This window comes from Psammomys obesus, unplaced genomic scaffold (assembly GCF_907164565.1).
Source record: "Psammomys obesus unplaced genomic scaffold, mPsaObe1.curated_primary_1811, whole genome shotgun sequence".
Lineage (NCBI taxonomy): Eukaryota > Metazoa > Chordata > Mammalia > Rodentia > Muridae > Psammomys > Psammomys obesus.
Genome location: NW_026596415.1, coordinates 410961 through 523635, shown reverse-complemented (window position 1 = coordinate 523635; position 112675 = coordinate 410961). Strand labels below are relative to the sequence as shown.

General features: G+C 42.6%; 1 protein-coding gene, 1 long non-coding RNA gene, 1 other non-coding gene and 1 pseudogene across 3 annotated transcripts; 1 reads left to right on the top strand and 3 right to left on the bottom strand.

Moving 5' to 3' along the window:
• Nucleotides 1-3923: 3923 nt before the first annotated feature.
• Bmerb1 (bMERB domain containing 1) lies at nucleotides 3924-112321 on the top strand. Its single transcript, XM_055597728.1, has 6 exons — nucleotides 3924-4207; nucleotides 59750-59873; nucleotides 73454-73527; nucleotides 105746-105860; nucleotides 106882-106964; nucleotides 111078-112321. The coding sequence occupies exons 1-6, from the start codon at nucleotides 4072-4074 to the stop codon at nucleotides 111188-111190; spliced, it is 645 nt and encodes a 214-aa protein (XP_055453703.1). The 5' UTR covers nucleotides 3924-4071; the 3' UTR covers nucleotides 111191-112321.
• LOC129669464 (60S ribosomal protein L27a-like) lies at nucleotides 55723-56165 on the bottom strand (annotated as a pseudogene).
• LOC129669507 (U6 spliceosomal RNA) lies at nucleotides 64051-64157 on the bottom strand. Its single transcript, XR_008719034.1, has one exon. It is a non-coding gene; the product is annotated as a U6 spliceosomal RNA (small nuclear RNA).
• Nucleotides 106996-110968, bottom strand: LOC129669466 (uncharacterized). The gene is made up of 3 exons (XR_008719031.1): nucleotides 110727-110968; nucleotides 109048-109148; nucleotides 106996-107784 (listed from the first exon to the last, which is right to left on the bottom strand). It is a non-coding gene; the product is annotated as an uncharacterized LOC129669466 (long non-coding RNA).
• Nucleotides 112322-112675: the final 354 nt, after the last annotated feature.

The window sequence follows — 112675 nt, the reverse complement described above, 5'->3', positions numbered from 1 at the left end:
TGTGTGTGTGTGTGTGTGTGTGTGTGTGTGTGTGTGTGTGTGTGTGTAGGCTGGAGCCAAGACTGTCTTGGAACTTGTGATTCTCCTGCCTCTCCCTTTTTTGTCTCAGGATTACAGATCTGGGATATCATGTGAGGGCTTATCATAGAGTTTCATATCTATCTCATCATTATATCTCCTTGCCTTGTTCATTTTCTTTCATGCTTGTCGTGTCTATTCCTGGTGCTTACTTCTTCTTGCATGGAGTTTTAGAATCAGCTTTCCAAATTTAACAATGGATTCCCTATTGAAATCTCAACTGGAATTACACTGAAGAGAACTCCTTATCTTTATAATACTGATCTTTCACTCTCAAACAGAAAGGCTAGAGATTTCGCTCAGTGGACAAACTGTTTGGCATGCAGTTCAGATCCACAACACCATAAAAAAAAGAACTGGGTGCATTGGACACGGTACAGTGCAAAGGAACACAGCATTGGACTCCATATAGCCCAGCTGATCTTGAACCCTGACACTCCTTGCTTCTACCTAGGCGCTAGGATTACAGGTGTGTGCTACCATGCCTGGCTTGGTTCTTTGTTTTGTTTTGTTTTGTTTGAGACAGTGTTTCTTCGGGTAGCCCTGGCTGTCCTCGAACTCCCTCTGTACACCAGGTTGGCCTCAAATTGAGATATCTGCTTGCCTCTGCCTCCTAAGTACTAGGATTAAAGGCATACAATATCATGCCCAATGGCTTGGTGCATTTTATTAAAAATATTTTTATTTATGTCTGTGACTATGTGTGTCTGCATGTATGTGTTCATTTGAGTGTATACACACATGGGTGAAGGTGCCCTTTCAGGCCAAAAGAGGGAACCAAATCCCTTCGAGTTAGATTTACAGGTGGCTGTAATCCACTCAGTGTGAGTCCTGGGATCTCCAAGTTTATGCAATCGCAGCAAACATGCTTAACTGCTGCGCCATTTCTACAGCCCCATCAGTTGACCTTTTCAAATGTTGCTTAATAATGTGACATTAAACCAGTTAATTAATTAACATTCAGGAGGCATAAAATAACAATTTTCTCAAGTTAAAAAAGTATTATATATTAAATTTAATTCTAGTTTTCATACATGTTATTTTATTATACTTAAAATTTTATTACATGTGTTTATTCAGTGTGTCTGTGTGTGTGTGTAAAAGCATGTGTCATGTAGAGGTTAGAAGACAATTTGTAGAAGCTGGTTCTTTCCTTCTATCATGTGGGTCCCAGGGATGAAATTCAAGTCATCAGGCTTGGCAGCGAGATCCTACTCACTGAGCCTTCTTGCCAGTCTTATTTATTCATTTTGAGACAAGGCCTTGCTGTATAGCTCAGGCTGGACTTCCTGCCTCTGCCTTCTAAGCCCAGGGCTTACTACCCTGTCTCACCATACCCAATTGTATTTCAATTCTTAAAAAAAATAGTGTATGGGTGTTTAGGTTGTGTATCAGTTCACATGTGTGCAGTGCTCTTGGAGATCAAAAAGGTATTGGGTACCTTGGAACTGGAGTTGCAGACCATTATGAGCTGTCATGTGGGTGCTGAAAATGGAACCCTGGTCCTCTGCGAGAGCAGCCAGTACTCATAACAGTTGAGATATAAGTAGACTCCAGCCTCCTTGTTTCATTTCTTATGCCTCATTAATAAATAAAGTAAAATATTATTTTATGTTTTTATCTAATTAGGTTAGGGCCTCTCAGAAGTGGCCACATGGTGAGATCCAATCTCAAATCAAATTCCCACAAAACAGAACAAAACCTGTCATTATAATCTAGGTATACATTTTTAGAATTTTTAAAAGCTGCTTAGTTCATTGTGACGATAACTTTTTTGTTTGGTTTTTGTTTGTTTGTTTATCTTGAGATAGGGTTTTTCTGTGTAGCCTTGGCTGTCCTAGACTCACTTTGTAGACTAGGCTGGCCTCAAATTCACAAAGATCCACCTGCCTCTGTCTCCTGAGTGCTGGGGTTACAGTTGTGTGCCACCACGCCTGGCTGACAATAACTTTTTAAGTGGTAAAATCATCTTCCTGGAAAACTAGGCTGTTTCACACTTCCAAGTCATAAAAATAGACACCAGTGTCCCCAGATGACATCACAAAATAACCAGCAAACAGCAAATCAGTCTCCCCTGACCGAAAAAGCATTTTTTGTCCTTCTCCCTCCATACAAAGCATAGTAACTATAGTTAAAGTGCTGCAGAAATGGCTCAGCAATGAAGAGCAAGCATGGCTCTTGCAGAGTTTGGTTTCCAGCACCCAAGTCTGGCAGTTCACAACTGCCTGTAACTCCAGTTCCAGGGGATCTAATGCCTTTGACCTCTGAGGGACTTGCATTCACATAAGTCTCCTCCACATGCACCTCCACAGTTCATGTACATACATATAATTTTTTTAGGCTCTTTAAATATAACCACAGTCGGGCTGGACAGATGGCTCAGTGGCTAAGGGCAGTGGCTGTTCTTCCAAATGTTCTGAGTTCAATTCCTAGTACCCATATGGTGGTTCACAACCATTTATAACTGTAGTCACATGGGATCTGATGCCCTCTTCTGGTGTGCAAGTGTATATGCAGGCAAACCACCCATATACCTAAATAAATGAATCTTAAAAATAAAACAAACAAACAAACAAAAAAAAAAACAACTAAATATAACCACAGTCAAGGAAGTCAGGACAATATGAGGCAGAATCTGAATTCATATAACCTGGATTCAAGGGCTGATGAGGCACCCTGGCAGTTCAGGGGTTTGGGTAAATGATCCCCTGACTCCAATTCTGTCTTCTGTCAAGCAAGGGGAAGTGGAGTGCTAGGTTTCACAGGGATAATGGGAAACGTTCTATGTTTGTCAGTCATTCAAAAAGTGGTATTTACTTTTACCAACCTAGCTGTTGATCATAACTCTTCATTCATTCATTCATTCATTCATTCATTCATTCATTCATTCATTCATTCGAGACATGCTCTTGTGTAGCCTAGACTGGTTTTAAACTCCCTATGTAGCCAAGGATGACTTTGAATTTCAGATATTCTTGCCTCTCCTAGTGTGCTAGGATCACATGCCTGGGTTATGTAGTGCTATGGATAGGACCCAGGGCTTTGTGCATGTTGTGTAAGCATTCTGCCAACTGAGCTGCATTCTCATCCCTTACTTAACTTTATATTAAAAAAAAAAAGTGTGTGTGTGTGTGTGTGTGTGTGTGTGTGTGTGTGTAGGCCAGAAGTTGGTGTAGGGCTAGCAAGCCCTAGGGATCCTATTTTAGCTCCTTGGATTAGATATGTATATTGCTGCACCTACTCTTCTAATGTGGGTTCTGTAGATTAGACTTGGGTCCTCATGCTTGTGAATGCTGTACCAATCGAGCCCCATTGTCAGCCCTGACATATTTTTAGTGCTGCCGTGTTTGGTCACTATGATTACTCTCCAGGTTTGTAAAGATCAGTCTTCCAAACAGCTTTGTTGGCCATATGTCCAAAATATTTTTGCCTCCCTTGTTCCTGTCCACACACACAGGATTGACGAGGTGTACACAAACACACACGCACACGGTGGCTGTTGCCCCGCCCTTTATATTCAGATCATGCACATAAATGCAAACAACAGAGAACCCACAAGCTGGGGTCCACGCTTGGGCTTGTCCACAAAGGAGGATCATTGTCTACAGATACGTTCCAGCCCTCTAACAGATCCCAAGCCACCCACACTGCTTGATCCAGCCACGCAGAGCCTACCCACTGGCTCCAGTATGGGCAGGCATGTTATTCTTGCTTCCTTTAGCGATGATTTTATTTTAGTTGTTTTTGTTTTTGTTGTTCTAGAGAGTTTATCATCTGTTCCTCTTTCTCCCTACCCAGCCCCCAAACCTCCCCCCTCCAGCTTCCATTGCGCATGTGTTATACATCCCTCCCCCATTCTGGGTACCAGTTGGGCGCTTTCAGGTGCAGGAGGTTGAAGAGATGGAGCAGCTTCCTCAGCAGCGCCCGGCCTCTTAAAACACTGCTGACCTGAGCCTCCTTCCTCCCCGTAGCCTTCAGCAGAGATGGAGTGAAATGGACCCCTCGACCTGCCTCCGGGGATCAGCAATGGAGTTAAAGCAATCTCTATCTGTTCATCTGGAAGCCGAGAAGCCTCTGAGGCGCTATGGGGCTGTGGAGGAGACAGCATGGAAAGCAGAGGGACTGGGAAGTGAGTGTTCGGGCAGGGAACGGGTGGGGACAGTTGGGGACTCCTGTGCTGAGCTGGGGGCCCCCTAGAGCAGAAGGGAACGCGGGAGAACAGAGTGGAGAAGCGCCCCCGCAGCCGGGCTTCCAGTGTTGCACAGCAGCAGTGTGCGTCTTACAAACAAAAGAGGGGACCCTCCAGGGCTGGGCTGCACGGGAGGCTCCGCAGGAAATCGGGAGGCAGCTAAGCCTGGAGGCGCCTGGGCTGGACTAGGGCTGTCTAAGATCCGGCACCCGGAGGCTGCTTTTGCTATGGACAATCTTTCCTGCAGCCCAGAAAGGAGGATGCTAGGGTTTTGGGATTCTTGAGGGCGCAGGAGCCAAGGGCCAGCTTGGAAAGCAACCACATACTGGAGATGGGGGAATGTCTGCTTGCTTTTCCTGCCTTGAGGTTCAGGGCATAACCGAAATCCCGGCACCTTCCCACTTTCTCCTGGGTCAGAGGAAAGGTGAAAGTGCAAACAAGGGCAAACTCAGCACTGTGCACACACACCCACTCTGTTAGCCCTTGACTCAGTTTGGTTTGGGTCCAGCCCTCAGAGGTGGTTTCGAAACAGACCTCTGTACGCACCTGTTTTCACTGTGGTGTTTTGGTATCAACAAACATCTCCAAATAAATCCGAGACTTTTGCTTTCAATACTTGATACTTGAAACTCTGCTAAGTGTGGAGGTTATCTGAAAAGTCTAGGGTGACTTATGTCCCTACAGCTACGAGGGCTTCCTAGTGCCCTCCACCCACCTCCTGCTATGGTATGCTAGCCCAGCAGCCTTGGTGTGGCTTGCCCAGCAGCCCTGGGGTATCCTGCCAGGCTGGAGAAAACTCTCTTGCTTTCTTAGGGGCCTGCAGCCACCTGCTCTGATTCTGGGTCCCTGGGCATAGTGCTCTTCCAGCACCAGTCCCTGAGTTATGTGTATTTAAAGTATTGTAAATATTCTCCTTTCCCATCTTCACTTGGGAGAAAGTGTGTGTGTGTGTGTGTGTGTGTGTGTGTGTGTGTGTGTGTACATGAGCATGCACACGTAGTTGTTTTCTGCATATTTGTAACTATGGACTCAACATCTCAGCTATATAGTGTTTGAATTTCAAGTTCAAATGTCTTCATTCCTGCTATGATGGGTGTTCTAACACTTCCACCCTCTTTCCTTCTTTCATTTTATTTCTTCTTTTAAGACCTGGGTCCTTTATCCTGCTTCATCCTTCCTAAACCCTTTGGCTTTGGCACTTTGAGGTAACCTAGAGGTTGGTTTACAAGCTCAAAATGATACCACCAGTGGTGGCTTTTCATTGGTAGATTGCCACATCCTGAGAACTTCAGATACACTGTCTCATTTAATCCTTGCTATAGCCTTGTGTGGCACTGTGATGCCTCTTGAATGGATGAAAAGGCTGGGGCTTGCTGGGTAATACAAATGATAGGCCCAGAATTCAGACCCAGATTAGTTGGACTCCACATATTTTTCTTGAAGGTTTACTGCTTTCATAGTTTCAGGAACCTTCCTGGGTTTGTTTCAGAAATGGTCAGTGATTTTATAAGCAGACAGTGGCCCTGTTGGACCCTGCAGTCCAGTGCTTGATAGAAGGCTGGGTCCCCATAGAGTAGAAGCCAAGTACAGTTGAGGATCCCTGGCTTGGCTAGGGCTCTGCTCTTTGGCTGACAAAGTGACAAGGTACATTTCTGTCTTCACTCTGCCTCTGTTCTTTGAAAGTGGGGATAATAATATCACATACCATATGGCTTTATCATGAATATTAAATAAGATGGTCCATGCAAAGCTCAGGTAAGTTCTCAAAACAAAGCATGTTTCAGTAGTTCCTCCTCCATCTGTAGAGGGAACTCACTTTCATCCTTTCCACTAGACTGCATAAAGCAAGACTCTGGGTTAAAACTGCAATACTGAGCACATCTCTGTGAGTACAAGGCCAGCCAGGTCTACATAGCAAGTTCTAGCTGGGCCAGGGCTATAAAGTAAGACCCTGTCTCAAAATAAAAACCAAAAGCAAACTGAAATATTGAGAAGATCCCTAATAGCATTCTCTCCCCCACTTTCTGCCCCTGACCAAGGTCTCATATAACCCAGATTGGCCCCAAACTTTCTGTAGTCAAGGATGACCTTGAAATTTTCTGCCTTTCTTCCCAGGTCCTGGGGTACAGGTGTGCAGGGACACACCAAGCTCCTTCTCTTCAGCTTCTTATTTTCTCGCCTTTTTTATTGGGGAAAACCAAATTCAAGTGTATGGGAAAAACTGAGGAAGAATTCAGTTTATACTGTGTAAGTCCCTGAAATTTTTGTATTTCTGAGTCCTGCCTGTAGACTTCCTGATCCTTCTTGTTCCAAGCCATCTAAGTTTCTGAAACTTGCTTCCTGGTTCAATGCCAGATCAGTTTCTTAGGTGCCTTGGCACAGATCTCCAAACCTACCCCTAGCTCTTTAAGCTATTCATATTTGAAATCTTCTCAAAGCAGGAATCCAGAGGCCCACTTTGGAATCTTGACTCTGGCAAGTTTTGGTATTTTAATTCCTGTCTACAGTCAGGCATTTTGGGATTTTTGTTTATGTATATACATCCTCTCAGCTCTCAAGAGATCTACAGTGCCATCCCATAGGTCTGGGCCTCCATTTACTTATTAATGCAGTGTGGAAATACTGAGGCTATGGCAAACAACTGCCTAGCCAATGCTGTGATACTGGACATACTGAAGAAGGAAAGGGACTATTAAAAAGGTTCTGCTTCACTTCTGCATTTAAAGATTTTTTTTAAAGAATGTAAAAGAGTGGAAAGATGGTAGAATTGGTTGTTTTTAGCTGAGATTGTATTAACAACTTACTTTCATTTTGGCTAGAGTATTTAGAGTAGAATATTTGTGTACTCTGACTTATTTATAGACAGGGTCTCATGTAAGGCTGGCCTCCAGCCTGCTATATAGTCAATGATGACCTTGTATTGCTATTATATATGTATGTATGTGTGCTCGTGTGCATGCGCATTTGTGTGTGTGCACTATGGCACACATGAAGAGGTTAAAAACAATTTTTAGAAGTCAATTCTCTCTATATATCAACCAAACTCAGGTTATTAGGCTTGGTGTCAAGTGTCCTTTCTGACTAAACTATCAAATTAGTTCTTGACCTTGGATTTCTGATCCTCCTGCCTCTCTACTCCTAAGGGAGTATGTACCGTCATACTTGGGTTTGCATCCCTGGGACTCAAACTAAGCTATACACCATCCTTCAACTACAGTTATTGAACTTACTGTCATACTTCTCTGTGGTACTGAAGACTGAACACAGGCCTCATGAATTCTAGACAAGCACTCTATAACTTAGCCACATTTTACAGTCATCTAGACCTTGAACCTATGCTGTAGCCCAGGTCGGATTTGAACTTGGACGCCTCTTAGGCCTGTACCACCTGGTGTAGCTTCAGCTCCAGTTTTCAGATGAAGATATGTGATGTTACAGTAGAAAAGAATGGAAGTGGGGTGTGGTGGTACACGCCTGTTATCTAAGCACTGCGACAGAGAGGCAAGAGGGTCTGGAGTTCAAGGTCATCTTTGGCTACAAAGAGAGTTTGTGGCTAACCTGCTATGTGAGACCCTGTCTCAAAAACTAATAACTAAAAAAGAAAGAAAATAGGAATTTGAAGTCAAGTGAAATAAGTTCACATTAGCCCTTGCCCTTTTCAGCTGTGTTACCATGTGCATATAGTTGAAACTATATTACTTCTGGGTTGCTCTGTCTGTAAAATGGGGATAAATGGGGTTGGAGAAATAACTCAATAGTTAAGAGCACTTGACCCAAGTCCAGTTCCCAGCACCTGTAGTTGCAGACAGTTATAAGTATATAGACAGGTATAACTGTTTATAACTATAGGAGATCTGACACTGTCCTCTGAACTGTGCCGACACCCATGTGTACACACACCCAAATAAATAAGAATAAACACTTTAACATGAGAATAATCATATAATGGATGCTTGGGACTCTTGGAGGACAGAATGAGGTCATTTAACACAGTCTGCTCTGATACAAGCCCTAGGTCAATCTCAAATGTTTGTCATGACAGGACCCAAGTAGAAGCGCCTTATATCTGCAGAGATTATTGTAAATTGTGGCTGATGACTGTGGCCATTCTGCTGTCCCCACAGAAGTGTATGCAGAAAGACTTTTTTTTTTTTTTTTTTTTTGAGGCAGGGTTTCTCTGTGTAGCCTTGGCTGTCCTGGATCTGCTTTGTAGACCAGGCTAGCATCAAACTCACAGAGATCTGCTGGCCTCTGCCTCCCAGAGTGCTGGGATTAAAGGCCTGTGCCACAAAGCTCCGCTAGACACTTTTTAAGTGCCCTGCCTCCTGTGCCCTTTTTCATTTCTAAGGATTGAACTAGGGCCTCATGAATGCTAGAAAACTATCTAGTATTTTATCACTTGAAATAGAGTCTAAGAAATTGCTTCTACTAACCCTTTCCTCTCCAACCCTTAGTGGGTAGCCCAGGCTAGCCTCAAAGTTGAGCTCCTTTTGTCTCTGCTCAACCTCCTACCCACCTTTGACAGCATTTTCCCATGAGCAGTGAGGTGTTTTTTTAATAACTCAGTTGGAAAATGCATAGTGACATTTCACTGTGGCAAGATCTATAAAAATATTGCTTTCAACTGACTGTAATTAATTAAGGGAGACATGAAGACAAGGTGCCTTTTGAGAAAGCTCAGGGCTTTTGAAGAGCATTGTGGTCTGTTATCAGGACCATGCCTTAAAGGATGATCAAAGACTTGGGGAGGGAATCGGGGGAAGATGGCCTAGAGTATGTGTGTGGCGAGGTGGAGGATAAGGGGAGGGAAAGGGTGCCAGAGGTGTCCGGGGTAGTCAAAGCTGCAGTAAAGCAGACAGCCCAGGCTGAAATCTTCCCAGAAGCGCCGGAAGATAACTGTTTTTCACAAGTCTAAGAATGTGAAGCGACTAGCAAGCAGATCATTAACTGATCAGTATCTCTGATTTAATAAGTAATACAGAGTTTAAAGTAGTGTGACTTGCTGCATATCTGTATAACACTCTGTTGAGAGGAAGGTTTTTGTGCCATTTTCCCTGGTTTGACTCATTTTCCTTGACTTTTTGATGGGGGGGGATGATTGTATTATTTCTTATTTTATTTTACCATTATTCTTTCCTTTTTATTATAAAAATAACACATTTACTTTCTGTTGTTGTTTAGAGACAGGATCTTTTGTATCCCAGGCTAGCTTTCATTTACTATACAGCCAAGGATTACCTTGAACTCCTGATCTTACTGCCTCCATCACGAGAGTGCTGGCATGACAGATACATGCCACCACTCCTGTCAGTATTTTAAGAGATGTGCATACAGTATTGAGCAAGGCAAAGCCCCTCCTTTGAAGGGTTTATTTAGGGGATACCAGGACATGTATTAGGAGTGAGGGTATCAGATACTATCTAAGCAGTGTTTCATTCACAATAAATATTTCCTGAGCATTTTTAGGGAGGACTACTGCTCATTACTCTGGTCATCAGGAAATAACTGCTTGAAGAATGTTGCAACATTTTGACATACAAATAGCAAGGGATCCAAGCTCTGGACATGAAGACTTTTGGAGTATTTGAAGAAGAGGCAGGTGGCTAAGGCAGCTAGAACCCAGGGCAGGAGAAAGGCCAGATATGACCTGTAGTTATGGTTTTTAAAATGTCTGAAGCTAATTACCATGGTAAAGTGTTGTTGGGCCACACTTTTCCATGTATTTGTATATTTATGTATTCTGTGTGTGGGAAGAGCATGTGGAGGTCACAGGACAGGAGTCTGTTCTTTCCCTCCACTGTGTGGGTTCTGGGGTGGTCAGTCTTGGCAGCTAACCCCTTTACCTACTGAGCCATCTTGCTGACACCTACAGGGCATTTTAAACAAGGAACAAACAGAGGTTGGCTTTTATTTTAAAAGGTCTCACTGCCTGTAAGACCACAAAGGGTAAGACAACAGAGCTGTGATGAAGTCTTCCTAATAACATCCATTTTGAGCAAATGGGGAATGGCCTTGAGTCTGAAGGGTTGACAAGGGCTAGAGATGGCACAGCTGGCCTTTGAGAGGTTGATGACTGAGTGAAGAAGTAGGAAATGTGGTCCTTTCCTAATCCTTGGCTGAGAGTGAACTCAAGTTAAGGCCACTACAGAAGCAGAGATGTGGAATTATGAAGATGCTGGTATTAAAGAATTTATTTTGCTTTTTGGCTGGTTTCAAACTTTTAGTGATCCTCCTGTCTCAGCTTTCTGTTTGTCAAAATTACATACATGAGGCCTAGTGTGGTGGCACATGCCTTTAACCCTGGCACTTGGGGTGCAGAGGCAGTCAGATCTCTGAGTTCGAGGCCATCCTGCTCTACAAAGTGAGTTCAGGATAACCAGGACTACACAGAGAAACCCTATCTCAAAAAACCAAAAAGAAAAAAAGAATTACAGACATGAGCCTTTACCCTTGTAACTGATGTCTTGTGTTTTATGCTTTCTTTTTATGTGTTAAATGATGAGGGAGATGGCAATGGTGTTTAGTCTTGGTATTTTTGTTGTTCTGTTTTCAAGACAGGGTTTCTCTGTGTAACAGCCTGACTATCTGGAACCAGGCTGGCTTTGAACTCAGAGATCCACCTGCTTCTACCTCCCAAGTGCTGGAGTAAAAGAAGTGCACCACCATGCCCAACTCTTGGTAAATGTTTCTTAAATGCTTGTTAATAATAAGCAGCCACTGAGGGTCAGCTGTGAAATCACACTCATTCATTTCCCACAGCAATTCTATGACACAGGCAGAGTTATAATTTCTATTTTATGCTCAGGGGAAATGAAGTGTAGGGAGATTAAGGATGTTGGTGAAGGTCTTTCTTAAAAATTTTTATTTATTTGAAACTAGATAACTCTGGCTGTCCTGGAACTCACAGGCTGGCCTTGAATTGACAGAGATCTGCCTATCTCTGCCTTCCAAGTGCTAAGATTAAAGTCATGTTCCTGGCCTGCTGAAGGTCTTAAAGTCAGTAGTTGGCTGAACCTAACCTGATTAGAGACCTCTCCAACTCCAAGTATCTCTTTCCAGAGAGGTCTGTTATTCCTGGCCCAGTGCAGAGGTTGCAGAGATTGGAAAGAAGGCAAGACACAGCCTGGAACCTGAAAAAGAATACAGATATGGGGAGAGGGGATATAGTTACAAGAACACTGCAACCAGTGCTCCATGGGGACACAAGCAGGAGATGAGAAAAGACTAGTGTTCATTAGGGGACTTTAGGCCGACAGCAAAGCAGACTGTTTGCATTGGGCCTGTGAACTAAGTAGTTTTTAGAAGTGAAGAGAGGTAAGGATGGCATTTAAGGTTAACTGCTAGTTTGAAGAGAGGGCACCTCAGGTCAGCCACATAGTCAAGGCAGGGAGGAGGTGATTTCAAAGGCCAGAGTCCATGTGCTGGCTTTGAGTTTTGCTTTGATTTTTTTTTCTGGTTTCTTTTCTCTTGGCTTAAAGAAATATGCTTCCATTGGCACATGTGTTATGGGACCATAGGCCCATGAGGCTCCCTTACACCAGTTATCTGTCTCCTCCATGCTATACAGCTGTTAGCAAGGATTAGTTGTCTCAGAGTTATTTCTAAGGGAGAAATGAGATCCAGGAAGTGTCTGTGATAGGAGCTCATTCTTGTGAGACAGAATTTGTGCTCTTTCCTTATTTCCTTATTTCTGCTTCTCTTTCTCATGCTGTCTGTGCATATAGAGTATCTATCTGTCTATACTTATATAGATAACATATGCATGCATTTGTGTGTTGTGATTTTATTAATATGGAGAAAAATGTATTAATCAGCTTTGCATTATGACAACAAAACAGCTGAGGCAGAGAACTTGTGAAAAGAAAAGTGTATTTAGTTCACTTGAGAGATTTAAAGGCTAAAATTAGTTGGCTCTGTTAGTTTGATCTCTGGTGAGGTCAGCAGATATGTGTATATGCATAAGATGTGTGTATGTGTGTGTGTGTGTGTGTGTGTAGAGAGAGAGAGAGAGAGAGAGACGGGCAGACAGAAACAGACACAGAGAGAGCAACAGAGACAGAGAGACAGACTAATGTACCCCAGTCTTCTAAAGGTATACTCCCAACGACTTAAAGACTTGTTACTAGGCCCCACAGGACTTCTCAATATTGCCATCTTGAGGACAAGTCCTTAGTCACCCTGGGCATGTAGGGAGACACTAATCATCTTTTAATCACAATAACACAGAAGAGTGACCAATTCTTGCTACTGGATGCCCAGGGGCTGGGAGTGATGCAAGGGGCAGAAAAACAAGGATACAATGGGGAGCAAATAAAATTGAGTTTCACTGGGAAAAAATACACAACTCCAAGCTTTTTTTTTATGTGGAAAGCAAAGCCTTCATGCTTGTACAGCAAATAGTTTACCTGCTGAGACATTGCCTCAGCTCCTGGAAGCTCCTAGAAAGACTCTAATTCCATTCATAAAGGCTCTACTCACATGACTTCATCATTTTTCACAAAGCCACACTTCCTTATTCTTTCCTATTGTGGTTTAGGTTCGGTGTCTGAATTTCAGAGGTTCATGAACAGTCTGTAATGGGCTCCTTGATTGAGACAGAAATGAAGTCAGATGAAAACTGGAGATATGACCAGGTCTCTCTCCAGGGGTGAAATAAAAGGACCTGTCATTTTGATAAGGAACAAAGGGGCAGATATGATTTCCATTTTGTTCCAGTTTGTTCTGCCTTAGTTATTTCCCAGAAGCTCACTGGAGGGGAGACTAGCCTATTCATTTCTGCTGATACAGATCTTCTTATAAATGAAGATGTGATTCACAAAGTTAAGCATGACCTTGTGTCCTGGTTACTTTAACTGTTGCTATGATAAAATACTTAACAAAGGCAACTAAAGAAAGCAAGACTTATTTCGGCTGGCAGTTTGAGGGTAGCGTCCATCATGGTGAAGACATCAAGCCAGTAGGCACTTGAGGAAGCAGGTTGTGCTATATAAGGCCAGAAGGTGGAGAATGATGGATGCAAGTGCTTTCCTCACTTCCTTCTTTTGATTCAGTCTAGGATCCTAGCTCAGGGAATGGGCCTGCCCATAGTGGAAGAGCCAAAGTTAACTTGTAAATCCCACTTTTCCAAAAACAAGTTAACTTCCTGGACCTCTGGGAGTTGTAGTTCTTGAGAAATAGCAAGGCCATGTGCTTTCACTTCCCTAAACAAATTTGTTTGAACCAACTACACCAGATCAGTATGGGCAGGAGGTACACAGGCAGGAAGTACATCAGGATGTCCGCTTGCCCCTCACTGAGCCTGATTGGAAATGCAGCAAATTCTGGGGTTTGCCTATGTAAGCCTCTACAAAGTATAACTTGTAGCCAGTCTCTGGAATCCCAGAACGGACCTGACAGCAGTCCATCCTGATCAGTATTTAATTTAAGCTTGCTTCAAATTTGGCTCAAAATTGTGGAACTGGTTTTTCTTTTGCCAATTTTAGGATAAACAGTTGAGACAGATTTAATCACTCCTATCAACCTAATCTAGGGCATGTGTCACCGGCACGCCCAGGGAATTGTTTCCTCAATGATTTTAGTTCCAGTCAAGCTAACAATATTAACCACCACAACTGTTTTTTTTTTTTGTTTTTTTTTTTTTTTTTTTTTTTTTTTATGTATAGGAGTGTTCTGTCTGCATTTACATCTGCCAGAAGAGGGAATCAGTTCACATTATAGATGGTTGTGAGCCACCATGTGGTCACCGGGAATTGAACTCATGACTTTTGAAAGAGCAGACAGTGCTCTTAACCACTGAGCCATCTCTCCAGCCCCACAACTGATTATTAGAGTCTGCTTCTTTTTTTTTTTTTTTCTTTCCTTTTGAGACAGGTCTCAAGCTGACTAGGAACTTGATAGGTAACTGAAGACTTCTCGACAGGTAACCGTGGACATCTGATCTTGCTTGCCTCTACTTTCAAGTGCTGAGATGACAGTGTGCATGCTCACACCTGGTTTATATGGTACCGGAAATGGAACCCTGGGCCTTGCCAAACTGAGCTAGATCCCCAGACTTTAAAATTTACAATGAATTGCCACTTAGTGCATTTACAGAGTTGGGCAAACATTAGTGGTCTCATCCTAATATCTTGTTCAACTGTAAAGGAAACTCTGGTGGAATTACGGGAAAAGATTTCTTTTCTATCTTATTGCTAGGTTAATGACTGAACTCCCAATCACAAATGATGATCAACAAAAAGGTTAAGAATTTATCTATATGGGCTGAATATCCCTTATCTGAAACATCTGGGACCAGAAGTGTTTTGAATGCTGATTCTGTGGTGTTTGCATATATTTGCATATGCATAATGAGATGTCCTGGTGTTGGGACCCAAGCCTAAACACTAAATTCATTTATGTTTTATATATCCCACATACACACAGCCAGATCATTTTATACAATATTTTTAGTGTACTTCTGTCTTGATTATGACTCATTATTCCACATTGAGTATGGAATTTTCAACTTGAATTGTGATATTGGTGCTTGAAAGGTTTCAGGGTGGGTGTCTACTAAGCAGTAGACTACTGGCCCAGTACACATCATGCTCACGGTTCCATTCCTACAACTATAGGAGGAAAAAAATTAAACTTTTTATATGCTGGGCATGGTGTCTTATACCTGTAATTCCAGCACTTTGAAAGTTGAAACAGGAGATTAACATGAGTCTGAGAGAAATCATGTTCCCATAAAATAAGATATTCCAGGTGTTTAAGCTTTTAAGACTTTTGTGGTTGGTGTTTTATGGGACCATGTGGTGAAGTTTTATGACACTGTGTGGAGGTCAGAAGGGAACCCCAGCTGTTATTTCTTAGACAATGTCCACTTTGTTTTCATGTGGATGACAGGGTCTCTCACTGACCTAGACTAGTTAGCCTGCCCCAGAGATCCTCTTGTCTTGGCTTCCCAATACTGGACTTACAGGTAGCTGCCTTTTCTCATGGGTTCTGAGGATCAAAACCAGGTCCTGGTGCTTGTGCAGTAATCGTTGTACTAACTGAGCTCTCCCCAGTTCCCTAAGTGACATCTCTTCCCTTTGGGTATAGGACAGGATGCCTCCCACTTGAAGTTCTTCAGGGTATAAAAGCATGAGGAAGTCCAAAAACAGATATGCCAAGGAACATCTAACCCTGTGGGATTACCATCTCTTGTTGTAGAAAACAGAAAAAGATGAATGTTGGGCTACATATTATTTATTATTAGCCCTATGATTATTGTGGTGATATTATCTAACCCACTATCACAAATAATAAGACACAGACACCTGTTAGATTTATAATTGCCTTATTTACCTTGGGCTGGGCAGATATTTTCCTTACACTGTCTCAATATCCTCATCATCCATCTCCCAGCCCCCATCCAATGTCATCCACCTTAATCCTCCTCATTTGGTCTACCTTCCATGGTACTTGTTTTTATTCTTCATCTGGGCCTTTCTATGCCATTATTGGAGTCCTTTCTTTTGGCCTACATGGTTTCTTCTCCACCTAAACCATCATGGCATCCTCCTTCCTCCTCTCTTCCTATCCATCTATCTACTGTGATTCTCTCTGTCCTCTCCAAGCCCGGGAACCTTAGCCACATCTACCCCACTCTGCCTTTCCAGGAACAGGCTGTTTAATCAACCAATCAGATATGTCTTAGAAAGGTTTATAAAACAAGGATAGGTATAACCAGATCTTGAAGGCCAATAGCACGTATTAGACCAACCTCCAACAATCTCTGGCTATACATTAGAGTCCTTCAAGTCACATTTAATACAACCAACCCATTCCTCTATTTTCCTTTTAAAGTGGACTAGAGGCCTCTAGCTTGGAGGGAAGATGATATTTCCAAGATCTGGGATCAGAAGTCAGTCTGAACCCATTTGTCTTACATATTTATTTTTAAGGGAAAGAAACAAAAAGCAAAGTTAGGGATGTAGATCACTATCTTTGCCTAGCATGCACAAAGTCCTGTGTTTCATCCTCAAAACGGTAGAAACCAGGCATGATGGCATATGCCTGTAATCCAAGCACTTGAGAGACAGAGGCAAAAGGATGAGAATTCAGGGCCATCCTCTACTACATATGAATTTGAGGCTAGTCTTTATAGGCTCAGTCTTTAAATGAAAAGAAAAAAGAAAGCTAACTAAAAAACAAAAACAAAAAAACAAAACAAAACAAAAAACATTCCAGGGCTGGAGAGATGGCTCAGTAGTTAAGTACACTGGCTGCTCTTCCAGAAGACCCAGGTTTGTAGCCAGCATTAGTTACTTTGTGCGTTCTTCTTTTCTCTACCCTTCTCCCCCCGCCTTTTCTGTTATCCTTTCAGCCCCCTAACACTAGATAAGAGAGAAAAAAAGGATAGAGTGGAAAGGAAAGGGATCCCTGAATAAACTCAGGGATTGGAAAGGGAGTGATGTTATCATTAGACTACTTCCTGCTGATAAGGGACATGGAGTTTTTGGGGGCAATTTTGATCTTTCCAATCAGGTACTAATTTCTTCTTGTTGTTTCTTCTTTGTACATGACCACTTAACAAACCTCAACCAACGACGACCAACAATGACTAGCAATAACCAAAAATAACCAACAACCCACCACCTCTATTGGGACTCTAACATTTATATAACCTCTAAGAAGTCCCCAGAATTCTAATCACAGAAACTATCTGCAGCTGGCAAAATCACGCCCCTACCAGAGCACATGGTAAATCATAATCAACTGCTGTGAAGCAGACCCATATCCCCACACCTGGGATTAAAACAAGAACATTTCTGTGTGTGTGTGTGTGTGTGTTTTTAAAGAAACCAAGGTTCCAAAATTGTCACTATACTGGTTCAATAGGTAACATCCACATGGCAGCCACAGCTGTCTGTAACTCCAGTTCCAGGGGATCCAGACAGACATACATACAGGAAAAACACATCAATGTACAAAAAAATAAATTATTTTTTTAAAGTCCTTTTCTCAATCTAATCGTAACAGCAAACCCTGAGTACTCTCAGGAAACATCTGATCCAAGTGCCCACATGCTGTTGTTCCAGGGTGAAAGGAAGCAGATGAACTCAGGGCACCTTGTCCTAGATCAGACATTCTTTAACTTATAAAAGACCCCCGTGCTCCTATTATTATTTGTAAACATTCAAACTTTGCAATGGATAGAGAAATGCAGAATTCACGTTTTATGGGCCAACCTCTCCATTGCTTTATGCCCTTTTCTAAAATGGAAAGACAACAAGTCATACTCAGAAAGATTAACAGTTCAGCAGTTACTGCCATTCCTAACGATTCAGTTGGCTGCAGGCAGATGTTATAGGAATGGACCCATACTGGAAGGCCAGGTCTAAGATGAAGGTCTGTTTAGGTGACACCACATGTTAGAGGCTCTGGGTTGCTATGGAGACTGATTGGCCTGAGTTACATTTATTTTGCTCATGCTTTTCAAGATTTTGGTCCATGGTGGGTGTGCTCTATGAAGAGCAGAACATCACAGGAGGGAGCATGTGATTAAGGCTAAGCTGCTCACTTCAGAGGGCTGGGAACAGGGTCCCAGTATCCCCCTCAAGGGTGAGTACCCAGGGACATAACTTCCTTCCACTTAGAGGTCACCTTATCCCCATAGTGGGTTCCCAGGCATTGAACTCAGGTTGTAAGACTAGCTATCTCATAGGTCTGACCACCAAGCCTTTGTTTCTGTCTGTCTCTGGTGTCTCTCTGTCTTTCTTTCTGTCTCTGTCTCTGTCTCTCTCTTTGTAGACAGAGTCTTATGTATGTAGCCCAGGGTATTTTTTCTCCCAGGCTATTCTTGAACCGCTGATTCTTCTGCCTCAGCTGGGACTACAGGTATGTACCACTATGCCTAGCTGTGTCTAAACCTTTAACATGAGTCTTTGGGGGACATTTGAGATTCAAACTTACAGCATAGAGAAAAAAAAAGTATAATATATAGTATTATAAAAAGATAATGTTCAGAAAAAGATAAAATCTTGTCACAAAGATAAAAACAAAACAGAAGTTAAAGATTGTTGTCTAGGCCTGAGGTTTAATGCTCAGTTGGCAGGGTGCTTGCCTATCTTGCATTCTATCCCCAACACCACATAGAACTGTGTGTGGTGCGGAACACCTGTACTCTCTGTTAGGACTGTGGCAGGAGTTACACGGTGGGTTCATAAAGCGTGCCACTCAACTGATTCCACGTGGGAAGTCTATTCGGGGAAGGGGGGTCACAGAGACCTTCTCTGGGCAAGGTGGGAGAGAGAGAGAAGAGAGGAGAGAGAGAAACAGAGAGAGAGAGTGTGTGTGTCCTCTTATAAATTGACCCAGTGTGTGGGCAGGTGGTTGCAAGTAGTCCGCAGGTGGCCTCACAGATACCTGATGTCCCTTTGGCAGGTCCCTTGGGGATGCCTGCTTATGGATCCCAACACTCTTAGCTCTTGGGAAGTTGAGTAAGGAGGATCAGAAATTCAAGGTAATTCTCAGGGTGCACCGTAAGTTTTGAGCCAGCCTGGGATACACAAAACCCTGTAAATAAATAAACAAATATGTAGTACATTCATCTGAATCAATGTGAGTTCCAGGCATGTGTTTAAAAGGACATGAAGGACCATGTAGTCAGGAATACAGGCCTATGTAGTTGATAGGGATCGAGGGACGAATGCTCCCAGAGGGACTGGCTCCTGTAAGATGGACCAGAGTCTGCATGTGGGCCAGAATAATTTGTGTGTTGTTACCACTTCCCTGCCACTTATTATATAGACACGAAAGAGCAGACTCAGATGCCCTGCAGGGGTGACTTGTAGAGAGTGTTTTCCACAGATGCACAGGCTCTAGGGAATTTCTGTAATGTATGTGCATTCCTGAGGAGGTAGTGAGAAGTCAGTGCTTAGGTGCTTAGGCTTCAACTAGCTATGGAGCCAAGGATGACCTTGACCTTCTTATCCTGCCTTTGCCTCCCAAGAGCTGGGATTTACAGGTATTTGAAGCTATGCCTGGTCTTGAACCCAGAGCTTTTTTCATGCGAGGTAAGCACACTATTAAGTAACCCACACTGCTAGACCCCACAAAATGATTTCATAGGAAACCATGAGTAGAATGTTTAAAAACCTGGAGTCTGCAGAACTGTAGAAATGTAACTGAAAATCCGGATATTCTCATTTGATGCCCAGTGTCTCAGGCTTTATTCACTTTGCATAAACCTTAAATAGATGTGAAGCTTGATTTAAGCTGAGACTTGCTGTTACCAATTTAGCTGCCCCACAAACTAAAAATATCCACTATGTATACATATTTTTAGCTCAGGGTCACAGCTGTGTCACCTGTGTGTGATGATCAGCCTGCTTGGCTGGCAGATCAGATCATCCTCTTGAATAGGTCATTAACACATGGGCTGGCACACAGTAGGAATTCTACACATACCTGATGATTGAGGCATTCCTGAGCAACCAAGGAAACCCATGTGTCAGTTCCTAAAGAGGTCCGGTTACTGGGCACTAACAAGTTTCTAAAACTGTTCTAGGAAAACAAATCACTTTGACTTTTATGGGTTATCCAGATTTCCAGCCTTTCTTTAACTGCTGTTTCTGTTATGTAAAAATACATCGAGAGCAGCTTGGAGCTGGCTGGTGAGACTAACCCTTCTTTGTGCCTCTGCTTGCCAGCCTGATACATGCAGAGCTGAAGGTGCCTATCAGAGGCAGAGTTTAAACAGAATTTCCCTATAGTGATTTGCCTTTCTCTAAGATAGTGTTTTGTAAATCCTAGTCAGAGGAATCACAGGTGTTAATAGGTTTTCTAAGAAAAAGAGGTAGGAGTATGGTCAATAAATTTGCCAAAGGCTGTGTAAATATTCCGGGAGGAAGTTTCTTGGCTGTCGAGTCTTTCAATTAGGCAGTTCTGGGGCAAATGTGTGCAGGGTAAGTGCTCCATGTCTGAGCTGCAGTTCTAGCAGGCTGCTGCAGGTTGGAACTCTGAGGGTGCATGGAACCTGTGGGTATAAGGCACTGCCTGGCCTCAGGTCTGCCCTATCTGCTGTTGACTTTGCATTACATATATAGTTGAGCATGACCTTGAACTTTTAATCCTCCTGCCTCCACCTCCTGTGTGTGAAAGCCTCTAAAATAAGCACCCCTGCCAGGGGAATGACTCAAGAAAGCTCTATCTGTGGAGCTTCCAGTACCACTGGCAAGAAGAGTCTCAAACCACCTTCCCACCCCGACCCCACTCAGCATCTGTTTACTACTTACTTACATAGCTTTGGGGAAGGGTTTCTTGAGCCTTGAAACCTCTTTCAGAGTTTTTGTAAGTTCTCTTTCCCCTATAGGTGAAAGAGCTTCTCAGGAGGAAATAGCTACACAACAGCAATGGACCTCCCTAGTTTCTTTATCCACCCACTTCATTCCCCCTTCTACTTTCATGATGTGTTCCAGGTGTGTGTGTGTGTGTGTGTGTGTGTGTGTGTGTGTGTGTAGTTGAATTTAGATTTTGTGCTATTACTATCTCTTGCTCCTTCTTCTCCCTAGGCCCCTCCCTCACACAGCCATACTTGCATACATATACATATATTGAATATATATATATATATATATATTGAATATATATATATATCTGAATAAGAGAAAAAACACAAACACTTGTTGGAGTCCATGATGATGGCTGACAGTTCTATCCATTTTTATTTTTGTTTATGGTTGAATGCTATTCCTTTGTGTTTACATACTGTTTTTGTTTTTTTTTGTTTTTTTTTGTTCATCCACCTGTTGATGGGTAACTAAGCTAGATTCACAGCTTGGCTGTCATAACACTAGAGTGGCACACACAGCTGCTGAGATATCTCTTGGGTGTACTGACTCACAATCTTTCTGGTACAGACTTTGGAAGATAACAGCTGGGTCAGATGTAGTGAGAGACCAAAGAATTAAAAATTAGTTTTTGGAGTTATTGGTTTAAAGTTTAGAGCACAAGCCTGAATAAAAGCCAGACAGGTGAAGACATGTCCAGCTACCTGCAGGGAAGAACCAGCCTTACTGCATTCTTTCCTGCCCACTAGAGATTTCTAGGAAACAGTTTCTAGGAAACCAGCCCAGATCACCTCTCTCCCCTAGAACGGCCAACAAGGGAAGCCAGACCATTGATGGTTTGGGGGCCTTCCTACAGCCAGTCAGTTTAAAATCAACATCCGCTTTTGTGTTTCAACCAATAGACGCTTGCCATGCAGGAAATCCCCTGCTTTGGGTGCCCTGGGAGGGACTGGGACCTTTAAATCACCCATCTACCCTGAGCATGAGGCACAGGTAGGAGAACTGGGAGAACTGGAGATGCTGGGAGAACTGGAGGCCAGGTCCACTTTGATATGTTAAATAGGAACCTCAGCCGTTTTTCCCTGTCTGAAACCCAACAGATATCAAGAGAAAATTTTTTCTTTCCAGAGTTTGAGTGAGGGAGAATCTCAGGCAGGTAGTGAGGAGCTCAAGAGGCAGTTGTTTTTACTAAGCTAGATGCCACTAGTATAAGTTACAAGGGTACAGTGGAATATAACAAAGTCTAGTCTAATTCAACAAACACTCTGTAATTCTTTGGCATAAATATCTCTGCTAAGCACTGAGAAAAATAAGAAATCTAAAATACATAGGGCATAGTCATTCATTCATCTGTTTATCTGACCTCACCCACATCCTCATGCCCACCCTCATCTGAGTTCCATAGGAAATGCAGTAAAAGTTCAGTTCTCAGTGAATTTGGTTTACTTGCTCACACTTTTCCACTGTGCCATGTGAATGCATCTCACCTGCCTTTCACTCCAGCTGCCTTTCACCCTCACCTATCTGCGTGCTGGAAATGAAACCCTGGAGCCCTGAGCTTGCCCTGGTAGGCAAGCACTCTACCACCACACTCCATCTCAAACGTGCTCTTGCTTCTTGGGATGAGGAACCTTCATACTGTTGGGTCTCAAACATCAGTATTCATTCCCTGATGTCTCCTTCAGTGTCAGAAGGAGATTAGTGTCTTCTTTTGATCCACCTCTCCCATCTTAGGGGAAGTTCTTACACCAATTTTTCTTCGATTCTATCCAGGTGGGAATTATACCTGGTGTATGTGCCCAGTATTTATCTGTGTTCAGGTGTTCAGTTAATGTCCATTAAATGCATAAAAAAAGCAATGATCATGTTAATAAAACAATACACTTTTAAGGAGAAAAGGGAGCTGAAGCTAGTGGTTAAGATTAAGACAGTTATTGTTGACAAGAAACATTGAGAGCAGCATGTTGGGCCTCTGAAGAGGAAAAGGGACCTGAGTGGGAAAACTGCTAACTCTGAGTCAGAGTGAGGCATTAGAGTGATGTGATAGTCTTAGTTTTGGTAGGTACCATTTTCTGTACGATGTTCATGTTAGTGACAGAGGGAAGGCTCTCTTTGTTACTACATTGGTAAATCTCCGTAAAAATTGAGCCATTTGGTTCATGCAAAAGCCCTCTGATGTAACGTCCTTTCCTACCTTCCTTTAGAACTTCCTCCAGAATGGTGGTATCATCTATGATTCTCTTTTTCATTTATATGTGTACATGTGTATACAAGGGCACGTAAGTGTGTATACATGTGGAGGCCAGAGGTCAACCTGGATGTTATTTCTCAGGAGTCAGCCACCCTGTTTTTTGAGACAGGAACTCTCACTGGCCTAGAGCTTGCTCAGCAACCCCCCAGGCCTCCATCTTCCTGGCTGTTATTACAGGTCTGGTTATTTATGTAGGTCCTAGGGATCAAACACAGATCCTCATGCTTTACTGTCTGAGCCATCTCCCCAGCTCTCTTTTTCTTTTTAAGTGAACAAGCAATTGAGTTAATCACATTTTTAAAAAGTGGAGGTCCCTGTAAGCTCTACTTCTGGCAGAGAAATGAAACTTGAAGGGCAAGAAGGAATCTTGGTTCAGCACAACTTAGCTGGGTTGGTTCAAACTTCAAGAATCTAACCCCAATCAGATTTAAGCACAATACAATTTGGAGGAAAAAAAAAAGGTTCCTTGTGTAATCCAATCCCTGGTGCACAAGGAGGCATAATTACATAGAAACTCAACTGAAAGTTCATGTCATTTCTTCAAAGAAGCTGGGTTCTGGAGATAGGCCACCTAGCTTAAGAGTTTAGGGGAGGATCTTGTGTGGGCTTATAAAGATAGTGGAAAGGTCATTTTGGCTGTTAGCCTCCTCCAGCCCTAGCTGTTGAAGCTTGGGGGAGCCCCTAGACATACAAATAATGCAAAGGTCACCTAGACTATTAGCCATCTCCAGTCCTGCTTGTGGGAACTTGATTGTTAATTAGTTGTTATACTAACAACTAACTGGTTGTTAGTATTTATATAAAAATGATGTGACACACACATCAGGAACAGGTATTATATGAAGAGGTTTATTGGATGGAGATGGTGAGTGAGAGAGTATAGAGAAAGAGACATGGTGGAGGAAGGGGGCGTCCCGACAGAGAGAGGGGAAGAGAAAGAGAAGGGAAGAGCAAGAAATCAATAGAGTAAGAGAGTGACAAAGTGGCAGGTGGGTCCTTTTATGGAGCAACTGAACCATGCCTGCCAGGTGTGACTAACTGGTGGGTGACACATGATGACATCATAGGTTGCTAGGCAAGCCAGAAGCAGGCTGCCTAAACACTAACATTCCTCTCTTTTTGTTTAATTAAAAAAATGAGGAGCTTGGGCTGCTCTCACGTAAGGCAAGTTAAAGTTTTTAAATGTAGGTTAATTTGAAGCAGCTCTTGGTCACCATGCAAGAGGGATAAGAGAGAAAGAGAGATGAAAAAGTAAGATCTCCAAAATGTCAGACTATATGGTGAGGAGGAGAGGAAGCCCTGCCCTGAAAAGTTCAGGGTAGAGGGTGGAATTTCTAGCCATACCCAGCAGCAGATAGGGACTGGGGAATGCTGGGAGAACCTGGAGCTGTTGGTGCTGGGCCTGAAGCACACCATTTCAGCCTTTTGTTTATAATAAGTGGATCACTGGTGAAGAAATCAATCATCTTTAGCTCTTTCCTACTGACACTAGGGTAGTGATAGGGAGGTCAAAAGGATGAAATGTTGGCCAAGCCCAGGAAGAGTAGGCTGTTTTGATGCTGTCCAAGGTCTGTGAGAACATCTGTAGCTGTGAGTGAAAGTGCAGGTCCGGCTTGATGCAGACTGCCAGGTTAGACTGGAACACCTGTGGTAGTTCTTTTGGCACTGTTGTGGATGTAGGAAACACCTGGGTCCAGCATGCCACTGGAATGTACATATAGGCAGAAGACAAAGTTAAGTAGGTTACAGAGAAAATTTCTTTAGGTGTGCATTACTTTTAGGTATGCGTTTGAAACTGTTGGGGAGAGCAGAGACAGAAAAAAAGACTTAAATATAGAAACTTCCATTTATCCCAGGGTAACCTCCATTTACCCAATTGCTGACAGTAATTTAAAAGATTTTGTTTTGGATCTGTCATCTAAGGAAATTGAGGCCAAGTTTGGTTGCAGAAATGTGTAAGCCTAGAGGCCCTTAAAGTGAGTGCTAGGTGCACAAATCTAAAATTATTTGGAAGGCATCTCAGAGGGGAGCTTGGGTGTATGGAGGAAGAGACGATTCCTATGGATGAAGAGAGAAAAGTCAGTTCTGCCAGTCTTTGGGGTGTTCCCACAAAGTACAGGAGAACAAAAAGTATGGGGGCACAAGATGGCAAAGCAGGTCGTCAGGAGCAGTGCCAGGGGCCACCACAGGGAATACTCCTGGGAGACTCGGCTCACTTAGTACTAGGATTTTCTGATGGTGCACCCAAAAAGCCAAGAGACCATGTCAGTAAAAAGAAAAGGATTATTCGCCCAAGAGAAGGCATCTGTGTGAGGGTCGGCAAGAAGGGAGGGTACCTCCATTCCCCAGTGAAATGGAAAGATACCAGCCAGTTTCTCAGACAAAGGGAAACGTTTACACCAACCATGGAAAGGAACTCATCAATCTGCCAGTGTTGTATGTAGGCATGTAGTGATTGGGTAGCCAGAAAAGAGGAGTCCCAAAACCAGGGAAGGGGGAGGGGTAAAAGCCTACCTTTTGAGATAGACAATAGGTGCAGTACTTATCTGGAGCCCAATTGACCTGAGAGATAGATTTGGGTGGATTTCCTGCAGCTTATAAGAATCCCTTTTAAGTTTTACAAAGGAGATAAACCTTTAGACATGTTAGCATTGGACATTTTACATTAAACATATAATATTCACTGAAATACACATTGTAGAAAAGGCAGTAGACATACACCTTTGTGTTAACAGGATAAACACTCCCTAAGGTGAGCTCTGGAAAGGCAGAAGCCTTTCATGAAGTAGAAGGGGCAAAAGCTCACTTGGTCTTAACTAAGAGGCTTAAATCAATTTTTAAGTTTGCCTTTACCAACCTTAAAACATTTTCTTAGACCCTCAAATATTTATAACTTGCATTTACTAAACTTAAAACATTCTTCAAGCATTTATAACTTTCATTTTAACACTTAGATCCTAAAACATTCATAATTTGTATTTACCAACCTTAAAACACATTCTTAGACCCTCAAACATTTTCTTAGAAGCTTTGTAACTTAAACTTCTGTATCCTTAGGCCTATGTATCTATTTATTTACCATGAGACATAAGTGAGACTGCTATGAACATTTATTGTTCTTTAGTTAAAGGGTTGGTAAAAGTTTACAACTGAAGCCTGTTTTATGTCTGATAGCAAACTAGACTGTTTAGACCTGACAATAGCAACTCTCAGAGTGAGGCTTAAGGCCTGGTCTCTTGCATATGAAGGGAACTGAGAAGGCATCTGAAGTCTCCCAACACAGAAGTTGGCAATATGACCACAGGACCCAAGTGTGGGCTTAAAACAGAGCTGTAATGCTACCCTGGGCTGGGCAAGGGTGGTGGAGGTCTCAGAATCTAGGAGCCATTTGTCTTCCACCAAGTCAAGGAGCTGGAAGGCTGGAAGTGTCTATGGCTCTTGGACTGGTTGAGCCTCCATGGCTAGGCACAGAGGACAAGCCTGCATGGGAACATTTTGACTTCCAGAAGCCAGTCTGCCAGCAGGCAGTCATAGCTTGTTGAGGCAGCCTCAGGACCAGTGTACTTCCTGGCTACATTTGAAATAGTTACCTGGCAGAGTTGACTTTTGGCTATACCCTGACGGGATGGGGCATTGCAGACCTTTTTTCTCCCTATGCGGGAATGCTGACAACCTCTGTGCAGCAGCCAAGGTCTGGAGCATAGTTTGTGTTGTAACTGAGCCTGTTGGGAAGGCTCTTGGGCTTTAAAAATCATTTTTACTAACTCCTGTATTGGCGGTGTGTGTGTGTGTGTGTGTGTGTGTGTGTGTGTGTGTGTGTGTGTCAGGGACCATCTTCAGCTCTTTAATAAGATAGCAGTGAAACCATGTTTGGATTTGTAAGACTATAAATATATTTTTGGACATGTTAGAGGACTTGATAATCTATGAAATGAATGACTATTAACTTGCATTTGTAGGACTTTAGGTTTTGTCCCTGTTAAGTTGGAGCCTTAAAAGTCATAAACATAGTCGTAAGCAAGAAAGAGCATAACAGTTTCCTGTATGATTTAGTATATAAAAGTTCCATAGCTTATAAAAGTCTAAGGCTATATTATAAATTATTAATATTACCATATTCATAAAATAAGACCAAGCATATTTTAACCTTTTTGATAGTGAGGATATAGTACAATGTCCAAGTTTTAACATAAATAAATGCCTCTAAAATAATAGATCTTAATTTAGAGTATCCTTGGAATTATATCATCTAGTTTAAATGTATTTAAGCAAAAACTTTTACTTACTAACCTCTGAGTTAGGAGATTTAGGATAAACAACATAGTAGAACAGTATAGAAGAATTTTTAAATTACATTTGAATTTATTACATCAAATTTATTGGCCAGAAAGCTTAGTGGTGAATCTGGATCACAGGCAACCTATGGCAGGAGAAACAGCAATCATTCATTAATTCAGGAATTGATAAAGACATAGGCAGTTAGACATACATTTTGAGTTAGCTTAATTTGAATAGACCTTTATAACCTTGAAATTTTAGCATCATATAAAAATTATTTTGAACCCAGGCTGAATTCTATATATAGCATGTTGTAAAAATATAACTTTGAATTTAAAAATCCATACCCATTTAAAATGAGACTTGTTGGTTTTAGTCTAAAAGGAGATAAAATAAACAGAGATTTAATTATGATTAAAATTGTTCATATCATGTGGTCACCTTAAAGTTTACAGTTTGATCTTAAGATTTTTTTCTTTTGCTAGTACAAAAAGAAAGCAAAGAATATTTTCATTTAGTGAGATAGCAGGCAGAAAAAAACAGACAGGACTTTGAGAAGAGAAGTAGGGCATCGCTTTTTACTTTACTGCTCGCTTTTAGTGTTACTATATATTACTGGATATTAGACATTTGAGTAGGGAAAATATAGGTGTAGAAGCCAGAGGTTTCTCAAAGAGGAGAGAATATGAGGAAGCCGTTCCTGCAAATGAAAAAGGGGAAATGGAAACGGACCATGCGGCTAGTGGTTTGTCAACCAAATAGCATGGCAGGTCATGGGCTTAGTCTGGCTAAGCCTGAGAACCCTGGTGCCTGGTACCAGGGCTTTATCAGCAGTAAGGCCGAGTTCTCATAGAGGGAATCTCATCCTCCGGAAAGGAAGGGGACAGATAGGCAGCTTTAGAATGGAGGTAGGAAGGGGCAGTGGCCTTTTAGAGCCTGCAGTTTTGCAGCTCCAAAAACAGAAACAAAGTGGTAAAGGCAGCTGGCCGTGGGGGAACCACAGTGTTTGTTGTTGTTGTTGTTGTTGTTTTATAACCAGGATGGCTGCCAATCATGTGACTGCCCTTGATTGCCCTAAGTTAAGATGACTGTGAAACCACGTGCTTGCCCTTAGTGGAGATAGCAGTGTAGCCATGGAATCACCCTCTTTATCCCAAAATCAACATGGTGGCTAGCCATTCGTGGTACACAACGGCCCTGGCATAGCGAGACTGGGGTCACAGGACCCAGGGCCTTGCTGTGGGCCTGGCAGTCCCTGCCTATTGGGCAGTTCTAAACTGTCTGTAGGTGAGATGGATGAGCGGGTGTCAGCGCAATTTAAAAACCCCGCTCTACACGTAAGCACACAAGCAAGGCAGGAATTTAAAACCCTAATTTTTGGGGCCTGAGGTGGTGGCAAAATTTAAAGTTATTTGAGGGCAGTTTTAAAATCCTCCATGCTGTGGGGGCAGGTCCCGATGCCTGGCTTACCTATTAGTAAAGTCCAGAGAGAGCAAGCAGGTGAAAGACCAGAGCAGATGAGGGTGTCAGCGAGAAAAAGATCTGTTGTGGGCTACACATGCATCTGAGCAGCTGCCAGAAGTGGGATGGATGTATGTGGCAGTGGTAGGTTTAGCAATCATGAAAAGAGAAGGAGATGAGGGTGCGAGAGAAAGATTTGTTTTGAGCAGGCATGTGAAGAAGGATTCTAGCATGTCTAAACATTGCCTGAAGAGTCCTCCTTGCTTTTGGCACCAAATGTTAGTATTTATATAAAAATGATACCACATATACAACAGGAACAGGTATTATATGAAAGAGGTTTATTGGATGGAGATGGAGAGCAAGAGAGAGATAGAGATAGAGAGACACAGTTGGGTGAGGGGGTGCCCCGACAGAGGGAGGGGAAGAGTAAGAGAAGGGAAGAGAGAGAGTAAGAGAGCAAGAGAGTAAGAGAGTGACAAAGTGGCAGGTGGGTCCTTTTATGGAACAACTGAACCATGCCTACCAGGTGTGACTACATGGTGGGTGACACATGATGACATCATAGGTTGCTAGGCAACCCAGAAGCAGGCTGCCTAAATACTAACATTGGTCCTTCAATGTAGATCACCAGGCTATTAACTATCTCCACCCCCAGCCTTCTGGGAAAAAAAAAAAAAACAGGTTATATGTCTTTTTTCTTTGAAAAGACAATTCTGCATGTTTAACATTCCTGGTTTCCCTAGTGGTCTGCAGGTTGAAAGGACCTTTGTGCTCCCAACAAAAAATGAGAGGAAAAATATGAAGGGTTTTTTTTTCTCTTTTTATGTTAAGTTCTAATATTTCTTCTTGCTTGGGTTTGATCAAAACATAGTTTGCATTTTTCAAGAAAAATATTGAGTCCTTCCTTTCTCTTATCACAACATAAAAAGGGAAATATGGGTTACTAAAGTGCAGCTCAATGGCAGGGTATTTTCTTCAACTGTGCAGAGGGTTTGATTGTCAGCAACACACACACACACACACACACACACACACACACACACACACACACGGTCATGCTTCTCCAATTCTGAAAACTTGGTGTTGCACACCTGCAATCCCAGCATGTGGGAGGAGAGGCACGAGGATCAAAAGTTCAAGGTTATCTCCAACTACAATAATAAGGACAGCCTGGACTATGTGCGACTGCCAAAAAATAAGACCAGGTCAGAGGGAGCTCCCCTTAAAGGGCTGGAGAGAGCCAGGTGGCTGTGCCCGCCTTTAATCCCAGCACTTGGGAAGCAGAGGCAGATGGATCTCTGTGAGTTGGAGGCCAGCCTGGTCTACAGAGCTAGTTCCCAGACAGCCAAGGCTACACAAAGAAACCCTGTCTCTAAAAACAAGATGGGGGGGGGGGCGTGCTGGAGAGATGGCTCAGTAAGTAAAAGCACTTATTGTGCAAGCCTGGTCATTTTGATTTTGGACCCCGAGCACAAATGCAGCAGCACAAATGTCTTAATAATATCAGTGGACACAGAGGTCAGCAAGTTTGGCTTACACAGTTGCTTTGGTAAAGAGATTCTGACTCAGACAAGGTAGAAAGGCAAGGACTGGTGTGCTCTGTGGCGTGCACACGCACACACACAGACACACACACACTTTAAAAGGAAAAGTCTCCTCCTTTCAAAATTTAATTTTTGTTCACTCAAATACATGTGGCCAATATCTTATTTGAACATATTTTGTAAAGTGAACTTATATTGAAACCAGACAACAGTATCCAACTTATGACTCATTTTGCTAATACTTAACTGATTTCTCCCTCTCTGTTCTTTAACTTGTAATCATTATAAGGTGATCTATAATCTATGATTCTTAACTGCTTAGGAGCTAAGCACTAAGCCACATTAGAGTGTGGCCTTCTCAAGTCATCCATTGGAAAGAACCAAAAGAAGCAGCCATGTTTCATGTCTTTCACAAGGTAGTTTTTCTTCCTTGATATCTAGTCAAACCACCTGTGTCTGGAGGCACACCTGACCAACCAGAGGATCATTACTAACGGCTGGGAGTAAGCATTTATGAAGATAAATGTAACTTGTGATAAGGTCCAAGATCAAGGCTTGGAAAATAAAATAGCCCATCTGTTAAAATGTTTGCCTTAAGGGCAAGGACCTGAATTCGATTCCCAGAGCCAATGTAAGAAAGCCAAACCAGGCATGGTGCTTTCTTGTAAGAAATCGTGTGGGATGAGAGTTACACGGCGGGTTCACAAATCATGCCACACGACCACGTGGGAGGTTTATTATGGGAAAGGGAAGGGGTCGCAGAGACCGTCTCTGGAGAGAAAGAGAGAGGGGAGGAGCTATGAGTTCTCTTATAAGGTGACTCATGCGCAGGTGGTTCCAGGTGACCAGCGGGTGGTCTTCTAGGTGGCCTCACAGATGCCAGATAACCAGTTCATTCGGTCCCTTGGGGCTGGCTGTAGAGATGCCGGTTTACAGATCCCAACACTTGTAATCCCTGAGCCAAGGAGACAGAGACAGGGAAAATCCTTGGAGCTTGTTAGCCAGCAAGCCTCGTAACCTACTTTGTCCCAGTGCTAAACTTTATTCTCAGAAAACCAAGATGAATAACACCTGAGTAATGAGAGCCGACATTGTCCTCTGGCCTACTTACACAGGTGCACTTGTATCTGCACTGAGTACACACACACACATGCACGCACGCGCACACACACACCTATCAGAAACTCCTCCACACACAAAAAGTATCAAGGTGGATACTCCCATGATGTGAATAGGCTGACAGACTGAGCAAGAACAATGGACAGTGACACCAGAAAACTCTACCTCACAGCAACAAAAGAGGTGGTGATGAACAGCAGAAAAGAGTAGAAAAGGACATCTGGAAAACTACCCTGTGATGGAAGTGTTGGTGTCATCAGCCATTCTGGTTTGCCCAAGAATCTTCTGGTTTCAGCACAGCAAAGTGCTGTCTCCCTGAAACCATCTGTTTCACCAGGGCAACTCTGGTGACAAGCACTTCAGCACTGATCTGCATTGTGGAGAAGGGTTGAGATTTAGGAAGTGTTGAGGATCAAACTCAGGGTTTTGTACATGCTAGGCACGCACTTTTATCAGTTGAGCCACATCCTTAGCTCTAGGCTTCATTTCAACAAATGCAGTGTTTCAAAGGTCTTCACTGTTAAGGAATTTAACCTGCATGTTCTGGCCTGACCTTCCCACTGTGTTCTCTGAAAGGACCATAGTTTATGCCTGATTATTCTTAACAGCCCATTAAGTTGACATCTTCCTTTGTCTTTCAGTGGCTGAAACTTATCTGCTGAACTAATTCCATGATATTATTGCAGAGACTGCATAGGAACTGTCAGGAAGCTTTTATGAATTCATTTTGCCTAACAAATCTTCATTATAAACATTTAAGCTGCACCAAGTAGCAGGAAGGAAAACTCATTCCCACCTTCATGTTTCTGCCCCCATACAAGTACAGCGTGTGAACTCCCAGGTTCTTAGTGGATATTTATGTTTGTGCATATTGAGACAGAGTCTCATGGAAGTCCACGCTTGCCTCAAACTGGCAATGTTGTTGAGGATGGCCCTGAACTTCTGATCCTCCTGCCTTTACCTCTGTGATTATAGGTGTGTATCACCACACCCATTTACAGGGTCGTGAGTGTCAAGCCCAGGGCTTTGGGCATGGTAGGCAAGCATTTACCGACTGCGCCACATGTCTAGCTCAGACATTTATTGGTTTGTATATTCTAAAATTACATTTATCCATTTATTATGTGTATGAGTGGGAGCACAAGCGTCAAGGAAAACTTGCAAGAATGGGTTTTCTACTTCTACCACGTGGGTCCCAGAGATTTTACTCAGGTCCTCAGACTTGGTGGCAAGTACCTTTGTCTACTGAGCCATCTGGCTGGCCCATCTCCTACATGGGTTCTTCAACGTGGACTTCCTGAGTAAAGAGTCTCAATAAGGCTGAAATGTTGGAGGCATGTACATCGGACTTCATTTTATGAAGGCTCTTTTTATTTTTATTTTTTGACTTGATGAAAACTACTACATCCCATATTAGATGGGCTCTAGGGATCTGAACACAGGTCCTCACACTTGCCCAGCAAGTTTTTATCAACGGACCCTGACAATGATCTGTCGTGCAAATATGAGCTTCTGTGAGCCCATCAGTTCACCACTGCCTTCAGAAAGAAGCTAAAATGGGTCTGCAGCAGCCAACTGTCTGGCTTCTTCTGCCCAGCCATGGCCTTTGACCCTACTTCCCTGCGCATGTGTTCACAGCCTGCTACATCTGCAGGTGTAGGTTCAGATTGTTCCCATTTCTCTTGTGAATGATCCTACTCAATTTGTGAATGAATAACTCAGGCATCTTGTCTTCTTTGGAAGTATTTCCTGGCTCCTATGGGTTGAACTGAGTGTGGCACATCATCCTCAGTGGCTTTAATCACACTGTGTATGGGTTTCTTGTCTGGATAGCTCCTGTCATTTATTTCCTCATTTATTTATTTATTTATTCATTTTATTTATTTATTTATTTATTTATTTATTTATTTATTTATTTATTTATTATTTATTTTAAGACAGGGTCTCTTGGAGTTTAGGCTAGCCTCAAACTCACTATTAACTAAGGATGACCTTGAATTTTTTATCCTCCTGCCTTCTCACCTGGTGCTAGGGATAGGACCCAGGACTTCATGTATGTCAGGAAGGCAGTCACCAGCATTTAACATAGAATAAGGGAGTCGAGGGAGTGACAGAGAAACACACACACAAACAAAAAGGACACAATACATAGAGAAAAACAGTAAGACAGCAGGTGTAAATCAACCATATCATTAATTATATTAAATGTACATGGGTTGAAGTCCATTCTTGTAATCCCAGCCCTTAGGAGGTAGAGACAGTCTCAGTACATAATCAATATGAGGCCAGTTTGAGCTTCATGATACCCTTCCAAGAGGGAGAGGGGGGTGTGGATCCAGCCATAGTTCAGTAGAAGAGTGCTTCCTTAATACATACATCTCATATTTAAAGACACAAAAAGATGATGGAAAAGTAGTTGCCACACAAAGACAGAGGAGGTGCCGCACCTGTCAGGTGGAGTGTCGCACATCCGACAGGTGGAGGTGCTGCATATCTGTTGGAAAATACCACAAACTTTCTAAAAAATACAAAACAAAACCAACAACAAAGCCTACATTACTAGAGCTAAGGAGGGACACTTCACAGTGATGAAATCCAGGGGCTGGAGAGATGGCTCAATGGTTAAGAGCATTTGTTGTGCAACCACAAGGATTTTAGTTTAAATGTGAGTACACATGTAACAAGCCAGGCCTGGTCTGTATATGTTTGTAACCCTAGTACTGTGGGAGAAATGGAGACAAGAGGGTTACTAGCATTGTTGGCTGCCAGCCTGGTTGAAAACGAAAATAAAAACAACAACCCCTTCCCCACCCACAATAGCTCCAAGTTCAGAAAGAGACTGTCTCAAAGGAACCAGGCAGAGAGTGACAAAGACGTCTGTCGCCCTCTGCTGGCCTCCATGGTACTTGCACACATGTTGTAAAAGGACAGTTACATCGCACTTGCACTGAACCAAAGATAGAAAGGAACACTAGGATGAGTTCTGTCTCCAGATATATCCCTTACAGACTCCTCAGAGTTTTTACCTAGTAGCCCACTCCCTTGCTCAAATGCACCCTAGCGGCAGCCTTCATGGAGAAAAGAAATTCTGCTGGAGTAAAGAAACAGTCCAAAGAAGGGGTGTGCTGTTAGTCTTGGGTGTAGAGTGATATTTAAAAGCGCATTTTAACCATCCAATCTTCTGCTGCGTGGAGTATTGTTTACTCTGACCTAGTTTCTTCCTGTCTCTCTCTTTAAAAAAAACCTTTTGTATATATTATGTGAGGAGTGTGTGGATGCATGTTCCTGTGTGCGGGCGTACTGTGTACGGAGGCCAGAGGTTGGCTGGTGTCATGCTCTGTGCTCTCCATCTTGTTCTCAGGACTTGCTGATGTGTGTAATATAGTCAGCTTGCTCCTGAGATCCCCTGTTACTGAATTCCAAGAACAGGAATTACAGATATGCCATCACACCCACGGTCATTTACCTGGTTGCTGGGGATTTGAACTCCAATCCCCCTGCTTGTCTGGGAGTAACAGAAAAGTGTTCAGATGGGAAGGAACTCTGGACTCAGCCATCCAGGTACAGCACTGACTATGCAGTGTCCTAAGGAGTAGGAAGAAACTTGGTTCATCCTGGGGTTTAGAACAACTCACTGTCAACCTACCTGCTGCTTCAGCTCTGTTGCTATGCAGTCCTCCTTCCCCTCTCCCTGTCTCCTTTTTAAAAATTTTCTATTTATTTTTATTTTTGGACACCAATCCATTCAACTGCTTTCCAGCGCTGGGAACTGGAAACAAATCAATCAAAATAGGGAGAAAAACTCTACTCAGCCACTGGCTTCTTAGAATGAACCACACAAAGTCAAAAATAATGTTAAGTTGTCGTTAGTACACTGAAGGAAAAGTCCAGGCAGGGCTGCCTGGTTTTGGGTTTTGGTTTTTAGATAAACAATAGGTAGTTTGGAAAGCTAAGTGTGTCATATGCAATATTTGAGATATACTTTAAAATGTTGTTTATCTAAAATCAAAGGGAACTGAGTGAACTATAATTTTCATGTGTTCAGTCTGGCAGCTTCAAGTCCAAGATGCCATGAGTCACGTGACTAAAGGACCCCTGCCAGTCTGGAGTGGAGTGAGGGGAAGGTGTGGCAAAAAATGATGAGATGCTGGAGTGGGATATGGGGAAGGCAGAGAAAGAGGAGTGGGTGGCAGGCTCTGGGAGGCCTCCCTTGAGCTCCATCACATATATTTAACTCCTTGGGTAACAGAGGTGAGAAGAGAGCAAATCTAGTTCACATTTCAGAAGCGATACTGTACAAGTGTCACGTGCTGTGACTAAGATTTTCATTCCAAGGATGCATCAGTTGAATGGGGCCCAGAAAATACTCAGCTCTTCTGTTGACAGCTGGCATGAAATTCTGAGGCAGAGCCCCCACCATGGCCAGCACAACACATCAGGCAGTCATTCACCAAGTGTGTCTTCTTTGCCAGTCAACATGCGAGAGAATTTAAAAAACTTGGAAAGGTTTGGTAAGTTAGTTTGTCTGTACACAGAGAAACCCTGTCTCAAAACACAACCAAACAACAACTGAACATGTGGCTTGTTATCTTACATGAACAACAGCCCTGGCATTCCAGGAAGCTATCTGTCCTTGGGCAAGTGGGGCTTACAGGTTAGAGGCATTTTTGTTTTAAAGCTCTCCTAGGAACAATAATTTAAATTGAGAACATAACTTTAGCCCTCACAGGTCCTTCTAGTGGGAACACTTGGTCTCAGATTATTTACCCACAATTTACCATAGTCTGCAGCTACCTTCTGGGATTGCTACCCATTAGGTCCCTTTATCTATTCCCTTCCCTTTTTTGTGGTACTAGGGACTGAATTTGGGGCTTCTCACATGCTAAGAAAACATTCCACCAATGAGCAACATCCCCGATTCTTTTAAAAATGTTTTTATTTTGAGACAGTTTAACAGCTGGTAGAAAGGGTCATCCACAGGGAGCAGACTGAGATGACTTACAGGGACCCCTATTTTTGCAGGAAATCTGAAAGGGGTTTAAAATAGCATTTATTACTCACAGCCTAAGTCCTAAAATGAGTGCAGGTAAAATAATTATCACAATTCCATTTATTGCACTGATTATGGATCCTGTGTGGTGGAGTATTAGTGAGTCAAGATTGCATATATTATCTTGTTAGTCTTCATGACAATTTCACAAAGGAGGTTCTGGTATGTATTAATACCAAATATGGGAGGAGAAAAACCACCGACCCAAATTATCATGGCCAAATTAATCAAAGCAAGCAATTAATTAAAACAAGCCTTTTAATTGTCTGCATGGGCTGTCTCCTCCTAAAGCTGAGGTTCAAGAGATCAGCACTAGACATGAGGAAGATAAGGTTTTTATAGCTCAGAGGTAGGAGTTTCCAAATAGGGAATTTGGTGGGCAAAGTAGTGGGATTACAGGAGTAAAACATAACAAGGTGGTCAAAACAGCTTTTTGAAACAAAAGTAAGGTTGCAAGGTGGTCATTACAACTCCTTGAAACAAAAATTTAGTTGTTGTTTCTCTAGAACCTTTGTAGTTAAGGTTCATCATAGCCCAATCCTTGAGAAACAGAGATTTAATCATAAACAGGAATAAGCCTAGTTTGTTTTTACTACAAGATGGCTTTTAAGGCCAAGACGGAGGGAGGGTGGTTTATCATTCCCCCTTGTCTTATATGTCCTTATCAAATTCTTCATAGGGTCTTAGCATTCTTAATCTGGGGGGGGGGGAATGACAAAATTTGTAATGCATCAAAAGATGCATGTCCTGTTTAGAGATTATGCTTGTTTAGTTAGCATATAAAGAACAAAAATTTTAAGGCCGTTATAATCATCATATGCCAATCATTACTATAGGCCGCCATTTTGTCTCCTCTGCAAGAGAGTTTCCTTTTGATCAGCTATGGCTTTGGGTTAAAAAGCATGAACATTCTTTTCTCTGTCCAGAGGGCTGGAGATATAGATTGGACAGAGACATTTTTAGCATGATGAGAAGCATCTTTAAGTCTATATTTAGAAGATAGCCAGGGGTAAATTTAAATCTTGAGTTTGTGACTGATAATAATAGCAGTACCAGGATTATTAATAACTTATCAGAACTCTACTGATTAATGTTAAAACTCTGAACTTTTGAAATCTTAGTATAACAACAGCATAGAGTAACTTGTATTCATGTTTTAAATCACTTTTTAGATCTTCATAATTTATTTAGACAATTTTTAATTGTTTATAATTGACATAAACCTTATACTTTTTATCCAGTTATTTACCATTAGACAGATGTAAATGGTTAATTACCGAGAGCAAATCTTTGCAGAGCAAGTTCTTTTAAATAGTAAAACTTATGTTGGAAACCTTTATCCTTTAATATGAAGCCTGTTATTAAGGCAAACCTGCCTGTGAGCTTGTATTTTTTTATTTGGTGACCTAATAGCGCTAGAAGATTAAGGCCTGTTTTCCTATATGAAGGGCATTGACCAGCAGCTGCTGCGAAACTGACAAAGCTACAGTTAGCTGTCAAGAGCATCAGAGATCTGAGAAGGATAAATTATAGCAGGAAGTATAATCCAAATGGCCTTTGTATCAATTAAAATGACAGAGATTTATCACCACTTGGATGGTTTTTCCAAGCTTCCCTGATTTTGGTGGCTTCCTCAGAGGCAGTGGTAGTCAGTCTTCAGCTGTTACGTAGGACAGAATTACATCTTCCCGTTGCTGCACAAAACAGCATAGGCCTTTGGCTGCCAGAACCAGAAGGTCCAAGAGATTATTCTGTGGAGGAAGACAACCAGATCTCAAGGCACTGAAATCAGCATTTGAATACATAGCACCAGACCAAGCCCCAACAAGTTACAGCCACTCTGATAATTTTCTACTGGAGGATGACATTCTCCATCACTAGGAGAGAAAGACGGAGGTGTGGAGTTTGCCTCTTATCTTAGATTTGGCTAATCTTCCCAGCCTGCTCTGGTTACTGTGATAGAGGAAAGGGAAGCAGCTGATGAGGGGTTACCTCTCATTCCCTAGGGGAAATGGGTGTAGAGAGGGGTAAAGGTTAGATAGGCCTCTGGGCTGGGGAACTGCACTCAGAGGTATTCTAATAACCTAACCACTCAAGCCCCACATTTTCCTTCAGTAGAAGGGCATAACACCCCCATTCAAATCTCAATTATGACCTCTCCCCCACCACTGCCAGGAAGCCAAGCCTAGTTCCCCGACCCCCTCACCTTCTGCTTTCCTAATTCCATCAGAGAAGGACCTTAGAACTACCTCCAGTTTGAGAGATGGGGCAGAGGAACTCTGGTCATTTCTGTAATTGGCTGAGAGACACCATCTCCCCAAGCTCTCTTGAATGGACAACAGCAAGCTGAGTGAAGGAAACAGGGAAGGATATTTGTTTTCTTTTCAGAAAGAAAAAAAGGAAGCAAACAAGTAAGAGTGAAACAAACCAAAGTGAAACTCTGAGCCGATCTGTTGCCCGCCAGCTTGTCCTGAGCACCATTCTAGGAATTTAAACTAGGCCATTCATCTGCAAGCCCGTCACCATGGGAGCTGGCCTAGTTCATGTCCAGCCAAGGAAATAAACCCAGCAAAGCCATCATGTGAGAGGCCTGTGTGGACAATTCAGGTGATATGAAAATGGCCAGCTTGTTTTGTTTTTCACTGGGCAATGTGTGAGCCCCAAGGATTTAAGTGTGAAGGGAGGTGGAGGAGTTTTTATGGTCCCATGGGAGGAGCACCCTCACAGACTTCATCAGGGATTTGTCACCTAGGTGAAGCTAGATCTTGTTAACTTGGCAAGATATTAGTCATCACACCAGGGATACAGAGACTCGTTCAATCCAGAGCACTAGTGCCCAAACTAAAATAAACAGAAAAATGCAACAGGTATGTTAAATAATGCTACCAACTACATTTTAGACTAGAGAAATTTCCAAAGTTGAGATTATCTCTACCCCGTAGGACAGCCTATCGTTTCCAGCTCATAATGAAATGCGAATATTGATTCCAGCATTCACTGGCTCTGAGATCTAACAAAAAGTTCTTCACCTGAATCTGTCTTAGTTTTGTCATCTACAAAATAGGCCTAGAGAACTGCCTGAGAGAAGGATTGGAGTTGTTAAATGTACTCAGAACCAAAAAGTGCTGATGATGCTTTCTGGCACATGGCAGAGGGTAAAAAAGAAATCACAGCATTTACAGGATTGGTGCATGGCTCAGAGGGTAAAAGCTTGCTTCACAAAACTGTTGACCCAAGTTCAATCCCCAAAACCCACATAAAAGTGGGAGGAAAATCCCATTCTACAAAAGCTATCCTCAGACCTCCATGCATGTACTATGGCACGTATGATCCCTCATTATGTGCACAAACATATACATACACATATAACAAAAATTGTAACTAAAAGTAGTGATTGCTATTATTACTGTCATTTCATTTCAATTATGGCCTAGAATATTTTTTTAAGATTATACAGAATACAGGTAATACAGTTTTTGACACCATAAAATTATGTCAAAATGACCATGTGGTTAAATGACCATTATGAAATCGAATATGCTATCACTGCTGCCGTGGGGATTATTTGAATTCTATGTGGCACTTTTACTTCATAAGCTTAAATGCCTCAATAAGCAGGCTTATATAAAATACTGGCAGTCCTGTCCATTTGACCTAGCAAGAAGTATCAATTGTTTCAGTAAGTTTGCCAGTACAGTATGAATAGTTTTAAAAATCTTTAATATCTTAGTTTATAAGAAACAAGTTAGAAACATGTATGTGTGTGCACATGCATCTGTATTTGTACATGTGTGCATGCTTCTCTGTGTGTGTGTGTGTCTGTGTGTATATTTGGAAGCCAGAGGTCAACCTTTCTTGTCTTCCTTTGTTGCTCCCCATTCTGATATTTTGAGGCAGGGTATTTGGTTGGTCTGGAACTCCCTGATTCAGTTAGGCTGACTAGTGAACCACAGGGATCTGGCTCTCTTTCCCCAGAGCTGGGTGATAAGCACATGCTATCATGCCTGACTTTTTCAGTTAGGTTCTGGGAATGGAACTCAGGTCGTTTTATTGACTGAACTATCACCTATTCAGTCATTGCTGAATGTCTTCAAACACAGAATACAGTGACTGGCTCACTTGGGAGAGGGATGTTTTCCTCAAGGGTTGATAGTAAACATTTTTGCCTCAGAGGCCTATGTGGTCCCCATCGATCTACTCTGCTCTGCTGTGGCACAGAACAGCCACTGCAACAATATATGACAGATATGCATGGCCCTGTTCCAATGACACTTTCTTTTATGGGCACCAAAGTAGTTTTGTGCCATTTTCACATCGTGATCTGTTTTTCTCCCTCAATCAGTTGGGAGCATAAAAACCATTTATGACTCATATGCTGAACAAAGAGAGGCAGGTGGCAGGTTGATTAGTCACCAAGCCATAGTCGCCAGATCTAGCTTTCGAAGATACTGTCTCCTCCCTTCTCCCCCACTTTTCTCTCTTTCTCTCTCTCTGAGACAAGGTCTCAAACTTGCTGTGTAGCCAAAGATAACTTGAACTTCTAATTCTCCTGCCTCCACTCTCAGAGTCCTGAGATTACAGGCATGTACTACCATGCCTGGTTTATGCACTCATGGGAGCCAAACTTTCCAGATGGACTCAAAATAACTCTTTCTGACGTGGGCTCTCAATGATATATGCTGGAGTTTTCCAGACTTGGGATATTGTGGGCAGTGTACTGCACTCATTCTCAGAGCAGAGTCTAGGCTTCTCTACCCTCCCCAGATGTAACTGAGTACCTCCAATGTAACCAAGCTACCTGTCATTCCAGCCCATTTTTTTTCAGGAGGGTGATGATGGAGCTTTGTTTTTATTTGTGTGTGCACGTTCACATGTGCATGCGCAGGTGCACATGGAGGTCAGAGGACAAGGTGTTCTTCCTCAGTTTTTGTTTTGAGAGTGGGATTCAGGGCTTGTGACCCTGCTAGCCTGGTTGGCTGCCTCTACTCGAGAACACAAAGAAGCATGTACTATCATATCCAGTACTTCTTAGGGGGTTTCTGGAGCTCAGTCATGTCTTTGACCTTCTGACCCTATTTTTACTGAAAGTAACCTCACCATCTCTATCCAATACCTTTTCTCTTCATGTTTTTGTTAAATTGAGATAGTAAGCCCCAGTGACAGGTGCCCACTTCAAGAACTACCAAGCAAGACACATAGTCTTCATTCAGACCGGGGCCAATTTTAAAAGTCAGCTGTGGGTCTGGAGAGATGGCTCAGAGGTTGAGAGCACTGCCTGCTCTTCCAGAAGTCCTGAGTTCAATTCCCAGTAACCATATGGTGGATTACAACCATCTATAATGGGATCTGGTGCCCTCTTCTGGTGTGTAGCCATATATGCAGACAGAACACTATACATAATAAATAAATCAATCTTAACTTAAAAACACCTTTATAAAAAAAAAAGTCAGCTGTGATGTTAGGGTTTGTGTTCAGTGGTGCTCTGGATCCCTGGGCCTCAGCCCCCATTCATTCATCTGTCCAGTGGTGCTGTGTGTGAACAGCAACCTTGGCAAAACACCTCACTCTCTTCACAGAACTACAGGAAGCAGAAGATATGAAGTCACCCATGCCTAAAATGTCCCCCCAAAATAGCTAATCTCTCTTTCAGAGCCCCCACCCACTTCCCCCAACTTTTCTTATGGTCTTGGACTCTGAAAACCCTGTCATCCACATGGTTTACCTCCTCAGCCGGTTTCCAGACCATAAGGAATTCAACCAGTGACATGCCTTCCAGTTGAGCAGTTTTTAAAACCTGAGGTCTGACTTTCAACAATTCTAATCGCTTTCTCCCAGAACCCCATTATAGTGCCATGAGCACAGTTTTCTGAGGAACTATTTGATTTTTTTAACCATCCCTTCATGACCAGGGCTTTCTGCTAATTCTTGAGTTTGCAAATTGGAAGTTGTGGAGTCATGGTGAAGATTCATGATTCATAGCTCAGGGTGAATTTATAATTGTCTGGATCCATGAAGGAAATTGAAAAATAAAGCAAACCATGAATAATAGAATAAACCGTCATGCAGCAAAGCATTAGTTGTTGATGCAGTCCTAATTAACCAATTATCTCATTATAGTGTCGTTTCCACAGTTTTAACTCAACATCCAAAATAACATTCTCTCTCTCTCTCTCTCTCTCTCTCTCTCTCTCTCTCTTTCTCTCTCTCTCTTCATTTATTTTGTTTTTTTGAGACAGAATCTCAGGTAGTTTGAGGCTGGCCTCAAAGTTTCTATGCAGCCAATGATGACCTTGAACATCTGACCTTCTTGCCTTCACCTCCCTAAGCCTTAGGTTACAGGCACACACCACCATGCTGGGTTTATGCTGGGACTTTGTGCATTGTAGATGAGGTCCCAAATGGCCTCAGAAAGCACTCTGAGCCCCTCGCTTAGGCCTGGGAGAACAGTGTCAGAGTGGTTCAGTGACTCACTGAAGGTCATCTGGAAGTGTTGGGGAAAGGACATTGAGTAATGCAAAATGACATTACACACGGTCCAGTAATCTAGCAGGACTCAAGTGTCACCACATTTAGAGTGCCAGCTCAGTGGTAACACATACATTATTCACAGAAACATTTTTGGAAATCCCACTTGGGAGCTACAGCTTCTATCTGTCCACAAAGTCTCAGGAACATTCTACATGGTAATAAATTTTTGCCCTGAAAAGAGTGTTTAGAACAAGCTGGACCTCGTGTGATAAATGACTTCAAGGTGTCATGCAATCAAAGAAATAGACAGATATGGTACCACACAGAGTTCAATGAAGACACTGAGCCTTAGCAAGCAGGTTGTGTTATGTGTTCAAGGTCAGCAGTTAGAAAGAATCAGAGCCAAGATTTGGGTCCAAGCCATTCCCCTGAGCCCCAGTGTCTGCATCACACTGCTCACTACACGTAATCAATTTTCTGTTACTGTAATGAATGCATGAGGCAAAGCAACTTATAAAGAGGAAAAAATAAGCACTAAGGATGGCTCAGTTAGTACAATGTTTGTTATGCAAGCATGAGGACCTGAATTTGGATCCTGAGCACAAACATAAAAAGGCATGGAGACTGTAATCACAGCATTGGGAGGTGGAGACAGAACAATCATTGGGGCTCTCTGGCCAGCTAGCCTAGCCTACTTAGTGAGTTTCTGTCTCAAAAAAAAACAAACAAAAACAAGGTGGGGACTGGAGAGATGGCTCAATGGCTAAGAGTTGCTCTTATAGAGAATTTGGTTTCAGTTCCCAGAACCCACATAGCAGCTCACATGTGTAGCTCCAGTTCCAGGATTCCCTCTTCTGGTCTCTGTAGGCACAAGGCACACCATCATACACATAAGGCAAAACCATCATACACATAAAATAAATCTACAAAAGAATACTTAAAAAAAAAAAAAGCAAGGTGGTGGCTCCTGAGGGAAAACCCCTGAGGTTTTTCTCTGGCTCCTATGTGTATATGTTCATACATGCACATGTACACACACACACACACAACACAGACTAAAAGTTTTATTTTAGCTCAGTTTTGGAGGTTCAGTGTGGTCATTTCTTTGGGCTTGTGGCCTTCACCTCATGAGTAGAAAGTGGGGGAGAGGGAGGAAGAGGAAGGATTGGGGTTTCATTACCCCAGCCAGTTTCCAAACCTGAGCTCCAACTCTCAAGTGTCCACCATGTCCCGATAGCACCCTTCTTGGTGCCAGTCCTTTAAACCATGGGGTTCAGAAGATGTGAACCATAGCACCTAGAATTACTTTGATGTCCTTGGACAGGTCAGATGAGACTGAGAAACTATAAACTCTGAGAAGCTGAAAAATGTGCTTGAGGCTGAGATGGAGAATAATGACTTCTGGAAGGATCTGAAGGCATCATGGCTCCTCAGCTGCAATGCTTTTCTCACAGGTGATTAAGCCCAAACATGCTTTGGAAGCTGCACTGTGCAGCATGTGGCTTCTCTCTTGGGCCCCAGCTTCATCCTCCTTCTCAAGGCAGGCCTCAGGGATAAAGCAGCCAAGAGCTTCAAAATTAAAAGTGTGCATACTTATGAGTTTGTTTGTTTTTTTTTTTTTTATTGTATATGTGTTAGAACATGGGACACAAACTTCCTTCGGAAACAGAAGAGGAATGCAGCCCCACAGTCTAGGGAAACAAGGTTTTTAAAGGGCAAAACCACAAGCAGGGACTTACATGCTTTAGTGTTACATGATTGGGTAAGGGAGATTGATCTTTAAAATGACTGGTTTACTTTAGGCGCGAAGACCACAAACAATTCTGGCCTGACTGTCTGGGCCAGTTTCCTAGCAACTGTTTATCTAGTGGGTGGGGAAAGAATGCATTAAAGCTAGTTTCTTCTCCCAGGTGGCTGGAGCTTTGAACTTTAAAACAATACCCACTGATTCTTAATTCTTTGGTCTCTCATTCCCCCCTTCCCATGATCATTTGAAGACCCAATCTTGGGTCTTCCAGACATGACCCCTGGAGTCCTACAGATTTACCTTTCCACAATCGGATTTGAGTACCATTACTGTATTGCTCCCAAATATTCCTTCACGAAAGCCATCAATGGATTTAAAGTACAAGGCCCAAAGGTAAAAATCAAAATGAGTAGGGGTCCCATCAGGGTGGATATAAGGGTAGTAACTCAAGGAGAACTATTAAACCAGGATTTAAACCAACCTCTGGAATCTTTTCTCTCTAGTGACTCTCCATGCTTTTTGTTGCCGAAATACCAGTTCCTACTCCAGCTAAGCAGATACCCAAGATAATAGCTAATGTCAAGGAGCCCCTTTTGACTTAGTATTTCAGCATGTTAGGTGGGATTTTTGGGCAAAAGTCTCATCTTTTGAAATTGCTTCATTGCAATAATAGGACCATTGGTATCAAGGGCTAGGAAGGCTGAAATGCCAGCTGACGGCTGGGCAATGGGGCAGTCCTCAGAAGCATCTGGTTAGTTGATCCACCTGAAGAGGTGGGGAGCAATCATGTCAGCTTCCAGGAAGTCCAGATTTCAGCTCATAGTCCATAGCTGATCCCAAATAAAGTCAACCAGGTGAAAATCTGTGGAGACAAATTCAGACTAGAGACAGAAGTTAAAATTTGTCTATTAAATGGGAAAAGGGAGGGATCCCAAGACCAACGGAAAAACTCATCTGGGGTTCATTTGAGCTATAGCAGATCCAGGTCTCATGACTTTTTGATTTCCTGAAACACATATGAATTTTTAGTTTACAAAAGGAAATATATTCTTAGCTGTTTGTTTTGTAACCTTTATAAACAACTTAAGTGTGTCCATGGTCTAACACTTTTTCTGTGGGCACAGCTGTTGGTAATCAGCCACCAATGGAGCTCGGCCACTTTTTGTACACTCAGCATCTACTTTTAGCCCCCACCTCCATGTCACATTGAAAAGTTAGGCAGAAATACATTAATGGCTTTAGTATTAAACCCTGGATGCTTGGACTTTCCTTAACAAAGCAACTAGAAGGAATAGTTTAAGAGATTCCTAAATCCTTTGTCAAAGTCTATCTCAGAAATGGCAGATATTAAGGATACCATAGTAAAAGCTATGGCTTTTGGGTCAGATATACACATTAAAGAAATGTTTTTAGCATTATGAGAAGCACCTTTAAGTCTATCTCCAGAAGACAACCAAAAAGCAAGCTTGTGACTGAATAATAAGCAGACAGTGCTCCATCAGCTTATCAGATCTCTATTGATCAATGTCAAAATTCTGAACTTCTGAAATATTGTAACAACATAAGCATAACAGTAGCAGAGAGGAGGGAGAAATCTAAAATATCTCCTATTTTTAATATGCCTTAAATCCTTTTTCTATATCATTACAACTCATATTCATATACCTTAATACACCTACTTAGGCCCTCCAATCTTTCTTGCATTTATCAACATAGAAATATTTTCCCAGACCATCAAACAATACTCTCTAGATTCTCATAATCTAAACTCCCATATCCTCAGACCCTACATTAAATTCCACATCTTTCTATCCAGCTATTTACCATAAGACACAGGCAACTAACATGAAGCCTATGAGCAAGGCAAACCTGTTTGCCTTTCTAAATAAGAGATCTTATACCTAGTAGTTCTTACTAGCTAATGAACTGACCAATGAACTAACAGTGGATCTAATTGTCTGCTCTTAAGCTGCAAAGTTACCATAAGCTTAGCCTAGCCATCAATGTGATCAGAGACCTGAGAAGGATAAATGTTGGTATAATGTTCTTTTGAAATGTATACACCTTACCCTTGTTCATTCAAATGCTGATTTATCTTCCCCACTGTCTGGTTTCAATCTGGACATTGCATTGTGATGTTTATTCTAAGCATCACCTGTCTCAACTTTGTGTAAACATGCCACCATTTGTTCTCCAATGTGTCAATTAAAGTAACTAGCCATAATGTTGAGCAAGGGAGAGGATAGGGTGGGACAGCCTGGTTGAGAATGGGAGGAGAGGAAGGAAGCATGAGAGGGGAGGAGCCAGAGGAGAGGAAGGAGTACAAAGGTGAAGAGGGGAGACCCTGGGAGAGCAGAGACTAGAGGAGAGGTCTTGGAACAAGATGGAAAAATGAACAGGACATAAGATATCACTAAAAGCAAGTATAATGGATGAATCTGAATGGTAGGAAACTATGCAGGCTTGGAGGTTTAGGATGTAGTAACTATTGCCCAGCATTGTGTTCTAGGTTAACTAAATAAATCCTACTCTCTGTGTGGTGATTTGGTTATATAGCTGTTTAGGATAACTACAGCTTTACTGAAAGAAATATCGATAGTAAATATTAATTATGAGCTAAATAAATGTACCAATCCATGTACCAATCCAAATGACAGCGATGACTAATTAGTCCATCACTTAGGTAGTATCCCTGGCTCCTGTGGTCTCATGACATTCTGAGCAGAGGCGATCCAGCCATCAGGGACAGAAGATGAGAGATTACTTCTGTGGCGAAAGGAACATGAGAGATTGACCTCATCTTGCCTCCAGCAATGTGAAATAATGACTCTCCAGATGTCCACAGCTTTGTCCACAGTTTTAGGCTGGGCCCTAGCAGTGGTCCAGTTGGGGCAGTCTTGCCCAGTGGTTAGTATATCACAATCCAGAGTCGCCATCATCTTTCATTGTGCCCAAATCTTCTTGGAGAACTTGGGGGAGCTACTGTCAGGATTTTGGGACTCTGTCATAATAAGCTTACACATGTTAAAATGCCATATTCATCAGATCTCCATCAAGCTTGAGGGCCAGCATATCTGAGTTACTCTTTGTCTATCTTTAGTTATCTACTCTAAATTGCATCCTATAAAGCAATGCTATAATCTCTAATTCTGATATATTTCTTTGATGTGTGTTTTAGGACTATATTTAGGCAAACTTCATAGTTACCCATCATAGGCTTAACCTTAAAAACAAACAAAAGACTAGGTAAAGCTCAATCTTGTACTCAACTGCAGTCCTTAACATAACTTTAAATCTGCTCTTTCTGAACTAAAATCAAAGCAAAACTTTCAATCAGATGCAGTTGCTAGAAGGGGCTAGCAAATTTTGCTGATCCTACCACATTGAATTAAAACTGAACAGCAAAAAGCTTAAAGACAAAAGTTGCACTTAGCACTAATCAAAGATCTGAACACAGCTAGTACCCTAAACAAAGACGGTGGTAAAACCAGGGCTCCACCCTCTTTATCTCTGAACCAACATGGCGGCTAGCCACTTGTTGCCACAGGCTGTGGCTGGCAATATAAAACATACCCATTAGGTGTCACTGATGGTGTCGCTACCTCCCATTATATACCATTGTGGAACATTTATAATTTTCCATAACCAAAAGTTTTAACATTGTAATCAAATAAATTTTAGAAACAACTACATAACAGAACAGTGTAGAACAATTTTAAACTGTACTTAGACTATTCTGGCCACACCAAACCTATTGGCCAGAAAGAAACAGCATTAATCCATTCAATCAGGAACTGGTGGTCAGCCATTTATTCCATATAGTAGTTAACAATGACTTGAATACAACCCCGTATAACCCTGGGCTTACATGGAGCTGCAGTGTTCTCTCCCTTTAAAGAGCATAAGAAAACATTTTGCATTGAAGAAACATTAGCCTTTTAAATGAAGAGCAACATATCTTAATTGGTTCAAACAGTATGGCTTGGTTTCATTTGGTAAAATTAAAAAAATACCAAAGTCTTTTGTCCTCCCCAAAGGGTTGAGAAACTGTTCCAAATTCTTTGTTAGGCTTCCCAAAGTCATTATTTAAAATGCCTGATAAACTTTAAAACGTTTCATCACCTTAATTCTCCAAAACCTGTTTTTGCAATATCAAAAGAAAGTACCCTTTTTTTTTAGGAGTGAGGTCACAAAGCAACTTTTAAAACCAAATTTTACCAGTGCAAACAATCCAGTCTCTAAAATCAATATCAATTTAAAATGAGCCTTGTCTTCTTAGTCTAAAAGGAAACAAAATTCATTTCGACTAAGAGGTTCTGTAATCTGTCTTTGCTCTGCCCCACACATACCATGTGGCAAACATGGTGGAGTCACATTACATAGCATGATGAGCCACATGGTTGCTATTTAAACACCTCTATGCTTTTATAGATATTATAAACACATAGGCACACATATATGTTCTAAATAAGAGTTTGAATTTAACCTTTAAACATACCCAATAACTCTTAATCTACAACCAAGACATACAGAGCATATTAACCATTTAAATCAGTCAAAAACATATAATGGCCATACATTTAAACAGACAGACAAAACTTTTCTTACTGGATCCAGCTGTAATTTCAGGCAATTTTTTTTCACTCAGCAATGGCTCCTAGCTAGCCAGGAGCAGTCCTGGACAATTTCATTCCTGTCTCCACCTTCACATTCCTGCACAACCTATGCTTGCTGTGGTCACACCGCCACTTTGGAAACATGGCGCAGGTGGAGGGGTTCAGAGAATCAGGGAAGGATTAGAAGAAGTTTATCCCATAGCGTCCGTCAGTCCAAGTCCCGTCTGAAGAAATGAGAACAATCACCACACACAATAAATCACACACAGAAATGAAGCTATAGCCTCTGACAAAAGTGAAACCAAAAACCTGGCTTGTACCAGAGCTAATTTCTGGGACCAAAACTGATTCCCCTGAGACAAGCACGGCATCCACCCCAAAGCGGTTAAAACTGATGGTGGTAGTCCACATCCACCAAAAATGACAGGTGGGATTCCTCATCCACCCCCGGCTCATGGACACCTCCTCTTGATCCCCATAGTTGTGACTCTCAAGTGTGTCCACTCAATCATGTCTCACAGCTCCTACAAATACAGACACCTCGAGGCCTTTCAGAACAGAAAACAAAAATACTGCACAGAGACACTGAGACAAAAAAACACTCACCAGCCAGCATAAAATCCTGTGGGTCAGGTTCCTAGAGTCTTGGGGTCCAGGATGAACCCCCAAAATGTTTTACCCAGTTCATGAACCCCAAAAGATCAGGAATAGACTCCTGTAAATACATGAGGTTTTATTATTATTATTATTATTATTATTATTATTTACATATTCCAACACAGGACGCAAACTTCCTGCAGAAACAGGAGAGGAATGCAGCCCCAGGGAAACAAGGTTTTTAAAGGGCAAAACGATTGGGTAAGGAAGATTGGCTTTTGAAATGGTTGGTTTACTTTAGGTGCCAAGACCACAAACAGTTCTGACCTGGCTATCTGGGCCAGTTTTCTAGCAACTGTTTCTCCAGTGGGCGGGGAAAGAATGCATTAAAGCTAGTTTCTTTTCCCAGATGGCTGAAGCTTTAAACTTTAAAACAGTACCCACTGATTCTTAATTCTTTGTTAGCTCACTTACAGACGTACATTTGAAAAAATTTTGAAAAACATTTTATTTAAACGTGGTAAAACATTTGTCTAGCACCTGTGAAGCCGTGGGCTCTCCACACGCTAGCACCAAAAGCATTAATAATAACAAACACTTCCAAAACAAACAAACAAACAAACAAATAAATAAAAACAACACCAAGACAACAACAGAGTCAATGTAAAAAAAAAAGTATGTGGGCTATTGCATTCGTTTTCAAACTTTATTTTATTTGGGGTTCCTTAAAGCCTCTCCCTTCCAACCCCCCCAACCTTAAGTAGAAGAGAGAAGGTTAGAGGGGAGAGAAGGCACAGACCCCTTTAATTCTCCCAGCTTATGGTCGATGAGTCCTTAGGGGCTATACCAGTCTCTGTCAACAGCAAATGCAGCCAGCAGTCTCCTCCAAGACACTGTGCCATGAAGCGTCTCCCATGTCCTTCAAACTGCCACACACCACACACCCCACCTTCTCTATCCAGGCTGCCATATTTATCTTCTTCAGAGTCCTAGACCATGCCTCTCTCCATGCCACAAGAGGCAGATTGTTACCAACTGGCAAAGACCACACCTAGCCTGAAACAATCATGAGCTGTAGACAAACTGAAGCCCAAACTAAAATCCCATGGTTGGGGTTAAAACAGAAACATTTTTACATAACATAACTGAGTTTACAAAGAAACCAAAACTTCCATTAGAGTGGAAGTTTCAGCTTGACACAGGTCCTGACGGGTGGGATTCCTCATCCACCTGTGCTGAGGTGGCATGTCGATCCTGGGAGGAACATATGAATTCTGTGCAGGGTCTGGAGTTTTGGTGAGTCTTTGGCTTCCTAATCAAGTCTGGATTGGAGTCCCACCTCTGCCACTCATTAGTTGACTTTGACAAATCACTTATGACCTCTCTGATTCTTTTCGATTCAACTAGAAAGAGGTGGTTATGACGCAGGCGCCCAGCTCCCTGTGGAATATGGAAAGTGAAGTGGCAGCAAGGTGCCCCGGGTGCCTGGTCACCTGTGCCTACAGCATTCACTAAGGGAGATTTCTTTTGTCAGAAGCTTCTTTATTCTCTTAGCCTGTGTTCATAGGTGCTTCAAACTGGGAGTGACGAGTATGTGTCATCCCAGCCCCAGGTAGGCTAAGGCTGGAGTACTGAAAGTTACTGAAACAGACTGACACAGACTGAGAGCCTGTTTCTAAAACCCAATCACCCAGTTGATTCACCAGTCCAATTGTAGTTTCTAGATTGTTAGTTCTCACCCACTGTCACCTCATTGCTTCTGTTCCTAGATAAGATTCTCAGAATAAATGGTTGAACCTAATGGCACATCCCGGGCATTCCTCGCACGCAGTGCTTGGCAGCTGCTGCAGCTCATGAGGCATGGGTGCTCCTAGGATGGCATTTGGGGATAAAACTATGGATTTAATAGCTTCTTCCCCCAGAAATGACTCAGCTACTAGAAATGTTGTGACAACAGTGACATTCAGAGCCCTGGGAATTGATGTGTCTTAATGCTTTGTGCCCATCTCAAAGCAAGTGAACTCAGCTGCAAAATGTAGCCATCTTCCCTAGCCAGCCTGGAAGCTTTCTTGGTCTCCTCTCTTGATTTGCTCTCCACAGTGTCCAGTTGTTGGCAGCTAATGGATATCTGCCTTTGGGAGAAATACCAGAAGGGAGTGTTCTAAGATGCTGGTTTCCATCACACAAGCTCAAACTGAATAGACCACAATGAAAGACTCTCAGTTATTTACTGCATGAGATATCTGCCATGCTGATATTTGAGGTCTTCCTTTATGTAACTGGACATGATTGTTAACTCTGATTTATCCTAAACCTTGGGGGGTGCCCTTTTAACAACGTTCCCAGACAGTTAATGTCTTGAAACTTAAGAAAGGCAGAATTTAGGTGGCTAGGTCTTCATGTGGGTCACCTGGCAAGTGAGGGGTGGGGAACATTGCTGTTTCTAACATGACTCTTTTGCCTGCTTTTGGATCATTTCCCCCTGGCAGGGCTTCCTTGCCTGGTCTTAGGGGATGAAGATGTGCTCAGTTTTGGTGTGACTTGGTGTGCTGGGGAGGGTTGATGTCAAGAGAGGAGGAAAGGGGGCTCCCCTTTTCTGGGGAGAAGGGGAGAGGGGAAAGAAGGGGAGCGGAGACTGGGAAGAGAGGAGGGAGAGGGCACCTTTGGGATGTAAATCAAATAAACTGAATTTTTCACTAAAGAACAAAAAAGAAAGGCAGAATTTATATGGGCTCTCAGCTTGAGGGGACAGTCATCATGGTGGGGTGGGCATGGAGTGTGAAACAGATGACCACATTATATCCGCCATCAGGAAGCAAGAGATGGATATTGGTGTCCAGCTTACTCCCTCCTTTTAATCCTCCAGGCCCCCAGCACATGGTGACAGCCACATTCATAATAGGTCTCTTTGCCTTTGTTAACCTCTAGATAGTCCTGCACATGCATTCCCAGAGGCTTGTTTCCTGGCTGGCTGCAGAAGCTGTCAACTTGACAGTGATCTTAACCTTCACAGTCTCCATGCTCCATCCTGAGAAAGGCTGTTTTGCAATGAAATCAATACACAGATGGGCTGTCTCTTATCTGAAATGTTCCAGATGGATTATGCTTCACATTTGGGGGCTTTTCAGATTTTGAACCATTGGCATAGTCTTTGTGGCTTGAAGCATCCCTAATTCAAAAGCTCAGGATCTGAAATGTTCCAAAAGGTCTTCTAATCTTCTGGGAGCATCTTTTCAGATCATTGGGGATTTTGAATGCTCAGCCTGTGCTCTGTTGTCTTTATTACATAACGATGAAAGTGCTTTCCAAGTAGGAATATGGTCCTTACATGAATAGAATTGATCACAGGGGTTTTGGAGTAGGATGTGTCTGTCTGTCTATCTATCTATCTATCTATCTATCTATCTATCTATCTATCTATCTATCTATCTATCTATCTATCTTCTATTCATTTTATGGGATCAAATCAGTGGCCCCGTGCATGCCAAATAAGTACTATGCCACTGAGCTACAGCCCCAGACCATAGATCTTAGTTTCAATCTCAGCCTTACCCCCTTTTTTTTCAGAACTTTAACTTCTCATCTGTGAAATGTGTTAACAGTTCTGACATCCCAGGGCTATCTGGAAATCAAATAAGGTCACAAGGATCCTGAATGTGGTATAAAATGTCCCATCAACTTTAGTTGTTCATGTTGCTGACTATGACAGTTCATCTTCAGTGTCAAACTGACTGGATTTAGAATAATCCAAGGGACACTTGTGGGTGTGGCTGTGAGTCTCTAGAAAGGTTTAACTGAAAAGGGAAGAGCCACCCTGAACACCAGCATCACCATTCCATGGGTTGGAATCCCAAACTGTATAGCTGAGTGATCAATATTCACCTCTCTCTGCTTTCTGACTACAGAATAATAGACCAGCTTCCTGAGTCTCTCACCACCACACTTTTTGCAAGATGGACAGTATCTCTTCTTAAACCTTGAGCCTCAAGTTGTTTTGTCAGGTATTTGATCACATTGATAAGAACGTAACTAATACACAGATTAAACCTTGTTTTAAAATTTTTGTATTTATTTATTATTGTGAGTGTGTTGGGTGATGCAAACATGCCATAGCACATACATCTCTATGCCAGAAGTCAGTTCTCTCTTTTCATCATGTGGGTCCTGGGGCTTGAACTCAGGTCATCAGTCTTGGTAGCAAGCACCTTTACCCAATCTTTCCAGAACCTGGATTTCTGGTGGAGACCACTAAAATGTTGGTTTAAAGTTTAAGAACTGCCCTGGTGTGTTGCAGTTTTCAGCATTTGTGCTGTGGTTCAAAGGACACTTACAAACAGATGTACCTGACCTCGATGGGAAGTTGTCTAGTGTGGGTGAGATGTGACTCATGGTTTGAAGGTGAGTGGGGGGGACAGGGTCCACAAGCTGGGTCTTTTTAAATTCTGTCTCTGCAATGACTTGATGCTGTAATGCATGTGCTGCTGGGTAAACTACTTTCACCTCACTGTGCAGCTACAGACACTTTGAACTTCTAACCCTCTTGATTCCACCTGCTCAGTTTGGGGATTTTTTTTTTTTTTGAGACAAGGTTTCCCACTGGACCTGGAGCTTATTGATTCAATTAAGCTGGTTGACCATCAGGCTCCACAGATCTTCGTGTTTTCACGTTTCTTATCCCAATGCTGGTGTTACGGATATCTGCTGTTATGAGCACACTATGCCAGAGACATCAATGAACATGTTTGTGCCTCTCTATGATGTCAGATTTGTCAAACAACAATAAAACTACACAGTTTATAGGCTTCAATGACAGCAATTTGTCATATAATCCCCCTGCTGGATGAGGTGAATGCAGCTTCTTCTGTTCCAGTTTTAATTATGAGTATTTCTTCTCAGATCACACAGAACACAGTAAATATGTCTATGTATCTATATGCACATGTAAGACCTGCGGTCTCACAGCTCAGGAGCTCAAGATCGCGCCCTTCCCAGGAACTCTAACAAACCACAACTCGATGCAAAAGCAAGAGGTTTATTCCAATCGCCATAGGGTCGCCCCTTCAAAGGCAGGAGACAACCCCAAGCATGCAAAGCACAGGGTTTTTATACTTAAAAATCTGGCCACTTTTGCTCTATACATTGATTGGTCAGCAAGAATAGCATGAAGATAGTTTACAGCTGGTTGTTTGCAGTTTTTGGCCATTTGTGAGTTTTGTCAGAACAGTTCACCCTGCCCTTATTTTTTTAAATACTATCTTGGAGCAGTTCATCCTGCCCTTAGAGAGCTATCTGCCTCTGGCTTCAATTCAAGGATGGGAATAGTCACAGCTGTTTTTCTTTTACAGTTGTTTTTCTCATTCTCGGGTGGTCCCTCACACATAGGTTGAAGAATGATTGCAAGTGAAGAGGCTGCAGCATAGCTCAAGAGATTTCAGAAATGGGCTGAGAAAGAGCATATATCAATAAGACAATGAACTGGAGGGGCTACTGGAGCCAGGTTAGAAAGCAAAGCTTTGAAATGCAGCTGTGAGGTAAAAGGCCAAACCAGATATAGAACAGGAATTGATGAGTCAGGCCCAGGCCCAGATGGGCAAATAAATGGACTGGCAGGTAGTTGGCTAGGCTGCATCAGTGGCAGTGAAGGGAGCTGAGACAAAATTGCAGGCATAGCTGAGGAGTTCTTGCCCTTAACCCACACATCAGGTGTCCGATGACAGGGTGAGGATAGGGTGCCATCGCAGTGTGAGGTGCTTCTTATTTTATGTTATTCATACAATGGAGTTATCCACTTTCCTTGGTCTGATGTGTCTGATAAGTTCTTGAGCCCAGTTTTCTGATAGGATTGAATATACTCATGTGCTTCTACAGTCTCAATTCAGCTCTATAAAACCACAGGTTTTAGAGCAGGTGGCACCTAGCAGATGGTATCATTTCTGGGTCCACCCAGGGGCAGTCATCTTTTTTTTTTTATCGTAGCATTTAATTAACCTCCCAGGGTGGCTTTAAGCCACCAGGACATAGGCATCTTCGACACCCTTAATCTTCTCTTTATCTCTTCTGCTAAAGAATTTGGCCTTCACAGTGACAGGCTGTTTGGGGAGCTTGCCCTTTCCCAGAGCTTTGTGGTAGCCAGATCACACAACATTAATAATGGGAGCAGCTCCAGTTTTGTTTTTTGCAGCATTGACTCTCATATGCTCACTGACCAGTGTCCATAATTTATCCAGAAGGACAGTTGGGCAGAAGCTCTGATTCCTTTTTAAGTGGTAATGCCTCATACCAACTTTCCCAAAGTAACCTGGATGATGTTTGTCAAAGTTGATCCTGTATGCATGCCTCCAGCATTTCCGCAGCCTCCTGGATATTTGTGGTGCTTACCAATGTGGCCATGACTGTGGCTTACATGGCCCCGGAGTTTTCACATCTTCCTCAGTCTGGATGACATGGTGGCAGCAGAAAGGAAAAAGTCATCTTTCTTCCTTAAAATGGAGATAAAAGCTGCTTTGTAAAATGGAGTATCCCAGGGCAAAGCATGGACCATTGTTTTATACAACATGGAATAAATTAGAGCAGGGCACAGCTGGGTCTCAGTACTTGATACACCTATATGGGTGTTTAGGATTGAAACTCAAGGCCTCATCCCTGTATGGCAGGCACTTTACCAACAGAGCCATCTTTCTGCCAGCCCAATCTCAACGTTTTTAACCTTATCCTTTTTCTCTCCAAAAGATCCTTATTGTTCCAATCCAGGAGCATCTTGGCATGGTGCCTGGGAGCAATGGGACCCAGAATATAATTTTGGGGGGCATTCAGGGTGGCTGAAACAACCAGTGGCCCTGAGGAGACTTGTTCAGCCTGTAATGTTGGAAAGTTTCCTCAATACTCATCTTTGCTCTTCCCCAGCCTCAGGCAATGGTGTGGGGAAAAAAAGCAGGTATGTTTTAAAGACAAATTGCCTGCACCACCCATAAAAGCCTCAGAATATTTCCTCTTTTATCTACCCCTATTTCCTCTGGAAATGTAACTGCTTCGATGTGTGTAGAGGGTTGACTTTGGGGATGGTTATTGCAAAGCCATATATGGGACCACCTAAATGTCTTTATCTTGAGAAAAATTCATAATACAGTCAGAAATAGAAGTGGCCTGGACTTTCAAACCCATGCAGAGGAGTAGCAAGGAAGTGCACGTAATATGTGCAGAGTGAGAAGAACAAGAATGAGCAACTGAAACTCACCAAATCAGGTCTGCAGAACAGGGGATGTATGGATATGTGTTTGATGGTTTATACACATACATAATAACTTTTTAACTACTAACATTTTGGTAGATATTTATTAGTCTTTTTAAATATGTTTGAGGCTGGAAGGTTGACTCAGAGGTTAAGAGAATGTACTGCTCTTGCAGAGTGAAAGACCCCTGCTTCACCCTAAGTTAAACATAGCTAACGCCATTTTGTGAGACACCACTGTTTTGTAAAACTCTGAAGGCCAGATGAAAAACTGGAAAATTACTGAGAAATCCTAGCTGTGTCACCCACTTGGGATACCTGTGGTCAGGCTGCCCGCCCCTGTTGAGTTAAAAACAACTTGTTGTGACTACCCTCATGGGATATCTGTGAGACTGTTTCAGTTAAGATAGAGAAAAACAAAATAACAGGTGGCGGGCCACGTCAAGGGGTCATCCTAACCCCCTTGACCACCCAGTTCCTGGAATCTTGGTGCCCCTGCCAAACTTTGACGCAAATCGTGGTCTCATGTAAATGTACCAATCAGCCCCCTGTAACCATGCTTCTCGCTTCTGTACCAGTGCTTCTGCTCTAAAACCCTATAAAAACCCCAGCTTCCTATCTAGGGGGCGCGCAAAGTTCTCCGAGTGACTTTCCGCCCCGAGTACTCGTGTATCAAAATAAAAGCCTCTTGCTGTTTGCATCCGAATGGCCTCGTTGTTCCTTGGGAGGGGGTCTCTCAGACGGAAGATACCCTCCGGGGATCTTTCACAGAGGACCAGAGTTCAGTTTCCAGCACCTACATCAGGTGGCTCACAACCTGTGACTCAGCTGCAAGGGAATCTTACACCTCTGGCTACCTGTAGGTAACTTTACACAGAGGCCAGGTGTGGTATTGCCCCTTTGTTGTCATATTGGTGCTCAGAAAGTTTGGACTTTGGATTTCAGATTTTTTGTTTTGGATTAGGGATTCTTAACCCCGTCACCCTAATATGGCAGACTACTACCATGGACTACCATAGGGAGTGGATTACCACCTGGACTACCTGGTAAACAACTACCGTGAACTATACGGACTACCATAGGGAATGATGAATATGGTGCCACAGGGCTGTCACCCAACACTAGGAAGGTGAAGGCAGAAGGATGGGAGTTCAAGGTCATCCTCAGCTACATAGGAGATTCAAGGTCAACCTGGACTACATGAATCCTGGTGTCTGTCTTTTTTTTGTTTTTTAATAAATATGATAGATAATACAGCTGTTTCATTTATGTGTGTGGGTGTTTCACCTGTGTATGTCTGTATACATGTGTGTCTGTGCTTGTGGAAGCTAGAAGAGAGCATCATATTTCCTGGGACTGGAGTTATAGATAATTGTAGATGCTGGGAATCAAACTTGGGTCCTCGGGAAGATCAGCCAGCGCTTTTAACTGCTGAGCCATCTCTCCATCCTCAATATAGTTTTTTTCATCTAGTTCTTATATATGGTAATGTGTATAGTTGACTGGAAGGGGCCTAGGATATAGCTCAGTTGCCCAGTGCTCATCCACAATATCCTATATTTGATTCTTAGCATTGAAAGTTAAAAATAAAAGAAGCTGAAAATAAAAATAAAAGCCTGGAGGGATATCTATTACCATGGGATTAGTGGCTCTCTCTGGGTAGTGTGGTTATGGATAATATTTTATTATATTGACTTATTTATTGTGTGTGGGATCACAGATATGCCACAGTGTATGTGTGGGGGTAAGAGGACAACATGGTGCAGGGGATTCTTTCTCCTACCTTGTGTGTTCTGAGGCTTGAATTCAGATCATCAGTCTTGGCAGCAAGAGACTTTACCCTGACTCACTAGCCTCGAATTGTGTGTGTGTGTGTGTGTGTGTATGTTTCCTACCAGCATCCTCTGAATTTCCCACAACAAAGCTACGCTATTTTGTATTACTACTACTTACATTGCTTAGTATGACCTTAAAATAATTAAAACATGGAGTTTTCTTCTGACTAGAATCATCCTTAGTCTTTGAGGCTTGGGTATGCAAGGCCATGGTCAAAGAGGCAAAACTAAGGGGCTGGGACCAAGCAAGGACTGATGATGCCTTGAGAAAGTTCACATGAGCCTACTGAGCCCCTGCAGACATCCTACCTATAGGTTCCACATATGTTTTAGTTCATTTTCTGCTAATATGACAGAATACTCCTCCCCCCCCTTTTTTTTAAAGAAAAAAAGGGCGATTCTGTTGAAGGTCAGAAAGCTCGTCTGGGTGATACCTCACGCTGCATCATAATTAGATAGCATCAGGGTAGTGGGTGCATGCAGGAGAGACGTGAGCAAGCTAAGACAGTGGAACATGCTTTATGACAAGCTGCTTCTTAGGTAACCCAGGCCTGTGAGAGGAGCTGTAGACCTTGATAATCTCTCAGACCCCAACCTCTCTCCACCCCATAAGTGGACCAAGCCTCAACACAAGATACATTTTAACCATAGCACCATGGGTTCCCTGGTTTTGGAAGGTTCTTTGTCTCACACATGCTCTCAGCCCAGGTCATATCTCTGCTCCTGCAGTGTGTCATGGCTGCTGTGGCTGCTGGTACTCTCCAGAGCACCAACACAGTCTTGTTGGAATTCTTGCTTATTGGAGAGAGCGAATCTCACTGTTTCCAGGATGGAACTTGAACTCACAGCCCTTCAGCCTCTGCCTCCCTAGTAGCTGGGATGAGGAAACACAGCCCTATTTCTGGTGGGACCTTTTGAAAATCCTCATGGCCTTGGAGTCCTGACACCAGTCTCCTGTTCACACAGGCCAGCTGGACATCATCTCCATGGCTGAGACCAGCATGATGCCTGAGGAGATTGAGCTGGAGATGGCGAAAATCCAGCGTCTCCGTGAAGTCCTGGTCCGTCGAGAGTCTGAACTCAGGTTCATGTGAGTGCATGGGAAGTAAGGGCAGAGGTGTAGAGTGCAGAGGCAGCTCGGAGAACGTGGGAGTGACTGATTATTGTGCACTAAGATTGAGCCCTCAGGGGCACCAAGAAAAGCCCTCGTGGATACCACATGTTCTCAGAAGTAGCCTTAATTAAACTCAGCTTTCTTTCTCTCTTTTTTCTTTCTTCCTTTCTTCTTTTCTTCCTTCCTTCCTTTCTTTTTCTTTTTTGGTTTTGGTTTTTCAGGACAGGGTTTCTGGTGGGCCTCAAATTCACAGAGATTCACTAGCCCCCGCCTCCTGAGTGCTGGGATCAAAAGTGTTTCCACCATGCCCAGCTTAAACCCAGCTTTTTAATTTAAAAAATTAAATAAAGAAAATAGAATACTAAATAAAAATGCATCCTAGTTTCTTTGGTGAGGGGAGATGGGATTGGGGTTACCATTGGGGTCAAGGTATAAGTAGGAGCTATATAGTCTTTGCTCTTCCTGGAAATTCCAAGCTTCCTGGGAGCCTTTTTCATTAAATTTATTTTTTAAAATTGATTTACATCCCACTCTTCCCAGTCCTACCCTTCCTCCCTTTCCCCCCTATTTCTCCCCTCTTTCCTCCCCTAGTCCTCAGAAATGGGAAGGCCTCCTCCCCTAGCAACTGACCCCAGCCTATCAAGTCTCATCGGGACTGCATGCATCCTCTTCGTCTGTGGCCTGGCAAGGCCACCACACCAGGGGGAAGTGATCCAGAAGCAGGCAACAGAGTTCATGTCACAACAGCCCCTGCTCCCCTTACTTGGGAACACACTTGGAGACTGAGCTGCCTATCAGCTACATCTGAGCAGGGGGCCTCTCCATGCATAGTCCTTGGTTGATCCATCAGTCTTTGCAGGGCTCCCTGGGTCCAGATTGTTGGCTTTGCTGGTCTTCTTGTGGAGCTCCTGTCCCTTCTGGGTCCTTCTATCCCTCCACTCTTCTGTAAAACTCCCTGCTCTCTGCCCAAGTCTGGCTGTGAGTCTTGGCATCTGCTTCAATCCCCTGGTGGGTGGAGCCTTTCAGAGGACATCTGTGGTTGCCTCCAGTCCTGTTTTTGCTTTGTTTTGAGACAGGGTTTGTGTAGCCCTTGGCTGTCCTGGAACTTGCTCGTAGACCAGGCTGGCCTCAAACTCACAGAAAACTGCCTGCCTCTGCCTCCCAAGTACTGGGATTAAAGGTGCAAACCACCACTGTCTGGCCCTGGGAGGCTTAAGAAATTTGTCTTTATGTTTCAGCTTTGCTATTTTAAGTAGGAAATACCAGAAACTGGTTATTCATGTAATTTTTCAAAAGCTTTGCTCTCTGGCCTGTCGTGTGGTGTGTTTTTGTTGTATTGAGAAATGCTTGAAGCCTCTCCTTGAAGCTGTGGTGGGCTTGGCTCACCAGCTCACAAGTGAATATTAGAATGCTAACAAAGTGGGGTCCTGCAGGGGGTGCTGTGACAGCCACAATCCTGATGAAATTATGTAGTTATGTGTACACACAAGTGTGTATATGCAATTGTGTATATGCAATCGTGTATACATGCTAGTGTGTGGGGGTGGGTGGGGTGGGTTTGTGTGTATGCCAGGGAAACTAAAAATCTGGTTTATTGGGGAAACCAGCAACGGCATTACAGGAAAAGGTACTTTCAAGGTGAATAGTCTGTAAATGTACAGCTGGTCTCTTACCTGTTCTAAGATGTGATATGACATTAGAGGTAACTTTGTTGTTATTGTTGTTTTCCAGACAGGGTTTCTCTGTGTAGCCCTGGCTGTCCTGGATTTGGTTTGTAGACCAGGCTGGCCTCAAACACACAGAGACCCAACTGTCCTCTGCCTCCCAGAGTGCTGGGCTTACATGTGTGTGGCACCACACCCAGCTAGAGGTAATTTTTTTATTATGTAAAACAGATATAAAATACATGCTTTGCACAAATATTAATTTTATATGTAAAAAAGGAATCTTAGATTTTCACTATAATACAAAGAAGTGGGTATTGTCATCTATTTCTTTGTTTTGTTTTGTGACATTGTCTCACTATGCACCCCAAGCTAACCTCTCAAGTGCTAAGTACTGCTGTGCACCACTGTGCTCAGCCTCCCAGCATGTTAAACAAGACCCCTGGGTTGTGTTCAGGCTAGCCTCTTTCCCTGTCATTCGTTCAGGGTGAGTATGTAAACATGCGCTACTGTGGCAAGAAGGGTCGCTGTCTGCACACTGAGGGGCCTTGATCAGGCAAAGCTGGATGAATCTAGTCAGGCGACACAGACTCCCTGGACTTTGGTGCCCTCAAGTGCAGAAGGAGAGAAAACAGCACCTTTCTCTAAGACTGTTGGAGATGATCTGGATCTCCAGATCTTGGTATCCCTGGGGAATGAAACAGAGTCTTCCAAGAGAAAATACGGTTTTAAAAACTGTGTTTCAACAGGCACAAGGTGAGTATTTATAGCCCAAGCACAGCAAAGAGTTAGGAAATGGGGACTCCTTCCAACACCTTGGAACCTAAGGAACTGGAACCAATGACAGTCATGGCCTGCTTATGTTAAGCCCACAGCTGCCGTAGAGCCCACGAATTAGCCTGTATTTCACAGTTCAGGTGGCCATGTTCGGATGCTTTTCAGACCAGGTGTAGTGGCAGCTCCCATCGTCCTTCTGTACCTTCCTTAGTTTGTTAGCTGAACTGTTTGCTGGTATGCACAGCCTGTACCTCATATTTCTCCTGCCAGAACATTGAGTAGTATGAGAGGGAGGCTTACCCTTTCCCTGACACTTCAGGCCAAGGCAGCTAAGAGCTTCTGTTTCCTGGGGCCTCTGGAACATACACAGTGTACCCTACACGTGGCATAATTTGCTCACAGAAACCAACAAAATGTAGTTTTATTCTTCCTCTTCATGGATTTAGAAACTGAGGCAAGAGAGACATGACTCGCTAGGTCAGTAGTTAATACAGAAGAAACACAATTTGAACCCATGATGTCTGTCTTGGAGGCAGAGCCTTAACCTGAAGCTAATCTCAATGCAAGGAACTTCTGTCCCTTAATTGCCCAGCTTTTCCAGAACAGAGGTGAGTTCCTGCTTGGATCCCCACATGGCCACATTGAGTTTTGTCTTGCTTCACCATCTTTGTCAGGTCTTGAAGAAACCTGGGACATGGCTCACTCGGTACTTAGACCATGAGTTGCACTACAGAGCCCTCCCTGCCTTGTTCTCCAGGGGAGCACCAGCACCCATGGACTCTCATGAGGAGTCTGGGGCACAGCTTCTTTCCTATCCACAGCCCTCTGATACTCACAAGAGGCCTTCTCAGTCCTCCAGACCTTAGCTAGAGCCACCTGATGACTTCCAGATGTGCTAGGCTTCTGACAAACAGCTGTCCTGGGGTTGCTCACCTACATTTTCCAGATCTCCTTTAGCTAAGCACACCCAGGCTGTCCTGCATTCCCAGCCATAGTACTTCCAGCCACCCAGGGAAGCCTCCTCAGACGTACTCTATGTAACCTTAACAACCAGCACCGACCCAAGTCTCCAAGCTGTGGCCCATGCTCTTTATTCACCCATCACACCCTTCTTATCAACAGTGCTCACCTGCCCACTGCTGCTTGCCAACATTACTCCACCTAGCAGTGTCAGGTCCCAAAGGAACTCAGGACAAATGGCTAACTGAGGTGCCTATGAGGTGCCTATTAACACATCAAAGTAGACACTGGCCACCAGGTTCTCCCAGCATCACAAGTACTGTTGCAGAGCCCTGGACCCTAACCCCAACCCCCTACCCTAAACCTCTCCAGCCTAGGGACTGAGTTTTGCTTTCCTTCTTCTAGCTTCTTCTTTTCCATATAACTCAGTCATTTGAGCCATGTGATCTCTTGGTTCTCTTGGTTCCCATGGGCTCTCTTGGTCCTCTTGGCCCCTTCGCCTCTCTCTTCCTCTCTTGTTCTTGGACTCTTCTCCCCCTTCTCATGGTCCCATCTGTTTTGATGGCCATGTTCAGTCTGGACTCTTCCAGATGCCTCTGCTGAACTCTTCCTCATGTCTACAATAAAACCCTTTTCCTCAACCTCTGAATGCTCATCCTGAGTTGAGGGTAGGGAGCAGACACAAGTCATGTTGGGTGTCCTTTCTAATTTTAGTATATGTGTTGCCAAAGCGAGCACTGTCCTTTCATTGGATAGAAACTATGTCCTAGGCATCCTTGAGTGTCATCCTTGCGCAGGGACCATGCTAATCTTCTCTGTGTTGTTCCACTTTTAGTATATGTGCTGCCAAAGTGAGCACTTGGCTCCACTTCTTAAAGGATCTACCACCTTCTAACAGCACCATGCTTGAGACCAATCCTTTAACACATGGGCCTGTGGGAGTCATTATAGATCCAGGATACAGATGATGGTTTGGGACTTGCAAGCTCCTAAGCCCCAAGTTAGTAAATCCTGCCCCCTAGGAGCTTTTTGTGGAGCCCTGTTTCTGCAACGATTCCTGAGGACCTCTGTAATGGTTCATTTTAACTGAAGCTCTGGGGGCGTGTGAGGGAGTTCCCACAGGGGTTTGTCTGAGGAGGGAGGACCATGCTCAGTGTGAGTAGCACCACCCCACCTGGACAGCAACACTCACCTCTCTGCTTCCTGATGGCTGATGTGATGTGAGCAGCTGGCTCATGTTCCTGCTGCCCTGTCTTCTCCTCTATGATGGACTGCATCCACAAACAGTGAGCCCAAAAAAGTCCTTCCACTCTTCCACTGCTCTTTGTCAACTACTTTATCCTGATAGAAATAGTAGCTATGACACTGACAATATTGATATTTTTTGAGTGTTCTCCTGGGCCCTGGCACACACTAAGTGCTTCCTAACAGAGGGATATATCAAGACACCCAGACCCATGCAGTCAAGTTATATGCCACAGTCAGGTTCAAAGACCATGGTCAGGTACACAGCTTGGTCATAAAGGAGCCCCCAGGGGTGTGTGTTTCCTAATCTGAGTACCTAGTGTCTTTTCTCTGTGTCTTCCCTTTAGCTTGCCCTCTGGCTTTGAACCTACAAAACAGCATTTTGAGATCTCTTTGCTGAGGTTTATTGATCTTTATGAACTTTTCTAGAAGAAATCAGGGAGCCCCTGGGTCCCACATAACCTTCCCCCGCTGAAGCAGCCAGTAAATGCCTGGAAGCTAATGCCTGGTTCTGTCTCCCTCCTGGACACAGTTGTGTTTTCCACCCTGCCCTGCTGCTACAACCTTAGGCTCATTCTCTTTTCCTTTATCCCAGCCCGGGATCACATCATCAGCTTGTAAAATAACTGCTGCAGCCCTTGGCTGCCTGGCTCAGCTTCTCTGTGTCTCATATTTCTCCCTTTTCTTGTTGTTTATCTGGGTTCCAGAAAATTAAGTATCATCAGCCTCCCAGTGGGGCGAGCTGGTTATCGCCATGCTCCACCTGCTGGTTGGACTTTCATAAAAGGGATGTGCAGCCTACCTCTCAGCTTGCTCCAGGCATTTGCAGCTTTTAATCAGTTGAGTCAGAACTGCATCAGGCAAGGAAGATGATTGTGTAAAGGATGTATCTCAGGAGTGAGGTCTTAGAATGCTAATATTCCCAAAGCTGTGCTTGAACCTTAGAACCATTTCATTAAAAAGCATAAGGTTTGAGAAAAAGCACAAGTCCTAGGAACCTGGCAGAGGCCCCAAGAGGGGCAGCAGATAACATACGTTGTAGACAACAGCTGTGCATGAGGAAGATTATCTGTGTATTGATGTATTGATCCTCATCATAGCTCTGAAGGCAAATGATTACATAGATTCATATAGATGAGAAACTGGGACACAGAGAAGTCAAGTCCTTTGCCCAGGTTTGCATTGGTTCTGACAAATAGATGACAGTGGTATAACTTGGGCTCTCTGCAGAGTGAGGGTAGGGACAAATCAATGATCTCTATCATTAAGCTTCTTAATGGTTTTCAGTCTTGTTCCTATTACCAACTTTGTGGCCTAGAACAAATACTTGTCTTGTTGAAGCCTCAGTTTCTCCATGTATACAATGAGGACATTTATGTCTCCCTGGCCGTGCTGGTCCGGCATGGCACATATGAAATTGGGCAGCTCTCTCCTTTAATCCCTGGTGCTATGCTCTGGGGAGGGCGGGGCACCATGATGGCTTCCTCTCCTGGAAGAAGCTGAGATTAAGGGGCTGTCCCGAGAGTCTCTGATGATAGGTTGGCTCTGGGTGTAGCTCTAACAAATCTGTGTCCCTGGGGATGTAGCAGAGGTGGTAGAGCACTTGCCTAGTTGTAAAAGAAGCCCTGGGTTCATGTCCCACTCCACAGGCCAGTAATCCTAGCACTCAAAAATCAGAAGTTCAAGGTTAATGTTTCTTTCACTGCCTAAGCTTGGCTATCCTGTAACTTGTTTTGTAGACCAGGTTGGCTTTGAACTCAGAAATTTTCCTGCCATTGACTGGGATTAAAGGCATTTATCACCTTGACTGGACCTAAACTGTTCTTTAATTCCTTTTAACAAATTGGAAGCTTAGCTAGGTGGGATCTTGTCCCTCCTTTTTTTTTTTTTTTTTTTTTTTTTTTCATTTAACATCTGGCTTTTCTTTTAGCTCTTTGAACACAGGATTTAGCTCCGTTCTTCCTGGTGCCCCTTTTCATTATAGACCTTTATAACCATGGCCATTAATAACCACAGGACACAGTCCACACTAGGCTGTTTTGAAATCTCTTTTGCAAATGCAATTAATCCAAAAACTCTTCAATTTAGCATCAGGCAGAATTTTTTTGGACGAGGGCAAAAAACGTAGCCACATTTTTCACAAAAATATCACAAGAAGGATCTCTAGGCAACATACAAAAATTCTTCTCTGAAGCCTCTTGAGCCAGGCCCCCTAGTTCAAATCACCCTCAGCAGCGCTGTCTCCCATGCTCTTACTAGTATGGCTCATTTAGCAGCTCTTAAAGCATTCTACTGCTTTTCTAGCACAAAGTACCAAAGTCTAAATTTCTCCAAACAAAAGCATGGTCAGATCTGTCACAGCAATACCCCAGTCCCCGATATCCTTTTGTCTTAGTTAGGATTTTACTGCTATGAAGAGACACTGTGACCAAGGCAACTTTTATAAAGTGAAACATTTAACGGGGGCTGGCTTACAGTTTCAAAGGTTTAGTCTGTTACCATAATGGTGGGTAACATAGCAACATGCAGGCAGACCATTATCTATGGCCCAAGCATTCAAACTCATGAGTCTATAGGGCCATACTTATTCAAACCACCACAGGGGATATGACAACATCACACAGACATACATGCAGGCAAACATCAATTTGCATAAAATAAAAAGAAATAAATCACTTTTGTTTATATGTGCTACCAAAATGAGCACATAAATCATTTTTAAAAAGATCTTTTTACTGTTATTAGACCACACAGAGGGCACTTAGTTAATTATGAATTAGTCTGAATACCAGATTATCAGTAAGAAAATTCTTAGTACAGAGTGTTCCCAATGTTACTTGAGACAGACTTAGACTAAAAAATTGTGTTGGCCAAGTGTAGACATGCTCATCCTTAATCTCAGCACTCTGGAGGCAGAGACAGGTGGATCCCTATTGTTTGTAACAAAATCTTAAACATTCCATTTTACCAATAAAGACTCAGGAGCCAGATACTGGGTGAAAGCCTACTAGCTCAGAGAGGCAGAGAAAGCACCCAGCTGACCATCCTACTCAACCAACATCCCAGAAGAAACAAGCCCCTTCACCTTCTTCACGTTGCCTTAAAAACCCTTCAAACTGATTTTCTGTTTTTCTGCTTCCTGTGCGTCTCTCTATCCATACTATGGACTTCCTCTGACTCACTATGTTTTTTCCCCCCATGTTCACTCCCTGTCAACTGGTTGCTTGCTTCTCCTCTTGATCTACTGTTGACTTTATTCAAAATTCTTGGATTAAAGGTGTGTGCTAGGGCTGAGCCACACCACACTAGAAACAAATTTTTCCAGGGGTTCACAGTGTGATCAAATATCCTGCAACAGATCTCTATGAGTTCAAGGCTAGCCTGGTCTACATAGCAAGTTCAAAGCCAGCCCAGTTCTGAGACCCACCCCCCTCAAAAAATATTGTTATATATAGTTAGAAAACTACATATGAACCAATGTCCCCTTTGGGGCATTTATGTTTCCTTTTCTGTGAAGCCTTTCTTTTCCCTCCATCTTTGTTTCTTCCTCCTTTTCTGTTTTTTTTTCTTCTCTCTCATCTTTATGTTTTTAAATTACTTTCCCTTCCCTTCATTCTTCTCTGCTTCTCTTGCCATTTCCCTCTTTGGAGTATAATCTTCATTACTTATTTGATTTCTGTGGGGCCAGGTGTGCAGAAAGTAAGAAAACAGTACACTTTACATCTTCCTCTGCCACTGCACATGCACAGATGCATCCATGCACAGAAGTGCATGTACAGATATCGGAGAGATGCCTTAGCAGTTAAGAGCACTGGCTCTTTTTCCATCAGACCTGGTGATAAACACACGGCACTCACAAATATCTGTACCTCCAATTTCAAGGAATCAAATGTCTTCTTCTGGCCTCCATGGGTACCAGGCACACATGTGGTAGATAGACATATAAGAAAGCAAAACATATATACATGTAAAATAAAAGGTAAATTAAATTTAAAAATGTAAAAGTCACATACATCACATACACACAAAAGAATCAAAACTCAGTTTAGAATATTCTTTAGAAAGTAAGCTTTTCTCAAGGGTTATGATTGGGAATGAGTGTCTTATTCAGGAAAGAAGATCTGATTACAACCCAGGGGACATCAATGGAGATTAAGGAATAGATCATTATAAAAGCCCCAGGGAGAAAACTGCCAGCCTGGCCTTCAAGGATGTCCCAGGGGCTTCTCTTTTCTCTTTGTTTCTTGGTTCCTAGCATAATGCTAGGAAATGGCTGGAGACTTCTCAACACATCAGTATTCCAGGGATAACATTTAAGCTTACAAAACTGGTGTGCTGGCTAGTTTTTATGTTAACTTGACATAAGCTAGAGTCATTTGATGTGGGAGGGCCCCGATCACTATAGTTTAATACCCAGGTTGTCGGGTTTGGCTCAAGATATACTTAGAACTTTGTCTTCTACATGATTCTAGATCCACCCAAGTTGATAGTATTATTGTAGTACAAGAATAGACCCACAGGGCTGGAGAGATGGCTCAGAGGTTAAGAGCACTGGCTGTTCTTCCAAAGGTCCTGAGTTCAATTCCCAGCAACCACATGGTGGCTCACAACCATCTATAATGAGATCTGGTGCCCTCTTCTGGCATACATGCAGGCAGAACATTGTATAAATAATAAATAAAAAATGTCAAAAAAAAAAGAGTCAACTGGGTATATAATGAATAAATTGTGAAGAAAAAAAGTTTATTTAAAAAGAAAAGAATAGACCCATAAACCACTCAGGCTCATCTCTCAGTTAGATATGGATGGTTTATTGAACACCTTTTCCAAGGTGATTGCAATCAGGGCCACAAAAGGACCAGGCCTCAACATTATTAACCATCTCAGATTTTAAATTACATGTGTCTTTCCTTCCCAGATTACTCCATTTCCTTAAGTCAAATAGGTCTGATATATGAATGTAGGCATTTGTTTTGCCTTTGTCATATGTGTTAGTTAGCATTTATATTGCTGTGATAAACACTAAGACCAAAAGCAACTTGGAGGAAAGGGTTTGTTTTACCTTACAGATTGTAGTCCATCATCTTTGGAAGTCAGGACAGGACTGAAGCAGAAGTCCCATATGGATCCTGCTTCTAAGCTTGCTCCTCACAACTTACTTAGCTTGATTTCTTATCTCATCCATGACCACCTGCCCAGGGTGACACTGCCAAAAAGCAAGGTTAGGACATTTAGAGACTTTCCCAGAACTATGGACTTTGATGGACTAGGTCATTGTTTTCATTTTGGCATGTGGTACTGTCTATATGATGACAGTACCACATGATTATGGCCTGAATGGTACTTCCATAAAAGAGTTCAGTTGCGCTAAAGTCTAGGAGCCTACTGAGGTCTGGGGCCCTGTTACAAACCAGCAGGCAGTCTGTGCTCTTCTGGCCAGCCCTGAATCATTCAAGGAAGCCTGCTAGGATATTGTAGGCCAAGTCTTGAAAAAATGCTGTCATGCTCTGGCAACAGAGATGTAAACTAAAGTTCTGCATCCCTGTCCTGGTCCTAGGATCTGGAAGGCTAGGAGTGGAGTGAAAAACATGGGCATTTGTGATCAGTCATGAGTGATGATAGATATTCTCCCACCAATGAAATGAGACATTTCAAGCCAAATTACCAGGTTTCTTGGGGGGCAGCTCTCAAGTGGGTTCACTGACCTCATCGGGGAGGGATCAATGAAGACATCAAGAAAGTCAAGCTCTAGACTGGTCCAGCCCTGACCAGCATGGAATCTAGCTGAGTCCCTTATGTTTGTGTAAGGCAATTCTACTGGCCTGCTCTCAGGGACCTGCAACTGCTTATGTCATTACCTGGCAGTGGCACTAAGAGTGTTCTGAGAATAAAAGGACCACTAGTCACCCCAGATCTCTCTCTGCATTTCCTCTCTCTACTGTGTGTACTCCCCCTTATCTCTGCACTCCCCCTCTCTCCCTTTATGTCTCTCTCTGCTCCCTGTCTGTCTGCCTGTCTATATTGTCTGCCTCTATCCCTTCCCCAGGTCCTCACTCCCCTTCCTTCCCCCAATAAACCTTTTTTTTGCACCAGATCTGTTGCGTGATGTAATTTCTCAGAGGTGCACCTTGGCATGAGCCCACCAAAGATACCCCCTTGCCACATTATATTTTATAACACCTTGACCTACCTTTACATTGGTAGCTTTCCCCTACCTCTTCCCAGGATGGTTGTCCAGGGCCAACACTGAGTGCTATTTCCAAAAAGACCAACCCCCCCCCCCCTTCATCTGCTGTACTGTTCTCGGAGCACCAGAAACACAGTCAGCCTTCCTATAGGCTTGACCAACCATGGGTTGTAAATATTTGAGAAAAAGTTTATCAGATTTTTTTTTTACTTCTTAAAAAAAACAAAATAAAACAAAAAAACTTAATACCAATATTTGAGAGACAGAGGCAGGAGATCTCTGTGAGTTTGATATACATAGTGAGTCCCAGAACAGCCAGAGTTACATGGTGAGACTCTGTCTCAAAAAGAAAAATCAAAATAAAGTTGTATGTATGTGTGCATGAATTCATGTGACTGCAGGTACCCATGGAGTCCAGAAGAGGATGTCATATCCATTGGATGTGAAGTTACAGGTGGTTGTGAGCCACCTAATGTGGGTTTCGGAACCCAAACTTTAGTCCTTTGGAAGAGCAGCACATGCTCTTAACCAGTGCCATCCCCGCCTCCCCTCTTTAACTTTTGGTCATTATATCCTAAGTGAGAGGGCAATTCCTGAGTACAGGGCATCTAAGCTGTGTTGGCTGTATTGGGTGTCATAAGTTATCTGAGGTGACTTAAGCACTTGGGAGTGTTACAGAGATTATATGCAAACATTAAGCCATCTTATTTTCAAGACTTGGGCATTTGTGGATTTTGGTGTCTGTGGAAAGGAGGGGATCCTGGGGCTGCTTTATTACTATGACCATGTGACTATCTTGCATCCATACTAACAAAAGTTCAGCTTCATATTGCCTGGGTTTTGTTGGTAGTGTTTCCTTAGAACTTAGGCCTGAGGCCAGCCTAGTAGATGCTCAAAAAAGAACGTAAATGTACACATGTATACACTTTGGGAGCTGAGTTAATGATGCCTCAGCTATGACCTCTTAAGCCATTTGTACTCAGTGAATTCTGCCTCTGAGAATCTCCGCAAATAGTATCACACGAAAGATATTCTTGTTAGCCCAGGCACATAAAATATTTCATACTACTCCACAGAGACCCAGGTAGCACAGATAGCCTAAAAATCCATCTAGATGATCAAGATAGGGACATATGAACACAACCCTAAAAATCTGTAGGGGAAGTTCCTGGCAGCTACCGTAAATAATTTTTCTGAGAATGACAAATTAACTTTAGGTTTTTTTTTTTGTTTGTTTGTTTGTTTTTGAGACAGAGTAGTCTCATCTAACTCAGACTAACCTCAAAATTTCTGTATAGCCAAGGATGACCTTTAATTCTGATCCTCTTGTCTCCAAGAGGATCCTCTTGTTCTGAGATTATGAATATCTGCACAAACACACCCAGTTTATGCTGTTCTGGGCATCAAACCCAGGGCTTTGTGCATGCTAGGAGAGCATTTATCACAGAAAAACCTAGATGTGAGCAGTGGATCAATTGCTGTATATCAACATAACATCCACAAAAAATCAGTTGACTTACATGGACTGACAGGGAATCATGCCCAAGAAGTATTATGAAATAGAATTATATATCATTATGAAGTAAAAGAATACATATTAAGTTAAAAGAGCAAATTGCAAAAATACTTTATATAGTAACAATGTAATGTGATATTTATGACCTTCATATTTTTAAATCTGAAAGAATCAATACTAAACTAGAAGTATTGGCATTATGGTTCTGTTTATATCTGGAAGCTTCAGAACCTGGAAATGGATGATTCCACAAGTGTAAGCCCTGAGGTATCAATGGTACAAAACCCAGAATCTAAGAGGTGAAAATTTTGGAGTTATGCCTAAGGGCAGTGGGAAGGAGACAAAGATACAGAAAGAGAAAGAATGAGAGAAAGACAGAGACAAACAGCATCAGAGTGCACAAGCCCCTACTCTTCCTTTTCAACCTCTTCCCCTGTCCTCACTTCCAGCTACTGGATGCTGCCTACAGAGGGCTGGACTGTTCAGTGGCTGGCAAGCCAGTCTCTGGAAACATCATCACAGACTGTTGTGGTTTAAATGTAAACTTGACACATAGACCTCCTGCTGGAGGAAAGTTATCTGTGATTTGGGGATGTGGAACCTAGCTAGCTGTGTGGCAGGAGTAGAGGTTCTACATACTAGGTTCCTGCCCAAGTGCTGGTCTGGACTGTGTAAAAGCAAACACCAGGCTCTGACGGCTACAGAGCTACCTGCCTTCCTTCAATTTCCCAAGAACTGTGAGCCTAAACAACTCCTTTTCCACCCTAAGTTACTTCTTTGTCAGGTGTTTTCTTACAACAAGGACAAAAGTGATGAATACCCAGACTTATCCAGAAAGAGCTGGTCACCCAGGCCTCGCTCAACCCAGGCAGGGGCATGCTTAAGCAGTCAGTATAGCTGTTAGAACAGCTATACTTAACATTCTTGAGTTAAGTGTCCTATGGGCCTTCTGCTTATCAAAGCACCACAGTTGAGTGCCTGTTGTGTTAGTCAGGGTTCTCTGGAGGAGCAGAACTCATAAAATGAACATGTATTAAAGGGGATTTATTAGGTTGACTCACATGATAGGCTCTGGGGAGCCCAACAGTGGCCTCTACACAATGGAGGAGCTAAGAACCCACACTCTTACCAGCCTCCTGTGTTTAAACCAGGCTAATACTGGGGCGTCTGCTAAGGTAACATATTATGTGGTGTCCTGTCCTCACAGGATGGATGACATTCAGCTCTGCAAGGACATCATGGACCTGAAGCAGGAGCTGCAGAACTTGGTCGCCATCCCAGGTAAGGTGGGATTGCATCTGTTAGCCATTGCCCAGGGCTCCTCACTGCTCTCTGTGCCTCTGGGATTGGGAAGATAGAATTTGTCTCTTTTCCCAATGAGGAATCAGTCTTGCAGTGAAGATTCTGGAATTTAAACATAAGTTCATGCAGGAGGTGGTGGCTCACACTCATAATCTAAGCACTTGGGAGACAGAGGCAGGGAGATGACGCACACATTCGAAACCAGCCTGGGCTACTGACTAAAACTGTCTCAAACAAACAAGATGAGCACAAGTTTGTGGTAGGCAAGGCTACCTTTGACCTCAGGCAAGCCACTTTATTTTTCCAAGACTCATATTTTTTCTTTTAATATACCTAACACCAATCTCATGAGGGACTGAAACAGCGCAGTGATGGTTCAGTCTGAACCCTAGCACCACAAAAAGATGATAAAGCTGCCCAGCTCTAATTATCTTTGAGGTAAATGTACATTTCAGGTCAAGCCTCACTTTGGCTCAGAGTCCATTATTGCCATTTTTATCATGTGTGGAAACATGGGTAGTAGAGCAATCACAGGTTGTAATATTGTAAAAACCTACATTTATCAGTTATAAATGGTACTGATTATCTAATTCCTTTCCCCTTAAATGACTTCCCTCCCCAAACACCCTGAGTTAAGTGTCCCGTGGGCCTTCTGCTTATCAAAGCACTTACCAGTTGAGTGCCTGCTGTATTAGTCAGGGTTTTCTGAAGGAGCAGAACCCATAAAATGAATATACATTTAAAGGTGATTTATTAGTTTGACTTACATGAAATGCTGTGGGGAGCCCAACAGTGGCCTCTACACAATGGAGGGGCTAAGAACCCAGCAGATTCTCAGTCTAAGAGGCTAGATGGCTCAGTACTCAGTAATCACAACCTGGCCCTGAGGGCCTGGTAGATTCCTGTAGAGCACTGGTTGAGAGTTGATATTGGAAGGCCAAAGAATCTGGTCGTGATATTTGAACAAAAAAAGTAACAGCCACAGCAGCAACTAGGTAGATGAATTCACGAATGGTAGATAAATAACAGGCAAAAACCAAAGCTTTTTTTTTTTTTTAACATCTATCTGTGTTACAACTAAAAGATGACAATCAAATTTCTAAAAAGATTTATTACGTATACAGTGTTCTGCCTGCATTCCAGCAGAGGGCAGCTGATCTCACTATAGATGGTTATAAGCCACCGATTGCTGGGAATTGAACTCAGGACCTCTGCAAGAGCAGCCAGTGCTCTTAACCTCTGAGCTCTCTCTCAGTTGGCTGACTGTCAGACAGCCCTTGACAATCACATTTAAGGTCAGTCTTCCCACTTCAAATAACCTGATTTAAAAAATTCCACACAGCTTTGCACAGTGGCCCACACCTGTAATCCCAGCACTCAGGGAGGCAGAGACAGGCAGAGCTCTGTGAGTTCTAGGCCAGCCTGGCTTACAAAGCAAGTCCAGGACAGCCAAGCTACACAGAGAAACCCTGTCCAAATTTAAGAGAGAGAGAGAGAGAGAGAAATGAAAAGCAAAAAGAAAGAAAAAAAGAAAATCCCTCACAGTTTTTCTGGCTCTTTCAGTTGATTCCAAGACTACCCATCATACCTATTGACTCAGCCATGCATCTCCCTGACTTCATGTCACTGACAGCATGTGTGGGGATCTGGTAGTGCTAAGGAAGGATTATTAATAGATACAGCTTTTTTCTTTCTTTCTTTTTGTTTTTAAGAACTTGAACTTGGTGTTTTACTTGTTTTATTTCTCCTAAAATTTGGGAATGGTGGGCATGATTGGTGCATATAACAACTGTTTACTAAATATCTGCGCATGTCCCATGTTACAGGCAACCTGAAAATGATTTAATAGATATAAAAGAATATTCAGGGTCATATGTAAATACTAATAATGTCAGGACTTGGAAAAGCTATTTCAAACAAACCAACCACCTTACAACAACTATATGACCATCGATGTTGATCATTTGATCAGCAATGCATCCAGAGTCACACAGCTGGGAAAAGAGGGCAAGTAGGCCAGCACAGAAATCCTGTCTGTTCTGGACAGTAAAGGTCATAGGTGAGGCAGGAGCTATGGGTCAGGATGACAAGACAGGAAGCCATAGCATTGTCAAGGGAGAATAGATGGTGGCCATAGCTGACAGAATGAAAGAAGACACAAGCGTGGAGGGGCATTAAGGACCTAGGTCTGTGGTGAGGTGGATTTCTTATTGCTAAGTGAATAAAAATGAGTACATGGCCATTCTATGTATGATTAAGAAGGTTTTTATTGTAGATTTGAGTGAGAGTGTTGTGCCTGATTTGTGAGACCCCAAAAGACCACTAGGAGTCAAGTCCATTGCAGAACACATGAGGATCTTTTTTTATGACAAGCTAGCTTGGGCTCATACCCTCACCACCAAAGCAGTTGAGAGCAAAGAGTCACCAGCTCAGGTTAGGTGGTTGATTTAAAGATTCCGGTCCCTGCCAGTGTGCCCAAAGCAGGGGAATTCCTGCCTGGAAAGTGTCTATTGGTTGAAACACAAGAGGGGATGTTGCATTTTAAATTGATTGGCTTTTGGAAGGCCCCCAAACCATTAACGGTCTGTCTTCCCTTGTTTGGTCATCCTAGGGGAGAGGGGCCAGTTTCCTAGCAACCGTATCTTTAGTGGGCAGGAAAAGAATGCAGTAAGGCTGCTTCTTTCCGAAGGTGGCTGGACATGTCTCCACCTGTCCGGCCTTTGTTCAGGCTTGTGCTTTAAACTTTAAACCAATACCCCAAAAAACTAATTTTTAATTCTTTGGTCTCTCAAGAGAACAGCCAGGGGCATCTGGGAAAGTCTAGATTGAATATAACTGGCAAAATAGACTAGGTCATGAGAGGAGACAGTGGGGAAAAGAGTGAGAGAGAAAGAGAAGATAGAGGAGAGGTGAGGAACAAGAGAGCCCATTAAAACCAAGAGAACCAAGAGAGCACACATGACCAAAATGGCTGAATATATAAGAAAAACAAGCAAAGCCCAGCCTCTGGGCTGGAAAGGGTTAGGGTAGTGGGCAAGGTGAAAAGGGCTGAGAGGAGCCAGGATTCTATAACAGGTACTTGTGATACTGGGAGCCCTCCCCTCAACAGCCAGCCCCTGCTTTGATGGGTTAATAGGAGCCTCAGTTAGCTATTTGTCTTTGGGACCTGACATTCAACCTTTTGTTGATGATAAGAGGTGATATAATCTCTTTTGTAACTGCTTCTTAGCTGAAATTAAGGTATTGTTGTAGGCCCAGGATGGCTGAGATGATGGTCAGAGGAGGAGTACAGGCTAGAGGACATCTGTTTTGCCCACTTCCAAGGTTCTGGGAGACTACTTGGGCTAGTGAAGTGCAGGATACTTTAAAGTGCTCTGTGATTCTGGACCACCTTGGGTTGGGGCATTGCAGGAAGTTTTGGAGCAGTCTGAAATTTATTAGAAACCTGCTGAGAAAGATATAGATTAGAGACAGAAGATAAAGTTAAGGAGTACGGGAGAAATTTTTCTCTTAGGTGTACATTTGAAACTAGTCATGGTGATAGTGGGGGGGGGGATTCCTAAAACAGAGAATGGGGAGGGAAGAAGGGGAAGAGGAAAAGAGAGAGATGAGGTGGAAAGAGAGAGAAAGAGAGATATTGATCACACTCAGAAATAAGCAGGTGAGGAAACTGTTGATAAGGAGTACTTATCTGGAGTCCATTTGACCTGTGACAGGTGGATCCAAGTCTTGTGACTTCCTGAAGTTTACAATAATTTTTAAGCTTACAAGAGAATAATAATTCTTAGCTATGTTAGCATTACCACTGTTTGTAATCTGTACTGAAATACACATTGTAAAAAAAAGCAGTAAATGTAATATATATATATATATGTGTGTGTGTATATATATATATTATATATATATACATATATATATGTATATATGCCAAAAACAGCAGATTTATTGTATAGAGTTGGAGAGAGAAAGAGAAAAAGAGAAACAGAGAGAGAGACAGTGGGAGGGTGTAGAAGAGAGAAGGAGGTGGGTGAGGCATTTGGGGAGAGAAACCGAGGCAGAGAGATCATGCAGTGAAGGTTTGGTCCTTTTTATCTGATGCATAGCTGAAGTGTATCTGCCACACACCTGATGGGGGCACATGAGGACATCAGGTTGCTAGGCAACCTAGAGGCAGGTTTATGAAGTAACATTTTTCCCTTTTTCTATAACTTTAAACAAATAGGAGCTTAGGGAGGGGCAGTGAGGTGGGAATGAGGAGCTTGGGCTGCTTCTCATGTATATGTTACAGTATATAAATGTAGGTTCATTGGAAGCAGCTCTGGGTTGCCATGCAAGGGTAAGAGAGATAAAGAAAAATAAGGAGCACTAAAAATGTCTATATTATATAGTGAGGGGACAGGGAAGCTCCTACCCTGGAAAGTTCAGGATAGAGGGCAGGGTATGCCAGCCAGCCAGCCATGCCCTGGAGCAGATAAGGACTGAGAAATGCTGGGAGAACCTGGAGCTGTTTGTTCTAGTGGTTCTGAAGCACACTGTTCCGGCCTTTTGTTGACAATAGATGGATAAAAGGTGAAGAAATCAGTCATCTTTGGTTACTTCCTGCTGACATTGTGGTGGTGATATGGAGCCCAAAAGGCTGAAATGTTGGTTGAATCAGGGAAGAACAGGATGTCCAGCATTTGTGAGAACACTTATGGCTGGGGTGGGGGTGGGGGGTGAAGGTCTGGCTGGACGCAGTCTTGGAGGTTAGACTGGAGCACCTGTAGGTAGTTGCTTTGGTGCTGTCCTAGATGTAGAAAACCTGGACCTGGCAGGACACTGAAACATAGATATGGGCAGAAGACAAAGTTAAGTAGGTTAAGGAGAAAATTCTTTTAGGAGTGCATTTGAAACTTTTGGGAGAGCGAGAAGAGAGGGAATGTTTGGAGCAAAGAAAAAAAAAAGCTTGAATATAGAGAATCTACTTTCATTTACCCTATCACTGGCAGTAATTTAAAAGGTTTCATTTTGGATCTGTCATCTAAGGGAAATTGAGGCCAAGTTTGCTTGCAGAGGTGTATAAGCTTGGAAGTCCTTAAAGTGGGTGTTAACAGTAGGGATCTTAATTTCTCCAGAAGACACCCCAGAAGGGAACCTGGAAGAATGGGTGAAATGGTCTATTCCTGTGGGGAGAGTGGAAGCAGTGACCTGTCAAGGTGTCCCAAGAGCAAGGTTTGACTCAAGGAAATTGGTACAGTCTGTTCCAACAGCTCATCAGCACTGGCCAGAGACCAAGGGCACTGTTGGCTGGTATAGTACTAGGCTTTTCAGCAGCAGAAGAAACCCAAGGGAAATGTCCTAACTGAAGGTCAGTAAAAAGGACCAACCATAGTTGTGAAGACCATGACTGAGGGTACCTTTGCTCCCCAGTGAACCAGAGAGGCGCCATCATTCTCCTGGACAGAGCAAATTTACACTGATCAGGAAGGGTAACTCATCAGCAGGTGTTGGTTGCAGAAATATAGAGATCAGGTAGCCAGGAATAGGGTCCCAGGGGCATGATTGTAACCCACAAGTGGGGAACACATTTGGAACTTTTGGACCCATAGTTTTGGTAGCTGAGGAGGGGAATCCCAAAACCAGGGAAGGGGGAGCAATCCCACCTTCTGAGATAGGCAATAAGTGGGAAACTTAGGCTGTTGATTGACAATACTTACCTACTTATCTGCATTTCATTTGACCTGAGAGATGGAGTCAGGTGAATTTCCTGTAGCTTAAAAGAATCTTTTTTAAGTTTACAAAAAAATAAAAGTTTTAAGTATTTTTGCATCACTATTATTTGCGCTCTGTGGTGAAATACACATTGTAGAAGAAGGCAACAGACATACACAATAGCTGAGGCTTGGGGGAAAATTTGGGTTAAGAACATGAATACGGTTTCCGGGGGCAAGATGGCGGTGCCAGGAGGACTCTCATTCTGAGCAGCAGCACAGCAGGATCAGCACACTGACCAGCAATCAGAACTCATGGCCATAAAACACAAGTGATTGTGTTTCCCAGGTGAGAGGATACCCCACGGTGGGGGATTCAATCAGCTTAACTCACCCGGCTAAACCGTGGAAGAGATCCTGGTTCAGCCAGGTGCTTGGTCGCCAGCCCAGAGCTACACGCCAGTGTGATCCGGTCATGGTCCCAGACTGAACTGTGAGCCCACAACATCACAGGCTGGATTTTCCAGTCGAGAGATAACCCCACGGAGGAGGAAATGATTGGGACTGACCTTAGGTCACCCAGCCATCCCCTGGAAAAGACTCGGGTTCCGAGGGCGCCCCAGGAGCCAGCCCGGAGCCAGAGCCGGGGACCCAGGTGCCTGCACAGAGCCCTGCCTGCACACCTGATTCACCACCTCAGATAGAACTGTGGGCCCCAGGGCACCAGAGACTGAATTTCACTGTCGGGTGCAAACCCACAGGGAGGGAAACGGCTGGTCTGATCTCAGAGCACTCAGCCGACACCACCACCGAAAAGGTCTCAGGAAAATTACCCAGTTTAGGCAGACGCCCAGGCTCCCAAAGGCCAGAAAGGTGGAGCCACGGGCAGGCGTCTGTGCCTGTGGGTTCTACTCGCCACCACAGACAGAACGGCATCCCCAAAGCAAAGACTGGGTGTCCCTGGCAGGAGGAAACCCCACAGCGGGGGGGATCATCAGGTCTAACACTCAGGACACCCAGCACCAAAAGACTTTCTGGATTCACGCAGACTCTAGGCTCTAGATTTCTAATGCAGGCAGGAGCGCTGGGCTCAGCCATCATTATTGAGTACTCCTAGGGCACTGGGCACACAGCTGCATCCTCAGACCTACAAAACCCAGAGAGCCATTACAGCAACCCTCAGATACTGTGCCAAGGATCAACCAGTTATCCCTAGCTAGACTGACAAAACTGTGGGAATCCCAGGTCCTTCAAGAGGGCTGCACCCACAGCATCTGGACCAGAGCAGTGCCTGCAGCCGACATCCCAGACAGGAACACACAGCTTCCAGTCCAGACTGAGGCACCCAGCCTTCAGACCAGAGTGGAGCACACAGTTACCAGCCTCCAGACCAGAGTGACGCCCCCAGGCAACAACTCAACCGAGGTGCACATTCTCCAGGCCCAGAGCAGAGCACTCAGCCTCTGGCCCAGAGACTTGCTGGGTGCTCCTCTCACTTTCCCGGACAGAACTGTGTGCCCCAGGATAACAGACTGAGTTTTCCTGTTGGGAGAAAACCCCACAGCTAGGGAATCAGCAGGTTCTTCAAGAGGACTGTACCTGGAAAACTGTAACAGCAGCAGCAGCTCACTAAATTTATAACGAAAAACCCAGCAGTGGGGCAGCTGTCTTGAGAACTTCTATGGGTAAGAGGAGAGCCCCCCCCCCTGCCTAACAAAGACCACAGCTACTACTCAGAGCTATACACATGAGGTGAGCAGTGGCAATTCCTGAGAAACACTGGCCATACAGTGACCATAACCAAAAAGCAGAGGAGGACTCCTTCAGGAAAAATCATCTTCCGGCCAAGGGGATTCTCCTTACCTCAGGACTCCAGGAAGCACAGAAACAAACAGACAACACCTAAAACAGCCCAATGGGTAGAGGTCAGCTTAAAAGCTCAACCAACAAAAGACAGAGCAATATGGCATCTCCAGAACCCAGCCATCCAGGGGCGAACAGCCCTGGACAACGCAGCATAATAGAAAATCAAGAAGATGACCTTACAGGCTGATGAAGAGGATAATAGAGGAAACAAATAAAATACGTAAAGAATTAGAGGAAGATAAAACCAAACAGATCATGGCTATCTGTAAAGAAATGGAGAAAGTTAAAGACAAGCAGATTATGGCCATCCGTGAAGAAATAGAGGAAGATGCAGTCAAACAGTTTGCAGCCTTCAGAGAAGAAACAATTAAATCACTGAAAGAAATAAAAGAAACAGAGTTGAAGGAACTAAAAGAAAAAGAGGAAAATACAATCAGACAGGTGAAGGAAGTAAACAAAACAACTCAAGACCTGAAGATAGAACTGGAAAAATTAAAGAAAACACAAATGGAGGAAATAATGGAGAGGAAGAATTTAGGGAAGAAACAGAAGTAAGCATAACCAACAGACTACAAGAGATGGAAGAAAGAATCTCAGGTGTAGAAGATACAATGGAAGAAATTAATGTATCTGTCAAAGAAAATGTTAAATCCAAAAAATTCCTGACACAGACCGTCCAAGAAATCCAAGACAATATGAAAAGACAAAACCTAAGATTAATAGGTATAGAGGAAAAAGAAGACTCCCTTCTCCAAGGCCCAGAAAATATTTTTAACAAAATCATTGAAGAAAATTTCCCCAAGTTAAAGGAGAAGCCAATAAGAATACATGAGGCATACAGAACACCCAACAAATTTGACCAGAAAAGAAAATCCTCCCGCCACAGTAATAATCAAAACAGTAAGTATACAGAACAAAGAAAAAATACTAAAAGCTGCAAGGGAAAAAGGCCTTATAACATATAAGTAACATATAATGGAAAACCCATTAGAATCACACCTGACATTTCAACAGAGACTATAAAAGCTAGAAGGGCCTGGAAGGATATCATGCAGACCCTAAGAGAACACAGATGTCAGCCCAGGCTACTATACCCTGCAAAACTTTCAGTCCTCATAGACAGGGAAAACAAGATATTCAATGACAAAAACAAATTTCAACAATACCTACACACAAATCCAGCATTACAGAAGACACTGGAAGGGAAAATACAACCCAAGAAAATTAGCTTCTGTCAAGAAAACACAGGAAATAATTAACCTTACTACAGTAAAACAAAAAGCAACCAAGCACACAACCTGAAGACCACAGCCAACATCAAAATCAAAGGATCTAACAGCCACTGGTCATTGATCTCTCTCAACATCAATGGACTCCACTCTCCAGTAAAAAGACACAGATTAACAGCATGGATACGTAAACAAAACCCAGCAATCTGTTGCATACAAGAAACACACCTAAGGCACAAAGATAGACATTACCTGAGGGTAAAAGGTTGGAAGACGACTTTCCATGCAAATGGACCCAAGAAACAAGCAGGAGTAGCCATTCTAATATCTGATAAAATAGACTTTCAACCAAAATTAATAAAAAGAGATGGGGAAGGGCACTTCATACTCATCAAGGGAAAATTCCACCAGGAAGACATCACAATCCTGAACATCTATGCCCCAAATACAAGAGCACCCACATTTGTAAAAGAAACATTGATAAAATTTAAACCACATATAGATCCCCACACACTAATAGTGGGAGACGTCAACACCCCACTCTCAACAAAGGACAGGTCAACAAAACAGAAATTAAACAAAGAAACAATATCTCTGACAGAGGTCATGAATCAAATAGACCTCACAGACATTTACAGAACTTTACACCCAAACACAAAAGAATTTACCTTCTTCTCAGCACCTCATGGAACCTTCTCCAAAATAGACCATATAGTTGGCCACAAAGCAAGCCTCAACAGATACAAGAATATTGAAATAATCCCTTGTATCTTGTCTGATCACCATGGAATAAAGCTGGATCTCAACAACAACAAAAATAGCAAAAAGCCTACACACACATGGAAACTGAACAACTTGTTACTAAATGACAGCTGGGTCAGCGAAGAAAGAAAGAAAGAAATTAAAGTCTTCCTAGAACTCAATGAAAATGAAGACACAACATACCCAAACTTGTGGGACACAATGAAAGCAGTGCTAAGAGGAAAGTTCATAGCACTAAGTGCCTTCAAGAAATTTGAGACAGCTCATTCAAGCAACTTAATGGCCCACTTAAAAACCCTAGAAAAAGAAGAAGCAGACACACCAAAAAGGAGTAGACGGCTGGAAATAATCAAACTCAGGGCTGAAATCAATCAATTAGAAACAAATAAAACAATTCAAAGAATCAATGAAACCAAGAGCTGGTTCTTTGAGAAAATCAACAAGATTGACAAACCCTTAGCCAAGCCTAACTAAAAGGCAGAGAGACACCACCCAAATCAACAAAGTCAGAAATGAAAAGGGGGACATAACTACAGACACTGAGGAAATCCAAACAATCATTAGGACTTACTTCAAAACTCTATATGCCACAACATTTGAAAATCTAAATGAAATGGACAATTTTCTTGATCGATTTGACTTACCAAAGCTGAATCAGGACCAGGTAAATCAATTAAATAGACCTATATCCCCCAAAGAAATAGAAGCGGTCATCAAAAGTCTCCCATCCAAAAAAAGCCCAGGACCAGATGGCTTCAGCGCAGAATTCTACCAGACTTTCAAAGAAGAGCTAACTCCAATTCTCTTCAAACTATTCTACAAAATAGAAACAGAAGGAACATTACCAAACTCATTCTATGAAGCCACAGTCACCTTGGTACCTAAACCTCACAAAGACTTAACAAAGAAAGAGAATTTCAGGCCAATCTCCCTTATGAACATTGATGCAAAAATACTTAACAAAATACTTGCAAACCGAATCCAAGAACACATCAAAGATATTATCCACTATGACCAAGTAGGCTTCATCCCAGGTATGCAGGGGTGGTTCAATATACAGAAATCCATCAATGTGATCCACCATATTAACAAACTGAAAGAAAAAAAAACACATGATAATCTCCTAGATGCTGAAAAAGCATTTGACAAAATTCAACATCCATTCATGTTTAAAGTATTGGAGAGATCAGGGATACAAGGCACATATCTAAACATAGTAAAGGCGATATACAGCAAGCCTATAGCCAACATCAAACTGAATGGAGAGAAACTTAAAGCAATCCCACTGAAATCAGGGACAAGACTGCCCACTCTCTCCATATCTCTTCAACATAGTGCTGGAAGTCCTTGCTAGAGCAATAAGACAGTTGAAGGAGATCAAGGGGATACAGATGGGAAAGGAAGAAGTCAAATTATCACTATTTGCAGATGATATGATACTATACATGAGTGACCCCAAAAACTCTACCAGGGAACTCCTACAGCTGATAAACACCTTCAGCAAAGTGGCCGGATACAAAATTAACTCAAAAAAATCAGTAGCACTCCTGTATACAAAAGACAAAAGGGCTGAGAAAGAAATTAGAGAAACAACACCATTCACAATAGCCACAAATGACATAAAGTACCTTGGTGTATCCCTAACCAAGCAAGTCAAAGACTTGTATGAAAAAAATTTCAAGTCTCTGAAGAAAGAATTAGAAGAAGATATGAGAAGAAGGAAAGATCTCCCATGCTCATGGCTTGGCAGGATTAACATAGTAAAAATGGCCATCTTACCAAAAGCAATCTACAGATTTAATGCAATTCCCATCAAATTGCCAACACAATTCTTTACAGACCTGGAAAGAAAATTTCTCAACTTCATATGGAATAACAAGAAACATAGAATTGCTAAAACAATCCTCTACAATAAAAGATCTTCTGGAGGTATCTCCATCCCTGATCTCAAGCTGTACTATAGAGCAACAGTTATAAAAACTGCATGGTACTGGCGTAGAAACAGATGGATCAATGGAACCAAACAGAAGACCCAGAAATAAACCCACACACTTATGGACACCTGATTTTTGACAAAGATGCCAAAACCATACAATGGAAAAAAGATAGCATCTTCAACAAATGGTGCTGGTCCAACTGGATGTCTACATGTAGAAAAATGAAAATAGATCCATACTTATTACCCTGCACAAAACTGAAGTCCAAGTGGATCAAAGACCTCAACATAAAACCAGACACATTAAATCGGCTAGAAAAAAAAGTGGGGAATACCCTAGAACTCATTGGTACAGGAGAAAACTTCCTGAACAGAACACCAACAGCACAGGCTCTAAGAGCAACAATCAATAAATGGGACTTCATGAAATTGAAAAGCTTCTGTAAAGCAAAGGACACCATCATCAAAACAAAGCGACTGCCTACAGATTGGGAAAGAATCATCACCAACCCTTTATCAGACAGAGGACTCATATCCAGTATATATAAAGAACTAAAGAAGCTGAAAAGCAGCAAACCAAGTAATCCGCTTAAAAAATGGGGAACAGAGCTAAAGAGAGAATTCTCTGTAGAGGAATATCGAATGGCAGAGAAGCACTTAAAGAAATGCTCAACCTCATTAGCCATTAGGGAAATACAAATCAAAACAACCCTGAGATTTCACCTTACACCCATCAGAATGGCCAAGATGAAAAACTCAAGGGACAACACATGCTGGAGAGGTTGTGGAGAAAGGGGAACCCTTCTCCACTGCTGGTGGGAATGTAAACTTGTACAACCACTCTGGAAATCAATCTGGCGCTTTCTCAGACAACTAGGAATAGTGCTTCCTCAAGATCCAGCCATACCACTCTTAGGCATATACCCAAAAGAAGCTCAAGTACACAAAAAGGACATTTGCTCAACCCTGTTTTTAACAGCTTTATTTGTAATAGCCAGAAGCTGGAAACAGCCCAGATGCCCCTCAACTGAAGAATGGATGCAGAAACTGTGGTACATCTATACAATGGAGTATAGCAATGAAAAATAAGGAAATCATGAAATGTGCAGGTAAATGGTGGGACCTGGAAAGGATCATCCTGAGTGAGTTGTCCTAGAAGCAAAAAGACACACACAGTATATACTCACTCATATAAACATACAACACAGAATAAACCCACTAAAATCTGTACATCTAAACAAACTAAGCAAAAGAGAGGACCCTATCTAAAATGTTCAATCCCCATCCTGAAAGGCAAAGAGGATGGACATCAGAAGAAAAAGAAAACAGGAAACAACCTAGGAACCTGCTACAGAGGGCCTCTGAAAGCCAGAAGAAAAAAATAGGAAACAACCTAGGAACCTGCCACAGAAGGCCCTTGAAAGCCTCTGCCGTTTTGACTGTCAAAGCAGATGCTGGGCCTGATGGCCAACTGATGGGCAGAGTGAATGGAATTTTATCTAAGAAGTGGGAAATAATAAGAGCTGGAGAGGACAGGAACTCCACAAGGAGAGCAACAGAACAAGAAAATTTGAACACAGGGAACTTCCCAGAGACTCATACTCCAACCAAGGACTATTCATGGAGATAACCTAGAACCCTGACAATGCAGCCACTTCTGATGAGAACTGATAGGCTAAGAACAGAAAGAAGGAGAGGAAGACCTCCCCTATCAGTGGACTTGGGGATGGGCATGCATGCAGAAAAGGAGGGGAGGGTTGGACTGGGAGGGGAGGAGGGAGGGGCTCATGGGGGGATACAAAATGAATAAAGTGTAATTAATAAAAGTTAAATAAAAAATTTAAAAAAAAAGAACATGAATACTCTTTGTGGTGAGCTTAGAAAAGGCAGGAGCCTCACGGATGTTTCTGACATTTGTGAAACAGTAACACGGGTGTCCTCAGGGACGACAGAAACCCCAAAGAGAAAAATCTCACTTGATCTTAAATTTCAGCATGAGTACACATCATCAAAGAGGAGCTTTTTTTCCCTCTGTCCAAAAGACTGTATGTATATAAATTTAACACAGTGAGAAACAACTTACTTTTAAGTCTATACTTAAAAGACAAACCAAAGGAAATTTAAAATCTTGAGCCTGAAACCATGATAGTGGAGTATATAGTGGAATGTTTTATCAGAGCCAGATTAATAAATCAGAAACCCAGTAATAAATGTCAAAACTCTGGACAGTATTAACACCACAGTAGCATAACAACAGGAAGAAATCTGAAGCATTTTTTTTTTTTTGGATACCTTACTTTTTAGATCCTATTACGTATTCTTGGATAATTATTGTTAGGACTCAATAAAATGATGCGCACAGCAGATTTTATATGAAAGAGGTTTATTAGATGGAGGTGAAGAGAGATTAGAGAAGGAGAGATTGAGACATGATAGAGGGAAGGGAGGGGGTGTCCCAACAGAGAAAAGGAAGAGGGCAAGAGGGTAAGAGGGCAATAGACAAGAGGACAAGAGAGCGACAAAATGGTGGGTTGAACCTTTTAAGGAGCAACATAACCACACCTGCCAGGTATGGCTACCTGGCGGGCGACAGATGATGACAGATGATGGTCTCTGCTGCCTAGATACTAACATTCCTCCCTTTTTCTATAAAAAATAAAGAGCTTGCTTCCATTTAAGACAAGTTAAAGTGTTTAAATTTAGGTTCATTGAAAACAGCTCTTGGTTGCCATGCAAGGGGGTAAAGGAGAGAAAAAATAGCAACAAAATGTCCAGATTACATGATCAAGAGGAGGAGGGGAAGCACCTTCCCTGGAGAGTTCAGGGTAGAGGGTTGCCAGTAGAGAGTTGCCAACCACACACAGCAGCAGGTAGGGAATGAGGAATGCTGGAGAACCTGGAGCTGCCTGTTCTGGTCCTGAAGCACACATTCCAGCCTTTTGTTAATAATAAGTGAATAACGGGCATAGATTCTCTTCTGGCTACTTCCTGCTGACACTGGGGGCACTGTAGGGAGGTCAAAAGGCTGAAATGCTGGCCAAGTCCAGGAAGAACAGGCTGTTTTGATGCTGTCTGGGGTCTGTGAGAACATCCATGGCTGGGAGGGAAAGTGCAGGTCCAGCTTGATGGAAGTCTGTGAGGTCATACTGGAACACTTGTGGTAGCTGCTTTGGTGCTGTTGTGGATATAGGAAACATCTGGGTCTGGAAGGATACTGAAGCATATATAGGCAGAAGACAAAGTTAAGTAGGTTATGGAGAAAATTTCTTTAGGTGTACATTTAAAACTTTTGAGAGAGTGAACAGAGGTTTGGATCAAAGAGACTTAAACATGGGAATCTCCAATAAACCTGATAGAACCTCCATTTACCCAATCATTGGCAGTAATTAAAAAGGCTTTGCTTTGTATCTGTCATCTAAGGAAATTGAGGCCAAGTTTGGTTACAGAAGTATGTAAGCTTAGAGGCCCTTAAAGCGGGTACTAGGTGTAGAAATCTGAAATTCTCTAGAAGACATACCAGAGAAGAATCCAGAGGAATAGACGAATAGACTATTCCCATTGGTCAGGTAGGAGTCAGTGACCTGTCAAGGCATCCCAAAAGCAAGATTTGACTCAGTGGAGTAGATTGGTGCAATCTGTTCCAACAGTTCGTCAGCGATGGCCAGTTGCCCATAGCAGACACGGTTTACCTAGCTAGGATTTTTGTAGACACACAAGAGGGAGAGAAACCGTGCAGGTAGAGGGATGGTCTTAACCAAGGGAGGAGGAGGTCCTAGATAAAGGATTGGGATGTAGGTTGGTGAGAGCAGTAGGAAGCTCTTGCAACAACCAGAAATGAAGACCCACCAAATGGCTGGTGTTGGATATACGAATGTAGCAGTCGGTAGGATACCAACTAGTTGATGTTGGATGTAGGAATGTAGCAATCAAATAGCCAGGAAAGGGAAGTCACAAAATCAGGGAAGGGGGAGGAATCCAACACTCTGAGACAGGCAATAAGTGCAGTACTGATCTGGAGGTCAACTGACCTGAAAGGTGGATTCAGGTAGATTTCCTGAAGCTTACAAGAATTACTTTTAAGTTTTATAAAGGAGATAAAACTTTAGATATGTTAGCATCACAACTGCAGAAGCTTTTCATGAAGTAGAAGGGGCAAAAGTTCATTTGATCTTAACCTTTAGTATAAATACACATTATGGAGATTTAAAATCTTGAGGTTGGAGCCATGATAGTGTATAGTATAGTGGAATGTTTTGTATTAGAGTTAGATTAATAAATCAAAGCTCTATTGATAAAGGTCAAAGCTCTGGACAGTCAATATAACAGTAGCACAGCAACAGGAGGAAATATTAAGTAATTTTACCTATTTAGGATATCTTAAATCACCTTAGACCTTGCAATCTTTATAACTTGCATTTACAAATCTTAAAACACTTTCTTATACTCTCAAACATCTATAACTTGTGTTTACCAACTTAAAACATTTTCTTAGAACCTCAAACATTTACAACTTGTATTTACCAAACTAAGAACATTTTCATAGACCCTCAAACAACAGTTTTTTAGGCTTTTGTATTTAGTTATTTACCTTGAGACTGCGATAAATATTTATTGTCCTTTAGCTGAAGGGATGCTAAAAGGTTTCATCTCAGGCCTGTTTTTTGAGTCTGGCAACAGGGCATATTGTGTCTAGGCCTGACAATAGCAACTCTAGGACTCAGGCTTAAGGCCTGGTCTCCTGCACATGAAGAGAACTGAGAATGCATCTGAAGTCTCCCAACACAGAAGTTGGCAATATGTCCATGGGACCCAAGTGTGAGGCCAAAACAGACCTGCAATGTTACCCTGGGATGGGTGAGGGTGGTGGAGGTTGCTGAATCTAGGAGCCATTTGTCCTCTGCCAGGCCAAGGAGCTGGAAGGCTAGAAGTGTCTGTGGCTCTTGTGCTGGTTGAGCCTCCATGGCTGTGCACAGAGGACAAGCCTGCTTGGGAGCATTTTGACTTCCAGAGGCCAGTCTGCCAGCAGGCACCCATGGCTTGTTGAAGCAGCTACAGGACCAGCGTCACCTTTGGCTGCATTTGAAACAGTCACCTGGCAGAACTGACTTTTGGCTATACCCGGGCAGGATGGGGCATCTTGTTTTCTGTGCAGGAATGCCAACAGCCTCAGAGTATCAGCCAAGGAATGGAGCATAGTTTTTGCTGTAGATGAGCCTGTCAGGAAGGCTCTCATTATTTTTACCAACTCAAGGACCATCCTCAGCTGTTTATTAAAGATGGCAGTGAGACCATGTTTGCATCTGTAGGACTATAAATATATTTTTAGACATGTTAGAGAACTTGATTATCTATGAGATGACTGACTATTAATTTGCATTCGTTAACCATTAAATATTAGGACTTTAGGTTTTGTCCCTATTAAGTTGGAGCCTTAAAAGTCATAAATATAGTCCATTAAAGTGATAGCATAACAGTTTTTGTTTGATTAGTATATAAAAAGTTTATAGCTTATAAAAGTCTAAGGCTACGCTATAGATTAATAATACCATTTTTAGAAAACAAGACCAAGCATATTTTAACCTTTTGACAGTGAAGATATAGCATAAGAACCAAGTTTTAACATAAATAACTCTAAAATTAATAGATCTTAATTTAGAATATTGGTAAAAACCTGTACATAGTAACCCCCAAGTTATGAGTTTTAAAATCAACAATATCATAGAACAGTATAAAGCAATTTTAAAATTACATTTGAATTTATTATAGCAAACCCATTAGCCAGAAAGCCTAGTGATGAATCTGGATCATAGGCAGCACACAGCACGAGAAATAGCATTTATTAATTTAGGAATTAATAAAGACATAGGCAGTTAGATGTACATTTTAAATTAACTTAATTTGAATAGACATTTATAACTTTGAAATTTTATTAAAATCCATACCAATTTAAAATGAGTTTTAAATAAAAAAAAAAATTGTTTTTGCTTTTACCTGTAAAAAATGAACCCTGGAATAAACCCACGCTGCTTCAGTCATACTCAAGCCAATAAAAATAAATAAATAAACAAATAAATAAAGAAAGAAACAAATAATGAAATAAAATGAGGCTTGTTGGGCTGGAGAGATGGCTCAGAGGTTAAGAGCACTGGCTGTTCTTCTAATGGTCCTGAGTTCAATTCCCAGCAATCACATGCTGGCTCATGCTGGAGCCAGCCAGCAGAGTCGAACGGTTCTTGAGTCGGGAGTGAGGATTAATATTAATAAAATAAACATACAGCACACAGGAAACTTTTTAAAGGTCCAGACTCGACAGCCACAGCAAAAGGCAGGCTGCTGCAGCAAGCAGTGCCAACAACAAGTCTCAAGTCTCTGCCTCCTCCTCTGCCTTCAGCCTTCTGACCTCTTTATTTTTTGAGGAGTTACTTTTAGCCAGTAAAACATCTCAGAACAATAGGTTAATTTGCACAAGGAGCTGGAGGAAGAGGTGTGACCCTCACAAGCTATTCCACCTGCTGTCACAAACAAAAGGAGATGGACTTGCAAGTTCTCTGCCATTAGTAAAGGCCTGCTAAAAGCCATCTTTCCACCAAGATTTAAATATCAAAGCCAGGCGCTTGGAGTCACGGCTCCCGACATGTCCCCCTTTTTTATATTTTTAAAATTTTGCCATAACTTAAGAGTTATGGAGCAGAAGATTATGCCTGTCTTAGGTTGTTTCTCTTGAAAGGTATATATTTTTTATTCATGTCCCCATTTTTGGGTCAATATTTGTACATGAATTTTCATACACCCCAGAGAAAACTTACCTGTCTCTGAATACCAACCTCTGCTAGGGTGGACACTGTGATATGATCTTGTGCAGATCAGTTCAGCTTTGACACACCAAAAGGCCTTCAGGCAGATTTTAGTTGTCACTGATAGGAGCGTGTCTCCTATCACAAGTCAAGTCCAAAGTAACACTCCAAAAGTGACTAGCAGGTGACTCCCTGTGTAAATTACCAAGTCTGAGAAACATTTAGAGGAACCATAGTAAAAGGCTGTCGAGCAAACAGAACCATTTGAAAGCTTAACATCTCCAAACAGCAAAACAAAAGGAGAATTTACATAGGCAGTTACAGCACCCCCCAAGAGTTCCTGAAGCAAGTCTGTTTTGCTCTGCTGAAAACCAGAGCCAGATTAAAGTTTTACAGTTAGTTCTCTTTTGATTTTGTTGAGGTTTGTCCTTATTAACAAAACAGTCAAGTCCAGTTTATTATATAAGAGGTTTTTCTGCATGACATCTTCTCCTAGGAGCAGAATGAAGCAAGAGCAGGTCAGGAGCTCAGGTCTAATGCAGCTTTTCAGTCTAGTCAGGGCAGAGTTTACGGTTGTCTGCAGCGGGAACATCTTCTTTCTGGGGAACAACTCCTGCAAATCATACCAGCCTCTCTGGGATCCACCTGGCTCCCTCTGCGTCCTGTGGAAAAACACAAACATGCCCTCTTCCCCATATTAATACAGGGTCAGGGCCCTGCCATAATCCAGTAATTGGATCTTTCCATTTTACTTGGGCAAAATTATCTTTGGTATTAGGATGCCACAATCGATCAGCCGCAGAACAGCCTTGTGTATCCACATTCAAAAAATTTAAAATAAAGAGAGCATGATTAATATTTGGGAATATGACTCCCCCCTTTTTTATTTTTTGCAATTGGTTCTTAAGAGATCCATGGACTCGTTCCATAATTTTTTGGATTTGGGGGTTATATGGAATGCCCGTTTTATGATTTCTATTAATGGGAGGTATACCAATTGCAACAAGATACTTTAAGCAATGACTTATAACATGTTTGGTGGCTTCCCCTGTTAAGGGAGTTGCCATGATAAATCCTGAAAAAGTGTCAATTGTTACATGAACATATTTTAGTTTCCCAAATTCTGGGACATGAGTTACGTCCATTTGCCACAAATGATTGGGAGTCAAACTTCTAGGATTGACACCATAATGAGGTACATTAAAATGTTCAGGGCAAGAGGAACATGATCTTACAATTTGTCTAGCGGCTTCTCTGGCAATATTAAATTGTTTTCTTAAGCTCTTGCTATTTTGATGATGTAATGCATGAGAATTTTGAGCCAATTCTTGTTGAGTTAATCCAGCCAAACGTGTGGCTAGATCTGCTAAATCATTTCCTAAAGTTAAAGGTCCAGGAAGCCCTGAATGAGCTCTAATATGCCCTATGTAACAAGGCTGCACACGGCTCCAAATACTTTGTTGAATCTCTCTAAATAGATCTTGTATTTGTTTATTAGCTGTATTAACATATGTTAATTAACAGTCTCTAGGACTTGTAAAGCTTTAGCTATATAATGGCTATCAGTATACAAGTTGAAAGAGGTAGAAGCCAAATTTTTAAAGACTGCAGCAACAGCTCGTAATTCTACAACTTGAGCTGAGGCTGGCAATGTTTGTAAAACAAAAGTTTGTCCCTCTAGTACATAAACAGCTTTTCCATTTGAAGATTCATCAGTGAATACTGTTGGAACTTGAGGTAATGGCTTTTGTTTAATTATTTTAGGAAATACAAAAGCATGCTCGTTGGCAAATTGAAGTAATTTATCTTTTGGATAATGATTATCAATACGTCCTAAATAATGAGCAAAAGCTATTGCCCAACATTTTGAAATAACCAATCTACTTGCTGTTTGGTAAAAGGGACTCCAATTAAGGAGGGCTCTCTACCAAAATATTTATGAGATTCTGTGTGAGCCATTTGAACTAAACTAGCCACTGCTTCATAATATGGTGTCAGAACTCGAATAGGAGACACAGGCAGGTGCAACCATAATAATGGTCCTTCTTGCCACAATACAGCAGTTGGAGTATGAACAGTAGCCAAAATATATGCACCCCATTCTTTTGAATAATCAATATATTGAACATGCTGCTTTTCAATAGCTAATTCTATCTTTTGCAAAGCACCACGAGCTTCTTTGGTAAGTTCCCTTTTTGACAAAGGATTAGCCTCTCCTTTTAAAATGTCAAAAAGTGGTTTTAGTTCTCCTGTTGTTAATTTTAAATGGGGTCTTAGCCAATTTACGCTGTAGCAAACGAAGCCTAGTTGGTTATTTTAGTTGATATTTCAATAAATTGGCGGACCCTTACCAGAAAGAGCTGACAAATACCTCGCAGCCAGAGAGCTTTGAATTTTAGCCGTTATTAACCTAATTATTTGGATGAGTACTATTGTCTGTAACGGAGTACCCTAATCCTTGGCCTTTTCCCCATTTTCTCCTTTCTTTCTAACAGGTCTCAAGGCTGCTTGGCAAGCACTGTTAGCATTCTCATAAGCCAATTGTTTCACTAATAACAATCCAGACTTTTCATCACTTATAAGTCTGTTTGCTGCTTGCATTAATCTTGCCACAAAATCTTGAAATAACTCATCTGGTCCCTGACAGATTTTAGACAAATCCTCCACCTGTCTACCTGCTTGTGGAAGCTTCTTCCAGGCCCTCCGGGCAGCAGTGTTGACCTGAGCATAAACGGCCACATCAAAATCCAATTGCTGTCCTATTTCCCTGTAGATTCCTTCTCCAGCAAGCATGTCATAAGTTATAGGAATTTGCTGAGCTCGATTAAGTTCAGCTGTAGCTTGACAATGTTCTGCAAAATCTGACTTCCATAATAAATTATCTCCTCCTGATAAGCATGCTCTTGCTAACTGTTTCTAGTCCCCTGGGCAGAGAGCCTCAGTAGACATGGATTCCAGCAGAGCCAGGGTGAAAGGCACTGTAGGTCCATATTGGGAGCATGCAGATTTTAATTCTCTTATCTGTTTAAAAGGTATAGGAGCATGGACTCGCACCATATTACCGTGTCCATCAGGTTGCTCCAAAACTGGAAAACTATAAAACTCAGATACATCTTTTCCATTCTGCCTGGCTTCTTGTAAAGAAGCTTGTAAAGCAGATATAGATGTTCGTACAGTGGACAAAAGGAAAGGTCCCCTTGTCTTCTGGGCCATTGAAACTGTAGTATTCCCAGGAGGAGGGCCTAAGTCTTCCACCAATGATGGAGTTGGAGTGGGAGGTTGAGCCTCATTTTCGCTAGTAGTTAATGCTCCAATTTTTCTGTTTATTTCCTCCAAGCCCCACTCCAGTCTTTTAATTTCTTTTTGCCAAGGCTTACGCTTTTTAACATGCATAGCCTGAATTGGAGGGTATCTCTCAGAATAGTACTGATCTGGTTCTTCCTCCAACTCTGCAACCTCATTAGGATGCAAGTCTTCCTCAAAGTCTCCTTCTGGCAAGAAATTATTGTCATCAGAAGGGCAATACAACTCCTCTGGAGGAGCTGATGGTATAATAACATTTTCTCTTGAAGCCTGCCATCTTTCTAACCTCCTTCTCTCTGAGCCTGAAAGTTTAGCTTTCTCAGTTTCCTGCTGCTTGTACAGACTACCTTTAATTAAGTTCCATAAAGAAAACACTAGGCTAATGCCTTGTCCCATTTTTATTCTGGGATTTACTCACCGCAACCTTTCTATTTAATGTGAGCTCGCCAGCCAAACACTGCGGTGTCCTTCACGGGTTCCCTGTTTCTCAAGCCCCACGTCCGGGCGCCAATCTGCTGGAGCCAGCCAGCAGAGTCGAACGGTTCTTGAGTCGGGAGTAAGGATTAATATTAATAAAATAAACACACAGCACACAGGAAACTTTTTAAAGGTCCAGACTCGACAGCCACAGCAAAAGGCAGGCTGCTACAGCAAGCAGTGGCAGCAGCAAGTCTCAAGTCTCTGCCTCCTCCTCTGCCTTCAGCCTTCTGACCTCTTTATTTTTTGAGGAGTTACTTTTAGCCAGTAAAACATCTCAGAACAATAGGTTAATTTGCACAAGGAGCTAGAGGAAGAGGTGTGACCCTCACAAGCTATTCCACCTGCTGTCACAAACAAAAGGAGATGGACTTGCAAGTTCTCTGCCATTAGTAAAGGCCTGCTAAAAGCCATCTCTCCACCGAGATTTAAATATCAAAGCCGGCCGCTTGGAGTCACGGCTCCCGACAGGCTCATAACCATCAATAATGAGATCTGGTGCCCTCTTCTGGTGTGCAGGTGTACATGCAGACAGAATATTGTATACATAATAAATAAAATCTTTAAAAAAAATGAGGCTTGTTGCTTTCCTAGTCTAAAATGAGATAAAATAAACAGAATTAATTATGATTAAGAAAATCTTACAAATGTAAACCCAATGAGAAAATTATATAAATTGTTAGATAAAAATTTAAAGCATTTTAATATATATATACATATATATATATATATGTATATATATATATATGTGAAGAGCAGAGTGTACAGAAATCAGGAAGAAAAGATTTTAAAAGCTTGGAAGTAGCACCTTAGAGGTCAGTGTTTGAATGTGCACGGCTTGGAGTTTTGCAGGAGTTGGGGAGGGGCGAGCTCATGGCCCGGCTTCTCTATTTAAAAATCAACATGGCGGCTTGCCATGTGCTGTGCACAGCTCTGTCAGCACAAGGAGCCCAGGTTCTTGCTGGTGGTCAGGGCTGTCCTGGCCAGTTTAAAATTCTCTGTGTGCGCAAGGCATGGGAGTCTGCGCAACTGAAAACCCTTATCTCCAAGCCACCTCTAGTGGCAGGCCTTTTGCAGGACATTTAAAATCTCACCCATGGGACCTGAGGTAGTGGTGCAATTTAAAGCCATCTGTGTGTGTACAGGGTCCCCAGTAATTGCTTACCTCGAAGCAGGCTGTGTCTGTCTGAAGCGGAGTGTTTTAGTTTCCCCAAGCCGATTTTGGTGTAGCATATGCTGTGTACCTGGGGCTCGGAGCACCTGAGCAGCCGCGAGCAGCAGGACAGATGTGTGCAAGCGGGACAGGTGTGCACAGTAAGGGCAGTGCAGTTGAGAGAAAGTAAAGATTTTTAGGCATAGGTGATTAGGGATAGATAGAGCAGAAAAAAAATCTATTGCAGCCATCCAGGTCAGAAAGAAGGGGTCCAAATATAAAGGGGTCCTGGCATGACCAGACTAGGTTCTACCAAGAGAGCCCCTTCCCAGCCAAAAGCACCAATGTTGGGACCAATGATGATACACACAGCAGATTTTATATGATGGAGATGAAGAGAGAAGAGTGCCCCGACAGAGAAAGGGGAGAGAGCAAGAGAGGGCAAAGCCAAGAGCCAAGAGAGCCAAGAGAGGCAAGAGAGAGACAAGGTGGTGGGTTGATCCTTTTAAGGAGCAATGTAACCATTGTAACCAGGTGTGGTTACCTGACCAGCAACACATGATGACATCATAGGTTGCTAGGCAATCCAGAAGCAGGCTACCAAAATACAAACAGCAGGTGTTAACAGACAAGCCAAAGTTATGCTAAGAAATGAAGTAGGTCTCAACAGAGGAGCTGAGAGACCAAAGAATTAAAAATCAGTGGGCATTGTTTTAAAGCTTAAAGCACAAGCCTGAATGCTAGCTAAGTGGAGATATGTCCAGCCACCTGAGGGGAAGAACTAGCCTCAACGCCTTAAGAGAAGAACCCTGCCCACTAGAGATACAGTTGCTAGGAAACTGGCCCTTCTCCCCTAGAGCAGCCAAAACAAGAGAAGCTAGACTGTTATTGGTTTGAGGGCCTTTCTATAGACAATCAGTTCAAAATGCAGTATCCTCTTTTGTACTTCAATCAATAAATGCTTGCCAGGCAGGAATCTCCCTGCTTTGAGCATGCTGGGAGGGACCAGACTCTTTAATTAAAATCACCCAACTAACTTGAGCATGAGGTTCTCACTGCTTTGGCAGTGAGGGTGTGTAAGCCCAAGTTGTAGCTTGTGTTTTGCAATGGACTCGACTCCTGGTGGTGGTCTTTTGGGGTCTTGAAAATCGGGCACAACAGAGCTATAGAATTTAAGCAGGTTACAACAGGACACACCTTAATACAATGTGAAGAAAGGTCATCCCAACACATTTACATATCTTAAAATTACTTTCTTAAACCTTCACAACTTACATAAATATCAAAACTGTTTTTTCATTTAATCATTTACCATGAAACACAAGTGGTTGATTACTAAGAGTAGCCATCACAAAGCAAGTTCCTTTAAATAAAGGTATAATAAAAAGTTACATTGAAATCTATTTTGTGAGTTTATCTCTTTCAGTGTGAAACCTATCAGAAGGTAAACTGTGTGCCTGTATCTGCCATTCTCATCCGGAGACCTAGAAATCAGGCTCTAGAAAGTGGGGCCTGATTTTATATATGAAATGAACTGAGGAGGCAGCTGCAGCCTTGTAGGGAGGAGCTGGGTACTTGCCACTGCCAAACTGACAAAGCTACAGTTAGCCATCAACCTCATCAGAAATCTGAGAAGGATAAATTAGAGCAGGAAGTATAATCCAAATGGCCTCTATATCAATTAAAATGATAGGGATTTACCCACTACCTAGATGATTACCCTAGTCTCTTGTGATCTCAATGGCTTCCTTAGGGAACAGAGGTCATAGGTCTTCAGATGTCACAAACGACAGCATTACATCTTCAGCTGCTGCACAGGGCAGCATAAGCTTTCAGCTGCCAAAGCCAGAAGGTCTGAAAGATTTTCCTGTATTGAAGGAACTTGGAAAAAACTGACCTACTTTCACAAGGTGGAGTCGAGCAGTTAATTCAATAAGTGTCCACAGTTTGGGCATGGCTCTGGCAATAGATAATGTGTGGGGCAGTTTTTTGCCCAATGGTCAGCATTACCACATTCTAGATAAAGTCACCATGCCCCATCATCTTCTTTGAAGATCTTAGGGTTGGTGTTAGGAACTGTGTAGTCAGCCTTTTGCTACTTTGTGGTTTCTTTCTTCCACCTTTCTCTTGTTGTGCCTAATTTGCCACACCACAAAAGACCACTACCAGGAGTCGAGTCCGTTGCAAAACACATGAGGGTCTTTTTTATTACAAGCTATAGCTTGGGCTCACATACCCTCACCGCCAAAGCAGTGAGAGCCTCATGCTCAGGTTAGCTGGGTAATTTAAAGAGTCCCGTCCCTCCCAGTGTGCCCAAAGCAGGGGAATTCCTGCCTGGCAAGCATTTATTGATTGAAACACAAAAGGGGATGCTGCAGTTTGAACTGATTGGTTATAGGAAGGTCCCCAAACCATTGTCTAGCCTCCCTTCCTAGTAACTGTATCTCTAGTGGGCAGGAAAATATGCGGTAAGGCTAGTTCTTCCCCTCAGGTGGCTGAACATGTCTCCACCTAGCTAGCCTTGTGCTTTAAACTTTAAAACAATTCCCACTGACTTTTAATTCTTTGGTCTCTCACTCTGCCCCTTTCTTCTACACTTTCAACACATTAACAGTAGATAGGAGGGAAAAAAGGATAGAAGGGAAAGGAAAGAGCTCCCTGAATAAAGTCAGGGGTCAGAAAAGGGGCAGCAATATTGTTAAACTACTTCCTGCTGACTAGGGGTGTTGAGTTCCTTGGGAAAAGCTTGATCTTTTCTGGCAGGATAGCTAATATCTTCTTGTTTCTTCTTTGCACAACTACTTAATTCATGACCAACAACCCATCACCTCTCTTGGGGGTCTAGCATTTATACACCCTCTGAAAAAAAGTCCTCAGAATTCCAAACATCACACAGTCAGGGAAACTCTACAGCTGGCAAAAGCATGCCCCTGCTAGAGCACAAGGCAAATCATAGTCAGGTGCTGTGGACAATCTAAAGTAGTCCCATACACTACACCTGGGATTAAAATGAAAACATATTCTGTATTTCTGTATTTTTTAAGGAAACCAAAATTCAGGGCTGGCAAGATGGCTCAGTGGTTAGGGACACTGACTGCTCTTCCAGAGGACCCAGGTTCAAATCCCAGCACCCATATGGCAGCTCACAACTGTCTGTAACTCCAAGATCTGACACTCTCACAAAGACATACATGCAAGCAAAAAACCAATGCACATAAAATAAAGATAAATAAAATTTAAAACGTTTAAAAGACTGTCATAAAAAAAGAAAGAAACCAAAATTCTCATTACAGAGCTGTTAGAATTAAAATTTTGTTTTGTTTTGTTTTTTACACCTCCCAAGTATGACATGAATTTATAAATTTCAAGCACCATAACTGGGCAGATACTGATCTATTCTAACTTAATTATGCTAGCCTGGCCTATACTTCCCAGCCTTATGCCTCCATGCTACTTGCCATCTAATCTCACCCTGGCCACTCCTGCTCCATCTTTGTCCTCATGGTGACTCCTCATGGCCCAGCAACCTTCCTCCTCTCCTCTTTTTCTCTCTCTACCTGGGATCCCTAGACTGGAAACAGAAATCCTGCCTACTCTGTCCTCTGCCCACTCATAGGCTCTTCAGCATCTTCTTTTTATTTTTTAAATTTTAAAAAGTTATTTATTTATATATATGAGCACTCTATTTGCATGCATGCCTGAATGACAGAAGAGAGCATGAGATTCCATTATAGATGGTAGTGAGCCACCACGTAGTTGCTAGGAATTGAGAACTCAGGACCTCTGGAAGAGCAGACAGTGCTCTTAACTGCTGAGCTATCTCTCCAGCACCCCCTCCCCCGCAGCCTTCTTCAGCCTCTTTATTAATCAACCAGAAATAAGACAGGAAATTCCTCAATAGCAAAGACAATACCAGAATCTGTTAGCATTTAGCTCACTGCTGATTCAGCAATTAACAATCAAATATACAGAGACACACCTTAATGCCATGTGAATGAATGTCACCTCTAAACAGAGCTGACATTTATGTCTATCATAGGAAACTTTTTCCATTAAAAACTAAATGTCATATTCAGCCAGATCTCTTTACTTATTTTTAGTTACTTGCTTTAGGCTTAACCTTGAAAATTAAAGCTTGTCCCTGTAAATGAATTACAGTTGCATATAACATGACTATGAGCACAGTTCTGGGCACATTAAAAAATCTGACCATTTATAAGGTGGCTGACCATTAATTTGCATGTCTTAATTATCTGTAATCATTTACAATAAGTTAGTAGTTTTATGCTCTTAATCACAGCACTTGGAAGACAGAGGCAGGTGATTGAGGACTACAAAGCAAATTCCAGGACAGCCAGGGCTGCTACACAGAGAAACCCTGTCCTAAAAAACAAAACAAAACAAAAAAGAAAGAAAAGAATTTACAAAGTTTGTGCCTTAAACTTTTGAGTTAAAGAGTTTATTGAGGATTATTTGTTTGTTTGTTTTGTTTTCAAGACAGAGTTTCTCTGTTATAGCCTTGGCTGTCCTGGGGACCCTCTTTGTAAACCAGGCTGGCCTCAAACTTAAGATGGACAGACAGGTTCACTGGTCCCAAGGAACAAGGCCAGAGTAATCGCCATGGGGAGGAAGACAGAGGGGGAAAAGAAAGAACATGAGCATTCGGGGAGAGAGAAAATGTGAAGAGAGGGAGGGAACCAAAATGCTTGGATTATAAAGGAAACCCTAGCCCCTGGGCTGGAAAGTTCAGGGTAGAGGGTAAGGTATGCCAGCCATGCCCCATAAGGGGTAGAGACTGAGGGATGCTGGAAGAACCTGGAGGACAGGTCCACTTCGGTGTATTAAATATGCACCACAGCCACTTGTCCCAGGTCTGAAACACAACAAGTACAACTATCAGCTTGGTTTGGTCTCTTGGAAGGGAGCCACTCCGGGTTTCGAGCACCAGATGAATGAATATGAGGACATGATGCTCCTATGTATGGTTGAGGAGGAGGTTTTTATTGTAGATATAAGGGAGAGTACAGCCAGAGGCATCTGGAGGAGTCCAGACTGAACATGGCCATCAAAATAGATGGGGCCATGAGAGGTGGTACAAGAGAGGAAGAGAGAAGGAGAAGGGGCCAAGAGGACCAAGAGAGCCCATGGGAACCAAGAGATCACATGGCTCAAATGACTGAGTTATATGGAAAAGGAGAAGCTGGAAGAAGGAAAGCAAAACCCAGTCCCTACGCTGGAGAGGTTTAGGGTAGGGGGTTGGGGTTAGGGTCCAGGGCTCTGCAACAGTACTTGTGATGCTGGGAGAACCTGGTGGCCAGTGTCTACTTTGATGTGTTAATAGGCACCTCATAGGCACCTCAGTTAGCCATTTGTCCTGAGTTCCTTTGGGACCTGACACTGCTAGGTGGAGTAATGTTGGCAAGCAGCAGTGGGCAGGTGAGCACTGTTGATAAGAAGGGTGTGATGGGTGAATAAAGAGCATGGGCCACAGCTTGGAGACTTGGGTCGGTGCTGGTTGTTAAGGTTACATAGAGTACGTCTGAGGAGGCTTCCCTGGGTGGCTGGAAGTACTATGGCTGGGAATGCAGGACAGCCTGGGTGTGCTTAGCTAAAGGAGAACTGGAAAATGTAGGTGAGCAACCCCAGGACAGCTGTTTGTCAGAAGCCTAGCACATCTGGAAGTCATCAGGTGGCTCTAGCTAAGGTCTGGAGGGCTGTAGCTGTGCCCCAGACTCCTCATGAGAGTCCATGGGTGCTGGTGCTCCCCTGGAGAACAAGGCAGGGAGGGCTCTGTAGTGCAATATGTGGTCTAGGGACTCACACCTGGGCCTCACCCACAGAAGCTAAGCACCTTCATCCAATGGATGATAGGTACCAATGGCTGTAGATCATCCATGCTTGCCACAGGGGTAGTGGTGGCATTTAGGTCAATAAGAAAGATTTAACTTGCCTTACCTTCTAGACAATTCAAAGTGTCTTGTGGGGTTTACATTCAGATTCAGGTATGCATGGACTAAAAATACCCCTGGAAAAATAATATCTATACTGAAAGTGGCACTGACCTTTTTCTTGTTAGGATCTCTACAGGATACAAATAACAACTCTTTACTTAATGTTTGCATTGTGTTCCATGTTACAGGCTTAACATATACAGGGCCCTATGTTTTATTAGCTGGTTTTGTGTCAACTTGATACAAGCTAGAGTCATCACAGAGGAAGGAGCCTCAGTTGAGGAAATGCCTCCATGAGATTCAGCTGTAAGGCATTTTTCCAATTAGTGACCATGGGGAGGGACCAGCCCCTTGTGGGTGGGGCCATTCCTGGGCTGGTGGTCCTGGGTTCTACAAGAAAGCAGGCTGAGAAAGCCATGAAGAGCAAGCCAGTAAGCAGCATTTCTCCATGGCCTATTCATCAGATCCTGCCTCCAGATTTCTGCCCTGTTTGGGGTTTTGTCCTGACTTCCTTTTGTGATGAACAGAAAGGTGAAAGTGTAAGGCTAACACACTCTTTTCTCCCCAACTTCCTTTTTGGTCATGGTGTTTTGTCACAGCAATAGAAACCCTAAGACATGTAAATACTGTGTGTCAGTGCACACAGCTATGTGTCTGATCTCCAGGAACAGTGTCCACCTCCCTTGAGAAAGTCTTGCAGTTGCCCAGACTGAATGGCCATTGAAATCCAAGGATCTGTTTGTCTCCACTTTACCAGCACTAAGATTATAACTATGCCTGTTTTGTTTTGTTTTTTGAGTAGTGGGGATTGAATGCAGGTCCTCAGGTTTGAAAGGCAAGCAGTTTACTAACTGAGCCATCTCTCAGACCCTATATCATGACTTTTCCAGACCTCTGTTTCCTCACCTGTAAAATACACAGAAGACCCACAATGCAGTCACATTAGCAAAACAAAACACCAAGAGAATTGAATGCATGTCCACAGACCAACCTAGATTACACTTTAGCTTCAAGGCCTGCAAAGCAAGACCCCTGCTTTTGTTGACACAGGATGTGGGAGGGACATTACATTTATTGAATACTGAGTATTCACCCTATCATATGTCTCTGTGACAACCCTGAAGGGAACACAGAAAAACATCAGTGACTCAGCAGTAGGTCCTAAGGCAGGAGGTGGCCAAGGATTTAGGTTGGAGGGGACAGTGGGGATCTGTTCTATGTTGAGGATTAATGGGTTCCTCTGCTAAGGACAGCCTTGTTGCAAATAAGGAAGGAGGAAGGGAGGGAGGGAGAAAAAGTGCTGAAGATGAGAACTAAGAAAACTACGAGGTAAAAATCTTAAAGCCACTGTAGGCTCCCACTGTACAGATCTCTACAGATCAAAATAAGCAGCAGCTTGCCCATTTGCAGTCCAGGGATGGGCAGTGACAAGTTCTTTGAGATTTGGAAACAGGATTAGAGGTGAGAACTGTCCTTCACTGCCCATGGAAGGCTGCTTGCAGGAGGCTCTGCAATAAATCAAAAACAAGCAAACAAAAACCCTGAAGTTGTAGTTTGTGTGGTTGTTTGTTTGTTTGAAACAGGCTGACCTCAAGCTCATGGTCCTCCTGCTTCAACTTTCCAAGTGCTGGCATTACACCTGTGGGCAACATCATAGCTAACAGTCCATTTTATACATGTTCCTTCCATAAAATGGCATAGGGCTAGGGAGAAGGCCCAATTGGTAAAATGCTTGCCTTTCAAACATGAGGACTTGCATTAATCTCTAGAATGTACATGCACAAGCCCACATTGGTGTGCCAGGCATTGTAACTTGTGCTTGTGATCTCAGTGCTAAGGTGGCAGACACAAGAGGAGACCCTGTCTAAAAATAAAAGTGGGGAATGGAGAGATGTTAACTTGATAAAAAAAAAAAACAAAAGTCATCTGATAGGTTAAGAGGTTACCACCTCAGCAGTTAAGCGCACTTAACTGTTTTTCCAGAGGACTTAGATTCTGTTCCCAAACTTGTAAGAGCAGTTCACAATAGCTCCATGGCCATCAGAGGCCTTCTTGTCATCTCTGCAAATGCCTGCAGGCACATGATACACACACACACACACACACACATACACATAAAAAGTAATAAACGATAAAAAAACAAATCTGGGTATGACGGTGCATGCCTTTAGGAGGCAGGCCATCCTGGTCTACATAGTGAGTTCCAGGACTGCCAGGGCCATATAGCAAGACTCTGTCTCTAAAATCAACATCTCCCCAAATAAAAACAAAAACAAAGCAAACAAACCACAAATGGTAGCTAGAATCTGAGGAACAACACCTGTCCTAGTTAGGGTTACTATTGCTATGATGAAACACTATGAGCAAAGAAGCTTGCAGAGAAAGGGGTTTATTTGGCTTACACTTCTATAGCATTGTTCATCATCAAACGAAGTCAGAACAGGAACTCAAATAGGGCAGAAGCCTGGAGACAGGAGCTGATGCAAAGGCCACAGAGAAGTGATGCTTACTGGCTTGCTACACATGGCTTGCTCAGTCAGCCCACACATGGCCCCACCCACCATGGGCTAGGCCTTCCCACATCAATCACTAATTAAGAAAATGCCCCCCAGGCTTGCCTACAGTGGGGTCTTATGGAGGCATTTTCTTAACTCTCATTCCCTCTCTCAGGTGACTTTTGTTTTTTATCAAGTTAACATAAAACTATCTAGCACCCAATGTTGATCACTAGCCTCTACCTGATTGCACACACATGAATGAACACACAGACACATTTACACACATAAATAAACATATAAGAGGTCATGTTGCCTCTTCAAGTTCACACAGTAAACGAAGTAGGGAAGCCACGTGTTCAATCCTGCCCCTCAGACTCAGTGTTTCCACCTCTTATAATCACTGCCTGTTTTGCTCTGTTGAGAAAGGGTTTCATGTCCCACACTAGCTTCAAACTAAAAATCTCCTGCCTCAACCTCCTGAGTGCTGGGGCTGCAGACATGCATCATCATAGCTGCTCCACTGTTATTTTCCTCCCAGAAAAAGAAAAAACCAAGCTGCAGAAGCAGAGAGAGGATGAGTTAATCCAGAAGATCCACAGACTGGTGCAGAAGAGAGACTTCCTGGTGGATGATGCTGAAGTGGAACGGTTAAGGTGGGCTCTAGGCCATTAGATTCTAAGCCTGTACTCCCTGCACCACCCCACAAACCCACTGTCTGCTCCAAGGATGTATGGCCTTGCCAAACAGGCATGGCCTCTGCCACTGCTCCCCTGACACAAAACCCTTCTGACCTCAGAACCCATTTCATATTCAAGAGAAAAACCATTTCATCCTCCAAAATCTTGCAAAGTCCTATGTATCTTAGCTGATTGCCATTTAGGCAGGTGGGAGGAAGGAATGACATCATGTGATAGAGGACAAAGCGCCCTATATATCCTCTGTATGCAACAAAGCAACTCTCAAAACTTCTGTCAACATAAAAAAAAAAAAAAACCCTGCCCCTATGACAGCTTCTCCCAAGTTCCCAAGTTTGTGCTTTCCTTCCCCACTTGCAGTTTCCTATTTGAATCTGCCAATCTTGTCCTGGAGTGACCCTGGCTCTGGAGCTGTGCTAGAGGCCCCCAAGGATGCCAGGCCTGGGTGTAGCTGTGTGTATTGGATATTTTCATCCCAGGACAAAACCTTTCAAGTCTCTCCATGAAGAGAGCAACTTCCCCTTCATCATCTCTGTTCTCTGAGGACTTCACCAGAGTTACCTAGGCTGTACAAAACCCATTTTATTCCCTGCAACCTTGAAGGCAGAGGTGACTTTCTCTCTGAGATGGACCCTGAATCTTGTGAGAGTCAGGGTGTCTGAGCTAGCTTGAAGGCACAGGGATGCTTCCTGTTTCACTGAACTCCAGCAATGTGCCTAGGGACTAGAATGCCCTTGTTTCTGCCTCGATGTGTCACTCTAGCTCTGGGCCAGGATTTATACAGTGGTGGGTCTTCATTAGATACAGGGTTCATCTAACACAAAATCATGTGCTGTGTATATAAGTCACACAATAACATATCCATACCACTCACAAAGCCAACATGTTTCTCCCTACACTTAGCCTCTTTATGAGTTTCATTGACATTTTCCTTGCTGACTTTATTTCCCTCCTCTCTTCTACATGACCATCTTCCCAGGGAACAGGAAGAAGACAAAGAAATGGCTGATTTCCTGAGGATCAAGTTAAAACCTCTAGACAAAGTAATCAAGTCTTCAGCCAGTGAGTGCCTGCATGGTTTTCCCTCCTTCCTTATAAAAGACAGATTTCAAACAAGGCAGGGTGAGAGGCTCATGGGTCTGCAGATCATGCAGTTTCCCTGACCATTCCCTGTTATAGTTACTCTTACATAACTTTTTAAAAAAGCTTTGTTTCTCTCTTAACCCGGTTATCATATAAATAATTGAGACTCTTATATTTGTTTAATAATAAGCTTCAGAACACAATAACTGAACTGTTATTACTCTACTCTTAACCCTCTAAGCTAATTTGGCTTCCTCCCAGGGTACTTGCACTTTGTAGCTTTGCCCATGAGCTCTCTCTCCTGGTGTCTCTTGGACCTCTGCCCATGGCTGAATCCCTTGGCTGAATTCCCTGCTTCCTCTCCTCTAACTCATCCTCCCCTGGCTGACAGGAAGTCCAGCCCTATTCTCTTCCCTGCTCAGTGATTGGCTGTAAGCTGCTTTATTGACATTTCAGGGGACCATTGGGGGACAGAGTTTATACAAACATTGAGACTGAGATTCTCAGAACAAGGCTTACAAACAGATACGGGGGGATAAAGAAGTCAGCATTTGAATTACCAATAACCTTATGCCTACAATGTCCTGACATGCTCCATGCTTCAGTTAATGTTTTGATATAACAGTCTTGAAACTCTTAGTAAATTTGGTACCAGGAGCCTTGTGCTGTTATTTTCCAAGTGTAAGCAGCTGGTCAGCCAGCAGCTTTTCTTCCATAGTCCCAATTTGGTATTTTCCATGAAAGGAACTGGATGGTTACTGTGGCCTTCAGAAGCTCCAGCTGCTATTAGGACTGGAACCTGGAAGAGCAGAAACACAATTCTGAAAATATTATTAACTTTATGAGACACCCAGAGCAGAAAGTGCTTTGCATGAGACAAGTTTTAGAGTACCTCACGTCCACCCAGATGTTACAGTCATCAGGGATCCTGTTCTCTTTTTTGATGCAGTGTTTGGCAGATACTTCTAACTTCTCATTAGTGAGGTCTCTTTCAGTTTTAAGTGGATATCCTTGGACATTGGTGTACATCTTTAATCTCAGTACTTGGGAAGCATAAACAAGTGGATCCTTGTTTGGGGCCAGCCTGGTCTGCATAGAGAGTTCCAGGCCAGCCAGGGTTACATACTGAGACCCTGTATCAATATATATATATATATATATATATATATATATATATATATATATATATATATATGTATATACACACACATATATATATGTATATATATACACACACATATATATGTGTATATATATATACACACACATATATATGTGTATATATATATATACATATATATATATATATATCCAATTAAATTTAGACTAAGCAAAAAATGGGGAGGAGTTGTTGGAGAAAAACCAAAAACTTAGGCCTCAAGGGCACAGCACTTTTAGACCTGCCTTTCTTTCTTCCCATAGCTCATGTACTTGTACACTACCTCCATTGTCCCTGTGTACTGAACCTGCAAGAACAACTTGAAGGAAGAAAGGTTTATTTGAGCTCCTACTTTCAGAGGGGTCAGTCCACCATGATGGAGGGAGCATGATAGAGAAAAGCAGTTGACATATCTAGGAATCAGAAAAGATCATAGGAAGGGACCAGAATAAAATATATCCTCCAAAGGCATGCCCCAGTAACTCACTTCCCCAAGTGGGATCCTCTACCTTCTTCCACCTCTAGTGATGCCATCATATTAAGAATCCTTCAAGGGATGACTCCTTTGATTAGGACAAAGCTTCACATTCTAACCTTCTGTGGTATACCACCACAGACATACCCAGAGGTTTGTTTTACTGATTAGGCAATTCTCAATTCAGTCAACTTGAAAATTTATATGAACCATCATACTCTAATAAACAGGCTTTCTCCATGAGCCAGAACCTTAGAACCATAGCTTGCCAACTCCAAGGTAATGTCAGACTCTTTCTTGTGTATTAGGGTTCTCTAGATGAACAGAAATTATAGAATGAATCATTCTATAATCTATATCATATAGATTCATAAATTCATATATAAAAATCTATATCTATATATATATATGGCATTTAAATGGCTTACAGCAGTCTGTAGTCCAGCTAGTCCAATAATGGCTGTCTACCAATGAAAGGTTCAAGAATCCAATAGCTGTGCAGTCCACCTCATGTGGTCTTCAGCATATGCTGGAATACAGAAGTAAGCTCTAATGTTACTGAAGGAATGGAGTTGCTATTGAGAGCAATAAAACAGTCAGAGAGAGACAGCAAGCTTTATTCTTCTATGTCCTTTATATAGGCTTCCATAGAAGGTGTGAACCAGATCAAAAATGAATATTCCTACTTCAAAAGATATGGATTAAAGGTATATCTTCCCACTCCAAAGATCTGGAATAGAAGTAGATCTTCCCACTTCAAATGATTTAATAAAGAAAAATTCCCTCATAGGTGTGCCCAGGTATCTGGGTTTTAGTTAATTCCAGATGTAGTCAAGTTGACATCCAAGACCAGTATTCACACCTTGTATCTAAACACATACATTTCAGGTGTAGACTGATCCTTTATACTAATTTTTATTTTTTTTATCTTGGGGACCAAATCAAGAGGTGGAAATTGGGCCTCATATCAGGCCCCTTGCAAGTGGTGTACATTTGGTGTTTTGATTTTTTGTTAGAATAATTTATCTATGCCCCTATATAGAAGAACATGTTTGTGCCCTCTCACCATGCTACTAGGTAGAGTCTTTCTATCTGACATTTTATAGAAGAGACCAGCCTATGAGGAATCTGACTTTAGGCAGGGCTGTGTGCCTGGTGGTTTTAATGTCCAATATAAGGGAGGCCTTCTGATTCTCCATACTTAACAACTTTGTTTTTACAGGTCATTAACAGTTGGCACAAAAAACTGGGCTTGTAGAAATTCTCAAAATGGGCATACATTTCACATGCATGCAGCCTTCAATTTGTAACAACCTTCAGGAAGATTATCTCATAGTAAAAATTTAAAACCCATGAAAAACTGAATCACCATGATTAGAGTCAGTAAATGCAACAAAGAAAATTACTTCCCAAGAACCTGATGGAAGAGAACTATCAGGGGCCAGTGAGAGGACTCAGTGGATAAAGACATTGGCTACATAGCCTGACAATCTGAGTTTGATCTCCAGCACCCATGTAAAAGTGAAAGAAAAATCCACAAAGTTGTCCTCCACCCTCTACACACATGCACACCCCCCCCCATTATATGTGTGCACAGTGGTGGCACATGCCTTTAATCCAAACACTCAGGAGGCAGAAGCAGGTGAGCTCAAGGCCAGCCCAGTCTACAGAGTTCTGAGACAGCCAGGGTTAAATAGAAAAACTCCATCTCAAAAACAAAACAAACCAAGCCAAAAAAAAACAAAAAAAAAAAAAAAAAAAAAAAAAAACAAAAAAAAAAACATTTACTTTAAAAAGGGAACTATTTTAAGGAAACAAGTCTAAGCATATTGAAATTATTAAAGAGGTAAGGAACAAAAACCCAAGATGAAATAGAATGATAGTATGAAAAAGGATAAACAGACTTGTAAAAAACATTAATCACTAATAAAAGTACCACTGGAAAAAAAATTAAATGGATTGAATAAGGAGACACAGTTGAAAGCGTGCTTTATAAAATGGAAGGCAGACTTGAGGAAATTATTCATTAATCTGAACAAACAACAAACAGTGGAAAATACAACAGCTTCTACAAACAGAGAAGACAGGATGACAAGGTTTAACTTACCTCTAATAGGTATTCTGAGGGAGACAAAATAGAAGAAGATGACCAGTAGAACATTTTCCTAAATTGAAAGGTATGAACCCTCAGGTTGAAGTGCCTTAAACAAAATTTTCCATATATCCTGTGCTAGGCCTAGAAGATAACATGATGAGAAGAACTGACTAGGGTGAGACTAATGTTACACTTGGAACCTAAAGAATGAATGACAAGAGGGTCCAGAAAATGCATAGCCATTTTCCACACTGCCAGGACAAGGCCTAGCTGAGGGTTGGGTTTGGTTTGGACTACCAATGAGTCAAGGGTTTTGTTTCCTTACCCTTCTCTCTTTCTCCCTCTGCTTTTCTATTGCTGCAGGCTCCCGGGCAGAGAAGAAGGCAGAGCCCCCACCTAGCAAGCCAACAGTGGCCAAGACAGGGTTGGCACTCATCAAGGATTGCTGTGGGGCCACCCAGTGCAACATCATGTAGCCCCTATGTGGGGTGTCCTGGAACCATGGGGACCCTCCCTCCCACCCTCTTATCCTCATAGCTCCCATTTCACAGGGGTCCAAGAGCTTTCCAAGGCAGAAGGGGTTGAAGGCAAGCCCATGACTGCTATTAGCAGCTGTGGGCACCTGGCAGGTGGGTCCAGCCACTGCTGTACAGAGTGTAGCAATAGAGAGCCCCTCACCGTCGCATGGCCCTCCCCAGAGCATGCCCAATCCAGGATTCTGTCTCATCCTTTATCTAGCCACCAAGAAAGCCCCCCCCCCCCTTTAAATAGTATACCTTCATTTTTTTCTAGGCGTTTCTAACCTATCATGCGAACGAACTGGGAAAGGGGCATAATCCCCAGGTGTGTATAGCCGTGAATTTAAATAATCTAGCACCAGTTGGACCCCTTCCTCATCTACCCTCCAGCTTTGCTGTCAGATACAAGTCCTGTTCCCTGTTTGTCTTCTCCCAGAGACTACCACCTGCAGGGTTCCACACAGCCTACACATGTTTTAGGCTCCATTGCAATCACTTTCGTAGAGATACTGGCTTGTCTGAAGGTGTTGGGTTTACACCTCCTGCTCCCTCCCATTCTGTGTCTGGGCACAGTTGATATCAGGTGTGTATTTGCCAAGATCCAGGCTCTTCCTTAATTTGCCATGTCCAGCCCACAATGGAGCAGGGTGGGGAGGAGTGGCCAAGAGCAGATCCAGTGCTTAGCGGACCAGGTAGCAGAGAACTTCAGGTGCCAATGTCAAGGCCAGAGTGGATAAGAAAGGGACCCAGAAAAGATGCCAACCCATATCCTTTTTACCCACTGAGGGCTGCTGCACGGAAGTACAAGCGGGAGGTCACCCTGCTGCGCAACATACATCTCTGTAAAGAACAATTGGCAGGCAGGAGAGGAAGCCTGATCCAACTGTGTCCCATTGTCTGGTGGCGTGTTTGAACCAGCCCCCACATTCCTCCTGTGTAACTTGATGTACATTTGCCACAGCCAGCCTGACACAGGCTGTGTGACCTCTGTGCGTGTATGTGTGATATGACTGGCCTAAGTAGTTAGCACCAGTCAAGATCTGCTGATGTGCAAATTATCCGTAAGAGAAAATAAAAATGAAAAACACACACAGCATCTTATAAGTTCTTACCTTTTTCTTGATTATGGACATAACTCATGTACATAGGAAATCACTTTAAGGCTGGTGAGATGACTCAGCAGTTAACACTGGCTGGCCTTCCAAGGTCCTGAGTTCAGTTCCCAGCAACCATATGGTGGCTCACGACATCTATAAAAGGATCTGAGTCCCTCTTCTGGCATGCAGACAGAGTACTCATACATAAAAAGAAAATATAAATAAATAAATTTCAAAAATCATTTTAAAGTACTAAAAGTATATAAAATATTTAACCACTCACAACTTTCCTGGTGATCATTTTGATATATTTCCTTAAATCTTTTCATACATGTCTGTTGTCATG

What these genes read in the sequence shown, in the direction of transcription:
- Bmerb1 (XM_055597728.1), top strand. Translation starts at nt 4,072, where the DNA reads ATGGACCCCTCGACCTGCCTCCGGGGATCAGCAATGGAGTTAAAGCAA. An exon ending in GCTGAAGTGGAACGGTTAAG is followed by an intron (nt 105,861 to 106,881) that starts GTGGGCTCTAGG and finishes CCATCTTCCCAG; the next exon opens with GGAACAGGAAGAAGACAAAG. An exon ending in AGTAATCAAGTCTTCAGCCA is followed by an intron (nt 106,965 to 111,077) that starts GTGAGTGCCTGC and finishes CTATTGCTGCAG; the next exon opens with GCTCCCGGGCAGAGAAGAAG.